Here is a 144,179-nt window from a genome sequence, read left to right on the forward strand (position 1 = left end):
ACGTGACGAGCTAAGCATGTTAGAACATGCTTAACTAAGTTTAGAAAACAGGTTTGACATCAAAACAAACGGCTTTGATGCCCACGAGTAGTTTGGTTACAAAATATGCAAGAATGCACATTTTGGCCGAAACTACGACTCGTCACTGAGCCTAGATAACGTGGTGATCAGTAGGTATAGTCACTACGGACTATAACCATCGTGATCACGCTCACGTTATGAAGTTCCATGAACTTCGCATCGACCATAAGCTGGTCAATGCAGAAAGTCAACAAAACATTGACTTTCGGACTCGAAAAGCGATAAAAGAGCGAAAGAAGACTTACGGAGGGTCCCCGAGTGCTAATCTAGATCAAATAGCTCAGGTATGAAACAATGGTTCCAACTTAGAGCTTTAGATCTGATTCTTGTGGGTTTTTACACAAAAGGGGGGGTATTTATAGGAAAAGTGGAACCATTAGGATCGTTTATCGAATATCGTGCCGCGATCTCGAGCGTACACTTGTCAAATTCTTGTGGTAAGTCAGAAATTGCCCCTTGGCTCTCGATTAGGTGAAAGGGCATTGCCTCTTGATCGAACGAAAGGCCAACTGCATTAAATAGATACATTGAATCTGTCTGACAGTCTCACGCGCCCCGCGTAAGGATTTGGTAAATCCTTACGCGCCCCGCCTAAGGTTCCCAGATCAGAATTTACAATTTTGGTCCCTGCACTTCAGAAACACGTATTTTGGCCCATTTTTGGCACGTTTAAGCCCCGTTAACCTCATTTCAAGGCTCTAAGATGAAGTTAAAGTGTAGGGGACATGAAATATGCTCAAAAATATTCCGGATGTCGGTTCGTTTGGCCGTACGATTGCGATGTTCGCTTAATTACGACGGAATGCGCATAAGCGCGAAAGACGATCCAAATGACGCGACGAATGGATTTTTCTCATGCCAAACACTAAGGCATAATATAAGGATCCTTACATAAATTTTTGGATGTCCGGATGTATTCAGAACGTATGTTATGCGCGAAAGTGCAAACTTATGCACTTTTTGACACTTTTAGTCCCTGAATGATCCAAAAGTTTGTTTTAGCATACCAAACCTCTCAAAGCCTATTTCTAAGCTATGTAAAGGATATTTATGGTATGTTTAACTTATGGACATGTTCCGGAATGTTTGTTACAGTTCAAATTGGTATACTTTCGCAGTTTGTCAAGTTTAGTCCCTGTAAGCGAATTAACTTGTTTTTGCTATACCAAAGCCTTCAAAACTTATTTCTAAGTTATGTAAAGGTTATTTAAGGTATGTTGAGTATATGTTGACGTTCTGGAGTATTTGTCGCATTAGACTGAGTACGTTTACGCACCAGTTTGCGTATAATGCTCCAGAAAGCGATGTAGAGTTTGAAATTGAACAAAAGTTAAAACATGAAAAATGTAAAACACAACCAAAAAAACATTGGGATCAAATAACATTGTTTTATTGATAATAGAACTGTTCATGACGATTACAAGCACAAATGTTACAGTCTCCCCTACTTGTGGAAATTTCGTCCCAAAATTTATTTAGAGGAAACTCGTGGAAAAAGATGCGGATATTTTGCCTTCATTTTATCTTCACGTTCCCAAGTAAACTCGGGTCCACGTTTAGATTCCCAGCGAACCTTGACCAAAGGAATGCGCTTGCGTTTGAGCCACTTGACTTCACGTTCCATGATTTCCACTGGTTTCTCGACAAATTTCAGAGTTTTATCAACACGAATTTCGTCAAGCGGTATGTGGAGGTTCTCATCAGCTAAACACCTCTTGAGATTGGACACGTGAAAGGTTGGATGAACATTTCCAAGTTCAGGAGGTAACTCAAGTCTGTAGGCTACCTTACCGATTCTTTCGACGATCTTGAATGGTCCAACATATCTAGGTGCAAGTTTTCCTTTCTTTCCAAATCTGATCACACCTTTCCAAGGTGAGACCTTAAGTAATACACGATCACCGACTTGAAAATCCAAGGGCTTGCGTTTTAAGTCCGCGTAGTTCTTCTGACGGCTTCTAGCTGTCTGAAGGTTATCACGAACTTTCTTTACCTTATCTGTTGTCTCTAAAATGAGGGCAGGTCCAGTAAGCTGAGCCTCGCCAATCTCATTCCAGCAGACTGGTGAACGACATTTTCGACCATAGAGAGCCTCGAAAGGAGCTATGTTGATGCTGGAGTGATAACTGTTGTTGTAGGAGAATTCAATCAATGGAAGATGTGAATCCCAACTACCACCAAAATCGATCACACAAGCTCTAAGCATATCCTCCAGTGTCTGGATTGTTCTTTCAGATTGACCATCCGTTTGCGGATGATAAGCTGTGCTCAGATTAAGTTGAGATCCCATAGCAGACTGCATGGTTCTCCAAAAATGAGAAGTGAAACGAGCATCTCTGTCAGAAATGATGCTCAAAGGAACACCATGTCGAGCTACAATTTCATCTACGTAGATTTGAGCAAGTTTGTCAGCCGAAAAATCCTCACGGATTGGTAAGAAATGCGCTGACTTGGTAAGACGATCCACGACTACCCAGATGGCATCGTGACCTTTCTTTGTGCGCGGAAGTTTAGTAATGAGATCCATAGTAATGTTTTCCCATTTCCAAACTGGGATCTCCGGTTGCTCTAATAATCCGGAAGGACGCTGATGTTCAGCCTTAACCTTAAGACAGGTAAGGCATTTGGACACGTATAAGGCAATGTCTTTCTTCATACCAGGCCACCAATACTGTATACGAAGATCCTTATACATCTTATCTGAGCCAGGATGAATAGAATAACGAGACTTATGGGCTTCATCCATAAGCAAGGTACGAAGATTATCTTGGCTCGGGACCCACAAACGGTCCATGAAGTAATACGATCCATTGTCCTTCAGTTCAAGAGCAGGTGTTATGTGATAAGGAAATTCCTTATCCATCAAGCCTTGTGAAACACAAGCTTGTTGAGCCTGAGAAATACGGGCTTGGATATCGGTTTGAATAACAGATTGGACACGTACACAATGAAGCTTAGTACGTTCCTTGCGACTTAATGCATCGGCTACGACATTAGCCTTACCAGGATGGTAGCGAATCTCGCAGTCGTAGTCGTATAGAAGTTCAACCCAACGTCTTTGCCTCATGTTGAGTTCCTTTTGATTAAAGATATGTTGAAGACTTTTGTGGTCCGTGAAAACCACACATTTTGTACCGTACAAGTAGTGTCTCCAAATCTTAAGAGCGAAGACAACTGCACCCAACTCCAGATCATGAGTGGTGTAGTTCTTCTCATGAATCTTCAACTGCCTTGATGCGTACGCTATGACTTTGTTTCTTTGCATCAGGACGCAGCCAAGGCCTAATTTAGATGCATCGCAATAAACGACGAAATCATCATTACCCTCGGGCAAAGTTAGGACAGGCGCGTCACAAAGTTTCTGTTTCAAAGTCAGAAACGCTTCGTCTTGTTTGACTCCCCAATCAAATGGCTTGTTCTTCTGAGTTAGAGCAGTTAGAGGAACTGCAATCTTTGAGAAATTCTCAATGAAGCGGCGGTAATAACCCGCTAGGCCAAGAAAAGAACGAACTTCAGTAGGAGTAGTAGGCGTATCCAATCCTTAATGGCACTGATCTTGGAGGGATCCACATGAATACCTTGTTCGTTGACAATATGCCCTAAGAATTGAACTTCTTTAAGCCAGAATTCACACTTGGAGAATTTCGCGAAAAGTTGCTCTTTCTTTAGGAGTTCCAGAGTAAGACGAAGATGTTGCTCATGTTCAGCTCGTGTCTTAGAATATATCAAAATGTCATCAATAAAAACGATGATGAACTTATCTAAGTAAGGTTTGCAGACCCTATTCATTAAGTCCATGAAAACAGCAGGAGCATTAGTCAAACCGAATGGCATGACTGTGAACTCATAATGTCCATAACGAGTACGGAACGCTGTCTTTGGAATATCTTCTTCATGTACACGAAGCTGATGATATCCAGATCGTAGATCGATCTTTGAAAAATAAGAAGCGCCTTGCAATTGATCAAAGAGATCATCAATGCGAGGTAGGGGATATCGATTTTTGATGGTGAGCTTGTTAAGCTCACGATAATCGATACACATCCTAAAAGATCCATCCTTCTTCTTTACAAAAAGAACGGGAGCACCCCAAGGTGAAAAGCTAGGACGGATAAAACCTTTGTCGGAGAGCTCCTGAAGCTGTTTAGATAATTCTTGCATCTCAGACGGTGCAAGACGGTATGGAGCTCTGGCAATGGGATTTGCACCAGGTACGAGATCAATACGAAACTCGACTTGGCGTGCTGGAGGTAGACCAGGTAAGTCTTCAGGGAATACTTCGGAATAATCCCGAACGACAGGAATATCTGAACTAGTCTTACCCTTGCCTTTATCTGCTGTAACATGTGCTAGGAAAGCCACGTAGTGCTTTCGCAGATACTTCCGTGCTTTAAAACAAGACATAAGTTTGAGACCACCGGCAGGCTTCTCACCACGAACTTGTAGGATCTCGCCTGTCGACAGCGGTACACGAACAATCTTCTCAGAACAAACTATCTCTGCGCGATGCTTGGATAACCAATCCATTCCCACTATAACGTCGAAGCTTCCAAGTTGCATTGGCGTGAGGTCAATAGGAAAAATATGGTCGTTAAGGTTCAACTGGCAGTTGCGTAGAACAGAATTAAGAACAATGGGTTCTCCACTGGCAACCTCTACTGTCAAAGGTTTACCTAGTTTCGTTCTAGACACGCGAAGCATTGTCTCAAAAGACAATGACACAAAGCTCTTGTCGGCACCCGAATCAAAAAGAACAGATGCTGGCTGATTATTAATAAAGAACGTACCGTTCACCACCTCGTTGTCTGCTTGTGCTTCTTGTGCATTCATGTTAAAGACTCGACCTCGAGCCGGTGCCGGATTCTGGTTTGCATTCTGGTTCTGGTTGGCTAGCCTTGGACACCGATTTCTGTAGTGGGTCAGATCCCCACAGTTATAACAAGCACCTGGTGGGTAGTTTGGTCGTGCAGCCTGACCCTGTTGCTGAGCAACCTGTTGAGCAGGGTTCTGGACTGCGTGATTCTGAGCAAATCGACAAACATCGGCAAGATGACCCGATTTCCCACAGTTAGTACAGAAACGGCACTGATATTGTGGCTGGTGGTGACTGTTGCATCGTTTGCACAAAGGTGCACTTCCTGAGTAGGGTTTCTTTGCTGGAGGCTGGTTGGGAGCTGCCTGGTTTGCTTGGGCAGTGACAGCAAAATTCTGGGAAGCCTTACGCTTCCTTGACCCCCTTGAGGAACCAGAATCCTTTCCCTTCTTGTTTTGACCTTTCTTGCTATCTTCCTTGTCAGCCGACTGTTTCTTGCCCTTGTCACCCTTCCTGTGTAGCTTATTCTTCCGAATCTGCGACTCAGTCAGTGTCGCTGATAACTCGATTGCCTGACGGAGTGTGGTAGGGTTGCTACCAGTGAGAATGTCTTGTACTGAGTCAGGTAGGCTGTCGATGTACCTTTCGATGGCCTTATCGAGTGGGGTAACCATAGTTGGGCAAAGAAGACTCAACTCCTCAAACCTATCCGTATAAGCCCTGTGCTCGCCACTATCTTGCTTCAAAACATCAAATTCTTTCTCCAACGCTCGCTGTTCATGATGAGGACAAAACTCCCTCATCATAAGAGCTCTCAGTTCAGCCCATGTCTGAGCTAGAGCAACTTCTGCACCTTGATCTCTCATAACCCCATTCCACCATGTAAGAGCCCTCTTCTGAAACACGCTTGAAGAAAACTCGACCTTGCGATTATCCGGACACTGCACGTGACGGAAAGTGTTCTCGATGCTCTCAAACCACTGAAGAAGCCCAGTTGCTCCCTCAGAACCACTAAACTTGAGTGGCTTAGCCGAGCTAAAATCCTTGTATTTGCATGTACCATTGTTGTTGTTGTTGGCCTGGTTCCATTGAGCAAAGAGATTCGGAAATTGAGCAGCCATCTGCTGCGCAATAATCTCCGCCAGCTCGGCAGTAGCTATCTGGTTGTCGCGTCGAGGAGGCATTCTAGAAGAGAAAAACATGAAATGAAACGAGTGAGATGATTGGATGAAGAGAATGAGATGAAGCAAAATCAACAAAAGCAAAGATGGCGGTTATGCATCGCAAAGCAAACAAGCGACATGAAATGTCTAGTCAAAGTAAATAGGTCAGAATTAGTGTATCGCGAAGACATGCTCGCCTATAAGTGAACACTCACCCCAAGAGTTCCCAGGTAAGAGTGACTGGTCCGATTATGTGGATTTGTACGAACACTCTAGCCTTAGACAGAAAACCCAGGGTACAGGCATTCACTCTTCCAGTTCGCACGTGTTCACACTATTAACCCAAAACTTTGACGGGATTTTTGAAAATCCAAAGGGGTTCAAAACCTTATAACAGAGGGTTCAAAACCTTACAATAGAGGGTTCAAAACCTTATAACAGAGGGTTCAAAACCTTACAATAGAGGGTTCAAAACCTAGTAATCAATCATCCTAGAATAGATGATTAGTTTTCAAAGCGGATTCGGAACCGAAGTTCCCGTGGTGGTTATCACCTAAGGATAGGTGATGTGCATGTTTTAAACTCTAAACACAAGATAACTTGTGTTAGGGTCCTAAAGTTATAGTCTAGGTCAAAGCATTACTAATAACCTAATTCCCTATAACCATTGGCTCTGATACCAACTCTTCTGTCACACCCCGACCGCGTATAACATGCAACCGCGGCGGAAAACGTCGGGGAGTGTTGTGGACAGAATTAATTGTTATACAACCATGGAAATTAAAGTTACATTTTTATTTATTAAACAAGGGTGTTACATTGTCTTAAAAGGAAGTACAGAATTCAAAACACAGTTATTCTAGTTCTATCTTCAGTTTTTAGTCTCTAAGGCACAGGTCCGCCCTAGTGTCGTGTTCATCGTCCTATGGAACAGCTCCTGAAAACACATGTGAAAGTAGGTACGTCAGCATAAAAATGCCTGTGAGATACATAGGTTTTGTGAAAATGGGATTCATGACTTGTGTTTAAAGAATGTTTAATAACAGTCAGTCATGAACCTTGGAATTTGTCTTGCTTTGTAAACCATTTGAAAAACGATAACATCAAAGGATATGTATAAATAAGTGCAAGGTTAAATGAATAACCAAGTAAAATGAGTTGAATAAGATAAGTTGTCTGTGAAAATAATGTCTTGTGAAGTATATGTTACTTATGTAAAATGTAATGTGTCTAAACTGAAATGACTTAGATAACGCCACGATATGTAATATTATACAAACATTTATATATAGGAAGTACCAGCGGCGTATCCACCATGTTTGTATCATATTACACACGCCACGTTATTTAAATCATTTACCCAAACCAATCCACCATGTAAATTGTTCATGTGTAAACCAAATGTCAAGTGTTATTGTGTAAACCATGTCAAATGTTTATGTTCAAATGTAAACCACCAAATGTGTATGTCAATGTCAACGTGTTTATGTTCAATGTAAATCATGTAATGTGCATCCCAAAATGTATCATGTATGGTAAGCGAAATGTATCAACTTAAACCATATATAAAATGCACAAAACAAGTCGTTGAAGTAACACGTGGTTTAAATCAACGTTATGTTCTGTGGAAAAATGCATGCTCTATTGATATTAACATTTATGTGGTATTGTAAACTATGCATACATCCAAGCCTTGAGACTGTGGCGATAAACCCTTAAACAAATTAAAGGTTTATCTAAGTTATGTATATCGAATTCGGTCATTCCTTCCAGTCCTATCAAACCCAGGACTTCAGGAATGGGAGTTGTCAATTCCTATGGTACCACTACCTACTAACGAACGGCGTAGCTAATGTTAATGAATGTATTGTCCCAGGTTAAACAAACCAAATGTCATAACAAAATGAAGGCATGTGATGTAAACAATTGTACTAAGTATGCTAAGTAAACATACGAAGTAGAAATGTTTATGTAAATCAATGTGCCCATATGCTGAGTAAACATATGCAGCAGAAATGTTCATGTAAATCAATGTGTCCATATGCTGAGTAAACATATGCAACAGAAATGTTTATGTAAATCAATGTGTCCATATGCTGAGTAAATATATGCAACAGAAATGTTATGTAAATCAATGTACTAAGTACGCACACAATGGGCATACATAGCATAAAATGTAATGAAATCATGTACTATAATGTACTAATGAGCATTAGCAGATATACGATGTGAAAACATGGAAAGCATGAAAGTAACAGATAGGCACATGTGTTTCACCCCAAAACAGTTTGGAAAACAGTAAAAGATGGGGTTCTATGTACTCACCTGAGATTGCTTTGAGTTCCTTGTACAATAACCAGATAATGCTAAAGATCACGGAATATCAACGGCACCTAATAGGTAGCTTATGTTAATATACCGGACCAAATCGGAAGGATCGGACAGTACGCGGGTTCGAAAACCAAACGAGTATGGAGACTCGTGTAATATGGTTTAACAAAGCCGACATACTAAAATGAAACTTAACCTAAGTGCTTACGGTCCATCACGACCTGTTTAGGTAGCTTACGCTACCCTAACGCGTCGTTCGCGTAGAACGCGTTCGGAACGCCTAACATCGTGACCACAAGGTATAACCTCGGAAGGTTATAGCTATGGTCACCTAATGTGTTTGGTCGGATCCTAAAGATCGACCAAATGGGTCGGGTGCGAAAGTATAAGCGATGGTTTAGATCGCTTACCTTACGACCCTATATAAGCACTATACTAAACGTGACGAGCTAAGCATGTTAGAACATGCTTAACTAAGTTTAGAAAACAGGTTTGACATCAAAACAAACGGCTTTGATGCCCACGAGTAGTTTGGTTACAAAATATGCAAGAATGCACATTTTGGCCGAAACTATGACTCGTCACTGAGCCTAGATAATGTGGTGATCAGTAGGTATAGTCACTACGGACTATAACCATCGTGATCACGCTCACGTTATGAAGTTCCATGAACTTCGCATCGACCATAAGCTGGTCAATGCAGAAAGTCAACAAAACATTGACTTTCGGACTCGAAAAGCGATAAAAGAGCGAAAGAAGACTTACGGAGGGTCCCCGAGTGCTAATCTAGATCAAATAGCTCAGGTATGAAACAATGGTTCCAACTTAGAGCTTTAGATCTGATTCTTGTGGGTTTTTACACAAAAGGGGGGGTATTTATAGGAAAAGTGGAACCGTTAGGATCGTTTATCGAATATCGTGCCGCGATCTCGAGCGTACACTTGTCAAATTCTTGTGGTAAGTCAGAAATTGCCCCTTGGCTCTTGATTAGGTGAAAGGGCATTGCCTCTTGATCGAACGAAAGGCCAACTGCATTAAATAGATACATTGAATCTGTCTGACAGTCTCACGCGCCCCGCGTAAGGATTTGGTAAATCCTTACGCGCCCCGCCTAAGGTTCCCAGATCAGAATTTACAATTTTGGTCCCTGCACTTCAGAAACACGTATTTTGGCCCATTTTTGGCACGTTTAAGCCCCGTTAACCTCATTTCAAGGCTCTAAGATGAAGTTAAAGTGTAGGGGACATGAAATATGCTCAAAAATATTCCGGATGTCGGTTCGTTTGGCCGTACGATTGCGATGTTCGCTTAATTACGACGGAATGCGCATAAGCGTGAAAGACGATCCAAATGACGCGACGAATGGATTTTTCTCATGCCAAACACTAAGGCATAATATAAGGATGCTTACATAAATTTTTGGATGTCCGGATGTATTCAGAACGTAAGTTATGCGCGAAAGTGCAAACTTATGCACTTTTTGACACTTTTAGTCCCTGAATGATCCAAAAGTTTGTTTTAGCATACCAAACCTCTCAAAGCCTATTTCTAAGCTATGCAAAGGATATTTATGGTATGTTTAACTTATGGACATTGACTAACCGAGTGCGAGTCGTGCGTGTTGATCGAAGTGTAAGCAAAAATCGAATAAGTCTCCAAAATTTAAGCACATAAGCAGGTAAATACATATAAACACATAAAATCGACGAGTTATCAGAGTCAGCAGTTACGGGCTCAGAATCGGAACATATAAAAATGGAGAAATGGATTGTCTGCGGCTAGATAAACATTGACTAACCAAGGTAATTCGACTATTCTCAAGGACTTGTCGTTCACATTTTGACTTTCAGGATCGTGCCTCTGCCTCGATTCTTGGGCATTCGGCACGCATCCCTTTAGTCATATCGTGTCTTCAGGTCGTTGGAGTCCGTCGAAACTTTGGTGAGAGTTTTGTAAAGGCAAAATTGAGCGGAATAGGTCGTCAAGGTTCGGGTTTCACCCCTGGCTTAACAACTTGTTCCCACTTTTGTTAGAAATAGCGATGAAAATTCGCGTTAAAGTATGGATTTCACTCCTGATTCAACGCGAATTCTCGCGTTTTATATATAAATACAGATCAATAAGAAATTTTAATCAAGAGTTTGAGGTTTTCACACCTAATCTTTGTTGGTGCATACGTCTGTTGACTTCGTCTTGTATCGAGTCTTGTATTAAGAATTTTAGATCAGGGACGTAGTTCGAGAAAATAGGTTTTAGAGGTAATTTTGCATGAAAGTGTGTAATTCCGCATGAAAGTATGCATATGCAATTCCGTGCGGAATTAGATTCCGCTTGAATCTAATTCCGTTTGGGACTGTTTCATGCGAAATTAGTTCTCTATAAATAGGCTTCATGCGAAATCATTTGTAACTTTTCGTAATTTCGGTACCAAAGTGCTGTCGACGTGTTGTTTGATCTGAAAAGCTGTTATATCAATAAAACAAGACAATTAAGTGTGAAAAAAGCTGTTTTCCAAGTCAATTCATCTGTTTCCACCTTTTGAATTGACGAGAACTTTTCAGATTGACTCGTTTGGGTCACAAACCGATGTCACATTCACAGTGTCTGACACTGATCATGTGTCTGAGTTGTTAAAGAAAGTAGTCGATCAGGTGTTGGATATGGATGAAGAGTCAAAACCGGAGTCTAAATCTGAACATTCGAGTTCATCATAAAAGAGTCTGAGTTCACCGGTTAAAAGGGTTTACAATAAAGAATTTCTGTTATCAAAATCTAATTTGAATGATGAACCAATCAAAGTGGCTTATACTTTGAATGATTCAGATAAATTATATTCTGATGTGGAATTTCCAATAAGAAATGTCAAAACTGAAATGATCAAACAGGTTTTCAAATTAACAGAAATTAATATTTCTGAAATAAAAGATTTAAATCTTCACGAAAAACCTAATAAGTACACTTCTTCAAGAATTCAACAAAGAGTAAACAAGAAAATGGGTTACGGTTCTGGTTATGGTTTTCAAAAGAAACCAAATCATAACAGTAATTTCAAAAAGAAAGGATTGGGTTTTAGTTCTTCAGAAAATTATAAAAATGAGAAAAATTATAAAACAAAAACAACATTTGTTGCAGGAGGAAGTTCTAATGAAGAGCAGAAGAAACCATTCTGGAAACAGTCAAATCAAGAGTTTCTTGCTGAAATAAAGAAGAATGTGAAGAAATTTGCTCCAAGAGTTGACAGAAGAACATGTTTTAAGTGCCAAAAAACTGGACATATTTCTTGGAATTGCCACGATTTCACTCATTCGAAACAGGGAGTTTCTTCTAACTCTGAAATGAGAAGAGAATATGTTGTTAAATCAGAACAATCAAAAGAAAAATTCAAAATGTTTGATAAATCGACTTTGGAAGTTGGTGAAACTTCAAAATGGTTTTACAAAAGAAAAGTCGAAGAAAACAAAAATGGGTTGTTAAATCGGATTCAAATTCTGACAATGAATCTGATTCCATAAAATCAGAGGAGTCATCTGTTGAAAAGAAGAATGAGAATTCTGTTCCAGAGGTGAACGATGAAAACTTTCCTAAATTGTCAAAGGAAAACTTGAAGTTGAAAGTGGGTAAAACTGAAATTTCAGGACAATTCTTTGCTGGTAAGAAAGAATTTGATACTGAAAAGGTGTTTAATGGAAAAGTTAAACATATTTTCGGGAAGATGGTTGATGGGAAAGTGAAGGGTGCAAAAGAATTTTACCAATCGAAAAGATGGTGGGATAGATGTGTACCAAATTGAAATCCTGACTTGCCGGAGCTCCCAAGTGGGTAATTGTGGAGCATGAATCGGCATCATTCTTAAATATTTTGTTTTGAGAAAAACTTAAAATTGTTATATTTTTACAGGTTATGGAATAGCAGGAACTTCCACGTTGGTAAGAGTGGAGTAGGAATCGGCATATTTCTTTAGAAATTCACAAAAGTGAAATGTCAACCTACAAGTGGTATTTTCGTGATAAATGTCATATTTTATCTATCTTCAAGTGGTAAGGTTGATAGGTAAATCTATAGGTTACTGATGAATGATCTTACAAGTGGTAAATCAAGGTCATTAAGTTGAACTTGATTTAACTTTCATTCAAGTATTGAAAAACAAAGTGATGAAGTGATCCCCATCCTACATGTGGTAACAACGAAACTAATTTTCCGAATAAACCATTTTGATTAAAACAAACTTATGTGTTTTGAAATCATAATGGGAAAATGGTTTGTTGTAAGGGGGAGTTCTGATTGTTTATGCCAAGTGAATGATGGATTGAAGCAATTCGAATCAGTTGTCAAGTTTATACAGTTTGTTTTCAAATTTTCTCAGAAAATCAAAATTGGAACATATTTTGATTTTAGGGGGAGTAAAAATTTTTAGAAATTTCAGAAAATTTGAAAAATCCAAAAACATGATAAAACCAGAAAAAGCCAAAAAACATTGAAAAATTCAAAAATGAGTTTGGTTGTGAAAAAAAGAGGAAATGATAGTACATCAGTGGACTATCATAACATGCTAAAGATTTGGAAAGTCAAAAAGTGATAAATGATCTCTCTGATGATGTGTCAGTAGATTTTTACTCATTTAGCAGATTGTTATCGAGATATAAACGTAAACTAATATGCTTGCTTATCTCGTTGGGAACATCTCTTGGATATATGGGTAACCCCCGAAATCTTGTTTGAAAGATTTTCTATTTCTGACATACTAGGCCTTTGTGCGTGGTGATATCTGGGGTATTATACCAGGACTTCTGATTTTGCGGAAGCAATAGCCTAGTCCTCGTATAATGCTTTGCAAAAAGCTTTATTGTTAAAGCCAGCCCTCTTCTAAAAAATTGAAAAATATCGAAAGATACGTATCAATGGCAGTTGAAGAAAAGATCCCCAAACGGGACACACCTAAAGTCGAACCGTCATCTCTCCGATTTTGCGGAAGCAATAGCCTGAGCTCTCACGGTCTCGCATTTACCCGTTTACAGATATTACTTGTGTACACTCACCTGTAAGACTGAATATAGAAATCTGGATACGAGAGTATATTCTGAGGTGGGATACTCGAATCAGTTTAAGTGTTTTAAAACATTAATCTCGTATCTCGAAACAGTTGAACTTTGTGTGAAAATTTAAGAGGACAAATATACTGACAATCTACGTGAATCGTTTAGAACTTAAAATGTCTAAAGCTTAACGGTGTTAGTGATTTGTCTCATAAACTGATATGATCCTCTTACACAAACTCGCAAAAATATTGTCTGTAAATATTTCTTTACAAGCTTTCTGTTTAATGATAAAAAATCCAAAAAGATTTTCGGAGTGTTTTAGCATAAAGTTTTCAAAAATGCAAAAAGATTTTTGATAACTGATGATGAATAGTTGATATTCAAAATTCCAAGTGCTAAACCGGATGAATATTAACTTGAGAGGGAGCATGGTTAAAGATAAACAAAATGTTTGTTTAATTTCAAGTGGTCATCTTGATTTTAAATGACTATCTCAATTGATAGCCTGGTTTCTGAGCCGAGTGAGAGCCAGGTAACGATCCTGATCCTGTGAAAGTCAGACAACGATCCCAGCACAACTTGAGGGGGAGTCTGCTGTAAAGAAGAGCCTGAAGTTGCAAGAGCTAGGAATTTGATCCTGGAGAGCAACGTCCAAGGGGGAGGTTAGTTGAAGAAAGAATTAGAGTGAGATAGGAGCCAGGTCAAGATCCTGGAATTTCAAGAGATAAAGTTTGATGGATGCTTACACTGTCAGATATATCTTTGAAAGAGCCCGAAGACAGATAAAAACTAAAGACGTTAAAGACTCGACATTTAAGACTCGTCAACATCCGAGGGGGAGTCTATTGGTGCATACGTCTGTCGACTTCGTCTTGTATCGAGTCTTGTATTAAGAATATTAGATCAGGGCACGTAGTTCGAGAAAATAGGTTTTAGAGGTAATTTCTCATGAAATTGTGTAATTCCGCATGAAATTGTGTAATTCCGCATGAAAGTATGCATGTGTAATTCCGTGCGGAATTAGATTCCGCTTGAATCTAATTCCGTTTAGGACTGTTTCATGCGGAATTAGTTCTCTATAAATAGGCTTTATGCGAAATCATTTGTAACTTTTCGTAATTCCGGTACCGAAGTGCTGCCGACGTGTCATTTGATCTAAAAAGCTGTTATATAAATAAAACAAGACAATTAAGTGTGAAACAAGCTGTTTTCCAAGTCAATTCATCTGTTTCCGCCTTTTGAATTGACGAGAACTCTTCTGATTGACTCGTTTGGGTCACAAACCGATCCTACAATCTCGATCAAATTACTCGTTTGGTCTTGAATAATTGTGCAGTGATATTGTAGTGTAAGCGAGATATAGCACGTAAGCTCGTACCAAACCTTTAAGGGTTTGCACAAGTCGGTCTGCTGGTTCCTAACTATAGACTAGGTCTCTAAGACATCGACCCAGACTAGGTCGAGTCTTGCCTAATTCCCTATAGTTATGGCTCGGAGATCAATCTGTCACACCCCAACCGATGGCGGAAACATCGGGGCGTGGCACTGAGCGAAACAGATTGTCTAGAAGTTTCCATAACAATTATCATCACCAGTCAATTTAAATAACATGTCCCATATCATGTCTCAAAAGGTAAACAAATTATTACAGATAAAACTAGGCAAATTGTTCTGTTTCGACAACTCAGGTTTCAATAGTACAGACAACTATTTGTTGGTTACTAAGACTCTTTCCTAGCCTCGATTTCCAAGCAAATAGACACCTTAAACACCTGTCACATACGTTAAAATAAAAGTCAATATACATAGTGTAAAGGCGAGTATACAAGTTTAATAATAGCATATAGAGTTCGAAATAGTTTACGCATAACCAGCACGCACACTGAGTAAAACGAAGCACGTTAGTTATCGACATGAACCTATCGATACCAATGACAGCGGGTTGACTGCCCAAGGCAGTTCGTAATACATGATCACCACTGTAATCCATGTAAATAATTATCCTTAACAACCCCCGCGTGAGCGGGTGCTGAGTCCAAACTATAGTACTATCGTTGCTAAGGCAAGTAGACAGCATTCCATGTGTAAACATAACAAACATCATTCATTAAGTTACGTATAACATGCGATAACGATTAGCATTTAAAGTATTGCGTAGTGTGTTCGATGTGATCTAGTATAAGTAACGTATGTAACACCCAAAAGTGCGCAAAGCAAAAAGGGATCGAGTATACTCACAACGATTGATGGATTGAATGGAGCGCTTAAAGAGTAAGGTTAGCCTGATCAGAACGATAGCATAACGATAAGAGACGCGTAAAACGATACAAGTGTGAGTGGGTCGGATAGCTGTTCGATCGAATGGTAATCCGATCGGACAGCCGGTCGTGCGGTGGCAATCCGTTCAGACAGTGGTCCGGTCGGACGGTAGTCCGGTCGGATGACTATTCGAGTGGATTGTTTCTTCCTTTGAGAAGGATGTGTTTGTGTATGATGGGTTGTCTTTTGAAGTTTTTGTTGTAGCATTTTGAAAACATTGAAGTACCTCTACCTTTCAGGTCAGTCGATCAGACGGTCGTCCGATCGGACAGCACTCCGATAGGTTGACACTTCAGTGAGAACAAGTTCACATCAGGTTGTCACTCGATCGGACAGCAGTCTGGTCGGGTGGCATCCTTAGTGCATTGAACATGTTTGAAAATCGTTTAAGTGTTAAAGTCCAAGTATCTCATGATCCGTAGGTAATTCGGTCGGATGGTAGTCCGATCAGACAACAATTCGTTCAACACTCAGACTTCAGATAAAATTGGTTAAGTGTGGGACCCAGGGTGTAAGTCATTCGGATGGCCAGTCGCTCGGGTGGCTGTCCGTTAGGACAGTAGTCCGGTCGGATAGCACCCCGTCCTGGTCATTCCGTTCATCTTTTATTTGGTCGTTTTGATTGTTTGTAGTTTTATCGAGACGTCTTGACAACGTGTTAACCAACAGAACCTCATCTTGACCTAAGTGGTCCGGTCAAACAGGAATCACCCTAGTTCGACCAGTTAACCGGTTCAAGACGGTTGTTCTTGGTTAACCCGAAATCGGTGGTCTCGTGAGTAGAATCCAGATCTTGAACTAGCACAACACTAAGAATGAGTAGAAGACTAGAACAAGGTCCGATTCCATCGGTTTTGAGTGCATTGAGTGTAAAAGAGTTGAAAGAAAGTTAGAAACCATCTTTCAATCCTTTTTCACCATGAATGTGTTTAGATCTATGCAATATCTTTGTTTATTTGCGTGGAAATCGGTTAGATCTAAGTTGTTCTTGGTGGATTGAGGCCAAAACATGAAGTTCTTCAAGAACACATGATGACGTCATCCTAGAACACCTTAAATCCTGGTGATTTCACGGTTAAAAGTTAAGATTCAAAAGATAGAAAGGTGTAGAAGTGCTTGTAGATTAAGGAAGTACAAGATTTAGGATGAGAACTTACCGAAATTGAGAGAAATCGAAGAAAAGGTGAGGAGCACGAGCTGTTCGGACAGATAGTTGCCAAAAGTAGAAAGTGTGAAAGTGACATGGGGTATTTATAGGATTCCCAAAGTGGAAAGAGGCTGGTCGGTCGGATAGCACCTCGCCCGGGTGGCAGCCCGGTCGGATGGTACCTCACCCGGATGGTAGCCCGGTCGGATGGCAATCCGGTCGGCTGGCATCTGGTTCGAGTGTTCGGTGCGACGATTTTTGATATTTCAATTGCGATTGCGAGCGATGTGAATGCGATAGATTTTCCTATTCAAATTACTTTTAATCCCAACTATTCATATCTCGCACTATCCCTTCTCCACTAATTATCATAATTCGATTTCGATTGAATTCGATTGCGATTCGATTGATTACCACACATAACATAAATAAACATGCACAAGTAACACGTAAGGTGCACACACACGTATAATAGTAACTAATATGCGTATTTCGAGTTTGCGAGCGCGATTGCGATAAGCGATAAGGCGATTAATCATGCGATAAACAACGATAAATATCGATAAATAGCGATAAACTTCGATTATTAATAGATACTCCACATAATACAACTAACTTAATGATGTTTAGACTAACTAAAAGTCAAAGAAGTCAAAACAGGATTAGAGCAAGGAGTGACAGATCGCAATTAGCAATCTTTTCTTCCTTTGACTTCAATCTTGAGTTTGACTTTGACTTTCGAAACACGGCGTGTTACAACTGCGAAGCTGACGGCGGAGCTTCTCCGGTCGGTGATTTCACAGCAGAGGCTCCCCAACACCAACCAAGCTGGGGCTCTTATTCCCGCCATCAAGGCCATTGGAGACCAACTCACTGCTGCTAATCTTGTTGGTGAGTCCACACCCATCCCCCCATCCTATACATTTGTAGTTGCTTGCTCTTTGGACTTTGAGCGTATCTGTTGGAGGATCAAGTAGCGTATCTGTTGCAAAGTCGAAATCATTCTCCGGTATGTTGGAGGATTAAGTAGCGTATTTGTTGCAAAGTCGAAATCATTCGCCAGTCATTGTACACCGGAGGCGATTGTAAAGTGAGATTGCCGGAGAAATTCGAGGTATTTTCTGATCACACAACCGCTGCTTCTCGCCCTATCAATCGAGGTATTTTCTGATCTCTTTTTTTTTGTTTTTACTTTCTGATTATATAATTTTTGTGCTCGATTTTAGTCAAATTATCTGCTATTGAATGAACTGCTAATGTGTAGAGGATGGATCAGCGATCAAAGTAATGGATTTTTTTTCCTTACAGACATGGAAAATCAGGAATAGCAATGTCAGTACATCAGTCCCTAATTCTAAAACCGGTGTGATTGATATGACAAAAAGGTTAAATTAAGATGTGTAGATAGATCGAATGAAGTGAAACCCTAATTGTAACTGCTGATTTCTGTTTCCTTGCTTGCTATTGGATTGAGATTTGTGAAGAGAAACCCTAGCAATCGTGCGAGCTAGAAAGGTTAATCAGACATTTGAAGTGTTTTAACATATCTTTCTTTATTGAAACAGATGGCTCCAAAGCCTCTTTTGGCTACATTTGAGAAAGCATGTGCGGAGATTTTAGCCTCTACATCAAATAGTATGCTCAAAATTGAGAAGTTGATCCTGAGCCAGTTTAGTTTCAATGGTAACTTTTTGAATTTTCTCACAAAGAATTATCATATTTTTAATTTCGTAACAGGTATATGAAGGTGACAGAAGTCTCACAAAGAACTGCAGGCTTCTTAGAACATTTGATCCCTCCGGAATCCTTCTAGCTCCAAGGTTTGTCTTTTCGTCTTAACGATATTGAAATCGCATTTGTGCTATGGAGGGGCTAAAACTCTCTTTTGTTAATCCAGGGGCACCCCACAAGGCCACAAATCTAAGTCACATTCGAAGTAAACACCAGTATATTAAACATGAAGGCAGAATACAATGTGGGTGGCAAATTTGGAAAAGATCACATTCACCGATCAGAAGGGTCGGTTAAGCCAAGAAAAGAGAGCATATGATTCATGAAGCCCAAGAGTTTGCTGAAGAAGACAAAAAGGTGAAAGAAAAGATTTAAGCGAGTAACGGCTTGAAACTTATGTCTACGGCATGAAAAAATCATGTTGATTATAAAGATAAGTTAGCTAATAAGCTCGAGTCGGAAAAAAGAGAATTGAAACCGCAACAACAGAAGCACTTTAATGACTTGATGATAATCAGTCAGCTGAGAAAAAGGAGTATGACGAGAAGCTGACAGAAGGGGAAATGTTAGTTAAAATATACTTATTTTAGTATGGGTTAAACCGTGCCTGATCAAACTGACACACCACACATTCTGGTCCAAATTAAAAAAAGTTTGCATCTTCACAACTCCAAAGTTATTTAGAGGTACTCCCCTATATCGTGTTGGTTTTTCCTACAAGATTCAGTATTTAGATTTTCCATCTTTTGTGTGTATTTTACATATAAGCGTAGGCTTACATTCAACTTAATTCAGAGTGAATGAACCTTAAATCAATTTGAGTGAATGTGAATGTTTCTGAAGTCGTATAAACTTGAACATGTACTTTCGGAAATTGATGGATTTGTTGGATATTAACGGCCAGATTTTTGCTGAACATGTACTTTCAGAAATTGATGGATTTGTTTACAGTAGTCCAAGATTAGGAAAATAAGGAAATTGATAGATCGTTTTTGGTTACAGTCAAATTTATTTGGCATGAACATCGATGATATAAGATTGGCGATGATTACAGTTTTTCATGTATCATATAATTATATCATTTCTATTATACAAACTGACTCCAGGATATTTAATGCATATAACTTTTTTTTTCTTTTAAAGGTTTTGCTATGTATATATCTTGTGATGACCCGTCCCTTTTGACCTTTTTCTCAGTCAAACAGTGCCGCCTATGCCAGGTCAGCCGGTAATAGAACTCAAGTTTATTCCGGTAGCAGCATGGCTTCTCGATTCAAGCGGCAAGGATATGCCATTATCATCAATTTATCATGACGGGAAACTAGAGTTTGTTACATGTTGTGGTCAGCCTGTTTACACCACTGTTCTCAGAGTCACAAAGGTAACTTTATATTTGACTAGGCTTGGAAAAGTCAAAATTATATTGATATAAAAGAGGTTAATATTTAATTGTGTATTTGCATTCAGGGTGAAGAAGAATTTACGTTCTCTGATGTGCCGGAGAAACCGATTCCGTCTCTGTTGTAGGGTTACAGTGCTCCTATCCGCTTACAATCTGATCTCAGAGATGATGATTTGTTTTTCCTTCTTGCTCATGATTCAGATGAATTTAATCGGTAATTCTTCTTAATAGAAACACATACACAGACACACTAAACAAAAACTGAGCATTTAAAAGACAATATTTAACTATGTTTATTGTTATTATAGTTGGGAAGCTGGACAATATTGGCAAGGAAATTGATGCTTAATCAAGTCGTTAATTTCCAAAATAGTAGTCCGTTGGTTCTTGAGCCACAATTTGTGCATGGTATTAAATGCATACTTTTGGATTCCAATATAGACAAGATATTTTACTCAATGCGAAGGAACTGGAGTGAACACAGAAGATCACTTTGGTGGAAGGTTCAAAGCTGGCGGATTATGTTGGCTCTGTAGGTTTTCTAATCTCATATTTATTCATATTATTTTTATTTTTGTAGATTTATTATTCTTATATTTGTTGATTTTTTTTAAATTTTTAGTAAGAAAAAGAGATAATATAAAAAAAACCATCACTCACATTGGCTTGGGATATATGTCTATGTCAAAGCAAGTTATCATTATTGTAATGGTTTGTTTGCCTGAAAGTTAATTTGAATTTTATATTTGAATAGTAGTTGCTCCTTAATGTTAATGCAGAAGACACCATCACAAGGACACAATACATTGAGTTGCTTATAGAGTTAGAAGCCCAATTTGATTTTGGTGATGAAATGCCGTCACTAGACATGGATATGATTTTGAGTAAAATTAAGGCAAGGTCGCACGATGCAATGGAATCAACTAACTGTGATAAGTTTTTTGCAATCTGCATTACAGGTATTATCATTATAAGTAAATTACAGATTGATATTAAATTGGGTTTATAAGATATCTTTATTTAAGATCACTTAGCGTTTTAGACATTTAGTTGACAATGAAACATTTTACTTAAGCTTCTAACCAAGTCAAACTTTGAACTTGTGCAAATCAGTTCAAATGGACAAATACTGTCACTGAACAGGTTCTGCAACTATATATGTTCCTTATGTTGATTCTGCAACGAACACGAACCTCGAACAGATTTTATGACTGATTATAACGACCGAAAAATCGACTGAACTGATTATAACGACTCGTAACAACTGCAACAGCTGTAACAGAATAAAACTATTCGAAAGAAAGGAAGAGTCAATTTGCTGTGAAGTTTAATAAGGCTTAAAGCCAAGCCTCAATTTGCTGTGAAGTTTAATAAGGCTGATATTCCTCCAACGCGTGCAAGAGCGTATGGTGCTTATGTTGTTCCAACGCCTCGAACATCTGGTACGAGTCTGATTCTTTCCCATGTTTTAATTTAATGTTATGTTCTATACTCGCGAGAAATGGATTAACGCAAATGTATCCTCTGTTAAGAAACTTCTGTTTTTAAACCATTGTTTTTAAAAGCTCTGTTTGGCTAAAAATTCATCCACTGCTGAAAGGTATCCTCTGTTCTCATAACCACTGTTTATCCTAACCACTGTCGATAGACAACAATGGTGAAGATAAACAGAGGTTATGAGAACAGAGGATACCTTTCAGTAGTGGATGAATTTTTAGCTAAACAGAGGTTTTAAAAACAGTGGTTTAAAAACAGAGGTTTCAACAAAGGTTGCTGCTAACTGAATTATAATCGTATTGTGTTTAATAAAGGTTGATTTATATGCTAACCGAATACCATCCCTGATCATATTCGAGCCATATCATACAACTGGCATGGTTACAGGAATACGATTTGGATCCATATCATATTCGAGCACGCATCTACGTTTGATACGCTTGCGATGGATCTAAAAAAGAAGAAGGATATATTGGACGATCTAATTACGTTCAGCAAGTCTAAAGACTACTACAAGGAGGTATGTATTGTTAGCTGATTTTATTGTCTATTATAATTATTGTTATAATTTTAGTAAATATTTATATATAAGTTTGTTTGTTAGCGGCATCCGGATTCGGATTTGGACACCACCACCTCAAGGTCATGACCATTTTCGGGCTGCTCTCCTTAGGGATGAAAACGAGTCTAGGCAGGGTCGAGTGACTAACGGAAAAGGCGAGTTATAATTTAGCAAGCGAGTTATAATAACAAGTTATTTAACAAGCGAGTTATAACTTAACAAGTTTGTGTACATAATATTTTGTTGGGACATGGTTGGTTTGTATCATGGCAAGAGCCAAGAAATTTTCTAGGCAGGGTCGAGTGACTAACGGAAAAGGCGGTGTATCCGAAACCTTTGTAATCATCGATTTTTTGATATCGATGAGTAAAACCAATGATGATTATAAAAAGTTGGTTGTAACTGAATTAACTACTTTTAAAGTTGTATACTGATTCGTTGTTTAATAAATGGGCTATGTAAAATTTCTATAAAGCATTAGTGATTGATTGTATTTACTCTTTGCTTTATTGTGTTAAAATTATTAACCATGTTTGTTATTTAAATGATGTTCCCTTTCTTTATAATCCATTTTTTAATTAAACCTTAAAAACTGTTTAGTCATTCATCAACTAATAAAATGTGTTATGCATGGTTTTCTAAGAAACGACCTGTGTTTGCACACGGGTCTTACCGCTAGTACTATATAATAAAAGAAACCACTCTAGGGACACTTGTCATCAAATTAGGCCACCTCTTATAGATAATTATTATTTTAGTTTAATCTCTTCTAATTGATTATAAATAACTCTCCTACTAAATATTATTTAGTTTAATATCTTATATTATAGATAACCCTCCTACTAAATATTATTAGTTTAATATCTTATGAATAATTATTATTCAGTTTAATCTCCTTCTAATTTATAATATTATTTATTTCAATTAATTATATTTGAACGTTTTGTTTAGTTTGGTATCAAATAGATTTTTATAAAACTTAAAATAAAATTAACTAATATTAGTTATCATTTATCATTTATACATTTACGGAGTTATAAATAAAGGGTTAAATTTATCGAGACTTTGTTAATAAATTTTGCAACAACAAAATAATCTATTTTTACCACGACAACCAAACTTTGTATTAATATATTAAATATTTTTATTTTCACTATACGAAATTACATTTACTCGAACCAAGTAATACATGAGGTTTTTTTTAAGATATAACTTTTTATTGTTTGATACATAAAATTAGATTTATTCAATTCGTACAATACAAGGGGTTTTTTTAAGGATGGATATTTTTTTTATTATTTAGTACAGAAAATTACATTTATTCAAACCGATGCGCATAGTTTTAAAGATGTATTTTTTTTTTATTATTTGGTATATAAAATTACATTTATTCAACCCGTGTAATAAATGAGGTTTTTTAAAGATGTATAATTTTACTATTTGGTAAACAATATTACATTTATTCAACCTGTGTAATACACGTGGTTTTAAAGATATAACTTTTTATTTGGTATATAAATTATATTTATTCAACCCGTACAATATGGTTCTTATAGATATAACTTTTTATTATTTAACATATAAAATTATATTTATTCAACCCGTACAATAAATGAGGTTTTTAAAAATATATTATTTTATTATTTAGTATATAAAATTTATGTATTCAACCCCGTGTAATACACGGGGTTATAACCTAGTATATTTAAAAAAAAGGGTAAATTACACTTTTCGTCCTTTATGTTTGTATTAGATTGCAATGGATAACTTTTAACTTCAATAATTACAATCACAATCCTTTATTTGGAAAACTCATTACACATTTCGTCCTATAACACTAACCAGCCTAAATTTTTCAGTTAAGTCTATTCATATAAGGGCAATTTAGTCGTTTTACATAATTCATGACATTTAGTTATAAAAGATATTTTAAATGAATATCTATGTAAATAAATAGATAACCATTTTTAACCCTACCCCACCAAGCTTCATCCTTCTCCCCCAAACTTCTCAGATGCACCACCACAGCAGACTACCGTGAGCAACCACCACCACCGCCGCTTCATAAAAATACAATCATTTCCTCATCCACGATCTACCAGACTTCAGCCATTCAAAAACGTGTTGAGCACCGGATACATAGAGCCCACTAAGTGTTTGTTTATTTGCCCCTTCTAATAAACAAAACTTTAATCTAAACTTTTAGTGGTTTTCAATCGGGATGATGTATAGTCTTGCTTTTTAATTTTGAATTGTTATCTGTTCATTCTTCATATAAGGCTGCCTTTCAACAAAAAAAAAGTTCATTTCTAAATTATCAAGACTTGGAGCTCAGGCGTTCAAGGGCTTATCAAAGGTTTGTTCTTTGCTGTTTTTGTAACTGTATGAGTATTTATTTTCTACTAAGTTTACTTGAAAGTCCCACCACAAACCCCTCCAATACTTCAGTTACCTTTTGATTTATGTAATACTTCAGTAGATTTAAGTGATGGAACCAAAATCCCTCCAAAATCGGTGCTTGCGGCCAACAAAAAAAACCATAGTGTGGCAGATTTTTTGGAGCCGTCCACAAGTTTGGATGAATCGACCACCCACAGGATTTGACGGAGGTGTAAACGGGTTGGCGACGGTGGCTGGGGCGAAGGATTTGACGGAGGTGTAAACGGGTTCGGGTTCGAGTTTTGGGGTGAAGTGACTGAGAGGTTGCGGCAGAAATATGAGGGTAGACGGAGGTGGAGGTGGGGGTGGGGGTGGGGGTGGGGGTGGGGGTGGTGGTGGTGGTGGGAGACTGCCTTGAGTTTCAGGGAGAGTGTATTGTAGGTGGTTGTGGGTGGGAAGGGGTGCTGGCCTGCTGAGTATGTGAGTGGTTGATTCATAAATATAAAATATATTTTCTTGAGTTTTTCTTTTTTTAAATATATATTTTGTTAAGTAAATAGGTAAAATTATAAAATTATTCTTAAGCGAATAGACTTAACAAAAGAATTTAACCTAGTTAGTGGTAAAGGATGAAAGATGTAATGGGTTTTCCAAATAAAGGATTGTGACTGTAATTATTGAAGTTAAAGGTTATACATTGTAATTCAATACAAACATAAAGGACGAAAAGTGTAATTTACCAAAAAAAAAAAAAAAAAAAAAAAGCTATCATGCTTTTTTTTAAGTTTTCTTCACTTCGTACACTTTGTACCATAATTCTATATGTATTTGATTTTGGAGGTTTGATCGGATAGACAATAGTTTTAGTCGTGGTGAAGTAAAAAACACTCTTTAATCTTGATCACATTATATAATTCATTGGCAGTTTAGTAAATACTTAAAAGTTTGTAAAGAGCTAGAAGTGAGGTGGAGGGATAAAATTTGTATACCCTACCATTGTTAACTTTTTTCATCTTCCTTAATTAAATTTAAACCGCAATGACTTTTTTATATGATATTTTCTTTTTTAAATATACCATTAAATCTAACAATTTTTTCTCTATTGTATGAGTAGACTTGTATATATTTTAAAAGACTTATAATCATAGGGGATGGTTCAAATTAAAAACACTTTTATCTCGAAAACTAACTAAAAAAACCTAAAAAGCACACAAAACTTTTTTTTTAATTTTTTTATTAAAATCACTAGTTTTTTTATATTAAAAAAAAATTGTAGTGCACATGTGTAACAATTCACATGTGTAGTACACATACACATGTGTACTATTACACATGTGCACTACAATTTTTTTTTAAATTTTTTTTTATATAATTTAAATAGTGAAAATTGGTATACAAAAAAAAATTGATATGTTTTTTAGGTTTTTTAGTTGGTTTTCGAGTTTTCGCGATTACTAGTGGTTTTCATTTGAAACTTCCTCTAAAATCATATTGTGCATATAATTGTATTGTTATATCATTTATAGGGTGTCGATATCTGGTAGATCTTGAAAATTGCGTTATTAATAATTGTGCTTTTAGATAACAATACCTTCGCTTTTGTAATTAGAAAACTATTTTTTAATTATAAAAAATAAATCAATTGTGTACTCTTATCAAAAAGAAAAAAAAATGTTTGATTTTATAATATAATTTTTTTGAACAAATAGAGAGACAAGTATGATATCTAAGTTTATAAAAATTTCGTAAAACTAATAAATTTACTCAACTATGGCATGAATTTAGTGACCATGCACGAATTTAGTGACCATGTTGAATATTAATACAATCCTATGAAAAGATATGATTAAAATTCATTTGTGAAGAAATATACTCATTATTATTATTATTGTTGTTATGATCTTACATAGGTTTGAATAGTAAAACATGTGTTATGTTTGCCTTCACATCAAAGAAAAGTATTTAATAATTATTTTAAAAACTAAACATGTTTAAGAAAGTGTATATATACCATTCAAGCTAATGAAAATATGCAAACCAAACACTAGAAATACTCGAGTTAGCGAAATGAAACACACACGTGTTATCCTCTGTTGCATGTTGCTGCTTTCAACTCTTTTAGCAACCGCAAATGATAGTTTTGCAGATCCACCTCCAGATCCGGGGCATGATGCACCTCACACACGCTCACATGATGTCCCTGCTTCACCAATTGCCTCGGTCGAATATGTCTACGAGTCTCCTCCACCGACTAACTAGTTTTTATCAGACCCAAAGGATGATTCGGAGTATGATCATATTAAGTAACTGGAAATCGGTTTGTGCTTGTGGGGTTTAATTTTAGGTCATTAAGATTATTGTGTGTCTTCAATTGTTCAGGTGTTGGCCTTTTCCTGTTGTTTTTTTTTATTTTTCATCCTTCCACTTTTAAACAGTATTATATATAGGAGTTTGTTTGTCTATGTGCGTTAAATGTTTTGATTTATCTTTTCCCTTTTAATCTATACTTCTCATTTAAATATCTTCACAAATTTACCACTTATGAAATTAGAACAAAATAACCCTAGTAATATTGTCGATGACCATTCACATGCTTATGTATTTAATCATATTGAATTGAACTAAAAAACATTTTCAAACCATGCACGATCTAGTCCACTACATACCCCCCTCTCTCTCCAACAAACGTTATCAGATAAAAAATGAAAAATTGAAAACAAAGGCACAAGTTAGACCGGAGACATAAACCCAAAGTCCAGACTAGCCCAAAAAAATAAACCTATAAGATGATGTAGCGTGTGTTATGATAACGAAGAGCATAATACGTTGATTCTGCGAATACTCGTGTTGATCTTTCTCAAACACCCAAAATTCAACGCAAAGAGCACAAAATTTGAAGTGAAAATTGAGTAAATTTAAAATTGATGTCTGATCTTTCAACTGACAAGAGAACATATAAATAATGACAGAAATTCGAAATGGGCCACAAAAAGGCCATGCGCCAAACATAAGACCAAAAACAAAATGCCCAAAACACCGAAAAAAACATAAAAAGGTAAATAACTAATAGAAATAAGCGTTTTTTGGCCAGGACGATGACCCAAACCGCCGTAGGCCATTTGCAGCAAGATGGAGCTCGTTCTCACGATCGCTTCGGCTGGTCGCACGCCCAAAACGGACCCCCGTAGCCCAAGTTAGAGCCAATTTAGTGAAACTTTTTTTGTCACACGATCTTGGACCTCTAAATACAAAATGGCCCGCCTCTTCACACTTGAACCCGCATCATAAGACCATATTTAACAATTAGGCCTTTAGTCGGATCTGAATTAGACCTACAATGGGCTCAAAACAAGCCCCTGAGATGCTACCAAACATACACTAGATCTTTCGGCCTGACACAAAGCCCAAAAATTAACAATTTCCAACAATTAGATTTGCTTCCTCTTTCTCATTGTTTTAATAACTTGGTGATGATTACAAATAAAGGGGTATTTATTAACATAAAAGAATGTCTATAACGACGTTAGTTGAATATCCGTCGGTATTACTAGCTTTTAATCAAAAGAGTAACAACAATATTAAAAATTCACAATTTAATGAAAGTAAAATACAATGGGCTTTAGAGGACCCGGGGCGGGAGCGTGATGGCCACCGGTCACGCGTGATATTCGAACGGCACACCGCCGCCGGTGAATTCAAAACGCGTTATATATCTAACGCGTTAACCACACAACGCGTTGAACTTTTAAAAAATCGACCGTTGCACATGATGACCGTTGTTGAACGGTAAGTTCAATAAAAAAAAAAATAATCCATTTTATCTATATATATATCCACATTTTAACCATTTTTTCACACACCAAACTATATCTTTTAACCATTTAAAACCCATTTCACACAATTTTTATATCTTTCTCAAATGGAATTCCCTACGGATTCGACGTTTCCGATGTCTAGCGATACCGATACCGAGTCGTCTTCCGACAACGACACGCTAAACTATTTTGTATCGGTGTATAACGAGCTTGATGCCGAGTCGTCCCGCCCAAAGAAGAAGATGGTCGGCCGTGATCGTATAAGTGCCAACGAAGTTTTGATGAACGATTATTTTGTGGAAAACCCGCTATACAATGCCGAAACGTTTAGAGATCGTTTTCGTTTACCCAAAGAATTATTTTTAAAGATTGTTGGAGACATCGAGGCAAGCGAGGGATGGTTTCAAGAAGGTTACGATGCGAGGGGCAAACCAAGTTTCACGCCGATTCAAAAATGCACGTCCGCCATTCGCCAACTAGCGACAGGTAACCCACCCGATCAATATGATGAATACCTAGCTATGTCTGAAAGAACTTCACGTGAATGTTTGCAATTTTTTGCAATGCGGTCATTAAGTTGTATTCTAACGAGTTTTTACGTAAACCGACGAGCCACGACATCTCACGTATTTACGCCGCACACGAGGCTAGATGGCATTTTCCCGGGATGCTCGATAGCATCGATTGTACACATATCGAGTGGAAAAATTGTCCAAGAGAGTTGCGAGGGGCGTATGTGAGGGGAAATATCAAAAGACCAACCATCATACTAGAAGCGGTGGCGTCGAATGATTTATGGATTTGGCATTCGTATTTCGGTGTCCCAGGTTCAAACAACGACATCAATGTGTTGCACACGTCGCCGTTGTTCCAAAGTGTAACGGATGGTACCGCACCTTCCTCTCCTTTCTATGTTAACGGTCGACATTACAGACGAGACTTTTATCTTGTGGATGGTATCTACCCGTCTTGGTCTGTTTTTGTGAAAGCTCCCTCATTTCCCGTCGAGGCTAAAGAAAAGGCGTTCAAAAAATTGCAAGAATCGGCAAGAAAAGATGTTGAGAGGGCATTTGGTGTTTTAAAGGGTAGATGGGGTATACTACACCGACCGGTTCGTTCCATGACCAAGAAAGCAATACATAGCATAGTGTATGCGTGTATCATATTGCACAATATGTTGATCAAACACGACGGACGTGCAATATCCCCGGATTGGGTACCGGATCCTCCTACACAAGTTCAAGTTCCACAAGATATCAATTTACAATTGCGTAACGAAGAAACTCACTTTCGGTTGAGATTCGATTTAATCGAACTAGTAGGTTCTTTAGGTTTGGAGTTTCCGGATCCGGACGAGGAGTAGGTTTTTTTTTTTTTAAATTGTATGTTCCTAGTATGTTAAATTCGAGGAGTAGGTTTTTTTTTTTTTTTTTTTTTTTTTTTTTTTTTTTTTTTTTACAAATTGTATGTTTCTAGTATGTGAAATTGAAGTAGTATGTTTTAAAATTAATGAAATTTTTAATTTTAGTGTTTATTGTTAATTTCTAATTTAAAATAAAAAATTAAAAAAATTGGGAGGGAGTGATAGAATTCCATCACTAGTGATTCCACCCCTCCTACATTTCTATCACTAGTAATGGAAATTTAATTGATGACATGGCATTACTTGATTGGATAGTGGGAGTGATGGAATTCCATCACTAGTGAACCATCCCTAGTGGCCTTATACCCCTTAATTGTAACATATGTCTTGTACATAACTAGGCATTACTCTCGACCTCTCGTTGAGTTTATCAAAGTGAAGATGAGTTAGGTCATTTATAGAAATTTGGGCAATTTAACGATTGTAGATCAAGCAAGTTCACTATTTAACTAAACACTTATGATCTAAAATTACAATGTTATTTATAATATCCTAACGTTTAACCAATAGTAAGGTTAAGAGTAACCAGGTAACTCCTTAGTGATGTGGCAGTGAAGGGGCATTAAACACCGCCCCCTATAGGTAATATTTTCATGATCGGACCACACCTTAAGCCAGTGTCCTTACCGATTCACTGGTCGGGCCAGTTCAACCAGTTAGATCAGATTCAGGAACTAGATAACGTGGTAACTAATTTTATTCTTCATATCATATGTTAAATATAAACATCAACATCATATTAATTTGAGAGTAATCTATTTCAGAAAATACAAAACTAAAAACAAAGTAAACATACTAGTTATAGATTTTGATTGGAGGGTCACGTGCAATGCACTAATTGTGTACCAAGTATACGAGAGAAGAAGAAGAGCCGTTGATTTCCAATGATCAAAGACTAAAATTTAAGCGGTGATATTTTGGTAAATATATGGTTCAAACAATTGAAAAAACAAATACGAAAAGGGTATTATGATCTCTCCCTTGAATTCCCGCCCCTTTGATTTTCAAACGGCTATAACTTTTTCATGCGATAATATTGTTTTTTTTTTTAAGTTAAACCGTATTACCAACAAGCATTCTCTTTAATTTAAGTATGGTATTGCTTTAGGTTTCTTGTAAGGCAACCTAAAACTTAACTACAAGGATCGAATCACGAACACAATACATCATGATGTGCGAAATCCATCATGAAGCAAGCATGTACATACTGTAGACACTAAACAGAAAGAAGTAGAAACATAGAGAATTCACCAAATATGTACTTGTATTAACACACATTGTAAACACACAACTTACAGCTTACAAATGCTCAAAAGTTCTTCCAATTACATCACAAATAACATATATATAGGCAAAGACTATAGTCTCGAACTTCTAAAAGTTCCAGACAAAACCTATACTACAGATACACTTGTTCAGGGGAACAAACCCCTGAACTACAATGACTCGAAACCACTAACCCGTACCAAACTAGTTCTGGGTTATACATCAAACACACCCAACACTTAGTTTATTTTACATCAAACACAAATACAACCTAAATTACAATTTAGACCCTAATCAATGTGAGAGTTATCGAATCTAGCACTTTATCACTTCAAGGCATTTACAGACTCCCTCTTGTTGAATGCTTGGATCTTCAAAACTTTTTGCTACAACTTTTAACTGATGCTTCGAGTATAAACTTCTTGTACAAACTCTTAACTTCATACAAAACTGAACCACCTGAATGTATTGCAACGCAACTGTTCTCTTGTCACCGGTACTGTAATGCATGTTTTTTTCAGTCTCTTTAGATCTTCCATCTTCAAGTTGATGAGCCACATATGATCCAAATTTCTGACGATTTCATCTAAAACATTCTTTCGTATGATGACTGCTTCACCTATACTTCCATCTACATACCAACTCCTTATCCCTTTCAAGCAATCTAGATCAAATTCACTCATCGGAAACTTTCTAATATACTTAGCAGGCTTGTATACCATCTTATAGATCCTTTTACCAGTCACATGTGTTGGTGCATATTTTGTGACAATAGTTTAATAGTTTAGTCTTTGGATATTTTGTATTAGGCCTAGCATTTGTGTTTAGCTTGTTAAAGTTGTAGTGGGCTGGGAGAATGGCCTAGCCCAGTGCAAAGCCCAGTATGCAAACATGTAGTATACAAACATGTTTTGCATTAGGGTTTTGGTTGATCATAGGAGTTTCAGTTACATAGAGAGTGGATGTGTGAAAACCCTCATAATTCCATGTATCCGTACAATTTATTAATGATAATTAAAGTGCTTGATGACTGTGTTGAATCACTTAACTGCTTTCTGATTACTGTGCTATACTTACATGTGCTTGTTAACATACTAGTAGTGTACGGAAAAGTTACTAAATAGTCTGGTATGTTCTCCTGAGTGTTGAAAATTAAAAATGTCACTAAAAATATTATAAAAGACACCTTACGGATTAATTAATCACTTTAACGGAACAACACCGAACCGAACAACCGGACTTTACCTGGAACACAAAAATATTGTCAAACACATTATTTTTATTTTTTCTGAGCTAGTTAGGGTCCCCGAACACCCTAACACACTATATATTTAATAACACACCATAATGCACTAACTAAGCACTAGATTTCTAACTAGATTAGTAACTAAACAATTGAAACCCAACTAGACCAACCCCCTCCCCCAACCGGTTCTAGAAAGTGGGATCCCCACTTTGATTTCTTTTATTTGTTTATTGTATTTGTATAGTACTTGGAGGACATGTAACACAATGGTTATTAAGATGTTGGAAACTTGTTTATAAAAACCATTAGATCTTCATCACACTCATTCATTCACCAACTCAACACAACTCATCCTCTCTCTTCTCTCTTGGCTTCGGCCGAACAACACCCCACACACCATCATCATCATTCAACCTTCTTCAAGCATTCTACAAGCATACAAAGGTGTTAGAAGGCAAACAACGAAGCTCGGTGTGTTCGGAAGTTGAAGGACCGCTCTCATCTTCTTTTATCCACCACATTTATTCACTTGAACTTCCCTAGTCTTGAACTAGTGGTAAGAACTTAGATCTTTGCTTTTTACATCTTGTTTAAGTGGTTAATAATGTTTAATGGTCAAAATGATAAGAACTCTAATGAATCTTGTAAAGAGGTCTTGAACATAAACTAATTTGGTGATAAAAGTATGATTAAAAGATGAAGAAATTATGATATTCATGTGTTGTTATGATTGTCGGTTGTTGTTACTTATGTAGTTGATGGATCATCATATGGTCTTGCTAGATCATGATTAAAAACATGATCTAGCAAGATGAGAAAGTAAGAATGTTGTAGGATGATGGAATCATCCATACATAAACTATGAACTTAGATGAATGAGTGATTTGTTGAAAAATAAAGAACAAAGTAGGTTATAATCATGTAGATCTAACGATCCATGAGTGGTTTTTCAAAAGAACCAAGTGAAAAATATAAGTTTCATTAAATATTGGACCTTACGAAAACTAATCACATTTTTGGTGGATAAACAAGTGTAGAAACACTTGTGTAACTAGAAACTTTCATAAAGAAATATTTTTAGAAAATATGGTGGAAGTTGTAAACACTTAAAGTCTTTAAAAATAAAGTTTTTAAAGAACTAATCACATTTTAAAAGGTAACAAGACTTACTAAGTATGCTAGTGAGTTACTACATATTTTTATAAATTTCCAAGTTCATAAGTTTATAGTTTATGCTTGTTTTGACATGTTTGGTAAATAGAGATTTTATGTTAATGATTGAGAATTGTTTGAATGAATTTTTGAAAAGAAAATGATATGCTAGTAAGCATGGACACCTCCATTTACAAAGGAATCTCTGGCGAAATTTTCTAAAATCCCAACACTTAGAAAATTATTTTTCTAAAACAAGCATTACGAGTGTATTTTATAACTTGCTTTTCGAATATAAACTTCACCATGATTTTTGTAACAAAACACCAAGTATCGGAGGTTGACTTTCATAAATAAAATTTGATAAATATATATATATTTAAAATATATATTGTATACTATAACTCTTGTGTGAATATTTGTTTATTTTACCGTTATATTATTTTAGGGTAAAATAATATATAACTTAACAAAGTGCGTTGACTTTTAAATTGTGTGATATGTGATAAAAGTAATGAGTAGATAAACCATACGTGTTGTGCATGAGAAATTGATTGTTATCTGTACCTTATTAGGACGTGCTTGATTTCCTGATTATTAGAGTAACTAATCTAACCGAGCAAACCGAGGTGAGTTCACACTTTTCTACAAAGCATGGTAATTCCCGGTGGGAATGGGAATGAGTTCAGGAATAGGGATTCCTCGTCCTTGGGACGTGTTCAGGAATGAGATTTCCTCGTCCTGTTGGGACAGAATTAGACTTACTAGACTAGAACTCTATCAGCGAAGTCCCTCCCTTTATATCGACTTAATCGCCGAGGCTATGGCGAGCAGATCATTAGTTAATAGCGCTATTAGGTTTAAGAAACCTCACACCGTGCCAGTCGGACGGGCGTGTACTAATGGACTATGGCACGTCGGTGATGATAGACACCGACGCTTGGGCACAAGTAATTTTCGTTAGTAGTCGATATGATAAACGAGTCTGGTAGTTTAAATAATGGGGTAACCCCCACGGCCGGAGTGCCGGGCTGGATAGCCAGGGAATGTGGACATGGGAAGGTTAACTAATAAACGTTTTCGAACTATGGGGTAACCCCCACGGCTGGATAGCTGATTAAGATTAAACTACGTTTTTGGAAACAACTCTAAAATGGACAACCAACCGTGAACTTACTCAACTTTGTTGTTGACCCGTTGTTACATGCTTTGAAGGTCGCTAGATGCTTTTGGAGTTTGCACGAGGAGGAGGTTGTTGTGGAATATGGATTGTTATGTCCCGTGTTAAACATTTAATCCTTACGAACTTATTAAACCTACGTTTTGGACTTTAAATTTATGAGTATGAACTTATGTTTTGGACTTACGATTATGCTTCTGCTGTTTAAGTTAAACTTGGTTAACTAGCTTTTGGTCACCAATTGTATTGTGGTTGGTTTTATTTACTTAATTACGTTGTGCAATATGATTGGTGGCTCGATCCTGGTCGCGTCACGCCTCCAAGCGGTGATACCCCGCATGGTGGATTTTGGGGGTGTGACAGGATGTGAGATTGAGTGAGAAATATATAGAGAGTGGCTGAGAGATCTCTTATGGTATTGAATTGATTGTAAATATTCGTGTTGGTTAATCAATAGAATATCGATTTGAAGGTGTTTTGTGTTGTGTTCTTCATCTCTACTTGTTTTCTATGTTTGTGTGATCTATCAAGGGGATTCCGCACCCTTGATTGATTGTCAATCTTGTAACGATCCACGTGATAGGGACCTACATTTGGTATCAGAGCATTTGCTCTTATTGTATGGTTCGAGATTGATCCTACAGGATTCAAGTTATTGTTTGAAGAAAGTTTATGTCATCATCCATCAGTGATCATTAGGGTTTCCTAAATTTTGTGGGTAAACTTGCATTACCGTGAAGTCACAGTTTTACGATTGATGTGATTAAAATAAAACATATAAATTATATTAACTACGGTGTAAAAGCAAGCCTTTTTTAGTACTAATGTTGGAAATAGCTTGTGTTTTCGTTCCTTTTTAATTTTCAGGGTTAAAAGAGCTTAAATGTGCAAAAGAACAAAAAGACAGCAAAAACCAACATAAATGTAAAAAAGGAGGAATTGGCATAACTCGCCATGCCCCGATTCACATCCAGACCACAAAATAGCAAGAACAGAAGACTTGACACGGGGCCGTGTCCACCAGACACGGGCCGTGTCCACCAGACAAGGGTCGTGTTCGAAGGTGGATACTATGCAGAAGAAAATACAACTACAAAAGACAAAACTGGCAACCAAAACAGGGCCGTGCTAAGCCAACACGAGGCGTGGTCAACTCAAAGATTTTCAGAATCTACGACAGTACAACAAGTACTTTGGCCACGGGTGTGACATTTGTGCCTCTACGACCATCATACGAATACAAAACCAATGAAATATTGTGCTTCATACTTGGGTATTTGTGTAAATATGTGTATCATTTGCACATATCAATTCTTGTTCAATTTCAAGCTTTAAATCGCTTTCTTGAAAGTTTTACGCGAACTGATACGTAAACATAATCAGTTTAACGTGAAAATACTCCGGAACAGTGACATAGGCTTAACATACCTTAAATAACCTTTACATAACTTAGAAATAAGTTTTGGATGGGTTGGTGTGTCGAAAACAAGTTTATTCGATCGCAGGGACTATTTATGTCAAACTGTGAAACTATGCTGATTCGTACTGTAACGAACATTCCAGAACTTGATCATAAGTTAAACATACCCTAAATATCCTTTACATATCTTATAAATAGGCTTTGAGGGGTTCGGTATGCGAAAATAAACTTATTCAGTCAAACAGGGACTAAAAGCGTCAAAAAGTGCATAAGTTTGCATATACGCGCATATCTTACGTTCTGAACTTATCCGGACATCCAAAAATTTTTGTAATCATTAAAATATTTTATTTTTGTGATTGGAATGCTAAAAACTTCATTCATTTCGCAATTTGGATCCTTTTCGCGTTCGTTACGATTCCGTCGTAATTAACCGAACAACGCAACCATGCAGCCAAACGAACCAACATCCATGACGTTTCTGAGCATATTCCAAGTTCCCTATGTTTTAACGTCCTTATGGAGCTTAGAAATTGGCTTGACAGGTGTTAGATGTGCCAAAACGCATCAAAAATCAAGTTTAGAGTCACAGGGGCCTGTTCTGCCAACTTCTGAAACTTACTGCCAGCAAGCCAGGTCCTTACCGACCGTATGGACTTGCTTACGGTCCGTAAGCTAAGCACAAACCAGCAAAATTGCAGAAACATTGAATCTGGCCTTTACCACATGTTCTAATGGACCTGCTTTGACCATGATTTGGTCAACACAAAGTTCGTTCAAACTTTGCAATGTGAGCGTAATCACGATGGTTATAGTCACTTGTGACTATACCTACTGATTACCACATTGATTAGTCGAAGTGACGAGTCAAACTTTCGGTCAAAGTACGTGTTTATGCGTATTTTACAATGAAACTACTTTTGGGTATCAAAACACTTTGTCTTGATATCCAACCTGTTTTCTAACTTAGTTAAACATGTTTTAACATGTTTAACTCGTCACTTCTAGTCTAGTGCTTGTTTAGAGTCGTAAGTCAAGTGGTCTAAACCACCGCTTAAACTTTCGAACTTGATCCGTCTGGTCGATCGTTAGGATCCGACCAAGCATATATTGTGACCATAGTTGTATAGGGAATAACCTTCCGAGGTTATACCTTATGGTCACTTCGTTTAGTTAGTTGTGTGATAGGTTGTTTATATGCCTTAGGTAAATTGCCAAAATGCCCTTTTCATACATAATTGGTATTTAAGCATATATAACTTAATTTTTGTCACTTAAACTGATTATGCAACATATTTAAACATGATAGGGCATAATACTTGTCATAGGACTAGTTAGGCGTCTCGAACGCGCATTCGCGAACGATGCATTAAAGTAGTATAAGCTACCTTAATGGGTCGTAACGGTTCGAAAGCACTTAGGATAGGTTCCGATTTAGAATGTAGGCTTTGTAAAACCATATCACATGAGTTCCAATACTCATTTGGTTTACGAAACCACATTCTATCCGATCTCCCGATTTAGGTGTCGATTTATTTAACTTAGCGATCCGATTAGTAGGTGCTATTTGATTTCCTTGGTTTGCCAAAGCTTTGCTAGTTCATTTAATCAAGGATACTTTGCACTTCGATGTGAGTACAAAGTTCCCCTCTTTTACTGTTTTCAATTTTTTTGGGGTGATTCACATGTGCCAAACGATTTCGAGTTTTCTAAAACAAATGCTATGGTTTATATTAAACACAACAATTTCAATTATGTGAACTATTGAACCAATGGAACTATTGAACTATTGAATCACTGGAACTACGAGAACTATGTGAACTATTTTTGAACTATTGAACCATTGGAACTATTTGATCTATGTGAATTTTTTGAACTATTGAACCATTGGAACTATTTGATCTATGTGAACTACTTGAGCTATTTGAACCATTGGAACTATTTGATTTATGTGAACTACTTGAACTATTTGAACAATTGGAACTATTCGAACTATTAAACGATTGGGTTACGGTAAGTGATTAGGTAACGGGACGGGTGTAATGTGATAAAACCATGGTGGATACGCCGCTGGTACTTCCTATATATAAGTGCTTTTAACACATTACATATCGTTGCGTTATCTAGATCACTTGGTCGAATGTTTTCAAAACAAAGTTACACTACAAGGTTTTCCTAATGATATAAACCACACGAGTTTTATTACGAGAACAATTTACGATTTGGTTTATTTAAACAAATGTTTTGGGTTAAGATTCATGGCAACGAGATTTTATAAACTATAACCACTTATTTTAAGCTGGTTATTCACATTGCAATACCAAACTCTTTTCAAAACAAGGTTTTTCGATAAACGACTCTTGCAGTCAAACAAGGTATTGTAACATATAAACGAGCCATGAATTCAACACTCACACAAAAACTATGTACTCGCCGACATTTTTATGCTAACGTATTTTCACATATGTTTCAGGTACTATAGTTTGATGATGTTTGGCGATGATTATGATGCATGCTCACATAGGAACGTACGAGGCCTTAGTGACTCAATAACAATGAAAGACAATTTGTTCATGTTTTGCTTTTGATTTCAATACAATGTAATAAACTTAATTCAATAAAACAAAACTTCAATCCATGTGTTGTGAAACAATGATTCTGTTACGACACTCCCCGACGTTTCCGTCGCGGTTTCGCTGCCGGGGTGTGACTGAAAAGTTGGTATCAGAGCTCATGGTTATAGGGAATTAGGTTGTTAGTAATGCTTTGACCTAGACTATAACCTTCCTAGGACCCTAACACAAGTTACCTTGTGTTTAGTCTTAAAACAATACCGTTGCCTATCTAAAGTGACAACCACAACAAGAATACGAATTACAAATCTGACTTGAAAAATAATCATCTTCTCTTAGATGATTTGTTATAAGGTTTTGAACCTTCGAAGTTTTTATAACCTCGTCAAAGTTTGGGTCTTATTAATGAGAACACGTGCAATCTGGAAGGGTGGGTGCTTGTATCCCGAGTTTTCTGTCTAAGGCTAGAGTGTTCGTACAAATCCACATAATCGGACCAGTCACTCTTACCTGGGAACTCTTGGGATGAGTGTCCACTTATAGGCTAAAGCATGTCTTCGCAATACATTATAAGGACCTATTTACTTTGTTCAGCCATTTTGCGTCGTTTGTTTGTTCAAAATAACAAACAAATGATCGCCTTCCTTATGTTTCGTTGATATCTTTAATACCTCTTTTGTGTATCCAATCGTCAATCTCACTCATTTCTCATGTTTCCTTGTTCTTTTTAGAATAAGCCACCTAGACGTGATCCAGAACACGATGCTGCCCTCGCAGCCACAGTCGTTCAGCAAATGGATGCTGTACTTCCGAACCTCATTACCTAACTAAACCAAGCGAATAACAATAACAACAATAACAATGCTCTGTGTAACTTCAAAACGTTCAATTCAGCTAAACCATCGAAATTTTCTGGGTCTCAAGGAGCAACTGCGCTCCTACAATGGTTCGAGAGTCTGGAAAGCACATTCAGACATGTTCAGTGTCCAAATGAATGAAAGGTTGAATTCGCATCAAGTGTCTTTGTGAAACGGGTATTAACAAGGTGGAATGGTGTGTTGAGAGATAAGGGTGCCGATGTGGCACTGGCTCAAACTTGGGAAGAGCTTCGAGCTCTAATGATGAAGGAATTCTGTCCTTGTCATGAAATCAGGGCATTGGAAAGGGAATTCTTCGACAATCTTAAACAGGATAGTGGTGAGCATCGAGCCTACACGGACCAATATGAGGAGCTAAGTCTGTTATGCCCGACCATGGTTACGCCTTTGGATAAGGAAATTGAAAAGTATACTGATGGCCTCCCTGACTCAGTACAAGACATTGTTACTGGTAGCAACCCTACTACAGTTAGACAGGCCATTGAGTTATCCGCTACCCTGACTGAATCTCAGATCAGGAAGGGTAAACTTTTCTGAAAAGGCGACAAGAAACCCACCGATGAAGCGAAACCAAAGGATAAGCAGACTGAATCCTCTAAGAAGTCAAAGAAGCGTAAGGCTTCCTAGAACTTCGTCGTGGTTGCTCAAAATGATCAAGTTATCCCTAACCAACCAGCTCAACCCCCTGTTAAGAAGCCATACAACGGGACTGCACCTATGTGCAACCAATGTAACCTTCATCATCATGCTAGTGTGAAATGCTGCAAATGCCTAAACTATGGACTTACTTGTCATACAGCTAGGGTTTGTCGAGCTGCAGCTGCACCAAATCAATTTGACAACAATCCTGGTCAAGCGTTTTTCCACCAGGTTCTTGTTACAACTGTGGCGAGATGGGCCATTTCCGAAACAATTGCCCAAAACTTGCTAATGCAAATCTAGCACAAGGATGAGCATTCGACTGACTGGAAGACGATGCTATTTAGAAACAATCGAAATTTATGTATTATTTTCTTTTGTTATCAAAGTCTATGAAACAGTTATTTTGGTTTGGAAATAAATCTTTTATTTACATTACGATGTACAAATGTGGTTACATGTATAAACAACATATCCCCTACGATACCGACGATCAAGGAACCGTGTTCCTTATAGAACAAACTACTCTCGAAATTCTTCCACTTTATGATCGCTTGCAATCTCCACGAAAATCCTAAGTACCCGTTTCTTCTAAGGAAACAAAGTACAAGGCGCAATTTACAACTCTAGACGAATACCCAAAGTACCACTTTAAATCATTAATAGGATACCTAAGGATACTCCCGTAAGCCCTTAATTGGTCTTACATATCATATCTTCCCGACTTCACGATATTTTACACAGCATATGATTTCAAAAGATTATGCATGTTTTCAAAAACCTCATACATGTTTTCAAAATCATCACACATGGTTTTAAAACATTTCATAAAAATGTTTACCTAATATACTTAGTACATGATTCAAAAGCATTACAAAAAGGTTTTCAAAATCATATTTTTAACAACTCCTAGCATATCTTTCAAAAACAATTTTGCTTGTATGTTGCCTTAACATACGTAATACGCGATTTCCAACAACACCCTGCTTCGTTCGCCGACTTAGCATGCTTAGCACAATGATTTCAAGGACCCGTTTGCTTCATATGTTATCTTAGCATATCTAGCACCTTGATTTCATAAACACCATGCTTCGTATGTTGTCATAGCATACCTAGTACAAGATTCCTAAACTCTTCCCGCTATGCGAATTCCAAATCCTTATAGGGTCTTCTTCATAGTTAGATCCTTATAGATGTTTAAAGCACAAAATAAAAGTCCATTAACTGGATTCCTGGTGTACTTTGAATACCCATGTACAAATCGACAAACAAGTTAATAATAATTAATAACAAACTGATAACGAATTTATAACCAAGTGAACAATTATGTGCTTATGTGTTTATGTGTTGACCTAATCAAAGTTATCTCAGGCTTGTTCAACAAATTCTATCCCCTTCACATTATAAAACAAACTGTGCGACTGTGCAAGGAATTACGTAATTATGGATGCATACATAATTATGGAATTTAGTGCACAGAAACCACAACAAGTTTTGTCATGTATTCAAAGTTAACTCTATTCATTTCCATTTCTGATGAAGTACCCGCTGAGGAAAAATGAACTAACTATTCATTTTTCACTTCTGAAAGAAATACCCGCCTAGGGAAATGAATAATCTATTCATGAAACGTATTCATTTTCATTTCGTATGAAGTACCCCCCTGAGGAAAATGAATTATCCATTCATTTACGCTTCTAAGAAATATCCACTGAGGAAAATGAATAAATTCATTTTCATTTCTGATAAAGTACCCACTGAGGAAGATAAACCATCCGTTCATTTTCACTTTTGAAGAAATACCCACTGAGGAAAATGAATAAATTCATTCCATTTCTAACGAAGTACCCATTAAGGAAAATGAATTGATCATTCATTTTCACTTCTAAAGAAATACCCGCTAAGGGAATGAATAATCCTGAGTTAATTCTGTCATCTTCGTTTCTAATGAAGTACCCACTGAGAAATATGAACCACCCGTTCATTTTCACTTCTGAAGAAATATTCACTGAGGAAAATAAATAAATCCATTCCACTTCTGATGAAGTATCCATTGAAGAAAATGAATTATCCATTCATTTTCGCTTCTAAAGAAAAATCCATTGGGGAATGAATAATTCTGTATTAATTCCTTCATTTCCACTTCTGACGAAGTACCCACTGCGGAAAATGAATCGTCCATTCTTTTTCACTTCTTAAGAAATATCCATCGGAGAAATGAATATCTTTTTCAATTATCCTTCATTTCTACTTCTGACGAAGTACCCACCGAGGAAAATGAATCATCCATTCATTTTCACTTCGAAAGAAATATCCATCGGGGAAATGAATATTCCTTGCGATAATCCTTCTTATCTACTTCTGACCAAGTATCCGCTGCGGAAAATGAATCATCCATTCATTTTCGCTTCTGAAGAAAAATCCATTGAGAAATGAACAGCTTATTCATTCCTTTATTTCCATTTATGATAAAAGCATCCATTGGAGAAAACGAATAATCCATTCATTTCCGCTTTTAAAGAAATATCCATTGGAAATAAATAACCTATTCATCATTCATTTCCACATCTGACGAAGAATCCATTGAAGAAAATGAATCATCCATTCATTTTCGCTTCAAAGTATATCCACTGTGGAATGACAAGGTTATGCCTTACATGGAAATCTTTGATGGGTTACTCTATGCAAATAGATGACACCCTAGATTCCATGCAAGACAATTGTTTAACACAACGTTACAGACAGACTCCTACGAATAAATTTCAGGACAAAATTTCCTAAACTAGAGGAGACTGTGACATCTGTGCCTCTACGACATCATACGAATACAAAACCAATGAATTCTTGTGTTTCATACTTGGGGATTTGTGTAAATATGTGTATCATTTGCACATATCAATTCTTGTTCAATTTCAAGCTTTAAATCGCTTTCTAGAAAGTTTTACGCGAACTGATACGTAAACATAATCAGTTTAACGCGAAAAACACTCCGGAACAGTGACATAGGCTTAACATACCTTAAATAACCATTACATATCTTAGAAATAAGTTTTGGATGGTTTGGTGTGTCAAAAACAAGTTTATTCGATCGCAGGGACTATTTATGTCAAACTGCGAAATTATGCCGATTCGTACTGTAACGAACATTCCAGAACTTGATCATAAGTTAAACATACCCTAAATATCCTTTACATAGCTTAGAAATAGGCTTTGAGGGGTTCGGTATGCGAAAATAAACTTATTCGGTTAAACAGGGACTAAAAGCGTCAAAAAGTGCATAAGTTTGCATATACGCGCATATCTTACGTTCTGAACATATCCGGACATCCAAAAATTTTTGTCATCATTAAATTATTTTATTTTAGTGATTGGAATGCTAAAAACTTCATTCGTTTAGCAATTTGGATCGTTTTCGCGTTCGTTACGGTTCCGCCGTAATTAACCGAACAACGCAACCGTGCAGCCAAACGAACGAATATCCAAGACGTTTCTGAGCATATTTCAATTTCCTATGCTTCAACATCCTTATGGAGCTTAGAAATGGGCTTGACGGGTGTTAAAAGTGCCGAAACGCATCAAAAATCAAGTATGGAGTCATAGGGGCCTGTTCTGCCAACTTCTGAAACTTACTGCCAGCAAGCCAGGTCCTTACGTACTGTATGGACTTGCTTATAGTTCGTAAGCTAAGCACAGAGCAGCAGAATTGCTGAAACGTTGAATTTGGCCTTTACCACCTGTTCTAATGGTTTTTAACCCCTGATTTTGGATACTATGGACTTGTTTTGAGTACCCCTTGTAATCTTGTATTGTAAAACCATGTCCCCAAATGTAGGGCCAAGATTTATCCTTCTAAACACATGGAATGATCTCATTCATCCTAACTTCCTATAAATACCCACTTGTTCTTCACTTCATTCCTCACATTTGATCTGAATATTGCTCTAAGTTGAAGCCTTAGCTTCACACCTGAGTATTTTAGATCAAATTCTTCATTGCTTAAACCTTTTGTAAGTTTCTTTCATGCTTGTTATTGCTTTTTAAGCATGAAAGTCAAACCGAGTTTGACTTTCTGCTTTGACCACGATTTGGTCAACAGGACTAGTTAGGTGTCTCGAACGCACATTCGCGTGAACGACGCCTTAAAGTAGCATAAGCTATCTTAATGGGTCGAAAGCACTTAGGATAGGTTCCGATTTAGAATGTAGGCTTTGTAAAACCATATCACATGAGTTCCAATACTCATTTGCCCTCATTCTATCTGATCTCCCGATTTAGGTGTCGATTTATTTAACTTAGCGATCCGATTACTAGGTGCTATTTGATTTCCTTGGTTTGCCCAAGCTTTGCTAGTTCATTTAATCAAGGATACTTTGCATTTCGATGTGAGTACAAAGTTCCCCTCTTTTACTGTTTTCAATTGTTTTAGGGTGATTCATATCTGCTAAACGATTTCGAGTTTTCTAAAACAAATGCTAGGGTTTATATTAAACACAACAATTTCAATTATGTGAACTATTGAACCAATGGAACTATTGAACTATTGAACCAATGGAACTATTGAACTATTGAACCACTGGAACTACGAGAACTATGTGAACTATTGAACCACTAGAACTACTGATCTATGTGAATTATTTGAACTATTGAACCATTGGAACTATTTGATCTATGTGAACTACTTAAGCTATTTGAACCATTGGAACTATTTGATTTATGTGAACTACTTGAACTATTGGAACTCTTCGAACTATTAAACGATTGGGTTATGGTAAGTGATTAGGTAACGGGGCGGGTGTAATGTGATATAAGCCTGGTGGATACGCCGTTGGTACTTCCTATATATAAGTGCTTTTAACACATTACATATCGTGGCGTTATCTAGATCACTTGGTCGAATGTTTTCAAAACAAAGTTACACTACAAGGTTTTCCTAACGATATAAACCACACGAGTTTTATTACGAGAACAATTTACGATTTGGTTTATTTAAACAAATGTTTTGGGTTAAGATTCATGGCAACGAGATTTTGTAAACTATAACTACTTATTTTAAGTTGGTTATTCACATTGCAATACCAAACTCTTTTCCAAACAAGGTTTTTCGATAAACAACTCTTGCAGTCAAACAAGGTATTGTAACATATAAACGAGCCATGAATTCAACACTCACACAAAACCTATGTACTCGCCGACATTTTTATGCTGACGTATTTTCACATATGTTTCAGGTACTATAGTTTGATGATGTTTGACGATGATTATGATGCATGCTCACATAGGAACGGACGAGGCCTTAGTGACTCAATAACAATGAAAGACAATTTGTTCATGTTTTGCTTTTGATTTCAATACAATGTAATAAACTTAATTCAATAAAACGAAACTTCAATCCATGTATTGTGAAACAATGATTCTGTTACGAGACTCCCCGACGTTTCCGCCACGATTTGTTGTTTTAACCATGGTTGCAAAAGTCGTTAGGCGCTCCCTAGTCGGATTCGGGAGTACTCGGGAAGTACTCGGCTTAGGCGGAGATTACTCGGGGAGTAACTGGCCTGAGAGAGGAGTACTCGTGCCTCGGCAGCCTACCTTGTAGCGAGTACTCGGGGAGTACTCGGAGCCTAGGCGGGACTTTTACAACCATGGTTTTAACGCGGTCAGGGTATGACAACGGGCGGTGCTATTGACACACGGGGTGTGTTAGTACAAGAACTGACAAGCAGTTAATGAGGAAGAGAGAGAGATGGCCACAGGGTCGTGCCAGGCGGGCACGGGCTATGGTGGAGCTTTTGATTTCAGCTATAAATAGAAGTGCTTGGTTCCACTTCAAACCATCCCTTGGCAAACCACTTCTCTCTCACTTGCCTCCACTCCACCACCACTACAACACCATTATCCACCACCATCATCCATTTTCCATCTTTTATAGTGTGTGTGTAGTCTCGGGATCCAATATTGATAGTAGGAATCTTTGTCAAACAAAGGCCATGCTTGGTTAAATTCTTACATCACTTGGTGAAGACATATTTTTTATGTATTTCTTTTATGATTTCCAATCTTTGTCAACTTTTTAGCTGGGTATGTATTAATGACTTTAATAATTAGTTTTTTATATTGAAGGTGAATCTACTTAACCATTCTTTATATGTCATTTATTCACATATTCATGTCTTTACGGTCTATATAAAGCACATTATACTTGGAAGGAGGTTAGAAGGGTTGTTGGGTAATTCTATGTCTCGTTTAGTGTAGAGATTCTGCAAGAACCTTGTTTAAATTTAGTACTACTCCATGGATTGACCGGGAATGACTGGCCTGACTGAGGTAAGAAACCGCTTGAACCCCTTATTCATAAACTACTATTAAAACTTTAAATCAACCCCGCGAGGATTATATCCCTACTGACTCAGACCAACGGGTTGAGGGTGACCGCTGTCTGGTAGAGGGCCCACCACATTTTACATTAATAACTTACTTAATTATCTTTCAATATTCTGACCAAGTGGGATTGTATCCTTACTGACTCAAACCACTAGGTTGAGGGTAACGTCGCCTTCACAAGAGGGGCCTACTACTATAACTAAGATAATCTCTTAAAATGCCTACAGTGCAGAAATCATCAAAAGGGTACATGAAAGATAAGTCGGATCCAAGTGATTCTTTCTTGTCTATCTGTTTTTAATTTTATTTTTCTGTTTTTATCTTTTTATTAGTTTAAATATCTTTTCTCAAAGTTTGGTTTGATTAGACGTTGACGATAAGCCGGTACTAGAAGCTCTTGTGTCTTAGGACGACCTCGGTATCTTGCCATCACTACACTACGTCCGTGATAGGTGCACTTGCCCTAACGTGTGTAGAGTGATAGTAAAATATCGTGTTTTATAAATTTAAAACTTGAAATGGCGAGTTAAAAAAAGAGCTAAAAATAGACATAAAATTATACTCACACCGACACACGTCAAGTTTTTGGCGCCGATGTCGGGGACACAAGAATTTTAAGAAAACTTAAAATTAACGACCTAATCCTTTTTATCGTTTCTTTTTTAGTTTTTTCTTCTTTTTCTTTTAATTATTCACTTTCTGCAAAATTGACACGGGGCCGTGCTACTCCAACACGGGGTCATGTCAACTCTCCAGTACCTTTAAATCTATTATCTGCCAGATACAGACTGCAGCACCGGGTGGTGTTACCATAACACGGGGCCGTGTCAAACCAACAGTTTGTAAGAAAATAGTGACCGTCTGATCCCGACGGTTAAATCTTTTCTGGAAAAACATGGATTTCTTTGATTAATTCAATCCTCGCCACTCTTAAGGTTTATGGTGCGATTATTGTGGGGAGGATCATGAAGAATCGGAATGTGGCATTCTAAACTTCACTCTGCTCGTATGTTGACTTAGCATACGTAGTACACGATTTTCAAGAACATTCTGCTCGTATGTTGACTTAGCATACGTAGTACACGATTTTCAAGAACATTCTGCTCATATGTTGACTTAGCATACGTAGTACACGATTTTCAAGGACATTCTGCTTCGTATGTTGACTTAACATGCCTAGCACATTGATTTCAAGGATCCTTTTACTTTGTATGTTGGCTTAGCATACCTAGTATATGGTTTTCAAAACATTTTCGCTACACGAATTCCAAATCCTTATAGGATCATCCTATCTTCATAGTTAGATCCTTTTGGATGTTTAAAGCACAAAAAATCAAAGTCCTTAATTGGATTCCTTGTGTGCTTTAATGCATATGTTATGATTCAATAAGACAAAACCAAATCCTTATAAGATCTTCCTATCTTTATAGTTAGATTCTTGAGAATGTTTAAAGTACTAATTGAACTCCTTGATTGGATTCGTGGTGTACTTTAAATACGTATGTACAAACTGACGACAAGTTGATAACAAGTTGACGACCAAGTTGACAATTATGTGATTATGTGATTATGTGTTTATGTGTTTAGTTGATTCAAATGCTCGATATCCAAATCCTTATAGAATCTTCCATATTTTCATATGATAGATTCTTAGAAGGATATCCAAAAAGTACTATCTTAAATCCTTAATGGGCTTCTATGCAATAGTTAAGACCCTTGGATTTTAAAGTACTATTCCATAGTTAACGAGATTGATTCGTCAATCTAGTAAAGAGATCATGTGTTGAACTAGTTAAAGATATCATGCGTTGATATAGTTAAAGAGACCCTTCGGTGGTCTAGTTAAAAAGATTGATTCGTCAATCTAGTTAAAGAGATCATGTGTTGATCTAGTTAAAGATATTATGCGTTGATATAGTTAAAGAGACCCTGTGGTGGTCTAGTTAAAGAGATTGTTCGTCAATCTAGTTAAAGAGATCATGTGTTGATCTAGTTAAAGATATCATGCGTTGATATAGTTAAAGAGACCCTTTGGTGGTCTAGTTAAAGAGATTGATTCGTCAATCTAGTTAAAGAGATCATGTGTTGTTCTAGTTAAATATATCATGCGTTGATATAGTTAAAGAGACCCTTTGGTGGTCTAGTTAAAGAGATAACATCTGTAGCTTCCGTCAACATGTAGTCATATTTTGTATAGTTGTGTGTATGTTTTGTATGTGTGTATGTAAAGCAGGACAGAATCGGTGAAGTTTTTGTTAAGTGCTGTTGATGCCAGCCGATCGGCTAGCCCAGCCGATCGGACAGCCCGGCCGATCGAGCAGGCTACTCGATCGGTTAGCATTGTCAGCCGATCGGCTAGCCCAGCCGATCGGCCAGCACTCTCTTATTCTGTCCTTGCCTATAAATAGTTGGTAGGTCAGTTTATTTAGAACTCTTTACACACTTTCATTTGCTACCTACCTTTTGTATGTCTAAGTTCTTTCTGGCTCCTGTACATTTTCACATCATTCAATAGAATATCAGACGGTGATTCAAAGTAGAATGTTGTCTCTGTATATCTGCTATGTGATTACATGAATTCCGCGCATTGATCACTTTACGATTCAACTACATTTACGAACAGGAAGATCCCATCCGAGGGACCAACACGTGGTATCAGAGCTTAAGGAAGCTGAATCGAGACCTACAGAGACGAATTCACCGGAATTTAAGCCGTTCTTGTTGATTCAGAGACGAATTCACCGGAATTCAAGCCGTTCTTGTTGATTTAGAGATGAATTTACCGGAATTCAAGTCGTGTTTGCTGTGTCAGAAACAAATTTCACCGGAAATTTGTTATTTCTATCATTCTGACTCAAATTTCGCCGGAAATTTGACCGATTCTTCTATATTCTTCTCAGATCTAGCTTTACTTTTCACTTTTACATCATAAAACCAGAAAAACTTAAAATTCAGTGAGATTTTACGGTTAAAAAATTGACAAATTTGCTATCAATCGAATCGCAATCATTAGAATTACAATCCTACAAAGTTTCACAATCAGATTTAATCTAAAACTTGCTCAAATTGATCAAAATCTATGGAAAACTGTTCATGTTTGCTGATGTCAGCCAGTCGAACGACCTAGCCGATTCTTGTACTTGCTGACGTCATCATTCCAGTTGCATAACCATTCAGATATTTTCAAGTGTTGCTGACATCATCAGTGTTAGCCGATCGAACGAGCAATTCGATCGGACAACATTGTTGACATTTGATATTGTTGCTGACATCATATTGCTAGCCGATCGAATACGCCACTCGATCGGACAGTAATTGTGTAGTGATTACATAGTTGTGTTTGTCAGCCGATCGAACGAGTCACTCGATCGAATGAGCCAGCCGATTGTGGGTGTGCTGATCGATCGAACGAGCCATTCGATTCAAGTGTCCTTGTGTTTACATCTTTGAAATTCAAAATTTTTCTAAGTGTTTGATAAACATCTCAGGTACTTAACAATGGAAGAATTCATGAACCCATTCAGTGAAATGTATGCGTTTACTGGTAATGGTGGAGATGATTCAACAAACCGAACAAATGAGAATACTCCAAGTACGAGAAAGACGTTGACAGAAGCACTTAGTGTGGAAAGCGCTTATGGAACCTACAATAAGCCACCAAAGCTGTTAGCAATTGAAGATTATAATCGGTGGGCAAAACGATTCGAGGAATGGTTGAAAGCCTTCGCGTACCCTAGTTGGAAAAGCTTAGAAAACGGCTTTAACAATGGAAGAGAAGACTTTGAGAACATGTCAGAAAGTGAAGAGATTGAATATTTTGTGGCTGAAGAAAAATGTCTAGCTTTGATTAACCAATCAGTGAGAGAAGACATTATCTCACTGATTGATTATTCAGACGCAAAGGATCTCTGGGATAAATTACAAAAGAAATGTGTCGGTACTGCAGAAATCATTAAAAACAAAAAGAAACTGCTAAAAAAGGAATTTGATCTGTTTGGTTGTCTTAAAAATGAGTCTGCTCCAAAAATGATTGAACGTTTCGGGCATCTAAAGCTAGAGTTGGCCAGGCATGGAATTGCTTTTACTCAAGATGAGCTTGTAGACAAGTTATTTGATTCTTTGCCAGACGAAATGGATTGGCAATACTTTGCAATGATGATCAAGAATACAATCCAGCCAAGTGTTCTAACAGTTGATTTACTGATAGAGAAACTGGAGAGTCATGAGCTCGAAATAAAGAAAACACATAAAGTCAATCACTCGTTATATCAACAAAATGTGGAACTTTATTATCCAAAGAACTTGATGCAAAAGACAGGATCTCCGAAAACAGCCTTCACTGCAGAAAGTTCACAACCAATGACTCAAGAAACCTCACACAATGGTTTTCATGGAGGAATGTCTTCCAACACTACAAGTCAATGACCATCTTCAAGCACATCAAACCAACAGCAAACTGCACCAAAGAATGTCTTTCAATGTAACATTGCAGTTGACTTGAAAAATGGTCAGAATTTTAGTGAGGAGTCGGCGAAACAACAGATGATTTTCTTGGCATCTGTATTGGAGTCATATGAGGGGTTAGTTGCTGGAAAGATAGGTAACACCAACCTGACGAAGGAAGACTACGATCAAATAGATCCTGAAGAAATGGAGCTAATTGATATTCGTTGGGCTATGGCCAGTGCCGTTCGTCGAGCACAACGCTTCATGGAAATAACTGGCAGGAAAACAATTGGTGGTCCATCTACCAAATTGGGTTTCAATAAGTCTAAAGTGACAAGCTTCAAATGCAAACAAAAAGGTCACTTTAAACGAGAGTGCAGAAACGAGTATGCTGATGAATCTGCTAATCCGTTCCGAGAAGATTACTATAAGAAAGCCATTTATCATCAGAACAAATCGGAACCTCCAAGGCTGAAGCAGATTGAAGAAAAAGATAAGGAAAAGTCAAGAGCTCTAGCAGTCATTCATGATGACGAGGGATACGACTGGAGTGAGATATTGCCTGAAGAAGATGCAGTTGGTTACGCATTCGCAGCAGGAAAGATTGTTCCGTTCAAAGATACAAGAACAGAAGAAGAAAAGTTTGTGAACAGAAGAATGAAAGCCCAAACAAAAGTAAGCAGAATCTATACCATTTACAAAGAAGCAAAAAGGGCTAAAAGGTGGGATCCAGACAGAGAATGCTATCTTGATCCTCAAGGTAATATCGCAATCGATCCAAGTTCATTCAGTGTTGATGCAATCATTCAGCAATATGCTGAAGAAGAGGAAGCTAGACAAAGAGAATGGTGGGGTGAAGGTGAAAAGAAAGTGGAAGAAAAAGAAGAAAAGGTGAAGTCAGCAGAAAAGAAGATCGATGATGGGATGACAGATACATCACAGGAGCTCACAGCTGAAAATCTGATGAAGATGGCAGACAAAGTTCTAGCTGCTAAAGAATTGGAGGTAGATTCTAGTTCTGGAACTGAGTCAAACGCCAAGGTCAGTCAGATAAACATGAATGTAGTGTCAGGTAAGAAAGACAAAAGCGAAAGTGACTGCAAGAATTGCATGAAAAATTGCAAAGATTGTAGTACTATCGCTTATCTCAACAACAAAAAGGTTGAAGATCTGACTAAAAGAGTCAGAGAGGTTGAAAACCAAATCTTAAACCGAGATAAATTGCTAAAAGCTTCAAATGATCGTGCAAAAGAATTAACTGAAAAAATTGAAAGTGATAAAAGTGACATAGAAAGAACTAAGAAAGAAAATGAAAAACTCATTCTTGAAAATCGTCACATCACTGAAAATTTTGAGAAGCTTAAGCGAACGGTTAAAGATTCGGATGATCGAAATGGGAAAACAACAAAAGAAAATGTTCAACTGACGGGTGTGTTAAGGGTGAAAGAGGAGTTAATAAACAAACAATTGGATGAAATTGCTAATCTGAAGCTTCAATTCCAAGAAGCAAAAATCAAAAATGAACGCATCCAATTAAAATTAACCAGTTACAACTCCGCAAGCTTTGTTCTACAGCACATTGTTCCCAAACCCATCGGGAAAAACAAAGCTGGCGAAGATGTATTTTCAGACGGAACTGGAGTGGGATATCATCAAGTCCCACCACCTGTTTTAAACAATTTCTCAAAGAAAAAGTCCGGACTGGTTAATGATGATGAAAATTCAGATGAAATAAAACTTCCAGAGTCGATTGATGTTACATTCTCATCATCATCATCTGATGATAGTGTTCAGACTGATATTGTCAAAAGCATGGCAGAAGTGTCTTAGAGTCTGATTCAAATGAAGATGATGGTTGTTTCTTGGATAAATACATTCCGAAACAAAAATCTAAGAACAACTTAAATGAAGAACCAAATCTTGTCATGTACAAGATGTTGGGTTCAGATAAGTTGTTTTCGGATACTGAGTTTCCGATTGAGAATGTAAATGTCAACAAATTGAAAAATGTTTACAAATTAATCGAAGTTGAGTTGACAGAAGTGAAGAGTTTGAACCAAACAAAAAGACAAATGAATTTTGAAAAAGATAAAGCTTACTACAAGAAACCCGTTATTCCTCCACGTTTTTCTAATAACAATCGAAACAATTGGTCGAGTGGATATCAGGGGGTAAGTCTTATCAGAAGAAAAATGTTCAAAACAAGAAGTTTATTGAAAAGAAATTTTTTGTGAACAGTTCAAGTTCATTTTCAAATGAAGAACCTGAAATTTTTTCAAAATCAAACAAAGAATTCTTTGAAGAAAAAGCCTCACAACCTCAGTCTGAAGGCACAAGTCGGGTTGTTGATACCCGAACATGTTTCAGATGCAATCAAGTTGGGCATATTGCACGAAAGTGTACCAACTTGAAGTCTAAGACTGATGTTGTTGAAAATCAAAAGAAGATAAATGATGAGAAAGAAAAGGCTCCATTGATTGTTGAGAAAAAGAGTTTGAAAAATGACAACACCAAAGTCAAAACTGAACCCGTAAAGAAGGTGGTAATTAAAAATGATAAATTTTACAAACGGGTCGCAACAACTCAACAAACATGGAAGCCGAATGTTACTGAAATGAGAGCAAGTGGGTCAAAATCAAAGGTTTCTGAAGTGGAAAAACAATCATCTTCTACCACATCGGTAAAGATGAGTGTTCCTGAAAAGAAAAGGGTTCCATTATCTCAACAAGTTTGGAAACCAAAAAGTGAGAAGAAAATGTCAATTTCTGAGGTGAAAAAGTCTGAAGAATCAATTACAGTTGATTATGATGCAAATTTTCCACCTCTCAAGGCTAAAAATTTCAAAATTCAAATTGCGAGAGTCAAAGTTACACCTAAGGCTGATGAGGCCTGGGTGGACTCGATGTTTGACTGAACAATTTGAATTGCCGGAGCTTCCTTGATCGCGAAGCATGTATCGGCATCCTAAATTGATATGTTCTAATCATGATTGTTTATATGCAGGATCTTCCACAACTTGTTTCAAGATGGATCATGGATAGTGGAGCTTCCAGACATATGACAGGGAAGACTGCATTGTTATACGATGTGAGGAATATAAATGGAGGATATGTTGAATTCACGGGCAATCAAGGTGGTCGTATAATTGGTGAAGGAACGTTATTAAATGGGATTGTAACGTTTGAAAGAGTCAATTACATTGCTGAGTTGGAGAACAACCTACTAAGTATTTCTAAGATCTGTGACAGAAAATACACCACTCACTTCACTGACAAAGAGTGTTTGATACTAAAACCGGGATTTGTTGTACCTGAGGAGTGGGTCATCATGAGGGCACCAAGAGTCAACGACCTGTATGTATTGGATATGAGCATAGCAACGACAACAACAGGTCAGGCTCACTGTTTTGTGTCAAGAGCAACTGAGAAGGAGTCAAGATTGTGGCACCGAAAAATGGGGCATATACATCTTCGAAAAATGAATCACTTGGTGCACAATGATCTGGTTACAGGAGTTCACATCAAAGGTTTTCATCTAGAAGGGGAATGTATAAGTTGCATTAAAGGCAAACAGAAGAAAAAGTCACACCCCAAAACATAAGTCAATTCAGTTTCACGACCACTGGAAAGACTTCACATGGATCTATTTGGTCCTGTGAATGTCAAAAGCATTACGGGAGATTACTATTGCTTGGTCGTTACTGATGATTATTCTAGATTTTCTTGGGTATCTTTCTTGAAGACAAAGGATGATACTTTTGACAGTCTGATGGCGTTATTCAAAAAGATTGAGAATTTGTACCAGAGGCGTATCCGAAGAATTAGAAGTGATAATGGTACTGAATTCAAAAACCACAAGATGGAAGAATTTTGTGAAGAAAGAGGTATACTGCATGAATTTAGTGCTCCGTACACTCCGCAGCAAAATGGAGTAGCAGAACGCAAAAACCGGACACTAATCGAGACAGCCAGAACTATGCTCACAGATTCAAAACTTCCAATAAATTTCTGGGCTGAAGCTGTTTCCGCCGCATGCTATACTCTCAACAGAGTTCTCACCGTGAAGAAATTCAACAAAACATGTTTTGAATTGATTAATAACCGCAAGCCTAACTTGAAGTATCTTGAACCGTTCGGGTCACCCTGCACGGTGATATAACCTTTTGGAAAATTTGGTCCGAAATGCATTGAGGGAATATTTGTTGGATATGCAAGTCCTTTGCGTCGTATCTTCGTGCCAAGTGAAAAGCGGATTATTGAAGCTGCAAATGTTGAATGTCAAGGTAATACGATGCCGCCTCAGAACCCAGGAGATTCATGGCGTTATCACTATGACACGTTGTGGGAATCATTTGATGTGATGGAAGAACCTGAAGATGAAGAAGACTTCTTTGATGAGCTGGATATTCTTAGAGACTATGAGTCATCAGAAGAAAGATTTCCAGCACAGTATTCTAGGCAATCTCAGAAAACTTCAAATGATGATGAAGCCGGTCCTAGTAATGCTGGTGAACAAAATGATACTCCTCAAACTCCAGAGAATCAGACAGCAACAAATGATGACACAACATCTGATATTGGTCCAACTTTTGATCATGGGGATTCTGAATCTGAGGGGGAGCAAATCCAGATCTTAGGTCAAGCTGTCACACCCCGACCGCGTATAACATGCAACCGCGGCGGAAAACGCCGGGGAGTGTTGTGAACAGAATTAAATTGTTTCATAACCATGGCATACAAGTTGTATTTTATTTATAAACAAAGGAGTTACATTGTCTTGGAAATAGAGTACGGAAATCAAAACATAATTAAGCTAGTTCAAACTTCATTTTTAGGCTCTAAGGCACAGGTCCGCCCTAGAATCATGATCATCGTCCTATGGAATAACCCCTGAAAACACATGTGAAAGTAGGTACGTCAGCATAAAAATGCCTGTGAGATACATAGTTTTTGTGAAAATGGGATTCATGACTTGTGTTTAAAGAATGTTTAATAACAGTCAGTCATGAACCTTGTAATTTGTCTTGCTTTGTAAACCATTTGAAAAACGATAACATCAAAGGATATGTATAAGTAAGTGCAAGGTTAAATGAATAACCAAGTAAAATGAGTTGAATAAGATAAGTAGTTTGTGAAAATTTTGTCTTGTGAAGGATATGTTATTCATGTAAAATGCAATGTGTCTAAACTGAAATGACTTAGATAACGCCACGATATGTAATATTATACAAACATTTATATATAGGAAGTACCAGCGGCGTATCCACCATGTTTGTATCATATTACATATGCCACGTTACTTAAATCATTTACCCAAACCAATCCACCATGTAAGTTGTTCATGTGTAAACCAAATGTCAAGTGTTATTGTAAACCATGTCAAATGTTTATGTTCAAATGTAAACCACCAAATGTGTATGTCAATGTCGACGTGTTTATGTTCAATGTAAATCATGTAGTGTGCATCCCAAAATGTATCATGTATGGTAAGCGAAATGTATCAACTTAAACCATATGCACAAAACAAGTCGTTGAAGTAAAACGTGGTTTAAATCAACGTTATGTTCTGCGGAAAATGCATGCTCTATTGATATTAACATTTATGCGGTATTGTAAACTATGCATACATCCAAGCCTTGAGACTGCGGCGATAAACCCTTAAACAAATTAAAGGTTTATCTAAGTTATGTATATCGAATTCGGTCATTCCTTCCAGTCCTATCAAACCCAGGACTTCAGGAATGGGAGTTGTCAATTCCTATGGTACCACTACCTACTAACGAACGGCGTGATCAATGTTAATGAATGTATTGTCCCATGTTAAACAAACCAAATGTCATAACAAAATGAAGGCATGTGATGTAAACAATTGTACTAAGTATGCTAAGTAAACATACGAAGCAGAAATGTTCATGTAAATCAATGTGCCCATATGCTGAGTAAACATATGCAGCAGAAATGTTCATGTAAATCAATGTGTCCATATGCTGAGTAAACATATGCAACAGAAATGTTCATGTAAATCAATGTGTCCATATGCTGAGTAAACATATGCAACAGAAATGTAATGTAAATCAATGTACTAAGTACGCACACAATGGGCATACGTAGCATAAAATGTAATGAAATCATGTACTATAATGTACTAATGAGCATAGCAGATATACGATGTGAAAACATGGAAAGCATGAAAGTAACAGATAGGCACATGTGTTTCACCCCAAAACAGTTTAGAAAACAGTAAAAGAGGGGTTCAATGTACTCACCTGAGATTGCTTTGAGTTCTTTGTATAATAACCGGATAATGCTAAAGATCACGGAATATCAACGGCACCTAATAGGTAGCTTATGTTAATATACCGGACCAAATCGGAAGGATCGGATAGTACGCGGGTTCGTAAACCAAACGAGTATGGAGACTCGTGTAATATGGTTTAACAAAGCCTACATACTAAAATGAAACTTAACCTAAGTGCTTACGGTCCATCACGACCCGTTTAGGTAGCTTATGCCACCTTACGCGTCGTTCGCGTAGAACGCGTTCGGAACGCCTAACATTGCGACCACACGGTATAACCTCGGAAGGTTATAGCTATGGTCACCTAATGTGTTTTGGTCGGGTCCTAATGACCGACCAAATGGGTCGGGTTCGAAAGTATAAGCGATGGTTTAAATCGCTTACCTTACGACCCTATATAAGCACTAAACTAAAAGTGACGAGCTAAGCATGTTAGAACATGCTTAACTAAGTTTAGAAACAGGTTTGGCATCAAAACAAACGGCTTTGATGCCCTCGAGTAGTTTGGTTACAAAATACGCAAGAATGCGCATTTTGGCCGAAACTACGACTCGTCACTGAGCCTAGATAACGTGGTAATCAGTAGGTATGGTCACTATGGACCATAACCATCGTGATCACGCTCACGTTATGAAGTTCCATGAACTTCACATTGACCAAAAGCTGGTCAATGCAGAAAGTCAACAAAACGTTGACTTTCGGACTCGAAAAGCGAATAAAAGAGCGAAAGAATACTTACGGAGGGTCCCCGAATGCTAATCTAGATCACAATAGCTCAGGTATGAAACAAAGGTTCCAACTTAGAGCTTAGATCAGATTTTTGTGGGTTTTTGCAATCAAGGGGGGGGGTATTTATAGGAAAAGCATAACCGTTAGGATCGTTTATCGAATAACGTGATCGAATCTCGTGCGTACACTTGTCGTAAAGTTGTGGTTACTGGAAACACCCTTTAGAGAGCTGAAAGGGCAAGTTTAAACATGTGGTTGTGGTTGAATCTGCTGAATAATCGCTGACTAATCGTTCTTATCTGTTCTGCAAGTCTGACGCGCCCCGCGTAAGGATTTGGTAAATCCTTACGCGCCCCGCCTAAGGTTCCCAGATCAGAATTTTCAATTTTAGTCCCTGCACTTCAGAAACACGTAATTTGGCCCATTTTTGGCACTTTTAAGCCCCGTTAACCTCATTTCAAGGCTCTAGGATGAAGTTAAAGTGTAGGGGACTTGAAATATGCTCAAAAATATTCCGGATGTCGGTTCGTTTGGCCGTACGATTGCGATGTTCGCTTAATTACGACGGAATGCGCATAAGCGCGAAAGACGATCCAAATGACGCGACGAATGGATTTTTCTCATGCCAAACACTAAGGCATAATATAACGATGCTTATATAAATTTTTGGATGTCCGGATGTATTCAGAACGTAAGTTATGCGCGAAAGTGCAAACTTATGCACTTTTTGACACTTTTAGTCCCTGAATGATCCAAAAGTTTATTTTAGCATACCAAACCTCTCAAAGCCTATTTCCAAGCTATGTAAAGGATATTTATGGTATGTTTAACTTATGGACATGTTCCGGAATGTTCGTTACAGTTCAAATTGGCATACTTTCGCAGTTTGTCAAGTTTAGTCCCTGTAAGCGAATTAACTTGTTTTTGCTATACCAAAGCCTTCAAAACTTATTTCTAAGTTATGTAAAGGTTATCTAAGGTATGTTGAGTATATGTTGATGTTTCGGAGTATTTGTCGCACTAAACTGAGTACGTTTACGCACCAGTTAGCGTATAACTCTCCAGAAAGTGATGTAGAGTTTGGAATTGAATAAAAGTCAAAACACGAAAAATGTAAAACACAATGAAACAAACATTGGGATCAAATAACATTATTTTATTGATAATTGAACTGTTCATGATGATTACAGGCACAAATGTTACAGTCTCCCCTACTTGTGGAAATTTCGTCCCGAAATTTATTTAGAGGAAACTGATTGAAAAAGATGCGGATATTTTGCCTTCATTTGGTCTTCACGTTCCCAAGTAAACTCGGGTCCACGCTTAGATTCCCAACGAACCTTGACCAAAGGAATGCGCTTGCGTTTAAGCCACTTGACTTCACGTTCCATGATTTCCACTGGTTTCTCGACAAATTTCAGTGTTTTATCAACACGAATCTCGTCAAGCGGTATGTGGAGGTTCTCATCAGCTAAACACCTCTTGAGATTGGACACGTGAAAAGTTGGATGAACATTTCCAAGTTCAGGAGGTAACTCAAGTCTGTAGGCTACCTTGCCGATTCTTTCGACGATCTTAAATGGTCCAACGTATCTAGGTGCAAGTTTTCCTTTCTTTCCAAATCTGATCACACCTTTCCAAGGTGAGACCTTAAGTAATACACGATCACCGACTTGAAAATCCAAGGGTTTGCGTTTTAGGTCCGCGTAACTCTTCTGACGGCTTCTAGCTGTCTGAAGGTTATCACGTACTTTCTTTACCTTTTCTGTTGTCTCTAGAATGATGGCAGGTCCAGTAAGTTGAGCCTCGCCAATCTCATTCCAGCAGACTGGTGAACGACATTTTCGACCATAGAGAGCCTCGAAAGGAGCCATGTTGATGCTGGAGTGATAACTGTTGTTGTAGGAGAATTCAATCAACGGAAGATGTGAATCCCAACTACCACCAAAGTCTATCACACAAGCTCTAAGCATATCCTCCAGTGTCTGGATTGTTCTTTCAGATTGACCATCCGTTTGCGGATGATAAGCTGTGCTCAGATTAAGTTGGGACCCCATAGCGGATTGCATGGTTCTCCAAAAATGAGAAGTGAAACGAGCATCTCTGTCAGAAATGATGCTCAAAGGAACACCATGTCTAGCTACAATTTCATCTACGTAGATTTGAGCAAGTCTGTCAGCTGAATAATCCTCACGGATTGGCAAGAAATGTGCTGACTTGGTAAGACGATCAACGACTACCCAGATGGCATCGTGACCTTTCTTTGTGCGCGGGAGTTTAGTAATGAGATCCATAGTAATGTTTTCCCATTTCCAAACTGGGATCTCTGGTTGTTCCAATAAGCCAGAAGGACGCTGATGTTCAGCCTTAACCTTAAGACAAGTAAGGCATTTTGATACGTATAAGGCAATGTCTTTCTTCATACCAGGCCACCAATACTGAATACGAAGATCCTTATACATCTTATCTGAGCCAGGATGAATGGAATAACGAGATTTATGGGCTTCATCCATAAGCAAGGTACGAAGATCATCTTGGCTTGGGACCCACAAACGGTCCATGAAATAGTACGATCCATTGTCTTTCAATTCAAGAGCAGGTGTTATGTGATAAGGGAATTCCTTATCCATTAAACCTTGTGAAACACAAGCTTGTTGAGCCTGAGAAATACGTGCTTGGATGTCGGTTTGAATAACAGATTGGACACGTACACAATGAAGCTTAATACGTTCCTTGCAACTCAATGCATCGGCTACGACATTCGCCTTACCAGGATGGTAGCGAATCTCGCAGTCGTAGTCGTTTAGAAGTTCAACCCAACGTCTTTGCCTCATGTTGAGTTCCTTTTGATTGAAGATATGTTGAAGACTTTTGTGGTCAGTGAAAACCACACATTTTGTACCATACAAGTAGTGTCTCCAGATTTTGAGAGCGAAGACAACTGCACCCAACTCAAGATCATGAGTGGTGTAGTTCCTCTCATGTATCTTTAACTGCCTTGATGCGTATGCTATGACTTTGTTTCTTTGCATTAGGACGCAGCCGAGACCTAATTTAGATGCGTCACAATAAACGACGAAATCATCATTGCCCTCAGGCAATGTTAGGACAGGTGCGTCGCAAAGCTTTTGTTTCAAAGTCTGAAACGCTTCCTCTTGTTTGACTCCCCAATCAAATGGCTTGTTCTTCTGAGTTAGAGCAGTTAGAGGAACTGCAATCTTTGAGAAGTTTTCAATGAAGCGGCGGTAATAACCCGCTAGACCAAGAAAAGAACGAACTTCAGTAGGGGTAGTAGGTGTATTCCAATCCTTAATCGCACTGATCTTGGAGGGATCTACATGAATACCTTGTTCGTTGACAATATGTCCCAAGAATTGAACCTCTTTAAGCCAGAATTCACACTTGGAGAATTTGGCGAAAAGTTGTTCTTTCTTTAGGAGTTCCAAAGTAAGACGGAGATGTTGCTCATGATCAGCTCGCGTCTTAGAATATATCAAGATGTCATCAATAAAAACAATGATGAACTTATCCAAGTAAGGTTTGCAGACCCTATTCATTAAGTCCATGAAAACAGCAGGAGCATTAGTCAAACCGAATGGCATGACTGTGAACTCGTAATGTCCATAACGAGTACGGAACGCTGTCTTTGGAATATCTTCTTCATGCACACGGAGCTGATGATATCCAGATCGAAGATCAATCTTTGAAAAGTATGAAGCACCTTGCAATTGATCAAAGAGATCATCAATGCGAGGTAGGGGATATCGATTCTTGATGGTAAGCTTGTTAAGCTCACGATAATCGATACACATCCTGAAAGATCCATCCTTCTTCTTTACAAAAAGAACGGGAGCACCCCAAGGTGAAAAGCTAGGACGGATAAAACCTTTGTCGGAGAGCTCCTGAAGCTGTTTAGATAATTCTTGCATCTCAGACGGTGCAAGACGGTATGGAGCTCTGGCAACGGGATTTGCACCAGGTACGAGATCAATACGGAACTCGACTTGGCGTGCTGGAGGTAGACCAGGTAAGTCTTCAGGGAATACTTCGGAATAATCCCGAACGACAGGAATATCTGAAATAGACTTACCCTTGCCTTCATCTGCTGTAACATGTGCTAAGAAAGCCACATAGTGCTTTCGTAGGTACTTCCGTGCTTTAAAACAAGACATGAGTTTGAGACCACCGGTAGGCTTCTCACCACGAACCTGTAGGATCTCGCCTGTAGACAGCGGCACACGAACAATCTTCTCAGAACAAACTATCTCTGCGCGATGCTTGGATAACCAATCCATTCCCACTATAACGTCGAAGCTTCCAAGTTGCATTGGCGTGAGGTCAATAGGAAAAATATGTTCGTTAAGATTCAACTGGCAGTTGCGTAGAACGGAATTAAGAACAATGGGTTCACCACTGGCAACCTCTACTGTCAAAGGTTTACCTAGTTTCGTTCTAGACACGCGAAGCATTGTCTCAAAAGATAATGACACAAAGCTCTTGTCGGCACCCGAATCAAAAAGAACAGATGCTGGCTGATTATTAATAAAGAACGTACCGTTCACCACCTCGTTGTCTGCTTGTGCTTCTTGTGCATTCATGTTAAAGACTCGACCTCGAGCCGGTGCCGGATTCTGGTTTGCATTCTGGTTCTGGTTGGCTAGCCTTGGACACCGGTTTCTGTAGTGGGTCAGATCCCCACAGTTATAACAAGCACCTGGTGGGTAGTTTGGTCGTGCAGCCTGACCTTGTTGCTGGGCAACTTGTTGAGCAGGGTTCTGGACTGCGTGATTCTGAGCAAACTGACAAACATCGGCAAGATGACCCGATTTCCCACAGTTAGTACAGAAACGGCACTGATATTGTGGCTGGTGGTGACTGTTGCATCGATTGCACAAAGGTGCACTTCCTGAGTAGGGTTTCTTTGCTGGAGGCTGGTTGGGAGCTGCCTGGTTTGCTTGGGCAGTGACAGCAAAATTTTGGGAAGCCTTACGCTTCCTTGACCCCCTTGAGGAACCAGAGTCCTTTCCCTTCTTGTTTTGACCTTTCTTGCTATCTTCCTTGTCAGCCGACTGTTTCTTGCCCTTGTCGCACTTCCTGTGTAGTTTATTCTTTCGGATCTGCGACTCAGTCAACGTTGCCGATAACTCGATTGCCTGACGGAGTGTGGTAGGGTTGCTACCAGTAAGGATATCTTGTACTGAGTCAGGTAGGCCGTCGATGTATCTTTCGATGGCCTTATCGAGTGGGGTAACCATATTCGGGCAAAGAAGACTCAGCTCCTCAAACCTATCTGTATAAGCCCTGTGCTCGCCACTATCTTGCTTCAACACATCAAATTCTTTCTCCAACGCTCGTTGCTCATGACGAGGACAAAACTCCCTCATCATAAGAGCTCTCAGTTCAGCCCATGTTTGAGCTAGAGCAACTTCTGCACCTTGATCTCTCATAACCCCATTCCACCATGTTAGAGCCCTCTTCTGAAACACGCTCGAAGAAAACTCGACCTTGCGATTATCCGGACACTGCACATGGCGAAAAGTGTTCTCGATGCTCTCGAACCACTGAAGAAGCCCAGTTGCTCCTTCAGAACCACTAAACTTGAGTGGCTTAGCCTGGTTAAAATCCTTGTATTTGCATGTACCATTGTTGTTGTTGGCTTGGTTCCATTGAGCAAAGAGATTCGGAAATTGAGCAGCCATCTGCTGCGCAATAATCTCTGCCAGCTCGGCAGTAGCTATCTGGTTGTCGCGGCGAGGAGGCATTCTAGAAGAGGAAAACATGAAATGAAACGAGTGAGATGATTGGATGAAGAGAATGAGATGAAGCAAAATCAACAAAAGCAAAGATGGCGGTTATGCATCGCAAAGCAAATAAGCGACATGAAATGTTTAGTCAAAGTAAATGGGTTAGAATTAGTGTATCGCGAAGACATGCTCGCCTATAAGTGAACACTCACCCCAAGAGTTCCCAGGTAAGAGTGACTGGTCCGATTATGTGGATTTGTACGAACACTCTAGCCTTAGACAGAAAACCCAGGGTACAGGCATTCACTCTTCCAGTTCGCACGTGTTCACACTATTAACCCAAAACTTTGACGGGATTTTTGAAATCCAAAGAGGTTCAAAACCATATAACAGAGGGTTCAAAACCTTATAACAGAGGGTTCAAAACCTTATAACAGAGGGTTCAAAACCTAGTAACCAATCATCCTAGAACAGATGATTAATTTTCAAAGCGGATTCGGAACCGAAGTTCCCGTTGTGGTTATCACCTAAGGATAGGTGATGTGCATGTTTTAAACTCTAAACACAAGATAACTTGTGTTAGGGTCCTAGAAAGTTATAGTCTAGGTCAAAGCATTACTAATAACCTAATTCGCTATAACCAATGGCTCTGATACCAACTCTTCTGTCACACCCCGACCGCGTATAACATGCAACCGCGGCGGAAAACGCCGGGGAGTGTTGTGAACAGAATTAAATTGTTTCATAACCATGGCATACAAGTTGTATTTTATTTATAAACAAAGGAGTTACATTGTCTTGGAAATAGAGTACGGAAATCAAAACATAATTAAGCTAGTTCAAACTTCATTTTTAGGCTCTAAGGCACAGGTCCGCCCTAGAATCATGATCATCGTCCTATGGAATAGCCCCTGAAAACACATGTGAAAGTAGGTACGTCAGCATAAAAATGCCTGTGAGATACATAGTTTTTGTGAAAATGGGATTCATGACTTGTGTTTAAAGAATGTTTAATAACAGTCAGTCATGAACCTTGTAATTTGTCTTGCTTTGTAAACCATTTGAAAAACGATAACATCAAAGGATATGTATAAATAAGTGCAAGGTTAAATGAATAACCAAGTAAAATGAGTTGAATAAGATAAGTAGTTTGTGAAAATTTTGTCTTGTGAAGGATATGTTATTCATGTAAAATGCAATGTGTCTAAACTGAAATGACTTAGATAACGCCACGATATGTAATATTATACAAACATTTATATATAGGAAGTACCAGCGGCGTATCCACCATGTTTGTATCATATTACATATGCCACGTTACTTAAATCATTTACCCAAACCAATCCACCATGTAAGTTGTTCATGTGTAAACCAAATGTCAAGTGTTATTGTAAACCATGTCAAATGTTTATGTTCAAATGTAAACCACCAAATGTGTATGTCAATGTCGACGTGTTTATGTTCAATGTAAATCATGTAGTGTGCATCCCAAAATGTATCATGTATGGTAAGCGAAATGTATCAACTTAAACCATATGCACAAAACAAGTCGTTGAAGTAAAACGTGGTTTAAATCAACGTTATGTTCTGCGGAAAATGCATGCTCTATTGATATTAACATTTATGCGGTATTGTAAACTATGCATACATCCAAGCCTTGAGACTGCGGCGATAAACCCTTAAACAAATTAAAGGTTTATCTAAGTTATGTATATCGAATTCGGTCATTCCTTCCAGTCCTATCAAACCCAGGACTTCAGGAATGGGAGTTGTCAATTCCTATGGTACCACTACCTACTAACGAACGGCGTGATCAATGTTAATGAATGTATTGTCCCATGTTAAACAAACCAAATGTCATAACAAAATGAAGGCATGTGATGTAAACAATTGTACTAAGTATGCTAAGTAAACATACGAAGCAGAAATGTTCATGTAAATCAATGTGCCCGTATGCTGAGTAAACATATGCAGCAGAAATGTTCATGTAAATCAATGTGTCCATATGCTGAGTAAACATATGCAACAGAAATGTTCATGTAAATCAATGTGTCCATATGCTGAGTAAACATATGCAACAGAAATGTAATGTAAATCAATGTACTAAGTACGCACACAATGGGCATACGTAGCATAAAATGTAATGAAATCATGTACTATAATGTACTAATGAGCATAGCAGATATACGATGTGAAAACATGGAAAGCATGAAAGTAACAGATAGGCACATGTGTTTCACCCCAAAACAGTTTAGAAAACAGTAAAAGAGGGGTTCAATGTACTCACCTGAGATTGCTTTGAGTTCTTTGTATAATAACCGGATAATGCTAAAGATCACGGAATATCAACGGCACCTAATAGGTAGCTTATGTTAATATACCGGACCAAATCGGAAGGATCGGATAGTACGCGGGTTCGTAAACCAAACGAGTATGGAGACTCGTGTAATATGGTTTAACAAAGCCTACATACTAAAATGAAACTTAACCTAAGTGCTTACGGTCCATCACGACCCGTTTAGGTAGCTTATGCCACCTTACGCGTCGTTCGCGTAGAACGCGTTCGGAACGCCTAACATTGCGACCACACGGTATAACCTCGGAAGGTTATAGCTATGGTCACCTAATGTGTTTTGGTCGGGTCCTAATGACCGACCAAATGGGTCGGGTTCGAAAGTATAAGCGATGGTTTAAATCGCTTACCTTACGACCCTATATAAGCACTAAACTAAAAGTGACGAGCTAAGCATGTTAGAACATGCTTAACTAAGTTTAGAAACAGGTTTGGCATCAAAACAAACGGCTTTGATGCCCTCGAGTAGTTTGGTTACAAAATACGCAAGAATGCGCATTTTGGCCGAAACTACGACTCGTCACTGAGCCTAGATAACGTGGTAATCAGTAGGTATGGTCACTATGGACCATAACCATCGTGATCACGCTCACGTTATGAAGTTCCATGAACTTCACATTGACCAAAAGCTGGTCAATGCAGAAAGTCAACAAAACGTTGACTTTCGGACTCGAAAAGCGAATAAAAGAGCGAAAGAATACTTACGGAGGGTCCCCGAATGCTAATCTAGATCACAATAGCTCAGGTATGAAACAAAGGTTCCAACTTAGAGCTTAGATCAGATTTTTGTGGGTTTTTGCAATCAAGGGGGGGGGGTATTTATAGGAAAAGCATAACCGTTAGGATCGTTTATCGAATAACGTGATCGAATCTCGTGCGTACACTTGTCGTAAAGTTGTGGTTACTGGAAACACCCTTTAGAGAGCTGAAAGGGCAAGTTTAAACATGTGGTTGTGGTTGAATCTGCTGAATAATCGCTGACTAATCGTTCTTATCTGTTCTGCAAGTCTGACGCGCCCCGCGTAAGGATTTGGTAAATCCTTACGCGCCCCGCCTAAGGTTCCCAGATCAGAATTTTCAATTTTAGTCCCTGCACTTCAGAAACACGTAATTTGGCCCATTTTTGGCACTTTTAAGCCCCGTTAACCTCATTTCAAGGCTCTAGGATGAAGTTAAAGTGTAGGGGACTTGAAATATGCTCAAAAATATTCCGGATGTCGGTTCGTTTGGCCGTACGATTGCGATGTTCGCTTAATTACGACGGAATGCGCATAAGCGCGAAAGACGATCCAAATGACGCGACGAATGGATTTTTCTCATGCCAAACACTAAGGCATAATATAAGGATGCTTATATAAATTTTTGGATGTCCGGATGTATTCAGAACGTAAGTTATGCGCGAAAGTGCAAACTTATGCACTTTTTGACACTTTTAGTCCCTGAATGATCCAAAAGTTTATTTTAGCATACCAAACCTCTCAAAGCCTATTTCCAAGCTATGTAAAGGATATTTATGGTATGTTTAACTTATGGACATGTTCCGGAATGTTCGTTACAGTTCAAATTGGCATACTTTCGCAGTTTGTCAAGTTTAGTCCCTGTAAGCGAATTAACTTGTTTTTGCTATACCAAAGCCTTCAAAACTTATTTCTAAGTTATGTAAAGGTTATCTAAGGTATGTTGAGTATATGTTGATGTTCCGGAGTATTTGTCGCACTAAACTGAGTACGTTTACGCACCAGTTAGCGTATAACTCTCCAGAAAGTGATGTAGAGTTTGGAATTGAATAAAAGTCAAAACACGAAAAATGTAAAACACAATGAAACAAACATTGGGATCAAATAACATTATTTTATTGATAATTGAACTGTTCATGATGATTACAGGCACAAATGTTACAGTCTCCCCTACTTGTGGAAATTTCGTCCCGAAATTTATTTAGAAGAAACTGATTGAAAAAGATGCGGATATTTTGCCTTCATTTGGTCTTCACGTTCCCAAGTAAACTCGGGTCCACGCTTAGATTCCCAACGAACCTTGACCAAAGGAATGCGCTTGCGTTTAAGCCACTTGACTTCACGTTCCATGATTTCCACTGGTTTCTCGACAAATTTCAGTGTTTTATCAACACGAATCTCGTCAAGCGGTATGTGGAGGTTCTCATCAGCTAAACACCTCTTGAGATTGGACACGTGAAAAGTTGGATGAACATTTCCAAGTTCAGGAGGTAACTCAAGTCTGTAGGCTACCTTGCCGATTCTTTCGACGATCTTAAATGGTCCAACGTATCTAGGTGCAAGTTTTCCTTTCTTTCCAAATCTGATCACACCTTTCCAAGGTGAGACCTTAAGTAATACACGATCACCGACTTGAAAATCCAAGGGTTTGCGTTTTAGGTCCGCGTAACTCTTCTGACGGCTTCTAGCTGTCTGAAGGTTATCACGTACTTTCTTTACCTTTTCTGTTGTCTCTAGAATGATGGCAGGTCCAGTAAGTTGAGCCTCACCAATCTCATTCCAGCAGACTGGTGAACGACATTTTCGACCATAGAGAGCCTCGAAAGGAGCCATGTTGATGCTGGAGTGATAACTGTTGTTGTAGGAGAATTCAATCAACGGAAGATGTGAATCCCAACTACCACCAAAGTCTATCACACAAGCTCTAAGCATATCCTCCAGTGTCTGGATTGTTCTTTCAGATTGACCATCCGTTTGCGGATGATAAGCTGTGCTCAGATTAAGTTGGGACCCCATAGCGGATTGCATGGTTCTCCAAAAATGAGAAGTGAAACGAGCATCTCTGTCAGAAATGATGCTCAAAGGAACACCATGTCTAGCTACAATTTCATCTACGTAGATTTGAGCAAGTCTGTCAGCTGAATAATCCTCACGGATTGGCAAGAAATGTGCTGACTTGGTAAGACGATCAACGACTACCCAGATGGCATCGTGACCTTTCTTTGTGCGCGGGAGTTTAGTAATGAGATCCATAGTAATGTTTTCCCATTTCCAAACTGGGATCTCTGGTTGTTCCAATAAGCCAGAAGGACGCTGATGTTCAGCCTTAACCTTAAGACAAGTAAGGCATTTTGATACGTATAAGGCAATGTCTTTCTTCATACCAGGCCACCAATACTGAATACGAAGATCCTTATACATCTTATCTGAGCCAGGATGAATGGAATAACGAGATTTATGGGCTTCATCCATAAGCAAGGTACGAAGATCATCTTGGCTTGGGACCCACAAACGGTCCATGAAATAGTACGATCCATTGTCTTTCAATTCAAGAGCAGGTGTTATGTGATAAGGGAATTCCTTATCCATTAAACCTTGTGAAACACAAGCTTGTTGAGCCTGAGAAATACGTGCTTGGATGTCGGTTTGAATAACAGATTGGACACGTACATAATGAAGCTTAATACGTTCCTTGCGACTCAATGCATCGGCTACGACATTCGCCTTACCAGGATGGTAGCGAATCTCGCAGTCGTAGTCGTTTAGAAGTTCAACCCAACGTCTTTGCCTCATGTTGAGTTCCTTTTGATTGAAGATATGTTGAAGACTTTTGTGGTCAGTGAAAACCACACATTTTGTACCATACAAGTAGTGTCTCCAGATTTTGAGAGCGAAGACAACTGCACCCAACTCAAGATCATGAGTGGTGTAGTTCCTCTCATGTATCTTTAACTGCCTTGATGCGTATGCTATGACTTTGTTTCTTTGCATTAGGACGCAGCCGAGACCTAATTTAGATGCGTCACAATAAACGACGAAATCATCATTGCCCTCAGGCAATGTTAGGACAGGTGCGTCGCAAAGCTTTTGTTTCAAAGTCTGAAACGCTTCCTCTTGTTTGACTCCCCAATCAAATGGCTTGTTCTTCTGAGTTAGAGCAGTTAGAGGAACTGCAATCTTTGAGAAGTTTTCAATGAAGCGGCGGTAATAACCCGCTAGACCAAGAAAAGAACGAACTTCAGTAGGGGTAGTAGGTGTATTCCAATCCTTAATCGCACTGATCTTGGAGGGATCTACATGAATACCTTGTTCGTTGACAATATGTCCCAAGAATTGAACCTCTTTAAGCCAGAATTCACACTTGGAGAATTTGGCGAAAAGTTGTTCTTTCTTTAGGAGTTCCAAAGTAAGACGGAGATGTTGCTCATGATCAGCTCGCGTCTTAGAATATATCAAGATGTCATCAATAAAAACAATGATGAACTTATCCAAGTAAGGTTTGCAGACCCTATTCATTAAGTCCATGAAAACAGCAGGAGCATTAGTCAAACCGAATGGCATGACTGTGAACTCGTAATGTCCATAACGAGTACGGAACGCTGTCTTTGGAATATCTTCTTCATGCACACGGAGCTGATGATATCCAGATCGAAGATCAATCTTTGAAAAGTATGAAGCACCTTGCAATTGATCAAAGAGATCATCAATGCGAGGTAGGGGATATCGATTCTTGATGGTAAGCTTGTTAAGCTCACGATAATCGATACACATCCTGAAAGATCCATCCTTCTTCTTTACAAAAAGAACGGGAGCACCCCAAGGTGAAAAGCTAGGACGGATAAAACCTTTGTCGGAGAGCTCCTGAAGCTGTTTAGATAATTCTTGCATCTCAGACGGTGCAAGACGGTATGGAGCTCTGGCAACGGGATTTGCACCAGGTACGAGATCAATACGGAACTCGACTTGGCGTGCTGGAGGTAGACCAGGTAAGTCTTCAGGGAATACTTCGGAATAATCCCGAACGACAGGAATATCTGAAATAGACTTACCCTTGCCTTCATCTGCTGTAACATGTGCTAAGAAAGCCACATAGTGCTTTCGTAGGTACTTCCGTGCTTTAAAACAAGACATGAGTTTGAGACCACCGGTAGGCTTCTCACCACGAACATGTAGGATCTCGCCTGTAGACAGCGGCACACGAACAATCTTCTCAGAACAAACTATCTCTGCGCGATGCTTGGATAACCAATCCATTCCCACTATAACGTCGAAGCTTCCAAGTTGCATTGGCGTGAGGTCAATAGGAAAAATATGTTCGTTAAGATTCAACTGGCAGTTGCGTAGAACGGAATTAAGAACAATGGGTTCACCACTGGCAAACTCTACTGTCAAAGGTTTACCTAGTTTCGTTCTAGACACGCGAAGCATTGTCTCAAAAGATAATGACACAAAGCTCTTGTCGGCACCCGAATCAAAAAGAACAGATGCTGGCTGATTATTAATAAAGAACGTACCGTTCACCACCTCGTTGTCTGCTTGTGCTTCTTGTGCATTCATGTTAAAGACTCGACCTCGAGCCGGTGCCGGATTCTGGTTTGCATTCTGGTTCTGGTTGGCTAGCCTTGGACACCGGTTTCTGTAGTGGGTCAGATCCCCACAGTTATAACAAGCACCTGGTGGGTAGTTTGGTCGTGCAGCCTGACCTTGTTGCTGGGCAACTTGTTGAGCAGGGTTCTGGACTGCGTGGGACTCCAAGTTGATCAACTTCCTGAAGGAATTTTCATACACCAGACAAAGTACGTTCATGATATTCTAGAGAAATTTGGAATGTCAGGTTCTACTCCTGCAGCAACCCCATTAGCAACAAATCATGGGATTCACCCAGATCTCACCGGAGACAGGGCAGATGAAACACTTTATCGTTCCATGATTGGTTCTTTGATGTATCTTACTGCTTCAAGACCCGACATTATGTATCCGACGTGCCTCGCAGCACGATTTCAATCTAACCCGAGAGCTTCGCACTTGATCATTGTGAAAAGGATATTACGCTACCTGAAGGGAACTCCATCGTTGGGGTTGTGGTATCCTAGAATAGGCGATTTTACGCTCGAAGGGTATTCCGACTCGGATTTCGGATGCTGCAAAGTCAATGCCAAATCAACAACAACAGGATGCCAGTTCTTTGGACCTCGCTTGGTCACCTGGCAGTGTAAGAAACAAACGTCTGTGGCGCTATCCACAAGTGAAGCAGAGTACATTTCTGCCAGCAGTTGCTGTTCTCAGATCCTGTGGATACAGCAACAGATGCGCGATTACGGTTTGCAGTTTCTTAACACTCCTCTTTTTGTTGATAATGAGGCCGTAATAAATATAACAAAAAATCCAGTACATCACGCTAAAACCAAACATATAGAAATTCGTCATCACTTTATTCGCGATTGTTTCGAGAAAAAGTTGATACGAATTGAGAAAATCCACACTGACAAGCAAAAAGCTGATTTACATACCAAAGCATTTGATAGATCACGTTTTAAATATCTTTTAAAACTAAATGGTATGATGCTTTTGTCGTTGAAGAATGGGATTGTTGGCGTTGATGAGGATACCACTATAGATGATGCTGATAATCTATCTGCAATGGTTTGTCGATTTTTTACCTGTTTTGGTCTTTAGGGGGAGATAGGTATATCTGTATATACTTTTTAGAAAATCCAAAAACATTAAAAAATCAAAAAGCCAAAAACATGATAAAATTTCAAAATCCAAAAACAATAAAAAATGAAAAAGAGCTTGTGTAAAAAGGGAAAATGATAGTACATCAGCTAGACTGTTACGGTATGCTAAAGATTTGTAAAGTTTTAAAAAGGTTTAAACAGTCTCACTAATGATGTGTCGATAGGTTTTTACACAGTCAATAGATTTGTTTGGGATATAAACTTAAAAATTCATAACGAGACTTACTTTGTGGGGAACACTATTTGGATATATAGGTAACCCCTGAAATCTCGTTTGATAGGTCCCTTATTCTGAGATACTAGGTCTTTATACTCAGTGATATATGGGGTATTATTCTGGGACTTCTGCTGAATGGAAGTTCTGACCTAGTCCCCGAATAATACTTTCCGCAAAATGCTTGAAACATAGCATCACCCTCAGCAAGCTGATGAAACAATAAAATTGATAGTCGCTGTTGTTGAAATTAGAAGATCCTCTAAAGGGGACACACCGAAAAGTCGAAGCCGTCATCTCTCTGCGTATACGGAAGTATCGACCTGAGCTCTCACGGCCCTCGCATTTAACCCCTTACAGATATCATCTGTGGTATACTCACCTGTAAGACTGAATACTGGGAACTTGATACGGGAGTATATTCAAAGGGTGGGACACATGAATGAGTTAAGTTTATAAGACATCTAAATCGTATCCTGAATAAATTGAAATCTGTGAGAAAACTTAATATGGATCAGTATATCGACAATCTAGGTGAATTGTTTAATCCTGAATATGAAATGAAGCTTAACGGTACGTGTAACATGTCTAAAAAGCTGATATGATTCCCTGACACGCTCATCAAAAATATGTTTGTAAATAGATTTCTTTCTTTACATTCTGTCTTTCAGTTTCAGTTATACTTTTATAGTTTAGAATCTGCATTGAAAACTCAAAAAGATTTTACACTTCTGCTTTATTTGTGACAAACCAAAGCGGAGGATTGATCTTCAGATTCACAGTCCGATGCAAGTTGCAGGAAGTTGTTCTGAGCTGAAAAACAAGTTGGGAGATAATCTTGATACAAACAAAGAAAATAAAAAGTCAAAATGCAAGTTCATTAAGTTGAAACTTGTAAAATTTTCAGAAAAATGTTTAAAATATCAGTTTGTTTTTGCTTCGAGTCAACCAAGGTCATTAAGTTGAACTTGGTCGACAAATTAAGTACCTAGGGTCATTAACTTGGACCTAGATACTTAAGTGGATTTCTCGAACACTGATAATGTGAAAAAGGTCAAAAAGTCAAATCGGTTTGAATGTCAAAGTGCCTTGAATCGAACAGGCCAGCCGATCGGCTGGACCAGCCGATCGAACTGCCTAGCCGGTTCATTGACACACTATAAATAGGAGTTCATGCTTCATTTGTTCTTTTTCGCACTTCGATCGAACCAAAAACACTCTCAGCCGATTCACTGATTACACTGTTTTCATTTGATCTTCATCTTTCTTTGCATCAATATATTTGATTTGTTGGCTTACTCATAATCTCAAATGGCAAACGTATGTTTTCTAACATCAAAATCTTTGAAATCCTTCGTGTTCTTCATGTTCATATCTGTCGGTTCCTTAATCTCAGATTTAGGAAGATTCAGGATGTTTTGATGAAATCTAGGTATAGGGTTTTGTTCGCAATGCAAAGATCTTTAAGTTTACCGGATCAATTTCTGAAAAATCATGCTAAAACTTGATAGATCTAAGATTAAGATATTATGGCAGTCGGCATGTTCTTTGTTAAATTAAACTCTGTTTAGGACGAATTAGACAAGAATGAACATAGGGTTTTGATCGCGACAACATTAGGAACATGGATCTGTGCTCAATTTGTGATAATTAGCATAAAATTTTTGAATCATTAGTTTATGTTCATAAAACTGTTCTTCATCGAAGTTGCCAGCCGATCGGCTAGCCCAACCGATTGGACAGCAATCATAATGTGCCTTAGTTGTTGTTGAATAAGGTAGTTCATGTCTTGAAAAATGTGCTTTGTTTGTGCTAAGTGCTTGGGATGTGGTTTAGCATTGTGCTAGCCGATCGGCTAGACAATGTGACAACCCTCACTAAACCAGGTATCCGTACGATTTAATTAATAATTAATTGCTGCTTAATTACTGTGCTTAACTGAGATTTCTGATAAACTGCTACTTGATTGTTGATACTTGTACATATCTGCGTCATACTTTGATTTCTGTCACTACATTATTTGCTTACTGAACTCTAGTGACAAACATGATGCACAAAAGCACAGTAGCATTTGAACGGATAACCTATTGAACATGCTGATATAGCCAGCATCAGGCACACACTGCCTCTAAAGGCCTGAATGAGCCAGAAATATTTTACTACACCCATAGTGTGTGTAGGGATACAAGGGTTGTTAAACTGCGTCTCTAGGAATAAGATACTGAGATTGGATGTGCCTAAAACGTACTCTAAGCACAAAACACAGCACTTTTATCAACACACTAGCTTCTAGCTAATTAATAAAGTGCCAAAACATGGGGAAATATTCCTGACACTTTGCAGAATAAATTGTGTCGCTAAAAATATTAATTACGACGCTTAGAAGATTACTTAAGCACTTTAATGGATTACTATCCAACCGAACAACCGGACTATACCCGGAACATAAAAATGTTGCCAGAAATATTATTAGTCTTTTTCTGAGCCAGTTAGGGTCCCTGATTACCCTAACACCCGCTTTATAACGCGTCATGCAATTAACGGGGTTAATCTCTAAAGTAACCGACTTAACGTAACTAAACACTAACTAAGCGATTGAGATCCAACCGGATACCCCCCCCCCTAATGGGATCGGCCAACATGAGGTGACAAGAGGGTACAACTTTTGATTTTTATATTGCATATGTCGGATATCTAGAAGACATGGAAACCGTTGGACGAAAGGACTTGATTTTCTCTATAAAAACCCTCCACCTCTCACTAGAAACTTCACACATTACAAAGCACCATCACCACTCTCTCCCTTGCCCCTCCCATTCTCGGCCGAAAGCACACCACCACCATCCATCATTTTCGAGCTCTTGTTCATCCATTCCAAGCTTATACAAGGCTTACGGATCACGTATAAGGAAGCTTGAAGCAAGCGGAAGTTGAAGGACCTCGTTTCTTTGCTTTTATCCACGCCATTTTCGACTAGATTCTTCCCTAGCCCCGAGCTAGAGGTATAATGTTTAAAACTCACTCTCGATCGTATCTAAAGTGGTTAATATGATTTTTAACGGTTAAAAGTCGGAATCATGCGTTTTGAATCTTTAAAGGCTACTAAAACTCGAATATTGTTGGTTAAAAGCTCATAACATGTGTAAAAGTCGTAGTATTCGAATATGTTGATTATCGAGGCCCGATCTACGTTGTGGTGGCTCTTATCATCGTTTAACCCGACTTTGTTAAGATCATGAATCTTGACATACGCTTGTTTCTATCGGTACAAGGGTTAAAAGGTGAAACTCCACCACACGAGAAACATGAACTTGTGTAAAAGTATTTTGACTTGTAAAATAGTATTTAAAACGAGCCGATCTACGTATGTACAAGTGGTATATTCGTAGAACCAAGTGTCGAGAAAATCATGTTTATAAAAGTTGGATGACATGTTAACAAATATGATTTTTACAAACTACAAGTTTATAAACACTTGTGAAACGAAAGATCCGACAAAATAACAATTTTTACAAAAGATGTCGGGAAGTTGTTAAGAATGTTTTGTTCCAAAAACGGGGTTTTTACAAGACTAAACTATTTTATACATAGATCCACTAAATATAAGGTGATCTACACTATGACTTTCGGAAAAACTACAAGTTCATGTAATAATGCGATTTTACATACTAGTCTACAAGTTTGATGTATTGAAACTGGTTTGAAGCATCGGAAATTGATTGGTTGATTTAAAGAAATTGTTGAAGTGATTTTGTAAAAGAAAATGATACGCTTGAAAGCGTGGCCACCTCCAGTTACAGGGGAAACTCTGGCGAAATTTTTCTAAAATCTAACACTTAGAGTTATTTGCAAGTGTTAAACCATTTTGAGATGTTTTCAAAATACATTTCGCCATGACTTTATTTATTAAATAATCGGAGGTGGGATTTTCACAAAACTAAACGTGATAAATATTTATTCGATAAAAATATTTTTCACCACACTGTTTATGATTATTTTGTGAAAACATATAAATATTATTTTTAGAGTAAAAATAATATTTACAAACTTTGACGAACCCAAAATAATACCAACGCCTACACGACAAACATATAAGTTACAACGGTAATTACTATTACCACTAAATCGCCAAAACGTAACTTACGCTTTATACGGAAATATTCATAAATGCGTATTTTGTCAACGTATTATTTTGGAAAGTATTATGTAAAAAGAAAATATATTATTTTTGAGAAAAATAATTATATTTTGGGATGAGAAATAAAATATATTAAGTGAGACTTAATATTATAAACGCACATGTATTAATTCCCCCATCCTTGGGAAGGAGATTAACTACCAAATATATACAAGGAACGGTTGTCTAACTGTTTCCTGAAAATTAAACTATAAAGCTAAAGCACGGCCATCCGTCTAATAGAATTAGCACATGTAGGTCGTTGCACAGCTTTCGGATATTTGGAGTACTCTACTTAGCGACGCACTGACTGTGAGTTCATGTCCCCCTTTTCTCTTAACTCTTTTCAGTTTTATAAACTGCGGGGGTGAAATACATGTTACTATGATTATGAAATACTTGATACACGGTATGGTTAGCGTAAGGAGGGTTATTACTTAGATCATGTGAGTGGGTAGGCGGGAACTGGAGGCCATTAATCCTCATGGTAGGACCGAGGGACGTAAGCGGTAGATCTATCTGGGTGTAGCGAGCCCAACTCCAGGTCCAGCATAACGGGCCTCGGGGTGACTTTGTGCCCGACGCGAAATCCGCTAGGTTTGAGTCTTCCTACTTGCACTTCACACATATCAGTGGCCTTGCAAACCATTGGTGATCTCTTTTTCCTTATTTGCTACATACCAGGTTTTTGATAAAGATAAAGGTTTATTTACTCACTTTCGCATGAACTCGCTCAACATTATTGTTGATTTTTCAACTTACATGTATTTCAGGGAATTAAAGATCTGGCACGGTATGGCATGTTTTCCGCTGCATAAGTCACCAGGGTCATCCAGGGTTCGGGGAATGTGACTCTTTCCTGGACAAGTCACAGTCCTTGAATCATGTTTATGTTATGTTTGGGTTTGAAATGTTTAGACAAGTTTATGGTTGTTGGGTGTTAACCCGTTAAGACAATGTTTTGATTTTTATTTTAATGGATGATCTTGCATATTTTTAATTCATATAGCTTGTTATGATTAAGCTATGGTATTAAGAAGTCACACCAAATTAACCACGCTTCCGCAAAGCCAGGGTGTGACAGCTTGGTATCAGAGCTCTGATCATAGCGAACTAGGATTCTTTCTTGAGTCTAGACTATGATCACTAGGGCTCTCACGAAAACATTTTTACTGCATACCACTTAAGTCCAGATCCAAAACATTTTTATAAACAAATGTTGAGCATATTTTATTTATTATTTTTAGGCTCAGTCTGGGAGGCTGAGGCTCGGTCTGGGAGACTGAGGCTCGGTCTGGGAGGCCGAGGCTCGATCTAATGGATCGAGGTAGTTGTCTAGTGGGACTAGGGAGTCAGTCTGGGAGGCTGGGAGAATTTGCTAGTGGGACTAGGGAGTCAGTCTGGGAGGCTGGGAAAGTTTGCTAGTGGGACTAGTGTCACACCCCCAAAATCCACCTGCGGAGTATCACCGCTTGGGAGCGTGACTGACCAGGATCAAGCCACCAATCATATCGAACATGTAATTAATGTCAAAGTATAATAAATGTAAACAAATCATTCAATACGATTGATATTCCAACAAAACATAATTTAAGTTGCGGAAGCGTAACAATGAGAATCCAATGTATGTAGATAGTTCAAGTGTTGTAAGTTTATCAAAACATCCACGATCCATGCACCACAACGACCTGCTCCTCCCTGTGCAAGCTCCATATGTACCTAATGTCCTGCAAGGCATGCAGCAGAAAGTCAACAACTAGTTGAGCGAGTTCACAGTTAACAGTTCAGTAATAGTATAGCGTGAGTAGTAGTATGTTCGTTTGTTATGTCACGTATCGTACTAGTTTCCATCGCGGCCTCCCAGGCAGGTATGCGAAGATATTAGGGGATGTTCATCCCAAGTATTCTAGACTAGGTTTATCTGTACCGCAGCCTACCAGGCAGGTGTGCGAAGATATGTAAATTACAGTTCGCGGCCTTCCAAAGGCAGGTGTGCGAAGTCAGTCATAATATCGCGGCCAACCCTTGGCAGGTGTGCGAAGATCAGTTCAATAAGTGTTACTAGTCTAGTCGTAGTTCAATCAGCGGAGTATGTACCATAGTTCATCAAATCACATCACTACGTTCCAGTATAGATATGCACCAGTGAATAATCAAATCCCATTCCCACCCTGGGAACCCCATGCCTTGGCTGTGTGAACTCACCTTGGTTTGCTCGGTATGTTATTGCTTCTAGGGTTTATAAATCTCTAAGTCCGTAACACACGACCTAGGATGTGTTGCACATGATACGATGTAAGTGTTTGCATCAAAGTAGGGTTTGCAAATCGTTGGCATTCAAGCAGTGGTGTCTTGTGTGTTTATTGTGTACATGACAATATCACATAGTATGTTCACGTATGTAGAATCATACAGCTGCATTCAGTGTCATACAATTATACATATACAGAATCATACGTCACACAAACAGTTAATCATACTCATATAGTTCATGCGTCGCGTCTTTGATTACACAGTCTAATCTAGCGTAAATGTTAACCCGGTTACCACTGATAACATACTTAACTTGTTATTATCGTTAATAAGTTTAACAGGTTAGTCATTATATAGTATGCAGCTCATTGATTCAATTTAAATCTCACCTAACATCAGTCAGACAGACAGGGCCTTGCCCTTCTAAAACTCAGACAAGTATGTGGGGGGGGGGGCTTCCCCTGTTTAAAAGTCGGATCATGCATCCAAGGATTAAAACTAAGGCAATATAAGGTGTGGGGTTAAAAAGTCGGACTTGATTAGTAACATATGAATCTCGGATCCCCTTGGTTATTATTAAAGTCGGACACAAGCTTTTGCAAAGAAGGTCGGCCAAGAGTTAATAAACTCGGACCAAGTGGGGATCCATTCACAAACTCGGGCTCCTATTGCTTGTATAAACTCGGACTAGAGGTGGAGCTCAACTCGGACCACTAACAAAGTCGGACTAGGGGCTGATCAATTAAACTCGGGCAGAATGATAAACCCCCCCTTTGATCTCTTGCCAAAACTCGGACCAAAGGTCCTTTACACAAACTCGGACAAGGCAGCCTCATTAAACTCAGACCCATTGTTATCAAAAGGAAGTTCGGACTATGTTGTCCATTAAACTCGGACACACAAGAGTGGAAAACTCAGGCACATGAATAAACTCGGACATGGGGGCATTCATATTAAACTCGGACAAGGGTAAGAGTTTCTTGGATGAAACTCGAGCCATACATGATGAATTAAACTCGGGCATCTAACCCTTTGAACAAGGTCGGACATGGTTTAATATCATTAAACTCGGTCTTGTGATATTATACAAAACTCGGTCCACAATACACTCAATAAACTCAGACATTTAATTCAAGGTTGCAAACTCAGACAACATATGCATATGAAATTCGGATCAAACACAAATCGTGAAACTCAGACAGTAATCAAATCATACATCCCTAAACTCAATGTAACAGTTACGTTTTCTTGTTTTCTTGTTCATACGTTCTGGAAACCTAAATCTTTCATGGCATTGAAATCATCAAATCAATATCCAACCATTCTATCATTCACAGGCAATCAATTAAACAACTATTCAACATCATTATCATCATAATCCGAATCGAATCAAGAATCGCAGAATGTTATATGAAGAACTAGGGTTTCATGAACACCTAATCATGAATCAAGAATTGATAATAATCAAGCAATCAATTAGGGTTTACAAGTATTACAATGATCAATAAACAATTAATCACAAACAATGATTAAACAATTACCTTGGATGATTCTAGAGACACAATGATGGTGGTGATGATTGCTAGAGAGCCAAAGGAATGAAAGTACGTGCTTGGATTCTTGTGAGAGGTTTAGTGAATGATTTAGGGTTAAGTATAGTTTTTAAGTTCACAAATGGCCCTCTACACCCTTAACTAATATATTTTACAATAGTACACCATCTCAAATAGTTTCACAGTTTCACCACCAAGTTTATGCATTTGACAAGTTTATCACAATTAACACATAATCGTGCATAATCACATAATCACACAACACACTTCATTGAATCAAAACATATACAAATTCCATAACAACTAATTGTGCAAATAATCAACTAAACACTACAAGAACGTGCAATAAATACGAATTAGAATCTTGGGATTTCGAGTTGTCACATTATCCCCAACTTAAAAGAAATTTCGTCCCGAAATTTGGTACGCACTCACTGAGGAAGCTAGGTAAGTCGTATCTTTCGCTGATTTTCCTGGGGTGTCACATCATCCCCCCGTTGATTTGGAATTTCGTCCCGAAATTCAGTAGTAGTAGCTTCAGCCTCAGTAGTGGTTGCATTGGTTTCGAATAACTGGGGTACTTTTCTGTCATCTGGTCTTCGCGTTCCCAGGTGTACTCTGGGCCACGTCGGGAGTTCCAACGAACTCGAACAAGAGGGATTCTCTTGTGTTTGAGGACCTTAACATCCCGGTCCGTGCTTTCAACTGGCTCCTCGACGAACTGCAACCGCTCGTCGATAGTGAGTTCCTTAAAAGGAACTATGAGGGTCTCATCTGACAGGCACTTCTTCAGATTCGACACGTGAAATACATTGTGAACTACACCGAGTTCAGCTGGTAGGTTCAGTATGTAGGCTACTGGGCCTATTCTTTCAGTGATTTCGAACGGTCCAACAAACCGTAGATTGAGTTTGCCTCGTTTACCAAATTGAACCACACCCTTCCAGGGTGAGACTTTTAATAAAACCCGGTCCCCGACCTGAAATTTCCAATGGCTTCTTACGCTTATCCGCGTAGACTTTCTGACGGTCGCGTGCTGCCGCCATGCGTTGTCGTATTTGTGCAATCCGTTCAGTAGCGTCAACTACCATTTCTGGTCCTGTAATCTGACTATCCCCCACCTCTGCCCAACCGAGAGGTGACCGGCATTTACGTCCGTACAATGCCTCGAATGGAGCGGCTTGAATGCTGGTGTGGTAACTGTTGTTGTATGAAAACTCCACTAAAAGGGAGGTGCTTTTCCCAGCTGTTGCCGAAATCGATAACATACGCTCGAAGCATGTCTTCTAGAGTTTGAATCGTGCGCTCAGACTGCCCATCCGTCTGAGGGTGATACGCTGTGCTCATGCCTAATCGTGAGCCGAAAGATTTGTGCATCGCTGGCCATGGTTCTGACGTGAATCGTGCATCCCGATCCGAAATAATAGAGGTGGGCACCCCGTGCCTCGAAACAACTTCTTTAAGGTAAATGTCTGCGAGAGTGGAGAACTTATCCGTTTCCTTAATAGCCAGGAAGTGTGCAGACTTGGTGAGTCGATCCACGATCACCCATATAGTATCATTCCCACGCTGAGATCTAGGTAAACCCGTAACGAAGTCCATGGAAATTTCTTCCCATTTCCACTGAAGTATCTTAGGCTGTTGAAGTAGGCCTGAGGGTTTCTGGTACTCTGTCTTGACCCACACACAAGTCAAACATTTGCCGACGTAAGTAGCGATGTGAGCCTTCATACTAGGCCACCAATATGTAGTTCTAATGTCGTGGTACATTTTATCCGACCCTGGATGTACCGAGTAGCGAGACTTGTGTGCTTCGTCCATCACAAGCTCTCGTAGATCGCCATAGGGTAGGACCCAATACGTCCTGTTACATAGTAGGCGCCGTCTTCCTTTTGTTCCATTCGTTGCCTTGAATCACGTAAAGCTTCAGCCTTGACGTTTTCGGGTTTTAGTGCTTCTATCTGAGCAGCTCGTATCCGTGCAGGAAGACTGGACTGAATAGTAAGCTGTAACGCTCGCACGCGCTTAGGTAGGGTGTCCTTTCGACTGAGGGCGTCGGCTACAACATGGGCCTTGCCTGGATGATACTTGATGGCACATTCGTAGTCGTTTAGTAGTTCAATCCATCTCTGTTGACGCATGATCAACTCCTTTTGCTTAAGAATATGCTCGAGACTCCTGTGATCGGTGTAAATCGTGCACCTGGTACCGTACAGGTAGTGTCGCCATATCTTAAGCGCGAAAACAACAGCTCCCAGCTCTAAATCGTGCGTCGTGTAGTTCCGCTCGTGAACCTTGAGTTGACGTGAAGCGTAAGCAATAACCTTGTCGCGCTGCATTAACACCACCCAAGACCCTGGATGGATGCGTCACAGTAAACCACGAAGTCATCTGTGCCCTCTGGCAATGAGAGGATAGGTGCGCTGCAAAGCCTATCCTTAAGGTACTGAAAAGCGGTCTATTGGGAATCTCCCCAACGGTAGGTGACACCCTTCTGTGTCATCATAGTAAGCGGCTGTGCGATCTTGGAGAAGTCTTTGATAAACCGCCTGTAGTATCCCACCAAACCCAAGAATTGGCGTATTTCTGTCGGTGTACGCGGTGCAGGCCAGTTCCTGATCGAATCTACCTTGGATGGATCGACGTGAATTCCATCCCTGTTCACCACATGGCCTAAGAAGTGGACCTCACGTAGCCAGTAGTCGCACTTAGAAAACCTTGCGTATATTTGCTCCTTTCGAAGGGGTTTCCAAGATAAGACGTAAGTGCTGCTCGTGCTCCTCCTGACTCTTGGAGTAGATCAGAATGTCGTCGATGACGAATTTGTCAAAATAGAGTTTGCACACCCGGTTCATAAGGTCCATAAACACGGCAGGTGCGCTCAATAATATCAAACCATCCATCATATCAAACATAAAGTATAGAAGTTAAAATAATTCATAAAACCCAATACAATTGATGTTCAAACCAAACTTTGTTTGAGTAGCATAAACATAATAATGAAAACCCAAGATAAGTTGTAAGTTTAAATATCGTTCATTGCGTCTCCTCCTCTTAACATGAAAACTCGACCTCTTGCCTCGTTGCCATTGTTGTTGTTGTTTCCCCCGTTGTTGTTGTTGTTGTTCCCGTTGCCCTGATTATTGTTGCGGTTCTGGTTCTGGTTCAACTGAGGACAATCGCGTTTGTAATGACCTTCTGCCCCACACTGGAAACATCCCCGGTTTCCACGCTGTGGTTGCTGCTGCTGCGGGTTTTGAGGAACTGGTGGCGGAAGTTGCTGGTTCTGATTTGCTGGCCGAGAGCTTCTACAATCCTTAGCCTCATGACCCATCTTGAGGCATCTTTGACATTGTTCCCTGCGACATCTTCCGCTGTGGTGTCGGTTGCACTTATTACACAATGGGTGAATTCCCCGATATCCACCCTGCCCCTGACTGCCAGATGATTGCTGACTCGAGTTCTGATAGTCATTTGTCTTGCGCTGCTGAGACTGAACAGAAACCGATCCCTTGCTGGAATCCCCCTCCCATTTCCTCTTGTTGTCACTGGGAGTAGCAGAAGTGGTGACAGCAGTAGTGGTAGCCTTGACACGTTTTGGCAGTTTGTTCTGATCCACTGCCTGATCGGTGATGCGATGAGCGAGACGCTGGATTTCCTGGATGTTGTCGAGGTTAGCCGAGGTAACGTGGCTCTGTATTTCTGGTGCCAAACCTTTGAGATACAACTCAATACGCTTGTATGGAGGGTCCACCATAGTTGGACATAACACAGCCAACTCATTTGATCTCTTGGTGTAAGCTTCGATTTCCGAACCAACCATTTTCAGGTTATACAACTCGTCTTCCAACTTGTGAATGTCTTCTCTAGTGCAGTATTCCCTCTTAATCAGTTCTTTGAAATCATTCCAGGGTGTGGCGTTAGCAGCTGCCAACCCTAAGATCTGCACTTGTGCGTTCCACCAAGTGAGCGCAATCCCTTCAAGTGTGCCAGTGGCGAACTTCACCCTGCGAGCCTCAGGGCATTCACACATCTCGAAAACTGACTCGAGCTTTTCAAACCAGTGGAGGAGTCCAACTGCTCCCTCCGTGCCACTGAACGTGTTAGGACGACAATCCATGAAATTCTTGAAGGTGCACACAGGTTGTTGCTGAGCGGGTTGACCTGCTTGAGCGGCTGCAACTGCCGCAGCAATGAGAGCCTCTAGCTGGGCTTGAGTCATGTTAATTCGTGCGGCCATTGATCTTCACATCAAAGGCAACATAAGTGAGAAAAGTTCGCGAATAGTGCGATGACAGAAGAGTGTAAGCACGTAAGTGTGCTCAAGCAATAACAAGTAGTGAGCAAAGTAATGTAAGCATACTACGAGCAAAGTTCTATGCAGTTCTAGCAAGCAGGTAACAAACATAAACCTTATTACCTAGGATGTCGAGTCTTGCACGTGGAGCGAAGCGTCGTTGTGGATCGTTGAGAGCACTGTTCTGGTTATAGTCTGGTTTTAATAAAAACGTTTTTCCCATATTAAAACCAAGTTCTCTATAACTAATGGCTCTGATACCAATCTGTCACACCCCCAAAATCCACCTGCGGAGTATCACCGCTTGGGAGCGTGACTGACCAGGATCAAGCCACCAATCATATCGAACATGTAATTAATGTCAAAGTATAATAAATGTAAACAAATCATTCAATACGATTGATATTCCAACAAAACATAATTTAAGTTGCGGAAGCGTAACAATGAGAATCCAATGTATGTAGATAGTTCAAGTGTTGTAAGTTTATCAAAACATCCACGATCCATGCACCACAACGACCTGCTCCTCCCTGTGCAAGCTCCATATGTACCTAATGTCCTGCAAGGCATGCAGCAGAAAGTCAACAACTAGTTGAGCGAGTTCACAGTTAACAGTTCAGTAATAGTATAGCGTGAGTAGTAGTATGTTCGTTTGTTATGTCACGTATCGTACTAGTTTCCATCGCGGCCTCCCAGGCAGGTATGCGAAGATATTAGGGGATGTTCATCCCAAGTATTCTAGACTAGGTTTATCTGTACCGCAGCCTACCAGGCAGGTGTGCAAAGATATGTAAATTACAGTTCGCGGCCTTCCAAAGGCAGGTGTGCGAAGTCAGTCATAATATCGCGGCCAACCCTTGGCAGGTGTGCGAAGATCAGTTCAATAAGTGTTACTAGTCTAGTCGTAGTTCAATCAGCGGAGTATGTACCATAGTTCATCAAATCACATCACTACGTTCCAGTATAGATATGCACCAGTGAATAATCAAATCCCATTCCCACCCTGGGAACCCCATGCCTTGGCTGTGTGAACTCACCTTGGTTTGCTCGGTATGTTATTGCTTCTAGGGTTTATAAATCTCTAAGTCCGTAACACACGACCTAGGATGTGTTGCACATGATACGATGTAAGTGTTTGCATCAAAGTAGGGTTTGCAAATCGTTGGCATTCAAGCAGTGGTGTCTTGTGTGTTTATTGTGTACATGACAATATCACATAGTATGTTCACGTATGTAGAATCATACAGCTGCATTCAGTGTCATACAATTATACATATACAGAATCATACGTCACACAAACAGTTAATCATACTCATATAGTTCATGCGTCGCGTCTTTGATTACACAGTCTAATCTAGCGTAAATGTTAACCCGGTTACCACTGATAACATACTTAACTTGTTATTATCGTTAATAAGTTTAACAGGTTAGTCATTATATAGTATGCAGCTCATTGATTCAATTTAAATCTCACCTAACATCAGTCAGACAGACAGGGCCTTGCCCTTCTAAAACTCAGACAAGTATGTGGGGGGGGGGGGCTTCCCCTGTTTAAAAGTCGGATCATGCATCCAAGGATTAAAACTAAGGCAATATAAGGTGTGGGGTTAAAAAGTCGGACTTGATTAGTAACATATGAATCTCGGATCCCCTTGGTTATTATTAAAGTCGGACACAAGCTTTTGCAAAGAAGGTCGGCCAAGAGTTAATAAACTCGGACCAAGTGGGGATCCATTCACAAACTCGGGCTCCTATTGCTTGTATAAACTCGGACTAGAGGTGGAGCTCAACTCGGACCACTAACAAAGTCGGACTAGGGGCTGATCAATTAAACTCGGGCAGAATGATAAACCCCCCCTTTGATCTCTTGCCAAAACTCGGACCAAAGGTCCTTTACACAAACTCGGACAAGGCAGCCTCATTAAACTCAGACCCATTGTTATCAAAAGGAAGTTCGGACTATGTTGTCCATTAAACTCGGACACACAAGAGTGGAAAACTCAGGCACATGAATAAACTCGGACATGGGGGCATTCATATTAAACTCGGACAAGGGTAAGAGTTTCTTGGATGAAACTCGGGCCATACATGATGAATTAAACTCGGGCATCTAACCCTTTGAACAAGGTCGGACATGGTTTAATATCATTAAACTCGGTCTTGTGATATTATACAAAACTCGGTCCACAATACACTCAATAAACTCAGACATTTAATTCAAGGTTGCAAACTCAGACAACATATGCATATGAAATTCGGATCAAACACAAATCGTGAAACTCAGACAGTAATCAAATCATACATCCCTAAACTCAATGTAACAGTTACGTTTTCTTGTTTTCTTGTTCATACGTTCTGGAAACCTAAATCTTTCATGGCATTGAAATCATCAAATCAATATCCAACCATTCTATCATTCACAGGCAATCAATTAAACAACTATTCAACATCATTATCATCATAATCCGAATCGAATCAAGAATCGCAGAATGTTATATGAAGAACTAGGGTTTCATGAACACCTAATCATGAATCAAGAATTGATAATAATCAAGCAATCAATTAGGGTTTACAAGTATTACAATGATCAATAAACAATTAATCACAAACAATGATTAAACAATTACCTTGGATGATTCTAGAGACACAATGATGGTGGTGATGATTGCTAGAGAGCCAAAGGAATGAAAGTACGTGCTTGGATTCTTGTGAGAGGTTTAGTGAATGATTTAGGGTTAAGTATAGTTTTTAAGTTCACAAATGGCCCTCTACACCCTTAACTAATATATTTTACAATAGTACACCATCTCAAATAGTTTCACAGTTTCACCACCAAGTTTATGCATTTGACAAGTTTATCACAATTAACACATAATCGTGCATAATCACATAATCACACAACACACTTCATTGAATCAAAACATATACAAATTCCATAACAACTAATTGTGCAAATAATCAACTAAACACTACAAGAACGTGCAATAAATACGAATTAGAATCTTGGGATTTCGAGTTGTCACAACTAGGGAGTCAGTCTGGGAGGCTGGGAAAGTTGGCTAGTGGGACTAGGAAGGACAGTCTGGGAGGCTGGGAGGCTAGTGGGACTAGGAGGATTATGTGATTATTACTTGGTAACTTATGTGATTACCCGATTTACTGATTATTTGCGCATATTTGTGTTTATGTTACTGACATCATGAGTCACCCGTGCCATGCGACATGTTTATGCGTATGTGATTCAGATACCACCGGACCTTTACCCATAGTATCGGACGACATTGTGTCTTCAGAGCACGAGGTGCATACCTCCGACTTCACCAGCACCGATGACGATGACTCCCTGCCCTTCGCTCTACCCGAGGGTGCTTATGAGCCTATTGATGGCGCTCCTGCTGAGTATCTTCCCCTGGTTGTGATTCCAGCTCCCATACCCCTTGCTTCTTATCCAGCATACGACTTGCTACCCGACGCCGAGGCTGACGGCGACATTGATCTCTTTGAGGACGAGCCTTACGAGGATGAGATTCCTGATGCAGCCCCTCTTCCCGCTGGCGATCTTTTGATGATTGCTGGTGCTCCCTTTGAGGACTCGCCTGCCCATTCGCCAGTCCCAAACTCCTTTGAGTCTGTGGCATCTGCACCGTCTCACGAGGTGAGCACGCAACATTTTGTACACGACTCGGACCCCGATCAGGCATCTTCTGCCGCACCCATTCCGAGCTTTGTGTTCGAGCACGACGACATTGAGGATTCTGATCCCGTTTTTCCTCCAGGATTTGATCCTGACCGCGATATTGAGTATATTCCTATGGACCAGCATATGGAGGATCCTGTTGATCCCGTTGATCTTGTTGATCCCTTTGATCCAGAGTTTGATTTTGACATGGCTTTTGATGACCCAGAGCCTACCTTGGCCCCAGAGCAGGCAGTTGCTCTAGATCCTGAGCATGAGCATGACCTGGTACATGCCAGCATTCCTGATGAGCCCATATTAGCAGACCCACCTGTTGGTGACCATCTTGTGGACATTCCTTTGATTGTTGACGACCATGTTATAGCTGATGATCCTGTTGTCGATCCACCTTTTGTTGATCCCCCTTTGATTGCTGATATCCCTGTTGACCACCCAGTTGAGCATGTTGCACCAGTTGACCCTGTCATTGCTCCATTCGATCCTGTTCCGCTCGAGCCTGAGCACGCTCTATTTGCTGATCACCTGGATCCACCCGATGAGGACGCTCAGCACGGTTGGATACCTGCTGACGAGGATGTTCCGCCGTTTCCCCCACATCACACTGATGCACATCATGCTGATTTCTCATTTCAGATCCCTGTGACACGATCCGATGATTTTTCATTTCAGATCCCACAGTTTGTACCTCCAGCGGGGCCTAGAGAGGGCTCTTCAGCCCACCCTTTTGGGCACATACCGATGTCTATTCCTTTCATACCTCAGATGACATCTGTACCATCTTCTGTTTCACCTGTTCATGCAGCACCATTCGATCCCACCAGTACGCCACTGCTTTGGTCATCTTCCTCTCCGATGCCACCCACTGATCCATATCACCCATTCCATATGGGGTACACCATAGAGGACGTCTTGATGTCCTTTGTCCATCAGCATGAGTCCCATACGCAGCGACTCCAGGAGCTCGAGAGAGCTCAGCTATCACTAGGCCCATATCATGGTCAGACATCCTCACCTTTTCAGCCGTTTCGAACATTACCCCCGGATTTCGCTGCCCAACTTCAGACTTTGGAGCAGCAGATCGCTTCTGTTATTCACACTCAACAGGCGATGGAGGAGGACTAGCTTCATCTACGCCGCTTACTCTACACTCACTTTCCCCCTCCTCCACCCCCATCCGCATAGAGCTCATCGGTGCTATAGAGGTAGACGTTGGTGAGACGACAGCGATTGTGACTGCACAGCCTTTTGGAGACCACCTGATGTTACTGACTTTTGTTGATACTTATTTGATGTACCTGATGTATGTGATACTGATATGATATGGTTTTGTACAGGGGTGATGTAGCCCCTATTTGATTGATGGTTGTATGCCACACTTACTACACTTTATGGTCTCGATATATGTAGCAATCGCGGTATTCTCACCATATCTGATTCACTTGATTGCTTATTTATATTTTTGTGACATGGGATGTTGGGACATGGGATGTTGTGTATATAATACTTGTGACATGGGATGTTGGGACATGGGATGTTGTGTGTATAATGATCGTAACATGGGATGTTGTGTGTGATATATTGATAACATGAGATGTTATGTGCTATTACTATTACTATATTCGTATGCTTACTATGGCCTGACCAACGTACACATGTTTAGAAGATGGCGCCAAGACGACAACCTCAGCCAATGCCTACGACCCAGGACGAACTACAGCAAGTCATTGCTGCTGCTATTGCTCAATATGCTGCCTCGCAAGGAGGAATGAGTGGAAGCAACTCCGGCAACACGGGCAACAACAACAACCCACCGCATGGGTGTACTTACAAACAATTCTTGGACTGCAAGCCCATAAACTTCGATGGCACAGGAGGTGCTGTTGCTTTCGTCCGCTGGGCTGAGAAAACCGAGTCCGTACTTCGCATGAGTAAATGCGCGTTGGATCAACAAGTCACTTACATCTCAGGGCTATTTGTGGATGGAGCCCTATCCTGGTGGAATCTACAGGTCCAGACCCTTGGTGAAGCTGCGGCTTACGCACTAACCTGGACTGAGTTGAAAGAACTTATGCGCAAGAAGTACTGTTCTCGCGCTGAAATCCAGAGGTTAGAGACCGAATTCTGGCACCTGAAGATGGAAGGTCCCAAGATAGCGGAATATGTTCAAAGGTTCCACGATTTGTCGCATGTGGTACCCTATATGGTTACACCGGAGTTCAAGAGAATTGAGCGCTTCATTTGGGGACTAGCTCCTCAAATCATCAGCATGGTGACCTCTTCCAAACCAGCAACAATCACTGAAGCCATTGATTTGAGTGTGGCTCTCACCGAAGAGGCAATTCGGTTGAACAAGTTTGATGAAGTCGAGCCGAAGAAGAAAGAGACTCACGTGGAGTCGTCAGGTGGAAACAAGCGAAAATTTTCGAATTTCAAGCAAGGCACCGGGATGGTGGTTAAGAAAGGGGAATCGAATGTGCCAGCTCAAGATTCGGCTGGTGGTAGGAAGAAAGGTAGAGGATATATGGGTGCTCATCCCAAATGTAGTTCATGCCAGCGCCATCACTCTGGCCGATGCGGGCCAAAAGTTTGTGAATCTTGTGGGAAGACTGGTCATTCAAAGGATTCTTGCTGGGCTAATGCTGGCCGGGGAGGCCAAGGAGGATATGGGAATAGGAACAACCGTGGTGGTGCTGGGAACCGCCCACAAGGAAACCAGGGAGGTGATGGAAACCGTGCCAATCTTGCTAACCAAGCAGGCGCCATGAACCGAAATCAGGGAAACCATCAAGCTGGAAACAATGGTGGGAACGGGCCGAGGCCCGGATGTTTTAACTGCGGTGATGTTGGGCATTACAAGAGGAATTGCCCAGAATTAAACCAGGCACGCGGAAGAGTTTTTAACATGGAAGCCAGGGAAGCGCGCCAGGATCCCAATGTTGTCACTGGTACGTTCCCTGTAAACCAACGCTATGCATCCGTTTTATTTGATACTGGCGCCGATTATAGCTTCGTGTCGTTAGAATTTAAGAATATGCTTGGTTTAGCCACTAGTAAGTTAGATATTCCGTACTCAATCGAATTAGCAAATGGGAAGTTAGTAGAAGCTAACGAGGTGATTCGAGGTTGCGTAATCGAATTGGGAGAGCGTGAGTTTGCTCTCGATCTACTACCAGTCCAGTTGGGAAGCTTCGACGTGGTAATAGGGATGGATTGGTTGTCGAGTAACAAAGCAGAGATAGTTTGTCACGAGAAGATAATTCGTATTCCGACCAATGATGGTGAGACCATTGTTGTTCATGGGGAGAAGCGTGAGACGCCGTTGAGGATGATTAGCTGCCTGAAAGCAAGGAAGTGTTTGCAGAAAGGATGTGTTGCTTTTCTGGCACACATTGTGGATAAAAAGGCTGCTGAGCCGAAGATCGAAGACATCCCTGTCGTGAGGGAATACCCAGAAGTCTTTCCAGAAGACTTACCTGGATTGCCGCCTCAGAGACAAGTAGAGTTCCACATTGATTTAGTTCCAGGCGCCGCGCCTGTGGCTAAGGCACCTTACAGACTTGCTCCGTCTGAGATGCAGGAACTGTCGACACAACTTCAAGAGTTGTTAGACAAGGGATTTATCCGACCAAGCTTCTCGCCTTGGGGAGCTCCAGTTTTGTTTGTGAAGAAGAAGGACGGTAGTTTCCGTATGTGTATTGACTACAGAGAGTTGAACAAACTGACGATCAAGAATAGGTATCCTTTGCCAAGAATCGATGATCTGTTCGACCAACTTCAAGGTTCAAGCTTCTATTCAAAGATCGATCTTCGATCTGGATACCATCAACTACGGATACAGGAAGAGAGTATTCCGAAGACAGCCTTCAGAACTCGATATGGACACTACGAGTTCCTCGTTATGCCGTTTGGGTTGACAAACGCACCTGCTGTGTTCATGGATTTGATGAACCGAGTTTGTAAGCCATACCTGGATAAGTTCGTGATTGTATTCATCGACGACATCTTGATTTATTCAAAGACGAAGGCTGAGCACGAGCAACATCTTAGAGCTATTCTAGAGTTGCTGAAGAAGGAACAGCTGTACGCCAAGTTCTCTAAGTGTGAGTTTTGGCTACGAGAGGTGCAATTCCTTGGGCACGTGGTAAACGGAAATGGAATCCACGTGGATCCAACCAAGATCGAGGCGATCAAAGATTGGGAAACGCCAAAGACGCCAACTGAGATTCGGCAATTCTTGGGTTTGGCTGGCTATTATCGAAGGTTCATCGAGAACTTTTCAAAGATCGCTCAACCGTTGACACTCCTCACGCAGAAGGATAAGAAGTTTGATTGGGGAATCAAACAGGATGAAGCATTTCGGATATTGAAGGATAAACTTTGTAACGCGCCAATCTTAGCTCTGCCAGAAGGCACTGATGATTTTGTGGTATACTGCGACGCATCGCGTCAAGGATTGGGTTGTGTGTTGATGCAACGTCAAAAGGTTATCGCCTACGCATCACGCCAACTGAAGGTGCATGAAAAGAACTATACCACGCATGATTTGGAGCTAGGTGCAGTGGTTTTTGCCTTAAAGATCTGGAGACACTACCTTTACGGTACCAAGGGCACAATCTTCACAGATCACAAGAGCCTCCAGCATATATTCAATCAGAAGGAGTTGAATATGAGGCAAAGGCGATGGGTCGAGTTGTTGAACGATTACGACTGCGAGATCAAGTATCATCCAGGGAAGGCGAATGTGGTCGCCGATGCCCTAAGTCGTAAAGAGAGAATTAAGCCCATAAGGGTTAGGGCTATGGAAATGATAATTCAAACCGACCTTTCCTCGCGCGTTCGTGCAGCACAGAAGGAAGCTCTCAAGGAGGGAAACCTTGAGGAAGAATATCTCCGTGGGATGGAGAAGATATTGGTGCCAAACAGGGAAGGAACGTTGTGTTTTGAGAAAAGGATTTGGGTTCCTCTGTTTGGTGGTTTAAGAGAGGTTATCTTTGATGAAGCTCACAAGTCGCGGTACTCTATCCACCCTGGAGCGGATAAGATGTACCAAGATCTTAAAGATTATTACTGGTGGCCTAGGATGAAAGGCGATGTTGCTATTTACGTGAGCAAATGTTTAACTTGCGCCAAAGTTAAGGCGGAATACCAGAAGCCTTCGGGACTTCTGCAGCAACCAAAAATTCCCCAGTGGAAGTGGGAAGAAATCTCCATGGATTTTATTACGAAGTTGCCAAGAACGCCAAAAGGCCATGACACTATCTGGGTGATAGTGGATCGCTTAACAAAGTCAGCACACTTCTTACCTATCCGCGAGAAGGATAATACAAGCAAATTGGCAGAAATTTACATGAGAGAGATTGTTACACGCCATGGAGTACCACTCTCAATTATTTCTGATAGAGACGGGAGGTTCGTATCAAGGATATGGCAATCCTTCCAGGAAGCTTTTGGCTCAAAGCTGAATATGAGCACTGCTTTTCACCCGCAGACCGACGGGCAAAGCGAGCGGACGATTCAGACGTTGGAGGACATGCTGAGAGCATGTGTGATGGATTTAGGCGGTAGCTGGGATAAGCATTTACCCCTGGTTGAATTTTCATACAACAACAGCTACCACACCAGTATTGGTGCCGCGCCATTCGAAGCGTTATATGGGCGCAAGTGCAGGTCGCCGCTCTGTTGGTCTGACGCAGGTGATAGACAATTGGTAGGTCCCGATGTAGCTCAGGAAACTACAGATAAGATTGCGCAGATCCGAGATCGCATTAGTGCGGCCCGTGACCGTCAGAAGACCTACGCAGATCTGAAAAGGAAACCTCAGGAGTTTGAGGTTGGGGATATGGTTTTGTTGAAGGTATCACCCTGGAAGGGTGTGGCACGCTTTGGGAAGCGTGGGAAGTTGAATCCGCGCTACATTGGTCCTTTCAAGGTTTTGGAAAGAATTGGGACCGTAGCATACAAGTTGGATCTACCTGCCGAACTGAATAATGTGCACGATACATTTCATGTATCCAATCTGAAGAGAAGTCCAACTCAAGTTAACGTTGCCATTCCTACCGACGAAATTCATGTTGATGACACGCTCCACTTCATTGAAGAACCTGTCGAGGTCACGGATTGGAAAGTGAACAAGACACGCCGGAGCAGTGTCAAGCTCGTCAAAGTTCGTTGGAATGCTAGACATGGTCCTGAATTCACCTGGGAGCGTGAGGACCGAATGAAAGAGAAATACCCCCACTTATTTCCTGAGAACCCTGCTTCTACAAGCAGAATTTAAAATTTCGGGACGAAATTTATTTAACGGGGGGAGAATGTGACAACCCTCACTAAACCAGGTATCCGTACGATTTAATTAATAATTAACTGCTGCTTAATTACTGTGCTTAACTGAGATTTCTGATAAACTGCTACTTGATTGTTGATACTTGTACATATCTGCGTCATACTTTGATTTCTGTCACTACATTATTTGCTTACTGAACTCTAGTGACAAACATGATGCACAAAAGCACAGTAGCATTTGAACGGATAACCTATTGAACATGCTGATATAGCCAGCATCAGGCATACACTGCCTCTAAAGGCCTGAATGAGCCAGAAATATTTTACTACACCCATAGTGTGTGTAGGGATACAAGGGTTATTAAACTGCGTCTCTAGGAATAAGATACAGAGATTGGATGTGCCTAAAACGTACTCTAAGCACAAAACACAGCACTTTTATCAACACACTAGCTTCTAGCTAATTAATAAAGTGCCAAAACATGGGGAAATATTCCTGACACTTTGCAGAATAAATTGTGTCGCTAAAAATATTAATTACGACGCTTAAAAGATTACTTAAGCACTTTAACGGATTACTATCCAACCGAACAACCGGACTATACCCGGAACATAAAAATGTTGCCAGAAATATTATTAGTCTTTTTCTGAGCCAGTTAGGGTCCCTGATTACCCTAACACCCGCTTTATAACGCGTCATGCAATTAACGGGGTTAATCTCTAAAGTAACCGACTTAACGTAACTAAACACTAACTAAGCGATTGAGATCCAACCGGATACCCCCCCCTAATGGGATCGGCCAACATGAGGTGACAAGAGGGTACAACTTTTGATTTTTATATTGCATATGTCGGATTATCGAGGCCAACATGAGGTGACAAGAGGGTACTAAAACTCGAATATTGTTGGTTAAAAGCTCATAACATGTGTAAAAGTCGTAGTATTCGAATATGTTGATTATCGAGGCCCGATCTCCGTTGTGGTGGCTCTTATCATCGTTTAACCCGACTTTGTTAAGATCACGAATCTTGACATACGCTTGTTTCTATCGGTACAAGGGTTAAAAGGTGAAACTCCACCACACGAGAAACATGAACTTGTGTAAAAGTATTTTGACTTGTAAAATAGTATTTAAAACGAGCCGATCTACGTATGTACAAGTGGTATATTCGTAGAACCAAGTGTCAAGAAAATCATGTTTATAAAAGTTGGATGACATGTTAACAAATATGATTTTTACAAACTACAAGTGTATAAACACTTGTGAAATGAAAGATCCGACAAAATAACAATTTTTACAAAAGATGTCGGGAAGTTGTTAAGAATGTTTTGTTCCAAAAACGGGGTTTTTACAAGACTAAACTATTTTATACATAGATCCACTAAATATAAGGTGATCTACACTATGACTTTCGGAAAAACTACAAGTTCATGTAATAATGCGATTTTACATACTAGTCTACAAGTTTGATGTATTGAAACTGGTTTGAAGCATCGGAAATTGATTGGTTGATTTAAAGAAATTGTTGAAGTGATTTTGTAAATGAAAATGATACGCTTGAAAGCGTGGCCACCTCCAGTTACAGGGGAAACTCTGGCGAAATTTTTCTAAAATCTAACACTTAGAGTTATTTGCAAGTGTTAAACCATTTTGAGATGTTTTCAAAATACATTTCGCCATGACTTTATTTATTAAATAATCGGAGGTGGGATTTTCACAAAACTAAACGTGATAAATATTTATTCGATAAAAATATTTTTCACCACACTGTTTATGATTATTTTGTGAAAACATATAAATATTATTTTTAGAGTAAAAATAATATTTACAAACTTTGACGAACCCAAAATAATACCAACGCCTACACGACAAACATATAAGTTACAACGGTAATTACTATTACCACTAAATCGCCAAAAAGTAACTTACGCTTTATACGGAAATATTCATAAATGCGTATTTTGTCAACGTATTATTTTGGAAAGTATTATGTAAAAAGAAAATATATTATTTTTGAGAAAAATAATTATATTTTGGGATGAGAAATAAAATATATTAAGTGAGACTTAATATTATAAACGCACATGTATTAATTCCCCCATCCTTGGGAAGGAGATTAACTACCAAATATATACAAGGAACGGTTGTCTAACTGTTTCCCGAAAATTAAACTATAAAGCTAAAGCACGGCCATCCGTCTAATAGAATTAGCACATGTAGGTCGTTGCACAGCTTTCGGATATTTGGAGTACTCTACTTAGCGACGCACTGACTGTGAGTTCATGTCCCCCTTTTCTCTTAACTCTTTTCAGTTTTATAAACTGCGGGGGTGAAATACATGTTACTATGATTATGAAATACTTGATACACGGTATGGTTAGCGTAAGGAGGGTTATTACTTAGATCATGTGAGTGGGTAGGCGGGAACTGGAGGCCATTAATCCTTATGGTAGGACCGAGGGACGTAAGCGGTAGATCTATCTGGGTGTAGCGAGCCCAACTCCAGGTCCAGCATAACGGGCCTCGGGGTGACTTTGTGCCTGACGCGAAATCCGCTAGGTTTGAGTCTTCCTACTTGCACTTCACACATATCAGTGGCCTTGCAAACCATTGGTGATCTCTTTTTCCTTATTTGCTACATACCAGGTTTTTGATAAAGATAAAGGTTTATTTATTCACTTTCGCATGAACTCGCTCAACATTATTGTTGATTTTTCAACTTACATGTATTTCAGGGAATTAAAGATCTGGCACGGTGTGGCATGTTTTCCGCTGCATAAGTCACCAGGGTCATCCAGGGTTCGGGGAATGTGACTCTTTCCTGGACAAGTCACAGTCCTTGAATCATGTTTATGTTATGTTTGGGTTTGAAATGTTTAGACAAGTTTATGGTTGTTGGGTGTTAACCCGTTAAGACAATGTTTTGATTTTTATTTTAATGGATGATCTTGCATATTTTTAATTCATATAGCTTGTTATGATTAAGCTATGATATTAAGAAGTCACACCAAATTAACCACGCTTCCGCAAAGCCAGGGTGTGACAGACAAGCCGATCGAATAGCAATGTGCTAGCCGATTGGCTAGACCAGCCGATCGAGTAGCAATGAAGATCATGTGTTTGTGATGAGATATTAGATAAATGCTGATGCTTTGAAATGTGTGATAAATGTTTGCTATGAAATCTATGTGTTTGAATCCTTTGAAGAATACTTTTTGATCATAACGTTGCCAGCCGATCGGCTAGACCAGCCGATCGAACAGCAATGACAACATTGTCAGCCGATCGGCTAGACCAGCCGATCGAACAGCAATGTGCCAGCCGATCGGCTGGACCAGTCGATCGAACAGGAAGTGCTAACCTATTGAAAAGCATATGTTAGTCAATAGGGCAGCATTACTTGTTGAAAGGATAGTATTCTTTACATACTTAGATTTCTGTACATAAGTTTGCCAGCCGATCGAAGAGCATTTGCTAGCCGATCGGACACCATATGAACTTCTTTGTCACATTTTGTCAGCCGATCGGTTGGACCAGCCGATCGACCAGGCACTTCCACTATATTCATTCTCAGCCGATGGAACAGTAATGCTCTTCGATCGACCAGACCAGTCGATTCTGTAGTGTTGTCACATAGAAATGTCAAAGTGTTAGAAAAATTTTCAGAATTTTCATGTTCTTGTTTGAATAATTTTCACTGAATAATTTTTACAGGGACGAGGAAAAGAGAAAGACAAGAGTCATAACATACCTTGTGAAATTGATTCTGAATCAACCACCGGTATTGTGGTAGAAAAGATGGCAACGTTTTTAAGAGAGAGCAGAATAGCTAAAGCTATGTCTGATAAAACTGTGATTTATGAATCATATGTTAGAACATTCTGGAACACTGCTAGATATGAAGATTCAGTCAAGATGATACATACAGTATTGAGAAAGAAAGATCAAGCTGGAAAGGATGTAGATGTGGAATTTAAGTTTGATGTAGGAGATGTGAGGAGAGTTCTAGATTTACAAGATTCTGACAATGATCCAACAATCATGTATGAACGTCTTGTAAAAGGTTTGTGGTGTAGAATGGGATTCACAGGGTTCATTAATGGAAAGATGTACAAAAGATGCTTCTCCAAAGCATATAGGTACTTAATGCACTGCATGATACACTCAATGGGACATAGAAAGGGAGCATATGATGAAGTTACTGATTACATCATGAATATGATAACAAGCTTGGTGCTAAACAGAAGGTACAATATTTCACAAGTGATTTTTGAGTACATGAAGGAGAATTGTGAAGCTGGAGCAGATAAGTACATCATGTATCCTAGATTCATCATGATGTTACTAAATGACAAAATCAAAGATCTTCCGAAGGATTGTGAGGATGTGATGGAGATGAGTGTTGTAAATAAGACAACAATAGGAAGAATTACAAAGGATAAGGATGAGAAAACCAAGCAGATGATTTGCAGAATAAAAGATAAAGCATATGTTGCTCCTGAAAACGATAAATGGAGGCATGACGACAGCAATTCAGACAATGAAGATTCAAAGATGAGTGAGATGGTTGAGAAAAAGGCTAGGTGGTGGCATGTTAGAGATGGAAAAAGGAAAAGGACTCCTAAGTCATCCCCTGCAGTTGTTATTCCTAAAGAAGGAGAAAAGGGTATAGTGAAAGGGGGAGCATTAAGACAGTTAGATCACATATGATTTAAATGTTACTAATCTTGTTGTCTATGTTTGTATTGTAGGGTCTTCTGGAGAGCCACAGCAGAAGTTAATTGATGAGACAGTTCTAGAGCCATCTGTGGTGATTGAACAAGGTGCTGATTTGTTAAAGCAATCTTTGGAAAGCTATTTGAAAAAGAATGAGGAGATTGCAGCACAACAAGCTCAAGGAACAAGTGTTCATGCTGAAAAGGTTACAAGGGTTCAACCAGAAACAAAAGCTTTAAGGAGTTCAAGTGATGGAGATTCTGAAGCTACTCAATCTGAATTTGAATTAATTCCTGAAACTGTTGGTAAAGGAAAAGTTCAGTTGAAGAAAAGACCGTCAAAGAAACAAAAGGGTTCAGATGTTGAAGATTCTCCTTATGATCCTGAAAAGTCAAAGAAACAAAGAAAGAAACGAAAGGCAGCTCCAGTTGGTGTAATTCCCAGAAATGTCAGATCAAAGAAATCAGGAGCTGAGTCACAAAAAGATAAAGAAGGAAAGGCAGCTCAACATGTTCAGAAAGAAAAATCACCAAGTGTTGATGTTCCAAAAGAACCGAAGGTGAAGGCAAAAGAAGTTCCAGTTGTGGGAACAGAAAAGAAGACAGGTGATGATGATGATTATGTAGAGATCACTGGATTCAGAGCTGCTAGTCCAAAACCTGTTCAACAAGATATTCCTAAGTCATCACATCAGAAAGTAGAAGATTTTAGTTTTGACTTTGACAATATTGGTTCGGTTACTGGTATTTTCTCAGAAGATCTTCCAGGTGAAAGTGATATGTTCAATGATCAGACGGTTAAAGAACTGATGAAGAAAGTTAAAGAACTGGAGAAAGAGAAAGCAAAAGCTGAGGAAGAACGTGATATGCTGAAAAGTCAAATTAATGATTTGATGGAAGCTCACAATAAAGTAGTTGCAGCATTGGTCGAAAAGGAGAAAAGGATGAACCAAATGAAGGATGATGTCGAGGGAAATTCTAAAGTGTTTGATTCGTTAACTCAAGAGATATCTTCTTTGAATGCCAATATAAAGGATCTGGAGAATGTAAATCAAACATTAAATCAGCTTCTCAATGAGATGAGTGAAGCTTCGTCGAATGAGATGAAGGCTATGAAGTTGGAGATGGAAGCTATGAAAGCTGATAAAGTAATGAAAGATCAACAACTTCAGATGCTGGTTGCTGTAGTTGAAAGTCATTTGAAGATGAACATTCATGCTGCGTTTGACGAAATTGATGTGATAAGAGCAAACGAAAGGAGATTGGAACGTGAACGTCAAATGGTTGAAGAAGCAAACCTAAAGAACAAAGGAATAGTTGAAGAGGTTGAGATAGTCGATGCATCTTCGAGTCAACCAGATGTTGGAGGTTCTTCTTCGCAACCTGATATCGAAATGATTGAAGAGGTTGAGGTTCAAGAACAAGAAGTTGTTGAAGATGATCAAGAGATGCTTGAAGCTGAAGCTGAAGAGCCTCATGAACCAGAATACTTGATTGTTGGTGAGCCTATTATTGTTGAAAATGTCCTTCGAAGAGTTGAAATTATTCAAAGAAGAAGAAGATCAAGGGAAGTACTACTGCTAGAGTATACAACTGACAAATTTGTGTTAGTTGGCAATGCTTACTCTGTGCCATACAATTCGAAAGAAGTGGCAAAGTTGTTAAAGTTTCTTGATCTAAAAAGAAAAGGAAGGATAGCACGTGGAGAGATTGTGGATGAAGATTCTGATAGAGAGTTGTTCGGAGATGATGAAGAAGAAGAAGATAAAGATGATTCTGATAATAAAGATGATAAAGCTGATGATAAGTCTGATAAAGATGACAAAGGCGATGACGACAATGATCAAGGTGCTTTGGGTTTATTAATCAGTGAACCAAATGTTCAAGAAAGAGTGGATGAGCTGATGAATAATGAAATAAACGAGTAGGAGGATGAAGTTGATTATGAAGCATCGTCGTCTGGAAAACAACCTGTTGATCAGGTACTTCTTTCTAACCCTACTGTTATTTACTTATCTGGTAAACAACAAGGAGAGGTAGAGGTTAAAAGAACGCGGGCTGAAATGTTAGAGGAATTGGGTTTGGAAGATGGAAAATTTAAATTCGATATTGAAGATGAAATTCCTCACTCACCTGCAAAAGATTTCGAGCCTAGATACCCTCATGAAGCTGATCATTATGATGAAGTGATTGTTGAAAGCGCGTCTGATTCAGAAGAAGATAGGGTGGATTTTCATTATGAAGGTGAAGATGTTGCATTCCCTACTTTCACAGAGTTATTTCAAGAAAAGAATGAAGATGAGTTGAGAAGAAAGATTGAAGAAAGGGTTGCTACAGCAAATATTCCTGAACCGGTTTCTAGAGAGATAACAGCTGAAGAAAGAAAACGATGGCTCAAGAATATGCCAAAAGAAAGAAAGACTCTCAGGGCTCTTCAATATTTCACTCATAACAAAGATCTTTCTTGGGGAGATATTCTATCTTGGGGATATCTGAAGACTTGAAAGTTTATGCAATCAGAAGGGAGCAGGGTGTACAGTACTTTGAATTCTTAGCTGATATAGCTACTTTACCCTGGTGGGACGTAGATGAGTTGGTGGTTACAAAGAATATCAAGCAATACTACTACGGTCCAGAAGTTCGAGAACGTGATCAGGATTTGTGGAATTACATCAAATGGCAAGCAAAGAATAATTATCCAGATTGGAAACCACAATATCCGAAGCAGATTGTTACTTACTTGGAAAGTGGAGAAAAAGATATTACGTTGGATGTGAAGCCTCCAAGATGTTTGAAGAATATGCCACTCAGAGCCATTGAACAAGATTTCTACAATCCATTTCAAGCTTGGCTATATAATCCCTCTACAGCTGGAGCAGTTATTTCTTTGTATGACAAGTCCACTGGAGAAGGTCGAAGAATAAGTATCCTGGACCCTATGTGGTTGGTCAACTGTTCGAAGAAAGATATAGATTGTCTGTTTGTCAACAAGAGAATCTATGATAAGAAAGACAAAGAGATAGCCATGCAGTATCAAAGAGTGATAGATGTTTGCTTCGCAAAAGAAATCAATTCAGGGAAAAATTGGAAGACAAAATGGAGAGATCTTGAAGTTGATGAATTTCTAAAGGCATACAAGCGAAGTCAAAGACAGAAAGAGATAGCTAAAAAGGCTGCAGAGAGGGGAAGAAGAAATCTTGGGTATGTGCCGCCTACAGATCAAACGCCTATTGAATCTGAAGAGAACAAAATTCCAAAGTGGGATCGAAAGCGTGATGGCGACCCAGAATACCGAAAGTGGTGGATAAATGAGGGCAGGCATAAAAGAAGAAGGATGTTGGAAGAACGAGCTGAACAAAGAAGACAAAAGGCCAAAGAGAGGAGACCCAACAGAAGGAAATAAAGACTATGTTGGAAGGAACTACAGCTACATCCGAGGGGGAGTCTGTTAGTGCAATAACGTCTGTAGCTTCCGTCAACATGTAGTCATATTTTGTATAGTTGTGTGTATGTTTTGTATGTGTGTATGTAAAGCAGGACAGAATCGGTGAAGTTTTTGTTAAGTGCTGTTGATGCCAGCCGATCGGCTAGCCCAGCCGATCGGACAGCCCGGCCGATCGAGCAGGCTACTCGATCGGTTAGCATTGTCAGCCGATCGGCTAGCCCAGCCGATCGGCCAGCACTCTCTTATTCTGTCCTTGCCTATAAATAGCTGGTAGGTCAGTTTATTTAGAACTCTTTACACACTTTCATTTGCTACCTACCATTTGTATGTCTGAGTTCTTTCTGGCTCCTGTACATTTTCACATCATTCAATAGAATATCAGACGGTGATTCAAAGTAGAATGTTGTCTCTGTATATCTGCTATGTGATTACATGAGTTCCGCGCATTTATCACTTTACGATTCAACTACATTTACGAACAGGAAGATCCCATCCGAGGGACCAACAGAGATTGTTCGTCAATCTAGTTAAAGAGATCATGTGTTGATCTAGTTAAAGAGACCCTTTGGTGGTCTAGTTAAAGAGATTGTTCGTCAATCTAGTTAAAGAGATCATGTGTTGATCTAGTTAAAGAGACCCTTTGGTGGTCTAGTTAAAGAGGTCATTCGTCGATCTAGTTAAAGAGATCATGTGTTGATCTAGTTAAAGAGATCGTTCGTTGCTCTATTTAAAGAGATCCTTTGGTGGTCTAGTTAAAAAGACTCTTTGGTGGTGTATTTAAAGAGATCATTTGTTGATCTAGTTTAAAAGACCCTATGGTGGTCTAGTCAAGTCATCACAGGATTATTCGTTTGATTTTCTTCCCCTACACATCATAAAATGAATTGTCCGGACTGTGCAAGGAATTACGTAATTATGGATGCATACATAATTATGGAATGCAGTGCACAGAAACCACAACAAGTTTTGTCATGTGTAAGAAGCTATAGTGATAAGAATAATGAAACGAGAACAACGTAATAAGGGCATGGTGGATACGCCGATGGTACTTCCTATATATAAGTGTTCCTTATCATATTGCAAGTGTAGTGTTATTTAAGTTGCTAGAAGTTCTGGACCTCGACCAATGATTGTTTTATCTTTCCGACTCTAATTTCGAACACACACAAGTTTCCTATAATAGTCTTCATAGGAAACATCCTTTCCATCCGTTGTTTGAAACTCCAACTCCTTGTCGAATGCACACGTTCTTCATATTTTGTTACAACAAGGACATTACTTTGACAATCACGTGCGCTCTTGAGGTTCGGCACAATCATACACTAACTTATTGGAATGGAGTTTAAATCTATGGATCTAAACTCTTTCCAATATACAACAGAACAATACAATTAACAAAGTTCGCTAGAAATCCAGATGTGGCCCAGAGTATTTTCTCACGGAATGGAGGATCATTTGAAAGCGAAACATCCACATCTGTTTTCACAAAGCTTCCTCTAACTAAAATCTCGGGATGAAATTTTCTAATGTAGGGGAGACACTGACAGTTGTGCCTTTATGACTATCATACAAATACGAATCCAATGAAATTTTGTATTTCATTCTCGGGATTGGTATAATTATATGTGACAATTACACATATCAAATTCCGTATGATTTCGAACTCTCGAGAAGCTTTTCTGGAAGTTTTACGTAAACTATTACGCAAACATAATCATTTTAAAGCAACGTACACTCCGGAATTGTGACATAAGCTAAACATACCCTAAATATCCTTTACATAACTTAGAAATAAGTTTTGAAGGGTTCGGTAAGGGAAAAACAAGTTTATTCGATCATAGGGACTATTTGCGACAAACTGCAAAAGTCTACCAATTCGCGTAGCAATGTACACTCCGGAACAAGTTAATAAGCTAAAAATACCTTAAATACCCTTTACATAGCTTAGAAATAAGTTTTTAGGGGTTCGGTATGTGAAAATACACTTATTTGATCACAGGGGAAAAAAGCGTCAAAACTGCGAAAGTATGCAAATGCGTGCATATCTTGCGTTCTGACCATATCCGGATATCCAAAACTTTTTTTAGTCACTAAAATATTGTATTTTAGTGATAGGAATGCAAAAATATCATTCTTTGTGTAATTTGAATCGTTTTCGCGTCCGTTCGAGTTTCATCGTAATTAACCGAAAAACGCGATCGTACAACCAAACGAACCGACATCCACAATATTTCCAAGCATATTTCAAGTCCCCTATGCTTTAACATCCTTATAGAGCCTTGAAATTGGGTTAACAGGGGTTAAACGCGTCGAAAAACAAGTTTTGGGGTTACAGGGACCTGTTTTGCCAACTTTGGAAACTTCTGGTCTGCCATGGCTCACGGGGCGCGACCCCTGAAGGCTTCTGGGTCACGGGGCGCGACAACAGTAGCTGGGTAGAATGTTTTTTTTTTTTTTTAAATCAGCTTGCAGCCCTTGTTTTTCTTTCTAGTTTTTGAATATTGTGGGCACTTTTGTGTGATGAGCAAGGCTTAAATTCTAGTCCTAACACATAGGATTAATCCTTGGAGAACACTTAATCCACATGTCATGATCCTAAGCATCATCAAATACTATAAATAGCAAGGCCTACTTGCTCATTTCCTTGCTCATTTCCTTCTTCTTATCCTAAGCTCTAAGTAGAGGCTACCACACTTGTTGGAGGCCTCTTAGCTGAGCTTTCTAGTCATCTTCCATCCTAGAACACTTGTAAGTGTTCTTCCTAGTCTTGTTTATTTATTTCAAGCTAAAGTCAAACAGTGTTTGACTTTCGGCTTTGACCATGAATTGGGTAAGATAAAGTTCAATTGATCTTTGCAACGTGATCGTAATCACGATGGTGATAGTCCCTTGCGACCATACCTACTGATTACCACGTTGACTAGTCGAAGTGACGAGTCAAAGTTTCGGTCAAAATGCAGGATTATGTGCATTTTGTGACGGAACTATTTTCGGGTATCAAAACACTTTGTTTTGATACCAAATCAGTTTTCTAACTTAGTTAAACATGTTTAACATGTTTAGCTCGTCACTTCTAGTTTAGTGCTTGTTTAAGGTCGTAAGTCAAGCAGTCTCGACAACCGCTTAGACTTTCGAACCCGACCCGTTTAGTCGATCATTAGGATCCAGCCAAACATATTTTGTGACCATAGTTGTATAGGGGATAACCTTCCGAGGTTATACCTTATGGTCACTTCGTTTGGTTAGTTGTATGATAGGTAGTTTACATGCCTTTAGGAAATGACCAAAATGCCATTTTTGCACATAAATTGAATTTAAGCATATGTAACCTAAATTTTGACATTTAAACTGATATTGCAACATTATTAAACATGTTTAGGCATATAAGACTTATCATGGGACTAGTTAGACCATCCGAACGCGCATTTGCACAAATGACACGTTAAAGTAGCGTAAACTAGCTTAACGGGTCATAATGGGTCGAAAGCACTTAGGATTCATTCCAAATCAGAATGTAGACTTTGTTAAACCATTTTATATGAGTTCCAACACTCATTTGGTTTACAAGACATCATTCTATCCATTCCTCCAATTATGTACTAATGCTATAACATAGTTACTGATGTTAGGACATGTTAGGACACATACGAAGCTTGATACTTCACTTGATTAAAGGATACTTAGCAATCCCAAATGAGTACATAGCTACCCTTTTTTATGCTTTCAATTGTTTTGGGTTGACTCATATGTGCTAAATGCTTTTCAAGTTTTCAAAACAAAGCCTATGGTTTAAATAAAACACGATGATTTCAATAATGTGAACGAACTTGTTGGTGCGTTAGTTCATAACACAAATGACATTCATTAGCTTTGATCAAGCCGACCAGTAGTATGTTATGGTACCATAGGATCTGACAAATCCCGTTATCGGACTATCCCCATGCATTTGGTGGATAATGTGGGTAACGACAGAAACTGTTTTTCTAATTAACAAATCATGTGTTGAAAGAGGCCTTTCAGGGTCTATTAAAGATACCCCATGGGTGGTATAGTCGAGTCGCACATGTTTGAATGTATTTATTAAAGAATGACCAAAAGTTGTTTTCACAATTAAAGAACGACATAAAACAGTGATCGGCTCCAGTATCAAATAAACACGAAGCATATCTACCATTCATAAGGAACGTGCCATTAACCACATTGTTATCTGCTTGGGCCTGGCGGACGTTGATGTTGAAAGTACATCCGCGGGCTGCTGCTGTTGCTGCGGCTGCTGTTGTTGTGGCTCTTGCTTCACCGCTCGATTGGGGCACATGTTTGCGAAGTGGTTAGGATCATCACACGCAAAGCAAGCTCTAGCGTGGATCACGGGTGCAAGAGCCACTTGTTGGCCTTGAGGAGCAGGAAGTAGAGCTTGCTGAGCAGGAGCTGACCTTGAGCTGGAGCTGGAACTTGACGTGGACCAGTACGGCAGTTGGCGGTGAAATGGCCGTACATATTGCAGTGCACACAGTATCTGCAAGCAATTCCCACTGGATGGTGATAAGTACAGGTAGGGCAAGCCGGGCGAGGACCAGTGTATGCATGCTTAGCCAGCGGTGCATGGGTGACCCGTGCCGCTACTTGGCGGTGTTGAGAGTGCGGTTGGGCTGGGATAGCTTGGAGCGGAGCGGCAGCTGTGACAGCGCAATTCTTGCTACTGTTGTTGTTGTTGTTATTTCTCTTGCGGCGGAAGGACTTCGAAGCTTGAGGAGCGGGGGCGGTTTCAGCGGTGGGAAAAGTGGTAACTTGGTGAAGATTCTTGGAGGCTTTATCCCAGTAACCAACCTTGACTCGCTTGTCGTTGATCTCAGGGGCAAGTAAGAAGGTTTCCTCAATAGTTGTCGTCTTCGCTGCTTGAACGAAATCAGCCACGCAATCTGGTAGAGCACGAATATACATCTTGACGGTCATTTCGGGGGTAGTAACTTGGCCTGGACAGATTATGCTCAACTGCTTAAAGCGGGCAGTAAAACCAGCGTTGTCGCCATCCTTTTGTTTGATGTGCCAGAACTCGTCCTCCAACTTTTGAAGCTCATGGGGAGGGCATAACTCTTTCATCATGATGTCCTGCAACTCATCCCACGTTAGCCCGTAAACTGCATCATTTCCATGCTTGTTTCTTTCGACAGTCTACCAGTCCAGAGCCCTGGACTGGAAAACATCGGTGGCGTTAACAGTGGGGAGATTATCAGGACAGCCGCTTTGGCGCAGGGGGACTTTGACAGAATCAAACCATTGAAACATGGCAGTAGGTCCATCTTCTCTGGTGAATTCTTTGGGTCCGCAGGCTTTGAACTGCTTGAAGCTAAAAGTAGACTTAGGAGCATCAGTCCTGGACTCTTCAGAGGACTTGCTAGCGTTTTCATTCAGCTCGCTAACAATTTGCGGTATGACTTTCGCCATCTGCTTGGTGACCAAAGATGCAATACGCTTGTCCTCATGATTGCGTCGAGCGGAGCGAGAGTGAAATGATCCAAATGACGACATTGTCTGCAACAGACGTCGCCATAGGACTCAGACACAAATTTCGATTAACCCTAGTATAGACTCTCACTCTTGCTCTAAACTACTTCATATAAAGCTCAGGAACACGAATAATCACATAAACACATAGACACATAGGCACGTAATCACAGAAGGACATAAGCATATAAAGCATCTTAGTCACATAGCACGTAAGGACACATTATAATTTGCACGTATTCGCCTACATATATTGCACGTATTCACCTATCATTCAAAGTTTGTGAGTTCGAGAATAGCGATTGCGATGAGTAGCATAGCGAGAAGCATAAACGAGTAACATAGCATGTGATTATCCACAAGTAGCAGCGATTTGTTAGCGATTTGAGGTAGATGAGCAGTACGTGTCGTGTGTGTCGATCAAAGCGAACAACGAAAAGCGTATAAATCACCAAATTCGTAACATAATAACAGGTAAAACCACATAAAACACATAAAATTTCCACAGAAAGGTGACGAATATTAGAGTCAGCAGTTGCGGGCTCAGAATCGAAAACACATAAAAATCAGCGATTGCGAGCTTGAAAGCGAAAATAGAGTGTCTCAAGCTAATAGACATTGACTAACCAAAGTGATTCGACCATTCTCAAGGACTACAGGTATGCGTCTTGACATAATAGACTGTGCTCTATTGCCGATACACGGTGATGGCACGCATCCTTTCGGTTATCTACGCAACTCGAGTCGTTGGAGTCCATCGAGACTTTGGTGAGAGTTTTGTAAAATCAAAATAAACAGTGGAACGAGCCATCAAGATTCGGGTTTCAATCCTAGCTTAACGGCTCTATATGAGATTGAGAGATATTTACGTCGAAGTATGGATTTCACTCCTGATTCAACGCAAATTCTCTTGTTTGATGTAAAATGCGGGTCGAACAAGCGATTTAATCGAGAGTTTGCGGTTTTCACAACTAATCTCGAACTAATCACTCATCCATTTTCGAAAATAGTGCAGTGCGACTGCCTTAGGAAAGGCAGTGTGATAGTATAGCACGGTTGCGAGTCGATCGAGTAATAGAAATAAGCTCATGCGGAACCCCTAATGGGTTCGCAAAAGACGGTCTGTTGGTACTTAGACTGTAGACTAGGTCGTTTCTAAGACATCGACCCGGACTAGGTCGAGTCTTGCCTAATTCCCTATAGTTATGGCTCTGATACCAATCTGTCACCCAAACCGATGACGGAAACATCGGGGCGCGACACTGAGCGAAAGAGATTGTCCAAGAGAAATTCAATAACAACTAAATCACCGGATAGTTAATATTATGTCCCATACCATAACCCATCAAGTAAATCAATTATTACAGACATAGATATTTCTAGGCAAATCATTGTTTCGACAACTCAAATCAAATAAATAAATTGTCTTTGTTTCTAGACTCTCCTACTTGATTCCACAAAAGCAAGAGCAAAGCATCCTAAGCATTTAAACACCTGTTAAATATGTTAAAATAAAGTTAAAACACATAGTGTAAAGGTGAGCATACAAGTTTTGATAGTATAATAGTTTTCGAAATGGTTTACGCTTTACCAGCATGTAACATGTAGCAAAGTGAAGGCTAATAGGTTATCGACAATGAAATATGCACAGACGTGATTGCGAGTTCTAGAATGCGCAACACATATCCCCACTGGGGCACGTGAAGTAAAGCCCTTAACAAGCCCTGTCCATGACAGGTGCTGAGTCTAAGCTATAGTACTATTGTTGCTAAGGTGACAGGCAATAATCACTGTGTTAACATAACATACAAGCATTCATCGAATAACACGTAGCATGGAATAACGGTCAGCGTATAAATAGTGTTTGCGTTGTGTGTCGATTGTGATTTGAATAAGTAACATATGTAACACAGATAGCGTTTAAGTAAATAAACACTCTCTTGGATTGAAGGGAGCGCTGGGAGATTAGCCTGAACAGTTAATGATAGTATAAGCGAAGAACGACGTGTTAAACGGTGCGAAATGAACCAAGTGACGAATGGTAATCCGATCGGATGATCGGATGGTCATTCAATCGGATGTCAATCTGTTCGGTTGGTCATCCGATCGGATGGCCATTTGGTCGGATTGACATTCGTTTGGGAAGGATGTGTTTGTGTATGATGGCTTTGAAGTTTTAGTTGTAGCATTTTGAAAATAGAGAAGTATCTCTACCTTTTAGGTCGTCAATCGAATGGTAGTTCGATCGGATGGTCTTCTGATCGGATGGCAATCCGTTAAAAACTGTTTATCTTTGAAAATTATGAAAATGTTTAAGTGTTGAAGTTCCAAATGTCAACCGATCGGATTGTCGTTCGATCGGATGGCAATCCGATCGGACGGCAATCCGTTCGACATTTAGATTGTTTGAAAGATTGAAAATGTCTATGTGTGGGGGCTCAGGTACAATCCGATCGAACAACAATCCGTCCCTACGATCTGATCGTCTTGAACCTGATTATTTTGAAAGTTTTGCGGTTTGCTTGAGACGGTATGACAACGTACTTAACAACGGAACCTCATCGAACCACAAGTCATCCGATCGAATAGGAATCACCCTAATCCGACCAGTTAACTATTCGCGATGGTGGTTCATGTTCAACCCGAAATCGGTTGTCTCTTTGATAGGGATCAGATCTCAGACCGACACTTCACTAGAAACGAGAATGAGTTCCGATTCTATCAGTTTTGAGTGCATTGAGTGTAAAAGAGTTGAAAGAAAGTTGGAAAAGTATCTTTTAATCCTATTCACTTTGAAAATGTTTAGATCTATGCGAAAATCATGTTAAATCTTGTGGAAATCCTTCAGATCTGGGTTATTCTTGGTGGAATGAGGTCAAAACTTGAAGTTCATAAGAACTCCATGATGACATCACCCTAGAACACCTCAAATCCACTGATTTCACGGTTAAAAGTTAAGATTCATGTCACACCCCGGCCGCGTGTAACATGCAACCGCGGCGGAAACGCCGGGGAGTGTCGTGGACAGAATTAAATTGTTTCATAACCATGGCATACAAGTTGTATTTTATTTATAAACAAAGGTGTTACATTGTCATGGAAAGAGAGTACAGAAATCAAAACATAATTAAGCTAGTTCAAACTTCATTTTTTTTAGGTTCTAAGGCACAGGTCCGCCCTAGAGTCATGATCATCGTCCTATGGAATAGCTCCTGAAAACACATGTGAAAGTAGGTACGTCAGCATAAAAATGCCTGTGAGATACATAGTTTTTGTGAAAATGGGATTCATGACTTGAGCTTAAAGGAATGTTTAATAACAGTCAGTCATGAACCTTGTAATTTGTTTTGCTTTGTAAACCATTTGAAAAATGATAACATCAAATGTTATGTATAGATAAGTGCAAGGTTAAACGAATAACCAAGTAAAATGAGTTGAATAAGATAAGTTGTTTGTGAAAATAATGTCTTGTGAAGAATATGTTATTTATGTAAAATGTAATGTGTCTAAACTGAAATGACTTAGATAACGCCACGATATGTAATATTATACAAACATTTATATATAGGAAGTACCAGCGGCTTATCCACCATGTTTGTATCATATTACACACGCCCCGTTACTTGAATCATTTACCCAAACCAATCCAACATGTAAATTGTTCATGTGTAAACCAAATGTCAAGTGTTATTACTCAAGTGTAAACCACCAAATGTATATGTCAATGTCGACGTGTTTATGTTCAATGTAAATCATGTAATGTGTAATCCCAAAATGTATCATGTATGGTAAGCGAAATGTATCAACTTAAACCATATGCACAAAACAAGCCGTTGAAGTAAAACGTGGTTTAAATCAACGTTATGTTCTGCGGAAAATGCATGCTCAATTGATATTAACATTTATGCGGTATTGTAAACTATGCATACATCCAAGCCTTGAGACTGCGGCGATAAACCCTTAAACAAATTAAAGGTTTATCTAAGTTATGTATATCGAATTCGGTCATTCCTTCCAGTCCTATCAAACCCAGGACTTCAGGAATGGGAGTTGTCAATTCCTATGGTACCACTACCTACTAACGAACGGCGTAGCTAATGTTAATGAATGTATTGTCCCATGTTAAACAAACCAAATGTCATAACAAAATGAAGGCATGTGATGTAAACAATTGTACTAAGTATGCTGAGTAAACATACGAAGCAGAGATGTTCATGTAAATCAATGTGTCCATATGCTGAGTAAACATATGCAACAGAAATGTTTATGTAAATCAATGTGTCCATATGCTGAGTAAACATATGCAACAGAATTGTTCATGTAAATCGATGTGCCCATATGCTGAGTAAACATATGCAGCAAAAATGTTATGTAATTCAATGTACTAAGTACGCACACAATGGGCATACATAGCATAAAATGTAAGGAAATCATGTACTATAATGTACTAATGAGCATAGCAGATATACGATGTGAAAACATGAAAAACATGAAAGTAACAGATAGGCACATGTGTTTCACCCCAAAACAGTTTGGAAAACAGTAAAAGAGGGGTTCAATGTACTCACCTGAGGTTGCTTTGTTGTTCTTGTGAAATAACCGGGTAAATGTGAGAGGTCACGGAATATCAACGGCACCTAATAGGTAGCTATGTTAATGTACCGGACCAAATCGGATGATCGGATAGTACGCGGGTTCGTAAACCAAACGAGTATGGAGACTCGTGTAATATGGTTTAATAAAACCTACATACTAAAATGAAACTTAACCTAAGTGCTTACGGTCCATCACGACCCGTTTAGGTAGCTTATGCCACCTTACGCGTCGTTCGCGTAGAACGCGTTCGGAACGCCTAACATCGTGACCACAAGGCATAACCTCGGAAAGTTATAGCTTTGGTCACCTAATGTGTTTGGTCAGGTCCTAACGACCGACCAAATGCGTCGGGTTCGAAAGCATAAGCGATGGTTTAGATCGCTTACCTTACGACCCTATATAAGCACTAAACTAAAAGTGACGAGCTAAGCATGTTAGAACATGCTTAACTAAGTTTGAAAACAGGTTTAACATCAAAACAAACGGCTTTGATGCCCACGAGTAGTTTGGTTACAAAACATGCAAGAATGCACATTTTGGCCGAAACCACGACTCGTCACTGAGCCTAGATAACGTGGTGATCAGTAGGGATGGTCACTATGGACCATAACCATCGTGATCACGCTCACGTTATGAAGTTCCATGAACTTCGCATCGACCATAGGCTGGTCAATGCAGAAAGTCAACAAAACGTTGACTTTCGGACTCGAAAAGCGAATAAAAGAGCGAAAGAAGACTTACGGAGGGTCCCCGAGTGCTAATCAAGATCCAATAGCTCAGGTATGAAGCAAAAGCATCAACTTAGAGCATTTAGATCTGATTTGTGGGTTTTTACACAAAAGGGGGGGGGGGTATTTATAGGAAAAGTGGAACCGTTAGGATTGTTTTATCGAATAACGTGCTTTGATCTCGTGCGTACATGTGTCCAGGGGTTAGATTCAGTGTACTTGACCCTTGGCCCTTCATTTGGGTGAAAAGGCATCGCCCTTTGATCGAACGAAAGGCCAGATTCTGCATTAAATGCAGAATCTGCTGTCAGACATGTTCACGCGGCCCGAGTGAAAGTGGGTGCAGGTCTTACGCGGGTCGCCTAGCCCCGTCTGATCTGCACCACTTGCAGAATTTACGTATTCAGCCCCTGTTGCGTTTTTAAGCTATTTCCAGCCCCTTTAAGACCTGTAAAGTCACCTTTAAGGCCCAAAAATGATGCCTAAACATTGTGGACATGAAACATGCCCAAAAATATGTCGGATGTCGGTTCGTTTGGCCGTACGATCGCGATGTTCGCTTAGTTACGACGGAATGCGCATAAGCGTGAAAGACGATCCAAATGACGCGACGAATGGATTTTTCTCATGCCAACCACTAAGGCATAATATAAGGATGCTTACATAAATTTTTGGATGTCCGGATGTATTCAGAACGTAAGTTATGCGCGAAAGTGCAAACTTATGCACTTTTTGACACTTTTAGTCCCTGAATGATCCAAAAGTTTATTTTAGCATACCAAACCCCTCAAAGCCTATTTCTAAGCTATGTAAAGGATATTTATGGTATGTTTAACTTATGGACATGTTCCGGAATGCTCGTTACAGTTCAAATTGGCATACTTTCGCAGTTTGTCAAGTTTAGTCCCTGTAAGCGAATTAACTTGTTTTTGCTATACCAAAGCCTTCAAAACTTATTTCTAAGTTATGTAAAGGTTATTTAAGGTATGTTGAGTATATGTTGATGTTCCGGAGTATTTGTCGCATTAAACTGAGTACGTTTACGCACCAGTTTGCGTATAATGCTCCAGAAAGCGATGTAGACTTTGAAATTGAACGAAAGTCAAAACACGAAAAATGTAAAACACAATGAAACAAACATTGGGATCAAATAACATTATTTTATTGATAATTGAACTGTTCATGATGATTACAAGCACAAATGTTACAGTCTCCCCTACTTGTGGAAATTTCATCCCGAAATTTATTTAGAGGAAACTGATTGAAAAAGATGCGGATATTTTGCCTTCATTTGATCTTCACGTTCCCAAGTAAACTCGGGTCCACGCTTAGATTCCCAACGAACCTTGACCAAAGGAATGCGCTTGCGTTTGAGCCACTTGACTTCACGTTCCATGATTTCTACCGGTTTCTCAACAAATTTCAGTGTTTCATCAACACGAATTTCGTCAAGCGGTATGTGGAGGTTTTCATCAGCTAAACACCTCTTGAGATTGGACACGTGAAAGGTTGGATGAACATTTCCAAGTTCAGGAGGTAACTCAAGTCTGTAGGCTACCTTACCGATTCTTTCGACGATCTTGAATGGTCCAACATATCTAGGTGCAAGTTTTCCTTTCTTTCCAAATCTGATCACACCTTTCCAAGGTGAGACCTTAAGTAATACACGATCACCGACTTGAAAATCCAAGGGTTTGCGTTTTAGGTCCGCGTAACTCTTTTGACGGCTTCTAGCTGTCTGAAGGTTATCACGAACTTTCTTTACCTTTTCTGTTGTCTCTAAAATGAGGGCAGGTCCAGTAAGTTGAGCCTCGCCAATCTCATTCCAGCAGACTGGTGAACGACATTTTCGACCATAGAGAGCCTCGAAAGGAGCCATGTTGATGCTGGAGTGATAACTGTTGTTGTAGGAGAATTCAATCAATGGAAGATGTGAATCCCAACTACCACCAAAGTCTATCACACAAGCTCTAAGCATATCCTCCAGTGTCTGGATTGTTCTTTCAGATTGACCATCCGTTTGCGGATGATAAGCTGTGCTCAGATTAAGTTGAGACCCCATAGCAGATTGCATGGTTCTCCAAAAATGAGAAGTGAAACGAGCATCTCTGTCAGAAATGATGCTCAAAGGAACACCATGTCTAGCTACAATTTCATTCACGTAAATTTGAGCAAGTTTGTCAGCCGAAAAATCCTCACGGATTGGCAAGAAATGTGCTGACTTGGTAAGACGATCCACGACTACCCAGATGGCATCGTGACCTTTCTTTGTGCGCGGAAGTTTAGTAATGAGATCCATGGTAATGTTTTCCCATTTCCAAACTGGGATCTCTGGTTGCTCCAATAATCCGGAAGGACGCTGATGTTCAGCCTTAACCTTAAGACAAGTAAGGCATTTGGATACGTATAAGGCAATGTCTTTCTTCATACCAGGCCACCAATACTGAGTACGAAGATCCTTATACATCTTATCTGAGCCAGGATGAATAGAATAACGAGACTTATGGGCTTCATCCATAAGCAAGGTACGGAGATCATCTTGGCTCGGGACCCACAAACGGTCCATGAAATAATACGATCCATTGTTCTTCAGCTCTAGAGCAGGAGTTATGTGATAAGGAAATTCCTTATCCATTAAACCTTGTGAAACACAAGCTTGTTGAGCCTGAGAAATACGGGTTTGTATATCGGTTTGAGCCTGAATAACGGATTGGACACGAACACAATGAAGCTTAGTACGTTCCTTGCGACTCAATGCATCGGCTACAACATTCGCCTTACCAGGATGGTAGCGAATCTCGCAGTCGTAGTCGTTTAGAAGTTCAACCCAACGTCTTTGCCTCATGTTGAGTTCCTTTTGATTAAAGATATGTTGAAGACTTTTGTGGTCTGTGAAAACCACACATTTTGTGCCGTACAAATAGTGTCTCCAGATTTTGAGAGCGAAGACAACTGCACCCAACTCAAGATCATGAGTGGTGTAGTTCTTCTCATGTATCTTCAATTGCCTTGATGCGTATGCTATGACTTTGTTTCTTTGCATCAGGACGCAGCCAAGTCCTAATTTAGATGCGTCGCAATAAACGACGAAATCATCGTTGCCCTCAGGCAATGTTAGGACAGGCGCGTCGCAAAGTTTTTGTTTCAAAGTCTGAAACGCTTCCTCTTGTTTGACTCCCCAATCAAATGGCTTGTTCTTCTGAGTTAGAGCAGTTAGAGGAACTGCAATCTTTGAGAAGTTTTCCATGAAGCGGCGGTAATAACCCGCTAGACCAAGAAAAGAACGAACTTCAGTAGGGGTAGTAGGTGTATCCCAATCCTTAATCGCACTGATCTTGGAGGGATCTACATGAATACCTTGTTCGTTGACAATATGTCCTAAGAATTGAACCTCTTTAAGCCAGAATTCACACTTGGAGAATTTGGCGAAAAGTTGTTCTTTCTTTAGGAGTTCCAATGTAAGACGAAGATGTTGCTCATGATCAGCTCGCGTTTTAGAATATATCAAAATGTCGTCAATGAAAACGATGATGAACTTATCTAAATATGGCTTGCAGACCCTATTCATTAAGTCCATGAAAACAGCAGGAGCATTAGTCAAACCAAATGGCATGACTGTGAACTCATAATGTCCATAACGAGTACGGAACGCTGTCTTGGGAATGTCTTCTTCATGTACACGAAGCTGATGATATCCAGATCGTAGATCAATCTTTGAAAAGTAAGAAGCGCCTTGCAACTGGTCAAAGAGGTCATCAATGCGAGGTAGGGGATATCGATTCTTGATGGTAAGCTTGTTAAGCTCACGATAATCGATACACATCCTAAAAGATCCATCCTTCTTCTTTACAAAAAGAACGGGAGCACCCCAAGGTGAAAAGCTAGGACGGATGAAACCTTTGTCGGAGAGTTCCTGCAGCTGTTTAGATAATTCCTGCATCTCCGATGGTGCAAGACGGTATGGAGCTCTTGCAATGGGATTTGCACCAGTACGAGATCAATACAAAACTCGACTTGGCGTGCTGGAGGTAGACCAGGTAAGTCTTCAGGGAATACTTCGGAATAATCCCGAACGACAGGAATATCTGAAATAGACTTACCCTTGCCTTTATCTGCTGTAACATGTGCTAAGAAAGCCACATAGTGCTTTCGCAGATACTTCCGTGCTTTAAAACAAGACATGAGTTTGAGTCCACCGGCAGGCTTCTCACCACGAACCTGTAGGATCTCGCCTGTAGACAGCGGCACACGAACAATCTTCTCAGAACAAACTATCTCTGCGCGATGCTTGGATAACCAATCCATTCCCACTATAACGTCGAAGCTTCCAAGTTGCATTGGCGTGAGGTCAATAGGAAAAATATGGTCGTTAAGATTCAACTGGCAGTTGCGTAGAACAGAATTTAGAACAATGGGTTCACCACTGGCAACCTCTACTGTCAAAGGTTTACCTAGTTTCGTTCTAGACACGCGAAGCATTGTCTCGAAAGACAATGACACGAAACTCTTGTCGGCACCCGAATCAAAAAGAACAGATGCTGGCTGATTATTAATAAAGAACGTACCGTTCACCACTTCGTTGTCTGCTTGTGCTTCTTGTGCATTCATGTTAAAGACTCGACCTCGAGCCGGTGCCGGATTCTGGTTTGCATTCTGGTTCTGGTTGACTAGTCTTGGACACCGATTTCTGTAGTGGGTCAGATCCCCACAATTATAACATGCACCTGGTGGGTAGTTTGGTCGTGCAGCCTGACCCTGTTGTTGAGCAACCTGTTGAGCAGGGTTCTGGACTGCGTTATTCTGAGCAAACCGACAAACATCGGCAAGATGACCCGACTTCCCACAGTTAGTACAGAAACGGCACAGATATTGCGGTTGGTGGTGACTGTTGCATCGATTGCACAAAGGTGCATTTCCTGAATAGGGTTTCTTGGCTGGAGGCTGGTTGGGAGCCGCCTGGTTAGCTTGGGCAGTCACAGCAAAATTTTGGGAAGCCTTACGCTTCCTTGACCCCCTTGAGGAACCAGAGTCCTTTCCCTTCTTGTTTTGACCTTTCTTGCTATCTTCCTTGTCAGCCGACTGCTTCTTGCCCTTGTCACCCTTCCTGTGCAATTTATTCTTTCGAATTTGCGACTCAGTCAACGTCGCTGATAACTCGATCGCCTGACGAAGTGTGGTAGGGTTGCTACCAGTAAGAATGTCTTGTACTGAGTCAGGTAGACCGTCGATGTACCTTTCGATGGCCTTATCGAGTGGGGTAACCATAGTTGGGCAAAGAAGACTCAACTCCTCAAACCTATCTGTATAAGCCCTGTGCTCACCACTATCTTGCCTCAAAACATCAAATTCCTTCTCCAACGCTCGTTGTTCATGACGAGGACAAAACTCCCTCATCATAAGAGCTCTCAGTTGAGCCCATGTCTGAGCTAGAGCAACTTCTGCACCTTGATCTCTCATAACTCCATTCCACCACGTAAGAGCCCTCTTCTGAAATACGCTAGAAGAAAACTCAACCTTGCGATTATCCGGACACTGCACATGGCGAAAAGTGTTCTCGATGCTCTCGAACCACTGAAGAAGCCCAGTTGCTCCTTCAGAACCACTAAACTTGAGTGGCTTAGCCGAGTTAAAATCCTTGTATTTGCATGTACCATTGTTGTTGTTGGCCTGGTTCCATTGAGCAAAGAGATTCGGAAATTGAGCAGCCATCTGCTGCGCAATAATATCCGCCAACTCGGCAGTAGCTATCTGGTTGTCGCGTCGAGGAGGCATTCTAGAAGAGAAAAAAACATGAAATGAAACGAGTGAGATGATTGGATGAAGAGAACGAGATGAAGCAAAAGCAATCAAAAGCAAAGATGGCGGTTATGCATCGCAAAGCAAACAAGCGATATGAAATGTCTAGTCAAAGTAAATGGGTCAGAATTAGTGTATCGCGAAGACATGCTCGCCTATAAGTGAACACTCACCCCAAGAGTTCCCAGGTAAGAGTGACTGGTCCGATTATGTGGATTTGTACGAACACTCTAGCCTTAGACAGAAAACTCAGGGTACAGGCATTCACCCTTCCAGTTCGCACGTGTTCACACTATTAACCCAACACTTTGACGGGATTTTTGAAAATCCAAAGGGGTTCAAAACCATATAACAGAGGGTTCAAAACCTTATAACAGAGGGTTCAAAACCTTATAACAGAGGGTTCAAAACCTAGTAATCAATCATCCTAGAACAGATGATTAATTTTCAAAGCGGATTCGGAACCGAAGTTCCCGTTGTGGTTATCACCTAAGGATAGGTGATGTGCATGTTTTAAACTCTAAACACAAGATAACTTGTGTTAGGGTCCTAGAAAGTTATAGTCTAGGTCAAAGCATTACTAATAACCTAATTCCCTATAACCAATGGCTCTGATACCAACTCTTCTGTCACACCCCGGCCGCGTGTAACATGCAACCGCGGCGGAAACGCCGGGGAGTGTCGTGGACAGAATTAAATTGTTTCATAACCATGGCATACAAGTTGTATTTTATTTATAAACAAAGGTGTTACATTGTCATGGAAAGAGAGTACAGAAATCAAAACATAATTAAGCTAGTTCAAACTTCATTTTTTTTAGGTTCTAAGGCACAGGTCCGCCCTAGAGTCATGATCATCGTCCTATGGAATAGCTCCTGAAAACACATGTGAAAGTAGGTACGTCAGCATAAAAATGCCTGTGAGATACATAGTTTTTGTGAAAATGGGATTCATGACTTGAGCTTAAAGGAATGTTTAATAACAGCCAGTCATGAACCTTGTAATTTGTTTTGCTTTGTAAACCATTTGAAAAATGATAACATCAAATGTTATGTATAGATAAGTGCAAGGTTAAACGAATAACCAAGTAAAATGAGTTGAATAAGATAAGTTGTTTGTGAAAATAATGTCTTGTGAAGAATATGTTATTTATGTAAAATGTAATGTGTCTAAACTGAAATGACTTAGATAACGCCACGATATGTAATATTATACAAACATTTATATATAGGAAGTACCAGCGGCTTATGTCACACCCCCAAAAATCCACCTGCGGAGTATCACCGCTTGGGAGCGTGACTGACCAGGATCAAGCCACCAATCATACAGAACATTGTATAAAGTAAAAGTAATCACATTATAATCCAAACCATTTCCATATGAAAGGTGTTTCCAAAACATAAGTAAGTTAACCTTGTTTAGCGGAAGCGTATTGTTGTAAAACCCATAGCAAATAAGTATCAGACATCAAAAGTGTTTAACAAGGTGATCACGATCCAAGCCCCACAACGACCAGCTCCTCCGTGTGCAAGCTCCAAGTACCTAGCGATCTGCAAGGCATGTAACAGAATGATCAACAAACTAGTTGAGCGAGTTCACATAAAGGAAATGCGTAATAGTAAGTTCATTTGTAATAGGTGGCTCTACTGGGCCGTTTGTATATTTTACTGTGGTGGTGTTCCACGTTTTCCTGTGGTGGTGTTCCACGTTTTCCTGTGGTGGTGTTCCACGTTTTCCTGTGGTGGTGTTCCACGTTTTCCTGTGGTGGTGTTCCACGTTTTCCTGTGGTGGTGTTCCACGTTTCCTAACCACTAGACTACTCGTAACTATAGGTATCCTTCACAACCGAGGATAGTGATGTGGTAGTCTAGTCATAGTGTCAATAGAGTATCTAATCAACCTTTCAATCCCATTCCCAACACCCCGGGAACCCCATGCCTTGGTAAGAGTGTGAACTCACCTTGGTTTGCTCGGTATGCTAAACAAGTACACGCGCTCACAGTTAATCAATCACGTCCTATTGTATACACGTAGCAAATCAGTTCATGGTCGGAATATTACGCATGCAATTAATTGTTCACACAGCAGTCAGTTTGCATATCAGCACAACACGTAGTATTACACAAACATGTTCATCACCAAGCATGGCATGTCAATTAATTCAACATATGTTCAATTGTTCAAGACATTATGCAAAACCCTAGTATCTTTCGATCACAATTATCCTAATTATCTATCGAGTCCAACACTTAACTTTCGGACCGAAATGCTTTGTTTCGAACCATTGTTATCTTTCGACCAAAACCATCTTTCGGTCAAGGGTATGGTTCGGTCAATGCTATCTGTCGGTCAAACATCTGTCGGTCAATCTATCCTTCGGTCACTAACGCTATGGTTCGAAGGATAGGTATCTTTCGGTCCAACAATGGTTCGATCAATAAGTATCCTTCGGCAAATAACAGTTACGTTGATCCGATTAACCATTAACACAATTTTCACAAATCTGTTAACATCAACAAGATCAAACAAGCATGCATCTCATGTTTATCAAGAACCCTAATCTTGAAACAAGGTCATTCAAACTATTCGATTAACACACATAAGCCGATTACATAAGCGTGTCCGATTACAATATCTTAAATCACAAGTTATCATCGAATCGTATCACCAATCATCCATTAAACAACATAAATTTCCTATCCGATCGATCACCCTGACTGGATTAACTAACCGATTAACAACACGATTCGAAATCATGAAATCATTTAACCATAATCACAACATATCCAATGTGCATACAAATTCGATTAATACCCATACGCAATCATCATACAAATCAGTTAATATACAACCAGCCTATTTACATACGATTTGATAATTCCAGAAATCATGTATTGTGGACACTAACCGGGGTAGAAAATAAGAGAATCGATCAGCAAAAATCTTCGTATGAGTTGTGGTTGCCGTCACAGATCAAAAGTGTTCTAGGGTTTTTCTTAGAATAATAACTATCAGTTTACATGCATCCTTATATATACGTATCACAGTAATGGGCCAAGCCCAACAGAACAACTGGGCCGAAACATATCGAAGGATATGTTTCGTGATCCTTCGGACCGAAACAAGGTCGAAGGATATGTTTCGGAGTCTTCGAGTCGAAGGTTATCCTTCGAGGTCCTTCAAGTCCTTCGACTGTATTTTATCTTTCGGACAAAATGTTATTATGATATTTATGATAATAACAATAATAATAATTCTAATATTATTATCTATCACAGCAAATAATCACATATAGGCAAAAATGACAATACATTTCAGTAACACACAATTCGTACAATTTAAGTCTACAATCCAAACAACTAAACAGTCAAAGTCAATGCGCATTTAATGTGAAGGTGAAAGTCAAAAACTCGAGTTGTCACATTATCCCCAACTTAAAAGAAATTTCGTCCCGAAATTTGGTACGCACTTACTAAGGAAGCTAGGTATCGTTCACTGGTTTTCCTGGGGTGTCACATCATCCCCCCGTTGATTTGGAATTTCGTCCCGAAATTCAGTAGTAGTAGCTTCAGCCTCAGAAGTGGATGCATGGTTTTCGAATAACTGGGGATACTTTTCTTTCATCTGGTCTTCGCGTTCCCATGTATACTCTGGGCCACGCTGGGAGTTCCAACGAACTCGCACAAGAGGGATTCTCTTGTGTTTGAGGACCTTAACATCCCAGTCCGTGATTTCAACTGGTTCCTCGACGAACTGCAACCGCTCGTCGATAGTGAGTTCCTTAAAAGGAACTATGAGGGTCTCATCTGACAGGCACTTCTTCAGATTCGACACGTGAAATACATTGTGAACTGCACCGAGTTCAGGAGGTAGGTTTAATCTGTAGGCTACCTTGCCAATCTTTTCTAAGATTTCGAACGGTCCGACGTACCGCGGATTCAGTTTGCCTCTTTTACCAAAACGAACCACACCCTTCCAGGGTGAAACTTTCAATAAAACCCGGTCCCCGACCTCAAATTCCAATGGCTTTCTACGCTTGTCCGCGTAGGCTTTCTGACGGTCGCGTGCTGCCGCCATGCGCTGTCGTATCTGTGCTATCTTTTCTGTGGCGTCCACAACAATATCTGGACCCGTAATCTGACTATCCCCCACCTCTGCCCAACAGAGAGGTGACCGGCATTTACGTCCGTACAATGCCTCGAATGGAGCGGCTTGAATGCTGGTATGGTAACTGTTATTGTACGAGAACTCCACCAAAGGGAGGTGCTTTTCCCAGCCGTTGCCGAAATCGATAACACACGCTCGAAGCATGTCTTCTAGAGTTTGAATAGTTCGCTCAGACTGCCCATCCGTCTGAGGATGATATGCTGTGCTCATGTCTAATCGTGAGCCGAAGGATTTGTGCATCGCTTGCCAAAGCTCTGACGTGAATCGTGCATCGCGATCCGAAATAATAGAGGTGGGCACTCCGTGCCTCGAAACGACTTCCTTCAAGTAAATGTCTGCTAAAGTAGAAAACTTATCCGTTTCTTTGATAGCCAAAAAGTGAGCAGACTTTGTGAGTCGATCAACGATTACCCAAATAGTGTCATTCCCACGCTGGGATCTAGGTAAGCCCGTAACGAAATCCATGGAAATTTCTTCCCATTTCCACTGCGGTATCTTGGGCTGCTGAAGTAGACCAGCTGGCTTCTGATATTCGACCTTGACCCTCGCACAGGTCAAACATTTTCCAACGTAAGTAGCGATGTGAGCCTTCATACTAGGCCACCAATAAGTAGTGCTGATGTCGTGGTACATTTTATCCGACCCTGGATGTACCGAATAGCGAGACTTGTGAGCTTCATCCATTACAAGTTCGCGTAAACCGCCATAAAGTGGGACCCAAATACGCCCCGTTACATAGTAAGCACCGTCTTCCTTTTGTTCCATGCGTTGCCTTGAACCGCGTAAGGCTTCAGCTTTAATGTTTTCGGGTTTCAGAGCTTCCATCTGAGCAGCTCGTATCTGTGCAGGAAGACTGGCCTGAATAGTAAGCTGTAGCGCTCGCACGCGCTTAGGTAGAGTGTCTTTCCGACTAAGGGCATCAGCCACAACATTGGCCTTGCCTGGATGATACTTGATGGCGCATTCGTAGTCGTTCAGAAGTTCAACCCATCTTCGTTGACGCATATTCAAATCCTTTTGCTTAAGAATATGCTCGAGACTCCTGTGATCGGTGTAAATCGTGCACCGGGTACCGTACAGGTAGTGTCGCCATATCTTAAGCGCGAAAACAACAGCTCCCAGCTCTAAATCGTGCGTCGTGTAGTTCCGTTCATGAACCTTGAGTTGCCGAGAGGCGTATGCAATAACTTTATCCCGTTGCATCAATACACAACCAAGCCCTTGTATCGATGCGTCACAATAAACCACGAAGTCATCCGTGCCCTCGGGCAGTGAGAGAATAGGCGCGCTGCAAAGCCTATCCTTTAAGTACTGAAAAGCGGTCTCCTGTGTATTACCCCATCTGTAAACGACACCTTTCTGTGTAAGCATAGTGAGTGGTTGCGCGATCTTGGAGAAGTCTTTAATAAATCGCCTGTAGTAACCAGCCAAACCCAAGAATTGGCGTATTTCTGTCGGTGTACGCGGTGCAGGCCAGTTTCGGATCGAATCTACCTTGGATGGATCGACATGTATCCCATCCTTGTTCACTACGTGGCCTAAGAAGTGAACTTCACGAAGCCAGAAGTCGCATTTAGAAAGCTTGGCGTACAACTGTTCCTTCCGAAGGAGTTCCAAAATAAGACGAAGATGCTGCTCGTGCTCCTCCTGACTCTTGGAGTAGATCAGAATGTCGTTGATGGAGTCAAGAACATTTTGTCTAGGTAGGGTTTGCACACTCTGTTCGTAATGTCCATAAATACGGCGGGTGTGTTCAATAATATCAAACCATTTATCACATCAATCATAAAATATAGTAGTTGAAATAATTCATAAAACCCAAAACATTTGATGTTCAAACCAAACTTTGTTCGAATAGCGGAAACATAATAATGAAAAACCCCAAAAAGAAGTCATAAGTTCAATTAGCGTTCATTGCGTCTCCTCCTCCTAACATGAAAACTCGACCTCTTGCCTCGTTGCCATTGTTATTGTTGTTTCCCCCGTTGTTGTCGTTGTTCCCGTTGCCCTGGTTATTGTTGTGGTTCTGATTCTGGTTCAACTGAGGACAATCGCGTTTGTAGTGTCCTTCTGCCCCACACTGGAAACATCCCCGGTTTCCACGCTGTGGTTGCTGCTGCTGGTTCTGTGGAGCTGGCGGTGGGAGTTGCTGGTTCTGATTTGCAGGCCGTGGACTCCTACAGTCTTTGGCCTCATGACCCATCTTGAGGCATCTTTGACAACGAACCTTATTACACTGGCCACTGTGATGTTTGTTGCAGGTGTTACACTTTGGAAGGTTTCCTCGATACCCTCCTTGTTTATGGCTGCTAGAGGAGTGCTGACTTGGACTCTGGTAGCTGTCCGTCTTTCGCTGCTGAGACTGCACCTGCACTGAAACTGACCCCTTGCTAGAATCCCCCTCCCATTTTCTTTTACTTTCACTGGGAGTAGCAAGCGTAGTAGAAGCAGTAGCGGTAGTGGTAGCACTGATACGCTTTGGCAGTTTGCCCTGGTCTACTGCCTGATCTGTGATGCGGTGTGCAAGGCGCTGAATTTCCTGGATGTTGTTGAGGTTAGCCGACGTCACGTGGCTCTGGATTTCTGGCGCCAAACCCTTGAGATACAACTCAATGCGCTTGTATGGTGGGTCTACCATGGTTGGACACAGCACAGCCAACTCATTCGACCTCTTGGTGTAAGCTTCGATTTCTGAACCCACCATCTTCAAATTGTACAACTCATCCTCCAACTTGTGGATGTCTTCTCTTGTGCAATATTCCCTCTTAATCAGTTCTTTGAATTCATTCCAGGGTGTGGCGTTAGCAGCTGCCAACCCTAAGATCTGTACTTGCGCATTCCACCAGGTGAGCGCAATCCCTTCAAGAGTGCCAGTGGCGAACTTCACCCTGCGAGCCTCAGGGCATTCACACATTTCAAAAACCGACTCGAGCTTTTCAAACCAGTGGAGGAGTCCGACTGCCCCCTCCGTGCCACTGAACGAGCTAGGACGACAGTCCATGAAATTCTTGAATGTGCACCCAGGTTGTTGCTGAGCGGGTTGACCTGCTTGGGCGGCTGCAACTGCCGCAGCAACGAGAGCCTCTAGCTGGGCTTGAGTCATGGTAATTCGTGCGGCCATTGATCTTCACATCAAAGGCAACATAAGTGAGAAAGGTTCGCGAATAGTGCGATGACAGAAGAGTGTAAGCACATAAGTATTCTCATGCTATGACAAGTTGTGAGCAAGGTAATGTAAGCATACTACGAGCAAAGTTCTAAGCAAATTCTAGCATGTAGGCAATAAACATAAACCTTATTACCTAAGAAGTTGAGTCTTGCACGTGGAGCGAAGCGTCGTTGTGGATCGTTGAGAGCACTGTTCTGGTTATAGTCTGGTTTTAATAAAAACGTTTTCCCCTTATTAAAACCAAGTTCTCTATAACCAATGGCTCTGATACCAATCTGTCACACCCCCAAAAATCCACCTGCGGAGTATCACCGCTTGGGAGCGTGACTGACCAGGATCAAGCCACCAATCATACAGAACATTGTATAAAGTAAAAGTAATCACATTATAATCCAAACCATTTCCATATGAAAGGTGTTTCCAAAACATAAGTAAGTTAACCTTGTTTAGCGGAAGCGTATTATTGTAAAACCCATAGCAAATAAGTATCAGACATCAAAAGTGTTTAACAAGGTGATCACGATCCAAGCCCCACAACGACCAGCTCCTCCGTGTGCAAGCTCCAAGTACCTAGCGATCTGCAAGGCATGTAACAGAATGATCAACAAACTAGTTGAGCGAGTTCACATAAAGGAAATGCGTAATAGTAAGTTCATTTGTAATAGGTGGCTCTACTGGGCCGTTTGTATATTTTACTGTGGTGGTGTTCCACGTTTTCCTGTGGTGGTGTTCCACGTTTTCCTGTGGTGGTGTTCCACGTTTTCCTGTGGTGGTGTTCCACGTTTTCCTGTGGTGGTGTTCCACGTTTTCCTGTGGTGGTGTTCCACGTTTCCTAACCACTAGACTACTCGTAACTATAGGTATCCTTCACAACCGAGGATAGTGATGTGGTAGTCTAGTCATAGTGTCAATAGAGTATCTAATCAACCTTTCAATCCCATTCCCAACACCCCGGGAACCCCATGCCTTGGTAAGAGTGTGAACTCACCTTGGTTTGCTCGGTATGCTAAACAAGTACACGCGCTCACAGTTAATCAATCACGTCCTATTGTATACACGTAGCAAATCAGTTCATGGTCGGAATATTACGCATGCAATTAATTGTTCACACAGCAGTCAGTTTGCATATCAGCACAACACGTAGTATTACACAAACATGTTCATCACCAAGCATGGCATGTCAATTAATTCAACATATGTTCAATTGTTCAAGACATTATGCAAAACCCTAGTATCTTTCGATCACAATTATCCTAATTATCTATCGAGTCCAACACTTAACTTTCGGACCGAAATGCTTTGTTTCGAACCATTGTTATCTTTCGACCAAAACCATCTTTCGGTCAAGGGTATGGTTCGGTCAATGCTATCTGTCGGTCAAACATCTGTCGGTCAATCTATCCTTCGGTCACTAACGCTATGGTTCGAAGGATAGGTATCTTTCGGTCCAACAATGGTTCGATCAATAAGTATCCTTCGGCAAATAACAGTTACGTTGATCCGATTAACCATTAACACAATTTTCACAAATCTGTTAACATCAACAAGATCAAACAAGCATGCATCTCATGTTTATCAAGAACCCTAATCTTGAAACAAGGTCATTCAAACTATTCGATTAACACACATAAGCCGATTACATAAGCGTGTCCGATTACAATATCTTAAATCACAAGTTATCATCGAATCGTATCACCAATCATCCATTAAACAACATAAATTTCCTATCCGATCGATCACCCTGACTGGATTAACTAACCGATTAACAACACGATTCGAAATCATGAAATCATTTAACCATAATCACAACATATCCAATGTGCATACAAATTCGATTAATACCCATACGCAATCATCATACAAATCAGTTAATATACAACCAGCCTATTTACATACGATTTGATAATTCCAGAAATCATGTATTGTGGACACTAACCGGGGTAGAAAATAAGAGAATCGATCAGCAAAAATCTTCGTATGAGTTGTGGTTGCCGTCACAGATCAAAAGTGTTCTAGGGTTTTTCTTAGAATAATAACTATCAGTTTACATGCATCCTTATATATACGTATCACAGTAATGGGCCAAGCCCAACAGAACAACTGGGCCGAAACATATCGAAGGATATGTTTCGTGATCCTTCGGACCGAAACAAGGTCGAAGGATATGTTTCGGAGTCTTCGAGTCGAAGGTTATCCTTCGAGGTCCTTCAAGTCCTTCGACTGTATTTTATCTTTCGGACAAAATGTTATTATGATATTTATGATAATAACAATAATAATAATTCTAATATTATTATCTATCACAGCAAATAATCACATATAGGCAAAAATGACAATACATTTCAGTAACACACAATTCGTACAATTTAAGTCTACAATCCAAACAACTAAACAGTCAAAGTCAATGCGCATTTAATGTGAAGGTGAAAGTCAAAAACTCGAGTTGTCACAGCTTATCCACCATGTTTGTATCATATTACACACGCCCCGTTACTTGAATCATTTACCCAAACCAATCCAACATGTAAATTGTTCATGTGTAAACCAAATGTCAAGTGTTATTACTCAAGTGTAAACCACCAAATGTATATGTCAATGTCGACGTGTTTATGTTCAATGTAAATCATGTAATGTGTAATCCCAAAATGTATCATGTATGGTAAGCGAAATGTATCAACTTAAACCATATGCACAAAACAAGCCGTTGAAGTAAAACGTGGTTTAAATCAACGTTATGTTCTGCGGAAAATGCATGCTCAATTGATATTAACATTTATGCGGTATTGTAAACTATGCATACATCCAAGCCTTGAGACTGCGGCGATAAACCCTTAAACAAATTAAAGGTTTATCTAAGTTATGTATATCGAATTCGGTCATTCCTTCCAGTCCTATCAAACCCAGGACTTCAGGAATGGGAGTTGTCAATTCCTATGGTACCACTACCTACTAACGAACGGCGTAGCTAATGTTAATGAATGTATTGTCCCATGTTAAACAAACCAAATGTCATAACAAAATGAAGGCATGTGATGTAAACAATTGTACTAAGTATGCTGAGTAAACATACGAAGCAGAGATGTTCATGTAAATCAATGTGTCCATATGCTGAGTAAACATATGCAACAGAAATGTTTATGTAAATCAATGTGTCCATATGCTGAGTAAACATATGCAACAGAATTGTTCATGTAAATCGATGTGCCCATATGCTGAGTAAACATATGCAGCAAAAATGTTATGTAATTCAATGTACTAAGTACGCACACAATGGGCATACATAGCATAAAATGTAAGGAAATCATGTACTATAATGTACTAATGAGCATAGCAGATATACGATGTGAAAACATGAAAAACATGAAAGTAACAGATAGGCACATGTGTTTCACCCCAAAACAGTTTGGAAAACAGTAAAAGAGGGGTTCAATGTACTCACCTGAGGTTGCTTTGTTGTTCTTGTGAAATAACCGGGTAAATGTGAGAGGTCACGGAATATCAACGGCACCTAATAGGTAGCTATGTTAATGTACCGGACCAAATCGGATGATCGGATAGTACGCGGGTTCGTAAACCAAACGAGTATGGAGACTCGTGTAATATGGTTTAATAAAACCTACATACTAAAATGAAACTTAACCTAAGTGCTTACGGTCCATCACGACCCGTTTAGGTAGCTTATGCCACCTTACGCGTCGTTCGCGTAGAACGCGTTCGGAACGCCTAACATCGTGACCACAAGGCATAACCTCGGAAAGTTATAGCTTTGGTCACCTAATGTGTTTGGTCAGGTCCTAACGACCGACCAAATGGGTCGGGTTCGAAAGCATAAGCGATGGTTTAGATCGCTTACCTTACGACCCTATATAAGCACTAAACTAAAAGTGACGAGCTAAGCATGTTAGAACATGCTTAACTAAGTTTGAAAACAGGTTTGACATCAAAACAAACGGCTTTGATGCCCACGAGTAGTTTGGTTACAAAACATGCAAGAATGCACATTTTGGCCGAAACCACGACTCGTCACTGAGCCTAGATAACGTGGTGATCAGTAGGGATGGTCACTATGGACCATAACCATCGTGATCACGCTCACGTTATGAAGTTCCATGAACTTCGCATCGACCATAGGCTGGTCAATGCAGAAAGTCAACAAAACGTTGACTTTCGGACTCGAAAAGCGAATAAAAGAGCGAAAGAAGACTTACGGAGGGTCCCCGAGTGCTAATCAAGATCCAATAGCTCAGGTATGAAGCAAAAGCATCAACTTAGAGCATTTAGATCTGATTTGTGGGTTTTTACACAAAAGGGGGGGGGGTATTTATAGGAAAAGTGGAACCGTTAGGATCGTTTTATCGAATAACGTGCTTTGATCTCGTGCGTACATGTGTCCAGGGGTTAGATTCAGTGTACTTGACCCTTGGCCCTTCATTTGGGTGAAAAGGCATCGCCCTTTGATCGAACGAAAGGCCAGATTCTGCATTAAATGCAGAATCTGCTGTCAGACATGTTCACGCGGCCCGCGTGAAAGTGGGTGCAGGTCTTACGCGGGTCGCCTAGCCCCGTCTGATCTGCACCACTTGCAGAATTTACGTATTCAGCCCCTGTTGCGTTTTTAAGCTATTTCCAGCCCCTTTAAGACCTGTAAAGTCACCTTTAAGGCCCAAAAATGATGCCTAAACATTGTGGACATGAAACATGCCCAAAAATATGTCGGATGTCGGTTCGTTTGGCCGTACGATCGCGATGTTCGCTTAATTACGACGGAATGCGCATAAGCGTGAAAGACGATCCAAATGACGCGACGAATGGATTTTTCTCATGCCAACCACTAAGGCATAATATAAGGATGCTTACATAAATTTTTGGATGTCCGGATGTATTCAGAACGTAAGTTATGCGCGAAAGTGCAAACTTATGCACTTTTTGACACTTTTAGTCCCTGAATGATCCAAAAGTTTATTTTAGCATACCAAACCCCTCAAAGCCTATTTCTAAGCTATGTAAAGGATATTTATGGTATGTTTAACTTATGGACATGTTCCGGAATGCTCGTTACAGTTCAAATTGGCATACTTTCGCAGTTTGTCAAGTTTAGTCCCTGTAAGCGAATTAACTTGTTTTTGCTATACCAAAGCCTTCAAAACTTATTTCTAAGTTATGTAAAGGTTATTTAAGGTATGTTGAGTATATGTTGATGTTCCGGAGTATTTGTCGCATTAAACTGAGTACGTTTACGCACCAGTTTGCGTATAATGCTCCAGAAAGCGATGTAGACTTTAAAATTGAACGAAAGTCAAAACACGAAAAATGTAAAACACAATGAAACAAACATTGGGATCAAATAACATTATTTTATTGATAATTGAACTGTTCATGATGATTACAAGCACAAATGTTACAATTCAAAGGTGAAAATGATGAAGAAGTGTGTGTAGATGATAGATGTACAACATTTGGGTTGAAAACTGTTAGGATCTGAGTTTGGATTGATTGTGATTTGTGTTTGAATTTAGATGAACAAATGAAAGAGTAGCGCAGCGGAATTTAATGGAAGCAAACTTTTCACAATCAAACAGAAGAAATGCTTTCAATCATACATTTTCAAACACTGAATCAAATGATCAAATTTATTTTTAAACTCTTATTACAATGCGTGTATGATATGCAAACTCCCCCTCAGCCCGAGCTCAGTGTTTGTTCGTGCAGAAAGAAGATGGTGAATGAGCTAAACAGAAAAGTACAGAGTACTGTTCTATTTATAGGCACTTGCAAACCACTGAGCATCTAAGCTGACGTCACCATGAAAGTGACATCTAACCTCCTAACAAACTCTAACCTCTGATCTATACAAACACTGCTATGCTAACTACTGATATTACACTTCATTACATTACATAAAACTAGTATAAATTGCTGCTGCATCCTTCCACTGCTGTGATCCCAGCAGTACTTGTCATGATCAGCAGTGCTTGAACCATGGCAGTAGATTGAGCAGCAAAGCTTTACTTCTTCAATCAGACTTTGTCTTGATCAGCAGTTGTAGGTCAGCAGTTTGCATGATCAGCAGATAGGAGGTCAGCAGATGTTGAAACCACTTCCAAGGGGAGAGACTTGCAACCAAACATCTGCTTATTCTGGATCTACTGCTCTGATCCAGTTTTGGCTTTCATTATTTGTTCCTCTGGTAGGGTTCAATCCCAACAATCTCCCCCTGGAACAAATAATGCCAAAACTCTTCATTATTGTAGATCTTTATTGCCTCAACAACAGTTCCCTTATTTGCCCTTTGAATTGCAGTTCAAAAGTTAAGGCATCTGTATCATCATCATCCCTGCTAAGTGGAAGATCAAGGAGATCCTGCAAATCTTCAAGACTCAGGCCAAGAACTTGTTCCCTTGTTAGTTTCTTTACTTCGCCATCAAACCTGAGCAAAGTCAATACGTGGGTCTGTTTATCAGTTTTCCACTTTAGTATTTTTGAGCCTGATGGGTTTCTTGGGAGATTTTTATTTGAAGAGGAGTTTGGTGATGCTGGCCTGTTCATTACTGGCTGGGCAGTACTTGCAGATTGATCCAATTCAAGAGTTTCTTTAATCATCCTTTGTATGCCTTCTTTCACAAGGTCATCCCCAGCCATTAACCCTTGAATTGTTTCAGCATCCAACTGTGTTTGGCTCCTTCTTTTGAAGATGGCAGCACCAGTAGGAGCAGTGTTTCTCTTGACTTGCAGCTTTGGTGGTCTTTTTGAGACCTCTGCTTTGGAATAGTCAGGCTTTTGTGGAGCTGTTGGATCTTTCTTCCTAAGCTCCTCCAACTTTTTATAAGTGGCCCTGACCCTCGCTTCTCCCCACTTTGATACCGAATTCCTTGACCCATATTCAGCAACAATAAGTTCCTCTTTAATTCTCTTCAACTTTAGGGCTTTGTCAGCTTCAAGCTGTTTGAATTTTTCAGTAGGAGTCTGCTTAACCTTATTAGTGATCATTTCTTGAATCCTGGCTGCTTCACTTTCAAGCTCAGGAATGGTCCAGTTTTTGTACATGTGTTTCTCCCCCTTGTATTTCTCGGTTGCCATGATGCTTTCAATGTAGTCTTTTCTAAGAGTTTCATCTGCTCTTTCTGAAATTTGTTGACATACATTTTTTGCAAATTGTTCTAAGGATCTGACTTGTGTAAGCAGGAATTGGTAATTCTGCTGAATTTCTTTATCAGATTTTCCTTGAGCATTTCTTTTTGAGATATCCTCTGCTTGTTTAGCTTTGACTTTCAAATATTCTTCACTATTGATTGGTCTTGGATATCCTTTAACTGATGGCAAACTCCTTTTAGCAGGGTCATCCTCATAGTAAAGAGATTTAATTTCATCTCTGACTGTTATGAGTTCAAGAGGAAATTGGACACCTGCAGGAGGTAAGGGCTTGTAAACTTGAGATGAAGAGAGAGGAATGGGTTTTGGAATTGTGACAAGTGCTTGGGATTTTGAAGGTGTTGGTGGTGATGGAGATTCATCATCTGATATGATAACCCTTCTCCTTTTTATTTTAGGAGGGGCAGTGGTTTGTGATTGACTAACAGCTGTTGAAACAACTGGTGTTTCAACCTCTGTCGTCATTACAACAGATGTTATAACATCTGCTGTCTTCTGCTTTTTGGCAGGAGGTGATGGTGGAGATGTTGTTTTATGTGGTGATATGGCAGTGGTAGTGGTGTGTGTTGAGGTGGTGTGTGGTGAAGTGAGAGCAGTTGTTGTAACAACTAAAGTACTAACAGATGTTGGTACAACAGAGGTTGCAACAGCTGTTTGGGTGGAGGTGATGTTAGTGGCTTTTGGACGGTGGTTTTGGAGTATGCTTTGGAAGACTGGATGGTGTGGATTTGGGTTTCCTTACTTTTCTAGTAAGATTTCTTTTTGGAGCAGGATTTTGAACATCCTTTTCACCAGAACAACCCTGCACATTCAGCTTCATGAAAGCTCTTTTCTCCTCATTCCATCTTGATAAATCCTTTGCCGCTCTATCCCTTTTTACACTTATGATGGCATCATTAAGTGCATTCTAGGTAACATCAACCTTCTTACTACCATCTGGCAAGGGAATTTCTCTGAGCATTGCATCTTTTTCTGTATCAAGATATAGCCCATTATCAATCCCTTTCTTTATCCACTCCTTAAATTTCTCCCCCTTTTTGGCATTATCTGCAGGGAGTTCATCAATATAAAGCACAGTCGGAGGAGCAGTGCCAGTGGTTTTCAACAAATTGGCCTTGATAGCCTTGATGTCATCTTTTGTATCCCTGAACCTAGACTCCATTGCATTTTTGAGATCTTGAACATGTTTTTCATGTTGCTGCTTGGCCAACTGATATTGTTGTTGGAGAAAAGGTTGAAAGAGGTTCCAGAGCCCATTTGTAACATCTGCTGGAAGAGGAGCAGGTGCTTGAGGTGGAACTGCAGTAGATTTTACCATTTGAACTGATAACAACTGATGCAGCATGTCTTTGATATCTGCAACAGTGTTATCCAGTTTTTCAATTCTGTCCGTCAAATCCTGGTACTTTAAACCATCACCCAATTTAATGGATCATCTGATTTCCCACTAGCAGTGGTTTTATCAGATGTTGAGGTAGGGAGTGTACTCCAAACATCAACAACTGATGCCCCTTTTTCTTGGTACTGGGGTCTTCTTCCTTCAACACTTGACAATCTTTTAATGTTACCAGTGGTTAATACAAACTCACTAGCAGATAACAGAGGTGTTATAGAGGGAATTGCCTCCATGGAAGTCTTATGGATGTAACCACTGTCCAAGTGTAAACTTGTAGGTTCAACACTTGTAGTGGCTGCTTCACTTGGAATACCACCAAGAGTTACTTGTAACTCAAGGGGTGTAACCTCCTTAGGTTGTGTTGGTGGGTTAGCAAAGATTGATACATCAAGCCCAGTCTCATGTTGAGGTATTTTCTCATGAACAGGTGAGTGAGAAGGACTGGTTTGTGCTAGGTTCAAATCAATTGCATCCAACAGCGGTTTGGTGTTTGGTGGAATTGGGGATGTGAAGGTAGGTTTAGAAAGCGGAATTGCCCCAGGTATTGGGCTGTGGATGATGGAAACGAGTGCTTCCAGAGCATCATGAAGTGGAGACCCTTGTTGTACAACCTGTTCTTTTGAAGAGACAGGAGGAGTTTCGGCTAGGGTTTGAGATATTTTTACCAACTGCTGTGAGGAAGTAGCAGCAGTGGTTTGTTGTGACTTTTGTGTTGTCACAGGCAGTTGCTCTGGTATCTTATCCTCCAGAGTTGCCTTTTTGATGGGTTTGGGGGGTTTTTGAGTTTCCTTTTTCTGTGGTTTTTTAGTGATTTTAGGTGTGGGTTTCAAGGCAGTTGTTTGTGTTAGTGCATGAAATGTCTGTTGACTACGTACGCATTGAGTCTTAGGTCAAGTTAGGTCAAGATTGGAGCTTGAAAGTCAAATTAGGATTCAATATAGAGGTTTCGCTCATGTGTACGTATAGAATAGGTGGTTTCGCTCATAGGAACTTGAGGTTTCGCTTATGTGGTTACTAGGGAGGTTTCGCTGATATGTCACATAGGGTTTCGCTTATATGACATGTCATATGAGAGAAATCTGTCAACCTATATATAGCCTGATGTGTATTCAGTTAGTAACCTTGGAGCGAAACCTAGTCATATGCTGTGTAACGAAACTCTGTCAAAATTGATTCAGAAAGCATAAATAGAGAAGGAATTGAAGAGGAAAAGTTGTTATTTTGTGTACATTGTTTCCGCCTTTATACGCAAAGATGAACGTTCTCTACTGACTATTTAGGGTCACAAACGGTCCAACAAGTGGTATCAGAGCTCAGGACGAGGAGTTCATACTACTACAGCTTGATTCTACCAGATTCTCTTACTTCTACTCACTTTTTCTCATACTTTTTCAATTTGAACTGGTTCCTATGGTTGAAATGACCTGAATTTCGAATATAACGTGTGAAACATAGTAATAACAAACCCTAGAAAGAATCAGGTTAAAATACGGCTTAGAAATGGTAAAAATCAACTAAAACGTGATTTCGCTTTTTCGGTAATTGAAGGGTTTCGCTCGAAATAACCCTATTTCGCTCATACGGACATACACTTGATTTCGCTGATAGGGACATTGCTATTTCGCTTATCTGTCACTTACACCTGATTTCTCTTATCAGTCATTCTGACTGATTTCGCTTTTGTGACATCTTACTAATTTCGTTTATCTGTCACTTACACCTGATTTCGCTTATCAGTCATTCTGACTGATTTCGCTTTTGTGACATCTTACTGATTTCTCTTATTTGTCACAAATAGGTGATTTCGCTTATTTGTCACTATTGTTCAAAATTTCGAAAATTTTTCTAAGTGTTTGCTAATTTTGCAGGGACATTCAAGATGGACGACATATTCTTGAATCCATTCAGCGACATGTACGCATTCTCTGGAAATTCTGGAAACGATGATACTTCGTCAAGCAATGCGAATGAAAACCCACCAAATGCCAAAAAGAAATTATCGGAGGCGTTGGAGGTTGAAAGTGCTTTCGGAACTTACAACAAACCACCGAAGTTGATGGCTATTGAAGATTATAGTCGGTGGGCAAAGAAATTCGAAGATTGGTTGATGGCGTTTGCGTTTCCTAGTTGGAAGAATCTCAAAAATGGCTACGATGGTGGAAACAAAAAGGGTGAAACTTTATCATCATTTGAAGAGATTGAATCATTTGTTGTTGAGCAGAAATGTATTGCGTTGATGTTTCAATCTGTTCGTGAAGACATAATCTCTCTGATCGAATAATCTAGTTCTAAAGATCTCTGGGAAAAATTAGAAAAGAAATGTATAGGTAGTGAAGAAATAAAGAAAAACAAAAAGAAACTACTTAGGAAAGAGTTTGATATGTTTGGGTGTTTAAAGAATGAATCAGTTTCGAAAATGATCGAGAGGTTTGGGCACCTGAAGCTGGAACTAGCTAGACATGGAATTAAGTATCCTGATGATGAGCTAGTAGACAAATTGTTCGATTCGTTGCCAGACGAGATGGATTGGCGATATTATGCGATGATGCTGAAAATACAATCAAGGCACCAGAAGTGTTAACTCTAGATTTGCTGATTGAGAAACTCGAGAGTCACGAGTTGGAATTGAAGAAGACATTCAAAGTCAATCACTCATCTTATCAGCAGAATTTGGATTTGTATTATCCAAAGAGTATGATGCCAAAAGCAACTTCTCCCAAGACTGCGTTTTCTGCTGAGAATGTGTCCACAACTAGCAAAGAAAGTCAAAGCAGTGGAAATCACAGTGGTTATCACAGTGGATCTTCATCATCTGCAAGTCATGCTGATGGAAAGAATCGTTTTCAATGTAACATCGCAATAGACTTAAAGAATGCTCAGAACTTTGATGAAGAGTCGGCTAAACAGCAGATGATCTTTCTAGCATCTGTGTTGGAATCGTATGAAGGGTTAGTAGCAGGGAAGATAGGCAACACCAACCTGACGAAAGAAGATTATGATCAGATAGATCCTGAAGAAATGGAGCTGATCGACATTCGTTGGTGCATGGCCAGTGCTGTTTGTCGAGCACAGCGTTTCATGGAAATTACCGGCAGAAAAACAATTGGTGGACCATCTACCAAGCTGGGGTTTGATAAGTCCAAGGTGACGTGCTTCAAGTGTAAGCAGAAAGGTCACTTCAAGCGAGAATGCAGAAACGCATATGCTAATGAGTCGGAGAACCCTTTCAGAGAAGACTATTACAAAAAGGCGATATATCATCAGAACAAATCGGAGCCGCCAAGAATGAAGCAGATTGAAGAGAACAAAGAGAAATCTAGAGCTCTTACAGTAATTTACGATGATGAGGGTTATGATTAGAGTGAAGAGGTTCTACCAGAAGAGATGCGGTTGGTTACGCGTTCATGGCAAAGAATGAACCTATTCCGTGGAAAGACGACAGAACTGAAGAGAAGAAGTATAGATACAAAAAAATGTTAGCTGAAAACAGAATTACTAGAATATCTGGTATCTATTTGGAAGCAAAAAGAGCAAGAAGATGGGATCCAGACAGAGAGTGTTATCTTGACCCATATGGAAACATTGCTATTGATCACAACACTCTTGATATAGAAGCCATAATCAATGAGTTCAAAATTGATGATGATTATTGGGAGAATAAATGGTGGGGAACTGGAGACGAGAAAGAGAAAGAAGAGAAAGAGAAAAAGGAGAAAGAAGAGAAAGAGAAGAAGGAGAAAGAAGAGATAGAGAAGTCAAAGAAAGTTGATACTGTAATCATTGATACTACTCAGGAGTTGACTGCTGAAAATCTCGGAAAGATGGCTGACAAGGTGTTGGCAGCTAAGGCGATTGAGGTAGACTCTAACTCCGTGTCTGAGTCTAAAAGCCAGGTCAGTACAAACACGTCAACGACTGAAACAGGTAAGAAAATCAATGGGAATGCTGATTGAAAAAATTGCATCAAGGAATGCAAATTTTGTAACACAGTCACGTATCTCAACGGTAAGAAAGTTGATGATCTGACAGCAAAAGTCAGAAGCGTTGAGAATCAAATTCTTGATCGTGACAAGATGGTTAAAGCTTCAACTGAACGGATAAAAGAATTAACTAACAAAATTGAAAATGATAAAACTGATCATGAAAGGATTAGAAAAGAAAATGAAAGTTAGTTCTTGAAAACCGTCAAATCACTGAAAAATTTAAGAAGCTGAAAACCACAATGAAAGATAATGATGATTGAAATGGTAAAACTTATAAAGAAAACATTCAACTAAAAGCAGTGCTTAGAGTAAAAGAAGAATCAATCAACCAACAACTGGTTGAAATCGCTAATTTGAAACTTAAAGTTCAAGAGGCTGAAATCGAAAATGAGCGAATCCAGTTAAAGCTTAATAGTTACAACTCCGCAAGCTTTGTTTTGCAACACATTGTTCCCAAACCCATCGGCAAAAACAAAGCTGGCGAAGATGTTTATTCTGATGGAACCGGGGTGGGTTTTCATAGAGTTCCACCGCCGATTTTGGATAATTACACGAAAAAGCAATCTGGGTTGGTTGAAATTGGAGAAGAAAGTGAAATGAAACTTCCGGAAAACAGTGATGTCACGTTCACATCTTCCAATGACGATAGTGTCCAAAATGATATTGTTAAAGGTGTTGTTGAAAATGTGCTAAAAACGGACAGTGACACTACTGAGGAAGATGGGTGTTTCTTGGACAAATACATTCCGAAACAAAAGTCCAAGAACAACTTAAATGAAGAATCAAATCTTGTCATGTACAAGATGTTGGGTTCAGATAAGTTGTTTTCGGATTCAGAGTTTCCGATTGAGAATTTTAATGTGAACAAATTGACAAATGTTTTCATGTTAGTCGAAGTTGAATTGTCAGAAGTGAACAATCTGAGTCAAACAAAGAGAAAAATGAGTTTTGAGAAAGAAAAAGCTTGCAACAAGAAACCTGTTAATCCACCACATTTCTATAATAACTATCGAAACATTTGGTCGGGAGGTTATCAGGGTGGTAGGAATTATCAGAAAAGAAATGTTCATAACAAGAAGTTTGTTGAGAAGAAAAAGTTTGTGAACAGTTCGAGTTCACTTGCTGATGAAGAGAAAGAGATTTTTTCAAAATCGAACAAAGAGTTTTTTGAGAAGAGAACTTCACAGGCTCAGTCTAAAGGCACACGTCGGGTAACTGATAGTCGAACTTGCTTTAGATGTAATCAAGTTGGTCACATTGCACGAAAGTGTACCAACGTGAAGCCTAAGACTGAAACTGTGAAGATTCAACAGAAGAAAGTTGAGGTGAAGGGTAAAGCACCAATCGTTGTTGAGAAAAAGAATGTGAAAAATGACAACATCAAAGTGAAAAATGAACCTGTAAAGAAGTCGGTAACTAAAATTGAAAAATTTTACAAACGGGTTGCATTATCTCAACAAGTTTGGAAACCTAAAACTGAGAAAAAGATTTCACCTTCTGAGGATTTAATTCCAATTGGTTATGATGCAAATTTTCCACCTTTGAAGGCTGAAAACTTTAAAATTCAAATTGCGAAAGTTAAAAGCACCAAGGTTACACCCAAGTCTGGTGAGGCCTGGGTGGACACCATGTTTGACTAAACAATTTGAATTGCCGGAGCTTCCTGGATCGCGAAGCATGAATCGGCATCTTTATTGAAGTTTTGAAGTTAATGTTTTTTATGTGCAGGATCTTCCAAAACTTGTATCCAGATGGATTATGTATAGTGGAGCTTCAATACATATGACAGGAAAGACTGCATTACTGTATGGTGTGAGAAATATCAATGGAGGTTACATAGGTTTTGCGAGTAATCAAGGAGGAATGATTGTAGGTGAAGGAACGTTATCCAATGGGATTGTGACGTTTGAAAGAGTTAATTACATTGCTGAGCTGGAGAACAATCTGCTGAGTATCTCCCAGATTTGTGACAGGATGTATACTACTCACTTCACTGACAAAGAATGTTTGATCTTGAAACCAGGATTTGTTATCCCTGAAGAATGGATTATAATGAGGGCACCAAGAGTCAATGATCTGTACGTGTTGGACATGAGTGTTGCTACTACAACCACGGGCCAGGTTCATTGTTTTGTGTCCAGAGCATCTGAGAAAGAATCGAGATTGTGGCACCGGAAGATGGGGCATATACATCTTAGAAAAATGAATCATTTGGTGCACAACAATTTGGTTACAGGAGTTCATGTCAAAGGTTTTCATCTGGAAGGGGAGTGCATTAGCTGTGTTAAAAGCAAGCAGATGAAAAAGTCACACCCTACAAAGCAAGTCAATTCAGTCTCAAGACCCCTGGAGAGACTTCACATGGATTTGTTTGGTCCGGTGAATGTCAAGAGTATTACGGGAGACAAATATTGTCTTGTGGTCACTGATGATTATTCCAGATTTTCGTGGGTTTCATTTTTGAAGATGAAAGACAAAACGTTTGACAGTTTGATGGCGTTGTTCAAAAAGATTGAGAATCTGTATCAGAGGCGTATCAAAAGAATTCGAAGTGATAATGGTACTGAATTCAAGAACAACAAGATGGAAGAATTTTGTGATGAAAGAGGTATATTGCATGAGTTTAGTGCTCCGTACACTCCACAGCAGAATGGAGTCGCAGAACGCAAAAACCGGACACTAATTGAGACGGCTAGAACTATGCTCGTAGATTCAAAGTTACCGATAAATTTTTGGGCTGAAGCTGTTTCCCCCGCATGCTATACGCTCAACAGAGTTCTCACTGTCAAGAAGTTCAACAAAACATGCTTTGAGCTAATCAATAATCGCAAGCCCAACTTAAAGTATCTTGAACCGTTCGGGTCACCGTGTACAGTTCTTGAACCTTATGGCAAGTTTGGTCCGAAGTGCATTGAGGGAATATTTGTTGGCTATGCAAATCCGATGCGACGTGTCTTCATTCCAAGTGAGAAGCGGATTATTGAGGCTGGAAATGTTGAATGTCAAGGTCACACTATGCCGCCGCAGAATCCTGGAGATTCATGGCGTTATCATTATGACAAACTATGGGATTCATTTGACATGAGAGAAGAATCAGAGGATGATGAAGATTTCTTTGATGAGCTGGATATTTTGCGAGAGTATGAGTCGCAGCAAAGGTTCCCAGCCGAGTATTCTAGAAGACCTCGGGAAACTTCAAATGATGATGAAGCAAGTCCTAGCAATGCTGGTGAACATGATGATGAAGGTGCTCCTGGTAATCAGTCGGCAGTGAATGATGATCAAGAGACTAAGAAAATGCCCGTATTTGATCGAGGTGATTCAGAGTCAGATTCTGAGGGGGAGCAGATCCAGATATCAAGTCAAACAAACCTAGTCCGTGAACAAGATGCAGAACAAAATGTTACTAATCTGGAGGGCAATGTAGACGTTCCAGGCGAAGTAATGCCGCGAACTCTTTCGTACCATCCAGAGGAGTTGATCATTGGAGAATTACAAACAGGCGTTCGCACGAGACGTCAAATTGACCAGGGCCTTACATGTTTTTATTCTACAGTAGCACCTTTACAAACTGATTTTTCATTGAGTTGTTTTATTTCGCAGATCGAACCGCGAACTTACAAAGAGGCGCTTACTGAAGATTCTTGGGTCAATGCGATGCAAGAAGAATTAGGACAATTTGAGAAATTAGGAGTGTGGAAGCTGGTTGATCTACCCGAAGGTCATAGGAAGATAAATACAAAATGGGTATTTAAGTGTAAGAGAGACGACAGAGGAGTTGTTGTACGAAACAAGGCTCGACTCGTTGTTCAGGGCTTTAGTCAACAGGAGGGTATCGATTTTACTGAGGTTTATGCTCCTGTAGTACGACTAGAAGCGATCAGAATCTTCCTGGCATTTGCATCTTGGAAAAACTTCAAAGTATACCAGTTAGATGTAAAATCGGCGTTTCTTTATGGGAAGGTCAAAGAGGAGGTTTATGTCGGACAGCCGACGGGCTTCACCGACCCAATCCACAAAAAACAAAGTTTATCTGCTGGACAAAGCGCTGTATGGTTTACACCAGGCCCCGAGAGCTTGGTACGAGACTTTGTCTCAACACCTACTAGCAAACAACTTTATCTGAGGGAAAGTGGATGCCACTCTCTTTAATAAAGAAGTCGACGGTCATCTTCTGATAGTACAGATTTATGTGGATGATATAATTTTTGGGTCAACAAATGAGAAATTGTGCAAAGATTTCGAATCAATCATGAAGCAGAAATTCGAAATGTCATCAATGGGGGAGATGAAATTCTTTCTGGGTCTTCAAGTCGAACAACTACCTGAGGGAAATTTCATTCACCAGACGAAGTACGTACATGATATTCTGGAGAAATTTGGGATGTCAGGTTCTACTCGGCGTCAACCCCACTTGCGACAAATCATGGGATACATCCAGATCTCACCGAAGATAGGGTTGAAGAGACGCTTTATCGTTCCATGATAGGTTCTTTGATGTACTTAACTGCTTCACGTCCTGATATAATGTACCCAACGTGCCTCGCAGCAAGATTTCAATCTAACCCGAGAGCCTC

General features: G+C 39.7%; 2 long non-coding RNA genes across 2 annotated transcripts; both read left to right on the forward strand.

Annotated features, from left to right (window-relative positions):
• The first annotated feature begins 18,610 nt into the window (after nucleotides 1-18,610).
• On the forward strand, nucleotides 18,611-18,911 carry LOC118490580. Its single transcript, XR_004889404.1, has 2 exons — nucleotides 18,611-18,710; nucleotides 18,788-18,911. It is a non-coding gene; the product is annotated as an uncharacterized LOC118490580 (long non-coding RNA).
• A 729-nt stretch (nucleotides 18,912-19,640) lies between these two features.
• On the forward strand, nucleotides 19,641-20,453 carry LOC110927637. The gene is made up of 3 exons (XR_002585784.2): nucleotides 19,641-20,002; nucleotides 20,089-20,237; nucleotides 20,332-20,453. It is a non-coding gene; the product is annotated as an uncharacterized LOC110927637 (long non-coding RNA).
• Nucleotides 20,454-144,179: the final 123,726 nt, after the last annotated feature.

Source organism: Helianthus annuus, chromosome 3, assembly GCF_002127325.2.
Source record: "Helianthus annuus cultivar XRQ/B chromosome 3, HanXRQr2.0-SUNRISE, whole genome shotgun sequence".
Taxonomy (NCBI): domain Eukaryota; kingdom Viridiplantae; phylum Streptophyta; class Magnoliopsida; order Asterales; family Asteraceae; genus Helianthus; species Helianthus annuus.